Here is a 128,637-nt window from a genome sequence, read left to right on the forward strand (position 1 = left end):
GGCCCTGAAATATCTTCCCTCTCTCTAGCAGCCTGAGTCAGGTTTAATTGCGATGCACTGTGCCTGGTTGTAGTGCCTGTTAAAAGGGACTTGTTGCTAGGGCCTTTAGGCTTGCCTAAAGGTTGAAAAAGGGATTGAGGCCGTAAGGCTGCAGCCGGGGGCGGTGGGTGTGAGGGGTAAGGTTTAGGATCAGACACCATAGTGGCCTGAGGGTCATATTTCTTTCCTACTTCTGGGGGGGCTCTCTGCTCTATCCCCATTTTCGATAGAAGATGTAGGATTTCTTCTAACTTCTTCTCCATCGTAGCCATCCGGCCCTCCATTGACTCATCATAACTTTCCTCCTTGATATTCAAATCTGAATTCTGATATTCAATATCTACTGGTTGTTGTTCCCTTTTCAAGATCTCACTTAGACTCTCTTGGGCTGCGGCATATGGCTCAGCCTCAGGTTTTTCAGAAGGGTCCTTTAACTCATAAATTTCCCTTAATTCAAGATTAAGTTCAGCATTCTCATGTTGAGGATTTATGTATTCACTTACTAAATTCCATACATCAATAGCCTCTGCTGGGGTCTTTTCGGGGCCATATACATTATAATATTCTTGAATTCTTTTTCCTATCCGCTGCCAGGTTTTTAGGAATTCCTCCTCTATAAACCTCGGGCATGCCTCCTCGACAAACTGTAGGAAGCTCTGAAGCACCCCTTTTTCCACCCACGTTCCGTGGGCTTCAAGTAGGCCTGTTAAGATCGGTACATATGACGTATGGCTATGAGTTTGACCCATAATTTTTACTCCTGACTATACACTCTCTTAAGATCCTCTCTTAATAGTTCTACGATGTGTTACTCACCACAGCGGGATCCTCCACTGTCGTCCCAGATTTTCAGGGTCCCTGTTCGGGCGCCAGTTGCTGGGGCCAGCCGGCAGCAAACCAGGGTTCGCAGACTGGGGTTCCTGAAATAGGGGGCAAGGACTAGGAAAAAATAGAAGAGAGACAGACACACCGGGTCCGGGATGTCCGCACTCCAGGTAAAGACTGCCCCGTTTATTTTCCACTCCCGCTTCTTCCCTTCTTGAGACCCAGGGAACTTCCAGGTGTTACATTCATATGGTAAATCTCAGGTCATTTAAACAGAATAAGGCCAGAAAACAATAAGACAATAAAGCCATTGTCTGATGCAAATCAAGGTACAGTTTGATTCCACTCTGGCTCCCAACATATAATTATCTGTCCTGAAAAATGATATAATCAGTGATGCTCCAATTAACAGAACTGATTTACCTCAGATTTTTTTTTTATGAAAATAACCAACTCAACAAGGAGCATTACTTTTACTCTTTACTGATTCACAGGCATATATAGTGCCCAGGTTCTACCTCTTCTCTTCTGTAAGTGGATGGAATTATTCAATACAAGTTTGGTGTTGGACAATTAACCTATTACACACACTTAAAATTTAGATTATGTCATTTACTAGTGTGGAAAAAGAAACTAGAATGATAGGGAGCCTACACAATCAATTCAAACTTTAATGTATTTCTCCTCTTTACAACATATATCTAATTTCATGTGGCAGCTATTCAGTTTTCAATAACCACACTTAGGAATACATTCATAGGACTGCTTAGATAGTCCAAGTGAAAGGGTTATAGACATAGAGGCAGTGTCATCTCAGAACTCTCATTTATATATCAAAATCTATTTTGCTCTCTGGAAGTTTACATACAAAAGGGCTGATTTCTTCAAACTATGTTTTCTGTAACTCAAGCACTCTTCTCTTGGCAAGAGCAAGCTGAAGCTTATCCATAAAAGTAAAGGTGCTTAATGCTAAATTGATTGTCTTCTAAGCTTAGATTTAGACTTTTCAAGAAACTAATACCCAAGAATTCAGCGTGGGCTTTCTACATTTTTACAACCTTAAGATTACAACCCTATAAACTCAGCAACTATATTCTTTTCTCTCTTTTCTTGGTACTCAAGACTTCTGAAGTCTTTTTTTACACAGTCTCAAATAAAAATTTAAGATTAAAAGTGTGCACAAACAATTTGTAAGATAATTTTGTCCTTTAATCTACTTTTAAATGAGTCTTTTTTTTTTTTGCCAGTCCTGGGCTTGAGCTCAGGGCCTGAGCACTGTCCTTGGACCTTCTCAAGGCTAGAGCTCTACCACTTGAGCCTCAGCACCACTTCCGGCTTTTTTCTATGTATGTGGTACCGAGGAATCGAACCCAGGTCTTCATGCATGCTAGGCAAGCACTTTAACCTCTAGGCCAAACTCCCGGCCCCTTAAATGAGTCTTTTATCCCAGAATTTTACATAAAAGGATAAATACCATGAATCAAACTGCCTTTTAAAGTTGAGTGACAAGCCCTGAGTATTGTTTCAAAGTCTAATCAGATATTCCTTGTACTGTCACTACTGACAATCTAAAACCTTCTAAATATTAGCAATGGAAAAATGGGCAGAAAATGAGTAATTCAGACATCTCTCATCTTACAAAAAGTTATCAACTTGTCAGAGATTCCCTATATGCCAGAAAATGGTCTGGCATAAACCAGAACTGTCAATACAGGAGATCACAGTGATATTTGCATTATTAACACTTTATACTTCTAACCTCTCTCCAAGGATAGAAGCAATTAATTTAACCATTCCTCTTATTCCAAATTCTTAAATTCAATATTATAGGCACAAGAGTAAAGCAAATCTGGTATATGCTCCAACAGAAATGCAACAGCATAGCTATGTTATTCTTTTCTCTATAACCAAGCACTCAGTGGCCACACTTTTAACAGCCCATATTAGTTGACAATAAATGCATTTTATTGTGCAACAAGTCTGTCTAAGCTTTCTTTTAGGATTTTTCAATATGTCCCAGAGAAAACTGGTACTTACTTAGAGGTACTGACCTATCTATAATGATATCAACTTTTAATGTTAGACTATAGCCAGGCATACTGAAACAAAAATGCAATAAAAATTCAATCACAGTGAAATTTCTTCAGGTCAGTTAAAGGCCATAACCCTTGCAGGTATATTAAAGAAATTCATCTCACCAGCTTACACTTCAAAAGTTAATGCCTCTAGGAACCATCAACTGCAAGAAAAATAAACCTGTTGACAACCAACCTACTATTGAAAAAGCAATTTAACCAAATACTTAGATAAAAATATAACAAACTGTCCCACCCATTAGAGAGGGAAAAATTGTTTTAAAAACCTAAGTAAGGTTATTATTTCTTACAAGGGTTATGAGAGAGTGCTCAGAAGGACTAAAGATGGAGTGAAGCCAACGTCTAGGGATTAGCACCCCCAAATCAAGTCTTTACAAACCCCAGATACCCAAAACACACTACACTTGTCTATGAATTCGAAAATAAGATATTGCTACTACTTTGTTTTATCTTTTGGGTTCAACAATATTTGTAGGCTCTGACCTTCAATATGAAAGCAGGACATAAAATCAGCTAAAAATTTCCAAGTCATCTGATACTCAAATTTTTGGGAGGATACATCTTATTAACTGAAACAAAACACATCAACCTTCTTCCTTAATGTAACCACCTCACAACAATAAGAGAACCGAAACAATCCAAACATGATTTTAAAAATGTCTGTGAAAGTATTAAACTTTTAGAAGAAAAACAAGAATGAGGGAGAAAGCTTAAACTGGGGGGGGGGGGGAATCAATGGGCCTTTTTTATTTGGCGACAAGTAAGTGCAAGAAAGTTCATATGAAATTCGTTTAGTTGTCTGTCTTGTGCATATCTGCATTCTGAAGAGAGGGGACTTTGAGGTTTTTCTGAAGCCCATGAGCATCTGCAGGCTCTATCCTCTTATAGTAGCTCTTCTTTGCCTCGATAATCTCAAAGCCAAACTTCCTGTAGAAGTCAATCGCTGATTCATTACTGATCTGGACATGCAGATAGATGTTGCCGAAAGTGCCATCTTTTCCACAGATGTTTAAGACAAGAGTTAATATTTTTGTTTCTAATCCTAGTCTTTGGTAAGGTGCAAGACATCCTAGTGTCATGATGTCCAGTCTCTTCTGATTCTGTGAATGATCCACCCTACAGCATACTGCACTGACAGCTACATCATTGAAATAGGAAAGTTTTGCTAGCTCGCCAACCTCCAACACATCCTTGCAGAATCTCTCATTGTAGCTGACCAGGAAGATGACCTGACCTCGTCAACTGTTTAATATTGTGTGGTGTCACATCTCCCAGCTTGATCTGGTTACCTTTCATCGTCCCCGCCTGTTGAGGCCTTCTTTAGCACCACCACTCTCCACGCCCCAGCTCCCAGCGCCCTCAACCCCACCAGCAGGCCTCACAGGGCACTCGGCTCCCGCCTGCTGCCGCTGCCCCTTACTCATTTGTTTTAAGTCTATTTCTATTGATATCTGGTCATAACCATCCACAGAAACATTTTCAGTTTCTCCCCTTCTTACTGAACTTGAATGCCAAACCAAAGCCTGGCTGCTTAGGTCTCTGCTGGGACTTGGGGTACTTGGCCTTTTTTCCCAGGGCTTGGAGAACCCTTGGGAAGAGAAGACTGGAGATGAACTTTGGGAGGACTCCCCACCATTGCAGGTGCCTGGGAAGCTGCATTTTTCCTTGGACAAATAGCCAGAAATAGGTTGCATGTGCACCTATTTTTGAAAGGCAAACAGGGCTGTGACAGGCTGAGAACTAGTGGCTCACTCTTGTAATTCTAGCTACTGGAGAGGCTAAGATCTGAGGATCAAAGCTAGCTCAGGCAGAAAATCCGTGAGACTGTTCTCCAAATAACCAGCCAGAAGTGGGAGGTGGAGCTCAAGTGGCAGAGTAACAGCTGTGAGCATGAGATTGGGGCCCTAGTACCAACACACACACACACACACACACACACACACACACACACACACACACACACACTTTAAAGGAGCTACTAGTTCCCAAATGTTAGAAATACCTCAGGGTATAAGTGGATATTACATAAAAATGAGGATGCCAACTTGAAAGGAACACAGCAAAGCAGTTTACTTCTATGCAAAAGGTCACACTGAAAGGGTGCAAAGCCCATCACACACCTGTGCACTCCACCACTGCCTTTTGTCCTGATGCATTAATCCTTGCTTGCATCTTTACCCGGATTGGTCAGGGCCATGTGCACAGTCTCTCATGATTGGCTAATGTCCAGCATTTGAACCAAGAGTGGGATGCTTTGTTGGTAAGCTCTTAAATGAAAAAACAAAGACCCTGAGGGGAAACGTTGAGAAAAGTCTGGCAGACTCATCACAAACAGAATGTGGCAAGTCTCACCAGTTTGCCAAGTCTCACAGGTTTTTCACAGGTAAGAAGAAGGGCTTAGCAAAGCACATATTTGGAAAAAGAACCTGGAATAGGACAAGTCAAAATGGCACTTTACAGAGGAATGGAACACACTTTGATAGAAAAAACAACAACAGTATAATAGCAACGAGCAAATGTAGGGCTATCAGGAATTTGACAGAACTAGAGAAAGTGACAGCCTAGGGACCACTTCTCCAGACCCCATAGTCACAGCTGAACTCTGTGCACAGCATTAGACTTCTACGTAAGGGGAACAATCGAAGCAAGAGCAGGGCAGACTAGAAACACTCCTCAGGCAGCACAAAGATCTGTCAATTTAGGCAGAAAACTCACCTACACAGGGGACTGAAGCACAGCTTCTGACCTGTAGTGGAACAATAAGCTAGTTTGATGCCAAACTACTCACTCTCAAGAATAACATCACATGCATTCTTGGGAGACTGGAAGATGGAATGCATGCTAGAGACAACATTTTTTTTTTTGCCGGTTCTGGACCTTGAACTCAGGGCCTGAGCACTGTCTTTGGGCTTTCTCAAGGCTAGAACTCTACCACTTGAGCCACAGAATCCTTTCTGGCTTTTCCTATGTATGTGTGGTACCAAGGAATCAAACCTGGGTCTTCATGCATGCTAGGCAAGCACTCTACCACTAGGCCAAACTCCCAGACCCTGGAGACAACATTCTTAGTAGTGATGAAAGGGAGAAACAAATCTAGTGTTTGTCTCTGCATGGTTGTTAAAAAAAAAAAAAGTGGGTCAGGAGTGTAGCCTAGTGGTAGAGTGCTTGCCTAGCATGCATGAAGCCCTCAGTTCCATTCCTGGGTACCACATACTCAGAAAAAGCCAGAAGTGATGCTGTGGTTCAAGTGGCAGAGCTCTAGCTCTGAGCAAAAAGTGTCCAAGGTCAGTGCCTAGGCCCTGAGTTCAAGCCCCAGGACTGACAATCAATCAATTGATCAACCAATATAAAAAACAGCAACATGGAAGCTGTCCATGTATATGGCATGGTGAAGTAAAACAAAGAAAAAGCTGACTCTCCAAGAGATCTTAAGTACAATCTTTGATTGAATAAGAACCTTGCATAGATGCTAGGGGACTCGTACATAGCCCAGCTAAAAGAGAAAAGTGACACAATCTTGGCCTGGACATCAGAAGCTGTCTCCTTCAGTGGAAATAGGCTTTGGAAAACCACTAAACAAATAAATGACAAAACAACAAAAACAGCAATCCCCAGGGGGCAAGGGAAGTTAGCATTGAGTTGCTACAATACACTATTGGAAATGTCCAATTGTTACCAAAAGAACCGAAGACGTGCACAAAACAAAGACAGTGTGACAGGGAAGAGCGGTTGTGCTGGGGATTCTGTTTGGGGTATTGCACTGTGAGGTGAGCCTCTGGCTGCTGGAACTGCACATCTCCAACCCGAAACAGAGAGTACCCCCCCAAAAATACACAGTGGTTAGTTGTTTGAAACAATCACAACAGACAAATCTTTAAGTACATTAATCAAGAACAAATGAACAACTCAAGGACATTTAGAAATAAAAACTGGGTGTGGTGGCTCCCACCTCATCCCACCTACGTAGGAGATAGATGTAGAAAGAATCAGAGCTGGAGGCCAATTCAAGCAAAAAGTTCTTCAGAATCCTTTTAATCAACGATTTAGGAAGCATAAATATGAGGATCAAAGGTCAGACTTTCTCAGGTATAAACATGTCACTTTACCCCCCAAACAACCAAAAGCCCAAAGGGCTAGAGTCTATGTGGCTTAAATGGTAGAACACCTGTCTAGGAGGTGTTTAAATCCCAGCACTGCTTTAAAAGAAGGGGGAAGAAGAGAGGGAGGAGCAGGAAGAAGAGGAGAAGGATGAAGGCCTAGCTCAGTGGCTTACATCTATAATCCTAGCTACTCAAGGGACTGATCTAACGATTGTGGTTCAATGCCGGCCCATGCAGAAGAGTCTTTGAGACACTTATCTCCAATAAACCAGCAAAAAACAGTAGCAAAGGTATGGTTCAAGTGGTAGAGTGCCAGCTTGGAATGAAAATGTCTAGTAAGTGTGAGAGGCCTTTAGTTCTGGCACAAACAACAAACCTCAGTACTGGAAAAGCTTTCCTGTCCATGCTGGCTTTGAACCTTGATCCTCAGATTTCAGCCTCCTGATAGGATGACAGGCATGAGCCACTGGCGCCCAGAAGTGTGAGGTGTTTTTGTTTGTTTGTTTGTTTGTTTGTTTGTTTTGATCGCTCCTGGGGCTTGAACTCTGGTCCTAGGCAGTGTCCCTGAGCTCTTCAGCTCAAGGCTACCGCCCTACCCCTTGAGCTACAGCACCACTTCTGGTTTTTCTGGTGGTTAACTGGAGATAAGAGTCTCATGGACTTTAGTGCCTGGGCTGGCTTTGAACAGCGATCCTCAGATCTCAGCCTCCTGAGTAGCTAGGATTAGTCATGAACCACCAGCCCCCCGATGATATGAGCAACCATTACATTGAGGCCTGCCTCTGTCTCTCTCGGTGCCCACACCACTCCTTGTCCAGCAGAACACTGTAGAGGCTTCACATTGGCCATGTTGGTCTCACCAGGCAGAGGATGTGATCTCTGCTTTGTCCCCACCCTTGGGTCTCACCCCGATTGCCTGGATGCTAAGAGAAATGCAGATGGAGTTGCAGTTCCTTTTGTGGCCTGCTGGAGGCGCCTCTCTTCTTGCGGCTTCGCAGACCTCTGCACCTGTCCATTTAGTGGAACACGAGTGCTGGTCCAAGTTACAGGGTTTTGGAGTGTCAAGCTGAGAAAAATCTCAAGGTGGTGTACAGGTATAAGCTTTGAATATATAAAGTGAATTTGAGCATGGCTTTCTAGGCTTATCCTGGCTTTATTGATTTATTGCAAGGCCTGGGAATGAAATTATTTCAATAATGAGGATGGGCTCTTGTAATAAAAAAGAACATTCCAGCGTGCGGTGGGTCACCCCGCGGGCCCTGCAGGACGCGGCGCCGGCCATGGGGATCCAGTTGGTGAGACCCTCGTTTTCCATCCTGTAGCCGGGACTCTGTCCCATCTGGGTGTGGCCCGGGGTTCCCTCCGCCGACCTCGCCCTGGGTGCGGCTCGGGGCGGGGGACGCGGCTCGGTTTACCCCTCTCTCTGGCTCTGGCACGCGTTGGCGCCGGAGCTCGGGATCGTCACCCCGGGGGCGGCTGGTGGCGCGGCGCGGCCTCCTCCCGCCGCCACCCCCCGGCCTCGCCGGCCCCGCGGGGCGCTCACGCCGCCGCTCTCCCCGCAGAGCCGGGCCCTGCTGGCCTCCCTGGGGTGGGGCTGCTCTCCCTGCTCCGCCTGGCCCTGGGCGCCTACGTGGTGCGGAGGTCACGCTCCGGGATCGGATGAGAAGTGCCTGCTGCGGCTGCTGGACAAGACAACCATGAGCCACAACGCCAAGAAGTTCCGCTTTGCCCTGCCCGCCGCCCACCACATTCTGGGGCTGCCTGGGCAAACACGTGTACCTCTCTGCCCGAATTGATGGCAGCCTGGTCATCAGACCGTACACTCCTGTGTCCAGTGATGAAGACCAAGGCGATGTGGATCTGGTCATCAAGGGAATTTTAACATTCAGCCCAACAAGAAATCTCCACCAGAATCACGAGTGGCAAAGAAACTGGGGATGATTGCTGGAGGGACAGGGATCACTCAATGCTACAAGATCGGGGCCATCCTGAAAGTCCCTGAAGATCCGACTCAGTGTTTTCTGCTTTTTTGCTAACCAGACTGAAAAGGACATAATCCTGCGGGAGGACTTAGAAGAACTACAGGCACAATATCCCAATCGCTTTAAGCTTTGGTTCACTCTGGATCATCCTCCAAAAGATTGGGCCTGTAGCAAGGGCTTTGTGACTGCTGACATGCTCCGGGAGCACCTGTCCCCCCCCCCCCCCAGGGGATTACGTGCTGCTGCTGCTCTGTGGGCCACCTCCCATGGAACAGCTGGCCTGCCACCCCAACTTGGACAAACTTAGCTACTCTCAAAAGATGAGATTCACCTATTGAGCATCTCCCGGCTTCCCTTGTCCCCAAGTCAGTGATTGTTCCTAATCACTGCTCAAATACTATATGCAGTTCCTGTCCTGAGACCATCAGCCTTATGTATCTTAACATGGAGATGTTAACACTGTCCCTGGACAGTGTTCCTGTAACCACGGAAGAGTGCCAAAGCTGTCATTCCTGAGAAGCCTCCTGCCAAATCTCCCTGTGACAGGAAGTCCAGGTGAGGCCCATGGAGTAGTCTGTTCTCTGAGGTCAGAAAGATAGCATTATACCTCCTTTGTACCTGTAATGGAAGGAACAGAGTATAGAGTGTGTTTTATTTAATATTCAATGCCTAACCTAGGGGCGGATTCTGTTTCTGTGAGTGCAAGCTGAATGGACTTAACAGAGGTAGCCTATAAACGGCAGAAAAAGAAGAAATGCATTTTTTCCCCAGTACTCCAGACTTCAGAGAAAGAAGTCTAAAATATAGATTTGTCTGTCTTTCTCAGCCCATGCCTGTGCTAGAAGAAAATGGCTGTGCACAATGTAAGGCTACTGATTGTGTAAGAAGACTCATTCAAATAAATAGGGCTGAAGCCCTGGGGGGCGGGGGGGGGGGGGGGGGGGGGGGGGGGGGGGGGGGAAAGAACATTCCAGGGGTGGAGGATTTGGCCTAGTGGTAGGTGCTTGCCTAGCATGTACAAAGGCCAGGATTCGATTCCTCGGTACCACATATATAGAAAAAAGCCAGATGTGGTGCTGTGGCTCAAGTGGTAGAGCTCTAGCCTTGAGAAAGTCCAAGGACAGTGAGCTCAGACCCTGAGCTCAAACCCAGGACTGGAAAAAACAATTAAATAAAGAAAGAAACGTCATCTTTTTGTCTTCGAACACAGAGTTTTACAGGAGAAGACTGAAATAATTTATTAAACGACAATCACATTATTCCATGAATAACTAGGGCCAAGCCTCGGGTTTGCACCTTCCAGGAAAGCAGCCTTCGGCAGAAGGGTGTGGCAGGGCGGTGGGTGCCCTCCTGGGGTAGGCGGCGGCACGACTGTCCCTGCGCCCTGTCCCGTCTCTGCCGTGGACCCCAGGGCCGCAGCAGCCGGCCCTGTCCTGCTGTCCGGATTCCCGGGGTGGCTGTGCGTGTCTGGCTCGGTGGCTGGCCCGGGGGAGGTGGCCTTTCCTGCCGAGGCTTCCCCTGTCCTCGCCTGACCCCCAGGTGCTGCGGCCTCGCGCGCTGCACATCGGCCCAAGCCTGGGGCAGCGGGGAGCTGTGCCTGGAGGGCCCGGCTCTGTGCGCGGTGCCCGGCCGGCCGTGGGCCTCGGGCGGGGCAGGAAGCGGTCGAGGAGGTGGAGCGGCGTCCGGTCACCCACCGAGGTAGAGGGGCTGCGAGGGGCGTGGGCCGGGCCGGCTGCCCCGCTCCGTCCTCGCCCGGGCGCGGGGCCGCCCCGGCTGGCCGCCCCGTCCTCGCCCGGGCGCGGCGTCCCGGCTGGCCGCTGGGCGTGCGGGGGGCGCCGGCGGGCCGGGAGGCGGCGGCTCCTCGGGTAGAGCCCGGGAGCCCCGATGCCTGAGGAAGACGAGCAGATGCGGCTTGGCCTTGGAGAGGGGGTTTGTTCTACAGTGGAGACTGGATCCAAAGCGTCTCACAAGCCGGGCAAACCCAGTGCTTCCGTGCAGTGTAACGTGTCGTCTGTATGACATGTGTATGTGCAAGTACACATGTGTGTATACACGGACCTGCTTGCCGTGTTGCATTTCCACGCGTTGACTGCACGGACAAATCAGTCTTTTCCCTTTTCCTCTTCTCTTCCCCAATCCATTCCTACAGGTCTCCTTGTTCAGTTTTCTTAGTTGAATGCAATCTATTTTGACAGTATTCATCCTTTTTCAAAATAGATTTCAAAATTCTTTCATTTCTATTATTCTTTTTATCCTTTCCAGGCTTCCCTACCTCCTCTAAGAACGTGTTCCATCTATCCATCTATCTATCTATCTATCTATCTATCTATCTATCTATCTATCATCTATCTTTATGTAAGTGTCAACTATTAGTTGATTATACATATGTGATTATGTGTTTGGTTCATCTGTAGTTCCATTGGTTTTCCTTTAGGTCTGGTTCTATGCCAGTACCCAACTGTTTTTGTTACTAGGTCTCTGTAGTATAATTTGAAGTCTGGTATTATGATAGTTCCAGAGCGATTCTTTTATTTAGAGTTACTTTTGCTATTTAGGGTCTTTTAAGTCACCATATGTATTTCCTTAATTCTGTAAAGAATGTTATTGGTTAGTGGTTTTGATTGTATTGAATCTGTAGTTGTCTTTTTACAATATTAGTGTTATCAATCCATTAACATAAATCTTCCCATTTTCTTATTTCTTTCTTCAGTGTTTGTAGTTTTTATTGTAGAGAACTTTTTTGATCAACTTAATATCTATTATTTCATTGTTGGGGGGGGTTATTGTGAATGAGATTGTTTTCCTATTGCGTTAGAGGCCTGTTCATCATTTGCACATATAGAAAAACTACATTTATTTATTTATTTATTTATTTATTTTGCCAGTCCCGGGCTTGAACTCAGGGACTGAACACTGTCTTGGGCTTTCTGGAGGCTAGAGCTCTACCACTTGAGCCACAGCACCACTTATGGCTTTTTCTGTGTATGTCGTATCAAGGAATCGAACCTGGATCTTGGTGCATGCTAGACAAGCACTCTACCACTAGGCCACACTCCCGTCCAAAACTACCAATTTTTTAGTAGTTTTGAGTTTGCATTCTGCTGCTTTCTACAGCTGTGTATCAGTTCTGATGCTTTTTGGTGCAGTCTGCTAAACACAGGATTATATTATCAGCAAATAGAGATGATTTGATTTCTTCTTTCACTATTTGAATTCCTTTTGTTCCTTTCTTCTGCATTATTGCTCTGGCTAGGAATTCTAGTACTGTTATATTGAATAAAAATGGTGAGAGTGGGCATCCTTGTCTCATGCCTGACTTCAGTGGAAATGATTTCATTTTTTCCTGATTAATATGATATTAGCTATAGGTTTCTCATGAATTGCTCTTTTGTTTATTTTTATTTATTTTTATTTTTGCCAGTCCTGGGCATGAGCTCAGGGCCTGAGCACTGTCCTTGGATTTTCTCAAGGCTAGAGCTCTACCACTTGAGCCTCAGCACCACTTCCGACTTTTTTCTATGTATGTGGTACCGAGGAATCGAACCTGGGTCTTCATACATGCTAGGCAAGCACTTTAACCACTAGGCCAAACTTCCGGCCCCATGAGTCACTCTTTTTTTTAAAAGTTCTAGTTCTAACTTCTTCAGACAGATTTTAATGAAAGGATGTTGAGTGTCGCCAAAGGCCTTTTCTGCATCTACTAAATGATTGTATGATTTTGTTTTTCATCTATGTGCAGTATTACATTTAGTGATTCATATCTATATGTATGCTTAATTTCCCTTTTATAGTTGTTAAAGGGAGTTGTCACTCAACAGAGTAGTTTATGAGCACAGTGCATCTTGATCAATGTCAATGTATTGGGTTTTTTTTGCCATTAACAAAACAATATATACAGTGCATCTTGATCTCTTTCATCCCTTTAACATCTTCAGCCCTTCCCTTATTTTTCTCAATTCTGTGGCATACACTGTGCCGTCTTGTGTGCATTCTACTCATTTCCTCAGGCTCTTTGGAAAGCTGTGAAGCTACTTGACTCAGTTCAACCTCGAAGGAGATTCTAGTCCCAAGAAGGGTTCTGTGTTCATAGATGGAACAGAAACTCCTGGGTGCTTGGCTTTTACTCTTCCCATCTTGACAGATTTAGTTCTACCATTCTAGCAACTTCTTTCTGAGTTATTGATGGTCCATCGAGAAGTGAAGCTACCACAAGCTGCTGGTTCTGAAGGCACATTCCCATGTTAAAGGAGAAACTTTGGACTTCAAGCCAGCAGGTGTCCCTAATCTGGCATCAGAGGTTAATGTGGTACTTGCTTGTCTTAACCCAGGACCCTGGCAAGGGAGACGCTGTGGCTGGGAAGGCAAAGATCTGATCTTTCCTGCTCTTTCCTGCATTCTTGCAGCCTGTTTCTAAATGAACTTTAGCCCCAGAGTAGCTGGCTGACTAACGTATGGGCTAATGCTCAACCAACTAGGATTTCCCATTTGATCCTCCAGTAGAGAAACACCGGAGCCACTGTAGTTAGAACAGTTGTCAGTGTGACTCCATAGGGGTGGCTCTCAACAGACTCTGCATCTTCTTCTAGCTTGGGAGGGCACCTGGCTTTTGCCCCAGGACTTGGCCATGACAGGAGACCCTGAGATCTCAGAAGGGCTATAATGCATTCTCCTTTCCCATTTCTGGTGGGCAGGGCTTTGGCTCTGGGTGCCACGCAGAGGTCATTCAGAGCTCTCATTTCTGTACTGCTTGACATGGGCTCCCCCATGCCCCTCCCCATCCCCACTCAGTGTATGGGAGGCCTAGGCCAGTAGTGGGTGGGAGGAGGAGGAGGAGCTGCTGAAGGTAGGGCTTCCATCCTGGGTTCCTAGGGAATAGGAAATGCTTACCTGTGCTGAGACCCAGAGGTGGGGGGGTGTGCTTCAACCTGCGAGCCCCTGTACCTCCACATCTTCTAGGCCAGCCCTTCCACCATTTCGTGTTCTTCACTTTGTGTCTCAACTTCAGCCATTTCAGAACCCATGTGTCCTCTTGGAATCACCCAGACTTTCTCTCTGGGTGATGTACTATTCCTATTTCTGGCCTGAAAACGCTCATTTCTCTGTCTCCCTTTAGAGGAATTATAATGCTTCCTGCTTCCTGTTTCCTGTTTCCAACCCTTGATTGCGTGCTGTGACCCTCTCCAGGGAGAAGCAGCTACATGGATTACCATGGCTCCTTTTGAGCCAGTCACTATGCGGCTTCCCTTTGTCAGATAGCTGGGTGTAGGGCCCTCACTCCACGGGCTTACCCTTGATGCCAAACCCCGATTTCCCTGCCCTCTGGGCAGAGCAACAATAACTCTCCCCCTTGGAACTCATTCCCTGTCCTGCTCCCCACCCTCCTCATTAACCCCTCCCCGTTCTCCCCCCCCCCCAGGAGCAAACCCCATGGAAGGGTTTTGGCTAGGGCCCCATGGAGACTGATGGTTGACATTCCACTCTCCCCAAACCTTCCACGTTCATGTCAGACACCAGCCATCCCCTCTGAGCTTCACATTCGTGCCCTCCCCTCTCCTGGCACCCATCTTCTCTGGTAAGTGCAGAGGACTTCCTGCTGTGAAGCCTACAGGCAATGTCACCCCTCACCCACATGCCCCTGTCACACCACACCACACACCCATGCCCTCCACCACCACGCCCAAGTTGCACTTGTCAGACTTGCACCTGTCACACGCCACACCCACCCCACCCACAAGAGACACACCCATCTCCTCCAATTCCTCAGAAATTTCTTTTTCTTTTCTTTTCTTTCTTTCTTTTTTTCTTTTCTTTTCTTTTCTTTTTTTTTTGCCAGTCCTGGGCTTGATCTCAGGGCCTGAGCATTGTCCTTGGGCTTTCTCAAGGCACTCTACCACTTGAGCCACTGTACCACTTCTGGTTTTTCTATGTATGTGGTACCAAGGGTCTTTGTGCATGCTACGCATGCACTATACCACCAGGCCAAACTCCCAGCCCATTCCTCAGACATTTCTGTGGGATGCAGGGGCCAGAGCCCAAGGTACCACCTTGCACTTCCGATCTCTGCCAGGCCACCCCTGTGTCTACTTCTGACTCTTAACATGTTGCTATGAAATATGTCAAGCACTTGCCAATGTGTTGAGAGGTCAGATACCCACCCACCTAGAGTTTCTTATAATGTTAACATGGTTAATATTTACTAATTAATAAAGTGATTTAAACTTCAATAATTAATAAAATCAATTTAAAAAAATTTTTGGGTCAGTCATGGGACTCAGACTATGGGCCTGGGCACTGTTCCTGAGCTCTTCAGCTCAAGGCTAGCGCTCTACCACTTGAGCCACAGCACCATTTCTGATTTTCTTGTAGCTAATTGGAGGTAAGAGTCTCACAGATTTTTTTTTTTTGTGCCCAGGCTGGCTTTGAATCTCAACCCTCAGATTTTAGCCTCCTGAGTAGCTAGGATTATAGGCGTGAGCCATCAGTGCCCGGCTTTAAAGTCAATTAATTTTATATTAATATTTCTTATCTCTGTCTTTACCACCCATTTATCCATTTTTGCATATTTTTTTAATTAAAAAATTTATGAACGTTGATTTTTACATCATATTTTAAATGACAAGTTTAACAAACAAGTGTTCAAGGAGGGAAGCTCTATTTACAATCACTGAGACTTAGTATTTAGAACTTAATCACAATTAGGCTAAGGGTTTGTATGTCATAGAAACATATTAACTTATGAAATAAAACATTATGTCTATAGAGTCATAAAAACCTTTTTATGTCTATATAGTTATGTTTATATCTCCATTACCATGTCCATAGCTTTGGGTATGTAGTTATTGAGTCCTCACTCTTGTACTCTTTGGATTTAATAGCCGCATATTAAGGATACCATGCGCCTTTTGTTCCTTAGGTCTTGACTTGTCTCACTCAACATGATTCACTCTAGATTCATCCACTTCCCTGCAAATGCCATTATTTTATCTTGTCTGTTGGCTATGTAGAATTCCATTGTATATATATATATATACCACATTTTTTGTATCCATTCATCTGCAGTAGGGCATCTGGATTGTTTCCATCGCCTGGCTATGGTGAATAGGGCAGAGATGAACATAGCTGAGCAGGTGTCCTTATAATACCTTGGGTTATGATTTTCAGGATAGATGCCCAGAAGTGCATTTTTGCATATGTTTTATCTTCAGATAGCTTCTCAGTGGGATTTCAAGTTAGCCTGTTCATTTGTGAATGCATACGTGCTGATCAGTCATCTCTTGCGCTGGTTTCCTCTTCTCACCTGCTCTTCCTCCCAAGTCTCATCCAGTTTCTCTCTTCCACTTTCAGATACATATATTGGTATTATGACTACACTTGCCCACCCTCCTCTTTCCTTTAGTCTGCCTACTCCCGTGAACAAGCCACCACAGTTAAAATGAATTTTAGCTTCTTGATTTTCATTTTGTTAAATGTGTGTTAATTGTTCAAAGGGATTTCACTATGGAGTCTCCTTCTTGTATATACTGTAGTTTTGTTAGATTGATTGAATGTATATATATATGTGCACATGGTCCTATGTGTGTTTACATTTATGTGTATATTTTAGGTCCAACATCTACATGTGAGAGGAATCAGATGCTCTTTATCTCTCTAAGCCTGGCTTTGCTTAACAAAAATTTGGCCAGACCCACTCATTTCTCTGAAAATGACATTTAATTCTTCCTGATGGGTGCATCAAATTTCATTATATATATATACACACATATATAGGTGATATGTATGTAAATATGTATCTATCACATTTTCATATACATTATACAAACATTTCTTTAACCATTCACTGCTGGAAGGGATTTTTTTAATATAACTTGGCTATTGTGAATCGTGCTATAATGGGTGCAGAGGTGTTTTGAATTATAGAAAGACTTGCACTCTTCCAGATAAATGCCCAAGAGTAGAATCACTGGATCATAAGGATCTATTTTAATGTTTTTAAAGACTTCATACTAACTTCATAGTGGTTGCACTCGTTTACATTTCCTTCAACAGTAGTATGTTAGGGTTCATGTCTTCATAGACTCACCAGCATGTGCTGTTGTTCATGGTCTTTTTTACATTCTTCTCACATAGTTACACACATGGCCATTGCTTCCATTGTCCATCTTCCTGTTGCTCCCATTCTTGAAGATGTTTCATTCTGTCTGGGTTGAGGTTGAATCTCAGTGTTGTTGGGATTTGCCTGGGATGCTGGATATTGCTTCTGTTTACCTCTTTCTGTTTGGCTCTTGGGCCATTGATTGTTTCCTGGCTTAGTTCTTTTTGTTTTTTTTGGGGGGGGGAGGGAAACAGTCCTGGGCTTGAACTCAGGGCCTGGGCTCTACCTTGGGTTTTCTCGAGGCTAGCATTCTACCACTTGAGCCACAGCGCCATTTCCAGCTTTTTCTGGGTATGTGCTACTGAGGAATCGAACCCAGGGCTTCCTGCATTCTAGGCAAGCATTAGGCCAAACTCCTGGCCTCACTGCTCTGTTTTTGACTCCCTGAGAGTCTTGTCCACATCTCCTGGGTGTCCGCCTTCCTCTCAATTCCATGAACCATAAATACTCTTGATTAACAGCTGAACGATCTAGTGAATGGGTGAATGGTCACCTCTCTGCTGGGAAACTGCCACTCTTTCCAGCAAGTCCCACTTCTGGTGCTTGATGGGTGGCTGCTCTGTGACACTTTGGAAAGTTTGCATTTGCAGAGGGGTTGAGCTGCCACCCAGGGGTCCTCAGCTGCCACCCACCTTTAAGTTTGTCGCAGAGCATGGATAAACCTCAAAGTTTGCCCCAGCACAGGGATGAGGTGTGCTGGCTGGGTGAGTAAATAGTTGACCACAGACAGGTCCTGAAATCAAAGGAAGTAGAGGCCACAAGGCAGCAATCGGATCCTGGAGGGACACAGAAGGGACCTCTGGAGATCTGCCTTCCAGTTCTCATCCTCTTCGACTCCCAGATCTCAATGTTTGACTTGTGAGGCCAGCCAGTAGTGAGTTTCTATTGCACAACCTCCTCATGGCTCTTCTGGGCTGGCACTTGTGGAATGCATTTCAACCTATATACTCGAGTGAATGGAGAAATCTCCCGAGCTCCGTGTTGAATGAACCATTCAATGGTAGTTCAACAGACTCAGTCGAGGCACTTGCCCAAAGAGACAAGTGAAAACAGCTCTCATGTCGAGACCTGAGCTTGTTTCTGGGATGGACTGTATGTGTGCTACTTTACCTCACTGTTCTGAATTCCACTGACAGTTTATTTGTGGGTTGCTGCTCTGCCCGTCATTTCTAGATAGTCTTCATCGGTTGCCAAGCTTAGAGGTAAGGAAATTCCATTATCAGGCTGCCAGCCCTGACTTCACACTGAGCTGTGAGCACAGCCAGAGAGAGAGCTCCGCGGGGAAGTTGTTTCCCCGCCTGAGGGTGTTTTGTTTTGTTAATTAGTTAATTACTCAGAATAGATTCCCCAAAGGACCGTGAATCAATAAACCATGTTAATGCCTCTTAGTGTCACTTACCCCAGTGTGTCCTGACAGAAGGAGCCGCTGCCTCCATTTGCCCAGATCATTTGCTGGTGTGTGTGCGCGTGTGTGTGTGCGTGTGTGTGGTGGCACTGCTGGACTAAATCGGCTGTGTTTGGAGGGCACTCTCGTGGTCTCCAAGTCTACAGAAGCAGGCTCTCCAGAGCGGAGGACGCCTCTACAAGCTGGCTTCCCCATGGGAGGAACTCGGGGTCCCCAGTGCCCCTGGGACAAGGGATGCCAGCCCCGGGCGCTGGCCAGGCCGGCCCCGCGGGGCGGCGGCGGGTTGAGGGGAGTCCTGTAGTGTTTATTATAATCTCATTCCCTTTAAAAGGAAAACTATGCCCGGAATCCGGGAGGTGGCGAGCGGGGCCCAGGGCGAGGACGTGACTCGCGTCCGCCTCGGGCGCTCTCCGGGGTCCCCGAGGCTGGCGCTGAACGGGCAGCGGCGGTTACCCCGGGCCGGCCCCCACGCCCACCTCTCCACCCGCACCCCCCTCCGGGGCCCCTGCTCCCCACCCTGCGGCGGGCGGAGCCGCTCTCGCCTTTTTTGGGGCGGCAGCAGAGGCAGCGGCGACCGGACGAGTCCGGGAAGCCTGCGCCCCGGGCGCGCGCGCCACCATGACGGGAAGGTAACGGGGGACGGGGGACGGGACGTTGGACCCCCACCCGAGGCCGCACGGGGCCCACGCTCCACCCCGCGCTGGCTGCGGGGTCTCCGGGCGGGGCGGGGCGGGCATGAGGTCCGGGTGCCCCCCCCAGCCACCCCACCATCCGTGTGCCCCTCCATAATCCATGCCAGACAGACACCTCCGTCCTCACGGACCACAAGCCGGGCCAAGCAGATCAGGGCACTGCCCAAGGTCACATGCCACTAAACGACAGCGTTGGAACCGGCTTGGTCCCCTTCCCGAGCCCTCGGGGTGATGTGGGGTGAGCCTCCCGTGTGGACGGAGGGTAAAAATGGTGACTGCTGTGCGGGGAGGACGAGAACCCCAGACTCACCCGGCTGGGGAAGGGCGGGAGCGCTCGGCCTGGCAGGTGCTCCGGGGGTGCCAGATGCGGTAAGCTGGGGGGACACACTTCCATCAGTATCCTTTCTGGAGCACGGCTGGGAGGGAGAGGCGGGTCTCTGAGGACCAAGGCCCCTTGTAGTCACTGCGGCCTTGATGCGGGGCTCAGGGCAGAAGACAGGAGCCGAGCTGCTGCAGTCTCGGCTGAGAAAAGGCTCTTGGAGCGCAGGCCAGCGCCCAGGAGGGCAGGCATGTGGCTTCAAGTCCACAGAGGCACAAGGCAGTTCCCCTCCGTAGGGGCCAGCGATTCCGCCACCTCTGAGGTGGTGGCCCTTTCTGTGTCTGTCCCATGACACTAGGCCCCAGCACATGTGCTCACACTGGTGTGGTCACACTCTCTCAGCGAGGCTGCCTGCCAGTTGTCTGAGTCCTTATGCCTAGGGTTTGAGGAAAAGCAAGCCAAAGAGTAGGTAGTGGTGGGGCTGCCATGCATAGGAAGTGGCCACATTTGGCATTGAACTACCCTAATGAAGGTGTCTGTGCTGCATCTTCACCAAGAGTGAGAGGGGCGCTCACACTCACTAGGTCCACCTAGGAGGAGGTGGCGGAGTGGGGGGGTGGGTGGGAGCTGGGACCAAGGAGAATTACTGGCCATCAAAGCACACACAGATGACGGATGTCATTCCTGTCAAAGTAACGCTGCTCATCTCAGAATGGAGAAAATCCTAGGAACCCAGGAGATCACTGAATCATAAAAGAGGAAAAGAAAACAGCCTGAGATTCCTTCTGTGGACATATCCACTTTGGTGGCTTTCTTTGGTTCTCTCAGCTTTGCCCTGCAGCTGTAGACCGTCCTTGAGCCTCAATTGACACGTTCCTTTGTGTGTGTGTGTGTGTGTGTGTGTGTGTGTGTGTGTGTGTGTGTGTGTGTGTGTGATGGAGCTTGAACTCTAGGCTTGGGTGCTGTCCCTGGGCTCTTCAGCTCAAGGCTACCACCCTACCCTTGAGAAATAGCCCCACCTCTGGTTTTCTAGTGGTTAACTAGAGATGAGTCTCATGTTCTTAAGTGCCCGGGCTGGCTTTGAACCATGATCCTCAGATCTCAGCCTCCTAAGTAGCTAGGATTATAGGCCTGAGCCACCCCGCACTGGGGACACTTTCCTTTGAAGTCTGTCTCCTGCCTGTCCCAGGGGCAGATTGGTATGCCTAGATTCTGGGACCTTGTCCATACTCCTTGTGCAACTTAGATCCAGGCAGAACAATGGAAACATCATTTCTACTCACATACCTTCAGGCCTCTACTTGCCACCTTGGCATAGAGCAGGTGGTGGGCAGCAGGAGGGAACTGGTCAAAATGATCTGGAGTGGCATTTGAAGAAACTGCCCTTTACAAATAGCATCCATGGTCCTGTGCAGAGAAAGGCTGGGAAGGGATGGGACAATGGATCAGAACGCCAGTAAGCAGAGGCCCTTTTTGTGCATCTGAGTGGATGGCAGAGGGGAGGCAGAGGGAGGGTCTCTGCCAGGTGGAATGGTGGAGACTTAGCTAGCTGGCTGTGGGGTGGGCAGCAAGGGATGGGGTAAGGAAACATCTGAGAAGCTGGACATGTATAAAGGGAGCTGTCATGGCGCATCATTACTAGTCTACCAAGTAGAGACAGAGGACTACGTGCCTAGAGACACAACCAAATGGAGCTCTTCTCCAAATGGAGCTCAAAGCAAGTGAGCTCAGAGGCCTGGCATGCTGAGAATGGTGTTCCCTTCCACATGACCATCATATCCTGAGGCCACCATCTATGTCTGATTGTACACTGAGCTCCCAGCTTGTAACAGTGCAAGTGTGTGCCCTCATATCTTCTAGCTTTGACTATTCTTCTCTAGGCAAGGCCTTGGTGGCATGATTAGCTACGTGTGAAACTGGAGTCTCAGGCCAGCACACAGGCTCAAATACTGTAAAGGGCTTAAGCACAGTGTGAAGTGAGTGACAAATGACATGGTCAAATGACCCACAAGCCCAATAAAAGGCCAGGTGCACAATATCCATGGCCCCTCAGCTTACTCTCTTTTCCTCTCCTTGATCTTTATAAGCCATTCCTGTACAATGGAAGGCCTGGCTTATGGTATGTGGTAGCTCTGTGGTGTAAATACTCTCATGATTGGTTAGTTCGACTTGATGTTTAAAAAGTCTGAAAAATTGGATGCCCGGAGTTGGCCTAACGGTAGAGTGTTTGCCTAGCATGCATGAAGACCTGGGTTCGATTCCTCAGTATCTCATATAGAAAAAGCCAGATGTGGTGCTGTGACTCAAGTGGCAGAATTCTAGCCTTGAGAAAGCCCAAGGACAGGGCTCAGGCCCTAAGTTCAAGCCCCAGGACTGGTCAAAATAAATAAATAAATAAATAAGTCTGAAAAATTAACAATGAATACTTATGAGTCAGTACAAGATGGTTTTGCATTCCCCTCAAAAGCAACCTTTCTTTTCTTTGATCCCAACTCTTATACCTGACACCAGGTAACTTAAAAAGAACAGAGATGTCTCTGGCTCATGGTTCTAGAGAGCTGAAGTTCACAGAGTATTGTGCATCTGCTAAGGCTTTTCTTTAAATTCCAACAGTGCAGGGCACCATATGATGAGATGGACAAGTGTCCTTAATTTTGGCCTTTCTTCTTCATTTGCGTTTCGAAATACTAGGAACTGAATGCAGGATTCTGTGCTTGTTCTACTGTTTGAGGCAAACCCTTGGCTCTCTTCCTCCCCCTCCTCTTCCCCCTCCCTCCTTCTCCTCCCCCTTCTTCTCCCCCCCCTCCTTTTCCTCCTCCTTCTTCTTCTCCTTTGGTATCATGAGGCTTGAACTCAGCCTGGGCATTGTCCCTGAGCTCCTTGGCTCAAGGCTACCACTCTACTCTTGAGCCAAGGCCCACTTCCTGTTTTCTAGAGGTTAATTGGAGATAAGAGTCTCAGGTCCTTCTGTGCCTGGCTGTCTTTGAACCTTGATCCTCAGATCTCAGCCTCCTGAGTAGCTAGGATTATAGACATGAGCCACTATGCCCAGCTAAATGTGTCTTTTTTGTTGTTGTTGTTGGTTGGTTGTGAGATTTGAACTCGGGCCTAGGTACTATCTTTGAGCTCTTCAGCTCAAGGCTATCACCTTACCCCTTGAGCCACAGCACCACTTCCTATAGTGTGTAATATTTCTATACTAGGAATGCATGAAGTTAGCATGTATCATCATCTAGTTTAGTCAATGTAAATTGGTGTCACACTGTTCTTTCGATTATGAAATATGTGTGTATTGGCTACTCTATATTTCTTTTGGAGAAATTTCCATTTAAATTCTTTGCCCACATTTCAATTGGGATTTCTTTTTGTTGGTGAATTGTAAGAATTCTTCATATATTTGTATCAACCTAACATGAGAGATTCTCCAAAGAATAATGCACACATGCACATACTTTTTTTTTTTTGTCAGTACCAGGGTTTGAACTAAGAGTTTCTCACTTCTTGACAGGCACCCTAGCACTTCAACCAGGCCTCCATTTCCTTTCGCTTTAGTGACTATTCAAGTAGGAGTAGGATCTTCTGGTTTTTTGTCCTGGATGATGTGGACTGCAATTCTCTTTCTACAGATGTGAGCCACTACATTTAGCAGAATAATTATATAATTATATTTATTGGGGAATAAACTGAGGTTGAGGCAAGATAAAGTTTTTTTTTTGTCAGTCATGGGGCTTGAACTCCAGATTTGGGTGCTGTTCCTGAACGTTTCAGCTCAAGGCTAGCACTCTACTACTTGAGCAACAGTATCACTTTCTTCTTTTTTATTTGTTTTGCCAGTCCTGGGACTTGAGCTCAGGGTCTGTCTTGGGTTTTCTCAAGGCTAGCACTCTACCATTTGAGCCATAGCACCACTTCTGGCTTTTTCTGTGTATATACCAAGGAATAGAATTTAGAGCTGTATGCATGCTAGGCAAGCAGTCCTGGCCCCAAGAAAAAGTTTTAAAAGATAAAGCCCAAACAGAATCTTATACACTTTAGAAACTATAATCCTTAGATATTGAAGCCATTGGTTTTTGGCTTTTCTTTGTGGGACATTGTTAGATTAACAGCTCAGTTTTTTAGTTGTTACCAGTCTATTTAGATTTTCTGTTTCTTCTGGAGTCAGTTTTGGGTGGCTTTTGTTGTTTTATTGACATACATATGGTTATAATGTTTAGTTCTGTTCACTGCTTACAGGGCACATAAGCTGTTATATTTCAAAGCAGCCATGGACTTTGGAAATAGATTAGGGTCTGAGACAAATTAGATTACAAAACTCACTCTTCTTATCAAGATTAACCTGGTAGGAAAACATAAATGACCAAATGTTTCTGGGGTTAACTGTGAACCTGTGGTTAATTTTCTGGGTTGGGAAAATGTAGAATCAAATTATGTTTGCAAGTGTTTTCCACCACTTTTATGGAGGGATAAACTTCTAGAGGTCCTTGCCCTGTCATTTTTGGCTGATGACACTTTACATTTGTAGCTGGGTTCTGTGGAGCAAAAATGATGGCTGGGAATCCAACATGAACCCATCCAATCTCTGTTGCAGAATCTGCAGCAAAATGAGTGGCTAGTCTGTGCAACGGATGTTTGAGGATTGGCTTAGTCAGACTCAGGGACTAGGGGAGCCCAGTTCCTTCCTCAATTTCTTTTGGGGTCGTACTTAAACTTCACCTACCTATTACACTGTACAAAATAGCTGGGGCTATGAATTCTGTGTTCTCTGTTACTGTCAGAAGCATTCAAGATAATCAACTTAAAAAGAGAAAATAAGGCCAAGAGTGTGGCCTAGTGGTAGAGCGCTTGCCTAGCATGCACAAAGCCCTGGGTTCAATTCCTTACAAAGAAAAAGCCAGAAGTGGTACTGTGGCTCAAGTGCAAATCTTGAGCAAAAAGTGTCCAGGAACAGTGCCCAGGCCCTGAGTTCAAGCCCTAGGACTGGCAAAAAGAGACAGAGAGGGAGAGAGAGAGAGAGAGAGAGAGAGAGAGAGAGAGAGAGAGAGAGAGAGAGAGAGAGAGAGAGAGAGAGAAAGAGAGAGAGACAGACACAGAGAGAGAGAGAGAGACAGACAGAGAGAGAGACAGAGAGAGACAGAGAGAGAGACAGAGAGAGAGAGACAGAGAGAGAGAGACAGAGAGAGAGAGAGAGAGAGAGAGAGAGAGAGAGAGAGAGAGAGAGAGAGAGAGAGAGAGAGAGAGAGAGAGAGAACGATAACATTTATTTTGAGTTCTGGTTTCAGGGGTTCTGGTATGTGATTGACTGCAGTTTGGGGCCAGTTGATTGACCAGGTGGGAGACACGCATGCAGAGTCCACTATTCACTTCATGGCCAGAAAGGAAAAGAAGAAAGGGCCTGGGACCCATGCCGTCCTGCCAGGGCAGAATCACACGTCCCACTAGACCTCATCTCCCACAACGGCTCTCTCATCATCTCTTAACCGTGTCCTGGGCTGAGTCCAAAGCCATGAATACCTGACATTCCAGATCCACACTGTAGCTTTCTCTATCCAAGGCCTATGTGTGGTCCTAGCAGCCCTGAATTAATATTCCCTCTGCAATGAAAATGGTGGCTTACTTGAGAATTCTGGAGTTTGGCACTGGAGGGGCTGAACTAGGGTTAGAAAGAGGGGCACAAGCCCTGGCACGGACTTGAAGCTGCCTGAACACAACTGCCTGCCTGAGCTTGTATCAGGCCTCCACCGTCCACATCAGAGTGAATGGGTACATGTACTTTTTGGCTTTTTTCAGGCTCAGCCTCTATGTGCCATTTAGTCCCTGGGAATACCTTCAGAAACTGTTTGTTGAATTGATCAGTGTTTGAGTAACTCTAATTGAACTGCATTTCCAGATTATATTCTGACCAGGTGACGTGTGGTCACCTGACTGACAACAGAGTGGCTAATGAATATTGTCCTGTCTGGGTTTGCTGGATTTCCTTGCTAGGTGGGCCTGGCCTTTCAGTGGTGGCTCCAGTCTAGAACCATCAGCTGTCTGGGCACATAGCTCCTGTCTCTTTCTTTGGCAGTGGTTGTTCATGCTTTCTGACCTTACTGGAGAGGTTTTCAGGGAACAGGAAGCAGAGCTAAAGATTTCCATGAGTACTCAGAATCTTTATTTTCTTTGGATAATAGTGACTGACTATAGTTGCCACAGCTCCAACATTGACCTTGAGAACTTGCACTTGGATGGCAAGAAGTTTTCACAGGTAAAAAGCCTCTTCTCTAAGTTTTTTTTTTTTTTGTGGGTCATGGGGCTTGAACTCTGGGCCTGGGTGCTATTCCTGAGCTCTGCAGCTCAAGGCTACTACACTACCCCTGCGTCTTGGCATTCCCTACTTCCCGTTTTCATGTGATTAACTGGAGATATGAGTCTCACATTCTTTAGTGCCCAGGCTGGCTTTGAACCTCTATCATCAGATCTCAAGTCTCCTGGTTGTGAGTCATGGTTCCCCGCTTCTCTAAGTTTTGACCCTGTGTGGACTTCTTTTAGGGTATTTGGTATGTTAGCTGCTCAGGCTTTGTGTCCTGAGATGACATTGTAGTCTAAAACTCTCAGGGGAGGAGTAAAATGGAATGTGGTCACACAATGGCTCTCTCGATTTCCTCCCCCTCCCCCCTTGCTTTTTTGTCTCCTTTGTTTTTGCGCTGGTCCCAGGGCTTGAAGTCAGGGCTTGCCCACTGTCCCTAAACTTCTTTGCTCAAGGCTGGTGCTCTACCACTTGAACCATAGCTCCAGTTATGGCTTAAAAACAAACAAACAAACAAACAACTAGTTAATTGGAGATGAGAGTCTCACAGACTTCTCCAGCCTGGCTAGCTTCCAATAGTGGTCCTTAGGTGTCGGTCTTCTGAGTAGCTAGGATTACAGGCGTGAGCCACAGACTCTGGGCCCTCTTTAGCTGTTTCCAGAATTCACAACTTGGCCCACATGCACAGCAAGTCCAGGGGCTCCAGGTGCCCTCTGGAGCCGAGCGCAGCCAGAGACAGCGGGCACCGGGTCCACCTGCCTGGGTCACCTCAGTGCCAGGCCTGCCCAGCCCAGTCCCCTCCCTGCGGCCCGGGCCCAGCCAGCCCCAGCTCCCAGCGCTGCCCCCGCCTGCTGAACAATATCCTTTCTATTCGGAGTTGACCCCGCTGCCCTTTGGAGATCCAGCGGAACGTGAGCTCCTGTGGGGCGCGGGGGAGGCGCACGCCCTGTCGCCCTGTGGCGAAGGGGCTGTGCTCGCTGCATCCCTGCGGAGCGTGGTCTGACCGCCCGGTCCTCCAGGCAGCCCGGGACCACCGAGCCCACCATGGCGGCCCGGCTGGGCGCCCTGGCCGCGTCGGGGCTGTATCGGAGGCGCCAGCACCGGCCGAGCCTGCCGCCAGCCTCGTCCGGGTAGGTGGCGGGCAGGGCCGGGGCGGGGTCGCCAGGGACAATGGCCGGAAAGCCGCGCGGGGGCCTGGCCGGGAAACCGGGCCCGGGCTTCCCCTGGACAGCGGCTGGCCTGGCCGCTCAGGGCGCAGGGAAGCCGCCCGGCCACTTGATGGAGCTCCTTTGCTCACCTCCGAAGGTGACTGAGGCGGGGACCAGGGGCCAGCTGTCCCATGTCACCCTCTGCCTCCACACGGGGGTCTTGTGATGGCTACTTTGTAGAGGAGCAAGCTGGGGCTAACGTGGGCCAAGGCAGCGCGGCTCGACCCCAAGATGGCCATTGTTGTTTGAATCCCGGTGGGCCTGACTTGGGTAGTTTCCGGCCCGGAGCATGGCCTCGTGGTAGAGCGCTCGCCTAGCGTGCACCAAGACCGGGGTTCGGTTCCTCGGCACCACATACATAGAAAAAGGCCGAGGCGGTGCTGAGGCTCAAGTGGTAGAGCTCTAGCCTTGAGAAAGCCCGGGTCTTCGTGCATGCTAGGCAAACCCTCTACCACTAGGCCAAACTCCCCTCCCAATAACAGTATTTTTTAAACATAATTTTAAAATACAATGCATGCATTTGGTTCAGCTGGGGGAAGAGAGCCATGGGAGCAGAGTGTGTGTGGGGTCAGTGGTGCTTTCTAAGGAAGATTAGGAGGAAATGGAGGAAGTTGAGGGAGCCCCAGTCACAGGTGGGTGGGGATCTGGAGAACTTACAGAGAAAAGGCAGTCCATGGGCTGATACTATCCCCAGGTGGTATAGACTACTCCCAGCTCCTATGTGGCATACTCTAGAAAGACCTTGGCAGAAGACGTGCTAGGACATAGTCCTCAAAGATGTCTTCAGCTGAGAGCAGTAGCTGAGGGAAGGAATGGAATGGGTACTGAGAACTGCAGTCACAGCCATCCATAACCACCTCCTGCATCCTGGATCCTACCTGTGGGGCCATGACAGGCCAGGCCTGGGTGAGTCTAGGTCTCAGTAGAGAAGCTGAGGCTCAGGAAAAGGCTCCTCTGAGTACAGCCCGGGTCATCTTCACTGGCAGACTCCTGGCTGGTCCTCTGTGGTCATCTGTGGTTTGAGTGATGGTGCGAGGAGTTGGGGACAGGGCATGGATGGTACAGAAGTTACAGTGTACATGTAACACAACATGGCCAATGGACCCGGTCATGAAAATCAGCTCTTGGGAAGGTACCATGCAGCATGTATACCACTCAGCTTCATTTTTCCTTCAACTTCTGGTTCATACCATTTGACAGTTGTCGAACGTCAATGTGACATGTTTAAAATGTGTGTGTGTGTGTGTGTGTGTGTGAGAGAGAGAGAGAGAGAGAGAGAGAGAGAGAGAGCACACGTGCATGCGTGTACACTAGTAGTATTGGGCTTAAACTCAAGTGCCTTGAGCTCTTGCTTGTGTCTTTTGCTCAAGACCGGTGCTCTACTCCTTGAACCACACCTCTGCTTCCAACTTTTTGCTGATTACTTTGAGGTAAGAGTCTCTCATGGACCTTTCTGCCTGGGTTGACTTTGAACAGCAAATCAGCCTTCTGAGTAGCTAGGCATATAAGCTGGATCATTGGGGCTGGCTTAAAATATAGTTGATAATGCCAGGTGCTGGTGGTTCAAGCCTATAATCCTAGTGACTCAGGAGGCTGAGATCTGAGGATCATGGTTTAAGGCCACCCTCAGCAGGGTGAGTCTTTTATCTCCAATTAATGACAGAAAAAGCTGGAAATGGCACTGTGGCTCAAGTGGAAGAGTGCTAGCCTTGAGCAAAAGGAGTCAGGGACAGTGCCCAGGCTCAGAATTCAAGTCCCAGGGCCAGCAAACAAACAACAAAATATATTTGATAAAAAGGAAGCAGCTGCCGTGTGCTGGTGGTTCATGCCTGTAATCATAGCTACTCAGGAGGCTGAGATCTGCGGATTGCAGTTCAAAGCCAGCCCCGGCACTAAAGTTCGTGAGAGTCTTGTCTCCTATTAACCACCAGAAAGCTAGAAGTGGTGCTGTGGCTCAAGTGGTAGAGTGCTAGCCTTGAGCTAAAGAGCACAGGGACAGCACCCAGGCCCAGAGTGCAAGCCCCATGACTGACAAAAATAAATAAATAAATAAATGAATAAATAAATAAGGAAACTGAGCTACTAGAGCAAAGAGGTCCAGTTAAGGCTTCAAAAAAGCTGTCATTGGAAGTGGTGCTGTGGCTCAAGGAGTAGGCACTAGCCTTGAGCTGAAGAGCTCAGGGATAGCACCCAGGCCCAGAGTTCAAGCCCCATGACCACCACCACCACCAACAACAAAAAGCTATGATTTCAGCACGTCTTCTTGGCATATGTTACTAGTTGTGTAAATGCATCATGAATACAGCAGTTTAAGACAGAATGTTCTTTCATTTTTTTTTTTTTTTTTTTGCCAGTCCTGGGGCTTGAACTCAGGGTCTGGTCCCTGAGCTTCTTTTGCTTAAGCCTAGCACTCTACCATTTGAGCCACAGCGCCACTTCCAGCTTTTTCTGTTTATGTGGCACTGAGGAATCAAACCCAGGGCTTCCTGCATGCTAAGCAAGCACTCTACCACTAAGCCACGTTCCCAGTCCAGAATGTTCATTTTCTAGTAAATTCCTGTTTGCTGTGTCCCTCGGGGTGCATTTAGGGAGCACGGTTGGACAGTAGGGGTGGGAGCTCCCACTGGCCCCCGCTGGCCATGCTGCCGGGGACCGCCTGTGTTCCTGCTCCTAGCCTGGAGCAGCAGGCACCCCTGTAGAAAGAAGGAAGGCCAGCTCGTGTGTGATGTGGGCTATGCTTCCAGGCATTAACTCGCCTGACTCTTTCACTGTCCTTGGAGACAGCTATTGTGGTTCTTTTTACAGAGAAGGAAGCTGAGACTTGGGAAACACTTTGTTGCAAGTACCACCTGTAGGAAGGATCCTTTGCCAGGACAGCAGTCGGTTTTGCCTGACTGAAAGATTGGCTTCCCGTGGCTAGCCTCTTATAGCTAGCATTCCTCTTCCCAGGCTCCATCACTAGCTTTTAGTCTTGTGTGTAGGGGAGACTGGTGTGCAGGAAGTTCTGGAATGGCTTGTCTGTGTCGAGTGTTGGGAGCTAAGGAGACAGAGGGAGGCAGGCCTTATCCTCAGCAGCCCTTACCTCTGCCTCTGTGCTTCTGTGCTGTCTTCGGAATAATCTCCCATCACAGGGATGAGGAGAAGCGATTCCCCTTTCCCTCCACTCCCTTCCCCTGCATGGTGTACAGAGGTCCAGATGAAGAGGGCTTGTGAGTACTGCAAGGGCCCTGGAAGTGGAGCAAGATGGAGGACACCTGGGGTTCTCTGGGAGGCTCTGGGTTCCCAGAAGTGAGCTGGGCTGTGCCCTGTGTGTGTTTGTGGGGGAGGAACTGGTGTTTCCCTGACAGATTAGCTGGGCAGACTGTGTGCTCTGGTCTCTTGGGTGGAATGCTCGAAGGAGGATATGGAATGTCCATGTCTTTGACCTGCTGCCCTCTTGCAGGGAGTACAGCCCTTCCTGCTCCCTTCCTGCACTGGTGGCTGCCCAGGATTCTGGAAGGTTCCCAGACTTTCTGGGAAACAGCAGCTTCCTTTCTGTAGCATATGGACTGCCCTACCTTCAGCTCTATGTTTCAATTCAAAAATCTCTGCCTCACGTTGGTGTCCCTCTTCACTGAAGGAGAAATGAGGCCCAGAGAGGCTGCCCCTTCTTCCAGGCCCAGCAGCTTGGGGGAATTCTGAGGACAGACATGGATAGGTGAACCTGAGCTCAGTCTGCCCGGTGCTGTCCCTGAGCTCTTTTGGTGCTCAACCACTTTGAGTCACAGAGCCACTTCTGATTTTTGAGCGTTTCATAGGAGAAAGGAGTCTCACAGAGACTTTCTGCCCCAGCTGGCTTTGAACCGCAATCCTCAGATCTCAGCCTCCAGAGTAGCTAGGATTGCAGCTTGGAAGCTTTTGATGGGAGGTCCAATCTAGGCTTTGGGCCGCACTCAGTCTCCTGGACTCTAACTCCCTCCTCAGTAAGTGGAGGTGGCCACAGGGACTGTCTTTTAACCCAAGAAGATGGCTTGGAGAGAGCTTTGTGTAAGCCACGGAGCCACATAATGCCCAGGCTGGTGCTGGGATGGAGGGCGCGGGTTTCTTCATCTTGTGAAGCATTTTAACCTTGAAGGAGGGGTGTGTCTGTGGGCACAGCCTTCTGCACAGGCTCCATCCCGCTGACCTGGCACTGACCTTTTTCTTCTCCTCAGCAACATGTCTGATGCCTTGGCCAATGCCGTGTGTCAGCGCTGCCAGGCCCGCTTTGCTCCTGCTGAGCGCATCGTCAACAGCAACGGGGAACTGTACCACGAGCACTGTTTTGTGTGTGCCCAGTGTTTCCGGCCCTTCCCGGAAGGGCTCTTCTATGAGGTGAGGAGGCTGAGGACAGGGGGGGCGGAACAGGGGGTGCTGGAACCCTCAGCCTCCTTCTGGGAGTCTGGATCTGACCAATGGCAGGGCTGGCCCTGTGTGCCACACCTGCAGGAGCCCAGTCATCACTTGTGACATGTGACTCTTCCTCCAGCTTCCTCTAGGCAGGGGCTGCACAGGCCCTATCTTCATGGTGCTTCCCCTCTGTTTGGATCACATTGTCAATTCACTGATTAAGTGGTCCGTCAGACTGACAGCTGAGGCTTTGTTATTATGGAATCTCAGAGTGGAGGAGAGCCACATACATGTGGTATAGGGGATCGAGCATGTGTAAAGGCTCTGTGGTGGGAGACTGTCTGGAGAGTAACTGGAGGCAGAGGCAAGGAGGCAGTTCTCCTTTGATCCTATGACGTTGACTAGACCCCAGTCTTCCTTTTTGAGAGACTGGAGCTGCTCCAACACAGAAGCAGAAGTCATACCACTTGCCTGACACCGGGGAAGGATGTCAGGTACAGTGGTATACTCTTGTAATTCCAACGATCAGGAAACGGAAGTAGGAAGGCCATGAATTCAAGGCCAGACTGAGCCACCGCATGAGATTGTCTCAAAAGGTACAAAAGGAAGGAAGGGAGAGGGGGCATCTGGAAAAGAAAAGGACCCCTGTAGTCACAGTGCTGAGCAGTCAATGAGCAGGTAGGAACTGGAGTTGGGAGACTAAGGAAAGAACAGGAGTTCACACCACCCAGTCCAGGTGAAGGTGACACAGGCCTGGCTCCCCCAGTGGCTTACAAGTGCAGGTTGGTAAATCTTCAGTCATACAACCTGTTGTTAAAGACAGTCATTAACAAAAAGTATAGAACTATGCAGCGAGATAACATTTTTATTTAAAATGAAGGTAACAAATACTTAAAAAAGACGTTACATGTTCTGTGTCATCCGTGCTTCTGAGATTCTTTCTGTGCATCCTGTCAGTGATGTGGTTCCTGCACTCTCATCTCAGCTCCACAGCTCTATACCATTGCCAGCCCGGGATTGGTCTGCTAGGAATATGCATATCATGCATATCATAGCAATTGGCTGTGTGCCTGCCCCTTACCCTGCTCCACAGAACTGGGTGTTGAGCGTTGACTAGCACTCCACCGTTGGTGCTGGCAGGGTGGGGAGGACCAGGGTTGGAAGCTGAGGTGGTGCTTATGGGCTGGCCTGGTGAATGGATGTGGGTGTGATCTGTTCAGCAGAGTGGGCGTGGCTCTAGCAGAGTGGGCGTGGCTCTCTTAGCCTCCCAGTCTCCTGCACGATCTGGCTAATTAATAGTCAAAACAGTGAGTGGGGAGGCTGAGCCTTGAAAAGGGACTGTGTGCCCAGGATGAAGCTTAGCCCAGAGTAGGCTACTGTTTAAACCTCTGCTATGCTTCCGGTTCCCGGGAAGGGCTGCACTAGCTGTACTCTAATGATCCTCATTATAGAAAACTGGAAAGTCAGACTATTTGAAAAAAGCAACAAAAAAACTGGTTTCTGCTTGCTGAAGATTTGGGGCCTCCCATTCTCCAGTCTTCTTGGGTGATGGTCAGTGGCCCCTGGGAGACCTGGACTGCTCACCCAGAAACACTCAGGAAGTAGGGCAAAGGGATGCATATTATTTAAACTTGACGTCATCCCGCTCCTTCTCAAGCATCTTCTCCCTCCTGGCCCGCCCTCAGGAAGCACAGTGTCAAGTTCTTTTGCACAGTAGGGGCCCTCGCAGAGCTGGCTTGGGGTCTGTGCAGCTCCTACGAAGGCCCCTCACTTTACACTCTCAATCCCCTGCCCCAGCATCTGTCTGGAGGCCCCTGCTCTCCTGCTGTACCTCATCCCCTGCATCAGGTTCTGGCCAACAAAGATTCCTGAATGATGGGTGACTTACTTATCTTCTGTCTGTGGTCCACTTTCAGTTTGAGGGCCGGAAGTACTGCGAACATGACTTCCAAATGCTCTTTGCTCCATGCTGTGGATCCTGTGGTAAGAGCTGGCAACAGCATCCACCCTGGGCTGTCCTCAGAAGTGGAAGGCAGGCAGGTGGGGATTCAGTGTAGAGAGGGGGATTCCCTGACGACCTCACTGAGTCTCTCTGAGCATTGCTCTTCATCCCCCCTGCAGCATCCCTTTCCCACCCTGCAGGTGCACACCTAGGACCAGGCTGACACCGGGTGGGGCATTAGTATGGGTGATCTCTGTTGGGGAGGGGCCTGAGGCTGGGGGCAGCAAGAACATCTTTTCTTCTAGGTGAATTCATCATTGGACGTGTTATCAAGGCCATGAATACCAACTGGCACCCAGGATGCTTCCGTTGTGAGCTGTGTGGCGTGGAGTTGGCTGACCTGGGCTTTGTGAAGAACGCGGGCAGGTAAGGTGCCTGTGTCTTTTCAGGGCAGACAGGGGCCTCTCACAAATACTAGATGCTGAATGAGCACCAGGTACCTTCTAGGCTCCATGTCCTATCCTGCCATGACTGTGCTTTCCACTCTGTTCCTACAAGATGGCTGATTTCCCCCAGAATGTGGGTCAGAGAGGAGAGCAGACACAGGGTGAGAGCCTGGGTGGGTAGTCAGGCTTCTCGTGGACAGCCAGTGGAAATGGAGGACTAGAATGCCCAAGGAGGAGCTGTGTGATGACTGAGGTGGATGGAGCTTTGAGTTGAGTGGACTCCACTGGGGCCAGCCCAACATGTTACCCCTAGCCCAGCACCCACCCAGATGAATAGCTTTGGGGAGCCCCTATCCAGTGCCCCATGCAGTGGCTCCTTTAGAGCCTCCTGGCTTGTGCTGGCTGCCTCTGGATGGAGTTGGATCCATCTCTTGTGTAGGTTAGGATTGTTTGGAGATTTACTCTCTGTCCATCACGTCTGCTGCTGCACATAACGTCCCAAACCTCTGAACAGCCTCTCTGGAAAGTTCAGACTCTCCCCTTCCCATGTCCTCCCCCATCTTTCACTACCTGCTATCTCCACTGGGGGCTCCACTGGGAATTCCAAATGCAATAGATTCCCCAACTGAGCTGCACGTTTCCTCCACTGACAATCGAATCTGCTCCTCTTCCTATCCCTGTGGCAGAAAAGGCAGCGTGATCTGGAAGACACACCTAAGATGTCCACATCCTGGGCACTTGATTCTGTATCAAAACACTTCCATTGGTCCCTCCTGTCCCTCCCTGCAGGGAGCTTATGAGTATCTGTTCCAGGAGAGGGAATGCTGGCCTTTGGGGTCACACAGAGCCTGGTCCTCAGCTGGGTGTTTTGGTAAGGGCCACAGGACCCTGGGGTGCAGTAGAGTGGGCAAGCACCAGCGGTGGTGGAGGGAGGCGATGCTCATGAGCTGGAGGGAAACTCTGGGGGAACCCAGATGTGGGCCTACCTGCCATGGGTGCTGGACCCTTCTGGGTTTTCTTTTTTTTTTTTTGTCCTGCCCCACCCCTCCCCCCTCCAGTCCTGGGGCTTGAACTCAGGGCCTGGGCACTGTCCTTAAGCTTTCTCATGGCTAACATTCTACCACTTGAGCCACAGCACCTCTTCCGGCTTTTTCTATGCATGTGGTATGGAGGAATGGAACCCGGGTCTTCATGCATGCTAGGCAGGCATTCTACTGCTAGGCCAAACTCCTGGCCCCTTCTGGAGCCAAGGCTTTCCTGGGGCTACTGTCCAACATTCTGGTTGGGGAAACTGGAGGAATCCAGAATACTTTATATCTTTCTCTCTCTCTCTCTCTCTCTCTCTCTCTCTCTCTCTCTCTCTCTCTCTCTCTCTCTCTCTCTCTCTCTCTCTCTCTTTGTCATGGCTATCATGGGGCTTGGGCACTATCTCTGAACATTTTTTTTTTTTTTTTTTTACTGAAGGCTAGCACTCTACCACTTGAGCCACAATACTATTTCAGGCTTTTTCTGTGTATGTGGTATTGAGGAATCGAACCCAGGGCTTCCATGCATGCTAAGCACTCTACCACTAAACCATATTCCTAGCCCCCAGAAGTACTTTAAAAAGTAAAATGTGGACAGGCGCAGTGGCTCACACCTATAATCCTAGCTACTCAGTAAGCTACGATCTGAAGATCGTGGTTCAAATCCAGCCCGGGTACTAAAGAACGTAAGACTATTATCTCCAGTTAACCACTAGAAAACCAGAAATGGCGCTGTGGTTCAAGGGGTAGGGCAGTAGCCTTGAGCTGAAGAGCTCAGAGACAGTACCCAGACCCAGAGTCCAAGCCCCATGGTCCGCAAAAAAAGAAAAGAAAAAGAAAAAAAAGAAAAAGTAAAATGTGATAGAGAGTACAGTGTTGGTATAAGGACTGGGCCCAAGGCAGGGCAGCTGTGGGAGGGATGAGTAAAGGGAGCCCTCATTCCCACCCTCCAGTTAGACTGCTATCTGATGTAGAGCTTCCTTTACCCATGGGATCCGATGCCTCTGGGGCCACCAGAACCACCATAGGAACAACCACAAGAGAGGCTGTGCTTTACAACCTGCCTGCGGGGTTGCCCTTGGTGAAATGCAACACATCTGTCTCATGGAGCAACCACAATAACCTCCTCCACCTTAAGGTCACAATTACAGTTATGACCAGTGCAAACAAGTACATAAAAGGATGTGCCAGAGCAGACACGTGCACACTGCCAAGTGAAGCAGCTCCAGGTTGAGCTGCCTGAGGCTAGCCGAGGCCTCTTGGGAGGGAATGAGGCTCAGCTCAGGATAGCTCTTCTGAGTGTGCATTAGTGGGAGACAGGGCCAGTATTTGACTTCTGGCCTGAGGTCAGCTCTCATGACTATTCTTCAAGACTGGGTTACCTAATCCTTCCATGAGGCTTGGAGTTGTCTGACCACAAGCAGCAGGAAGGAGCAGGAGTCCAGAATGGAGCTCAGCGCATCTAGGCCAGAATGGTTGGGGTGGGAAGTATCCCATGCAACCAGTTTAAAATGGACTAACAGAGTTTGGCTGTCATTGAACAGTCCCTGTCCCCCTTAAGTTTGGCAAAAGGGCCACAAAGGGAACTCAGTGTACCTTGTGCTTTAAATGAAATATTCAGCTCTCCATCAACATTTGTAAGTTCTTCATCTGCTGAGTTCTGAGTAGCCTGCCTTGTGGCTCTTTCTGCAGGGCTTTCCTGCTGTGCGTGTCTGGAGTGGGATGGAGGGCCAGTGGGGAAAGAAAGATCTGCATTGTTTCAGAATCATTCCTCCGTCTCTCTTCCCTCTTGGCATGGATGAAGTCATCAAGTGTCTGGGGGCCTCAAGGAAGCAGGGCAGGCGCAGCCCCTGCAGAGGAGGCGGCTTGCCTTTTCCCACAGCTAGTTGCCACTTGTGTCTGGTTAACATTGAGCTCCTACAAGGCGACCTGGACATTCAGATAGATAGATGGTGGAGGGAAGAGTGACAACCTGCTGGGATTTTAGGTTGCTTTCTCAGTACTTGTTGGGAAAAGATAGTCTCCTTTTTAAAGGACCTTCTGTGGCAGTCCGAGGCTGGCTTTGTCGGGGGTGGGGGGGAACGGGGCAGTACTTGGGGCTCACAGCTCTGACCTGGCACTCATTGAGCTCTCGTTGGTTTTCCCTTCAAAACTGGGGGGCGGACCTGCGAGCTTCTTGCCACAGAGTAAGTTACACAGGGCGTGGCGGAACTTCTCCGCCACGAAGAAGTACATGACAGGGTCGAGGGCCCCGTTGAGGCTGGTGAGGCAGGAGGTGATACGATTGCCCAGAGCCAGGAGGCGCTGGGCAGAGCAGGAGGCACGGCTGTGTTGGTAGTGCACCACATAGATGAAGCGGTGGACATGATAGGGCACGAAACAGATTAAGAAGATGATGAGCACCACGGCGATCAAGCGGACAGCTTTGTTCTTGAGGCGTTTCTCCACGCGGGGGCCTTGCCGAAGGCTGCGGATGGTCAGCAGGTAGCAGGTGACCGTTGTGACAAAAGGGAAGGTAAAAGCCACTGCCAAGGATGTCAGGGCGTTTCGGGAGGCCTTCTCCCGGTACAGCTGCAGGCACACCACTGTGTGGTTGGTCTGCACTGTCTGGGGACTGCCCAGCAGCGGGGCCATGGCTATGGTCACCACCACCCAGAGGAAGGCACAGGCCAAGTGGGCATAGAGGGGCCTGCGCAGCTTGAGGGACTTGACCGGGTGCACAATGGCCAGGAAGCGGTCAGCGCTGATACAGGTGAGGAAGTAGATGCTGGCATACATGTTGAGGTAGAAGAGGAAGCCGGTGAGTCGGCATGGGATTTCTCCAAATGGCCAGTGGTTCCCAGAGAAGTGGTACACAAGACGGGTGGGCAGGACCAGCACGCAGGACAAGTCGGCCACAGCCAGGTGCATCAGAAACACATTGGCTGGGGTGCCTGACTTCCGATCCCGTATGAAGAGCCACAAGGCCAGAGCATTGCCCACAAAAGCTAAGATGAAATCCAGGAGGTAGAAGCAAGCAAACAGCATATTCTCCAACGTTGTCTCCTTCCCACATTCCTTGTCCTCATCCAGGGAGGAGTTGTTGGCTAGACTCCAGGAGGTCACCTCCAGGCCGTTCATGCTGTGGCCGGAAGTAGAGCTAGGTTAAACCTGGAGGAAATATGCAATCGGATGATGGGGAGCTGGGAATGAAACCTCTGATGTGCACCCCCGCCCCCCACCAAGAACCTCCCATCCTAACTCCAAGAGGAAAGGAGCTGCTCACTGCAGGGATGTCATGTGTCTTTAGGAGGAAATTGAGCACCAGAGCATCTGAATATCAGCCAAAGCACAAACAAAACAGATTTCCCTTGGAGTTTCCCTACCAAGCAGCTGTGTCCTTGCTGGGCACGAAGTTAGCACAAGCTTCTTTAAAGCTTCCGCTGTCTTGCTCAGATTGCTAGCCCAGCACTTGAAGCCTGGCCTGGGCTTCAGACAGGATGGGGTCCCAGGACTCTGGATGAGCTGAGTCTCTGGGCACAGGACTGGGGCTCAGAGAAGGGGAGTTGGGCAGGTTTGGCTGTAACAGGAAGCTATGGTGGCAGCTCCGTGGTCAGGCAGTGGCGATGACCTTTATATCGGCACCTCTTCCACTCTGCTTCCAGACTCACTAGCTCTTTCTGGAAGCCAGGTAAGGAATCCTCATGGCTAGTGGTATTGGTGCTGGGTTCTGAATGACATTGCAGCCTGAGTCTTGAGCAAATCTCTCTCTGGCCCCGACAGACAAACAAGAACAGGACACAGTGCGGAGGGCTACACTGAATTCAGTCTATGATCCTTAGGGCAAACTAATATAAGGGGACAGGAACAAAAGATCTCCTTTCCACCAGGGTGATTCTGTTCTGGGTTGATTTTTCCTGGCTCTGGGTGTCCCCTTCCTCCCTTCCCCCTGATCACCTCCCCCGCCCCCCCTGCCTGCCCATCATACCTTTGCCCCTCACCTCTTTGCAGCTGATCCGGGAGGAAAAGGCAGGTCTGAGATGGCACGTGGCTGTGGTGGTACCCGCAGCAGCGCTGGCACTGGGCTCCCTGTGGCTGAGGGTGGAAAGCTGGCTATTTAAGGGGTAGCCGTGGCCCTTCTAAGTCCCTGAAAGGCCACTTCATTCCTGAGAGGTCCCTTGCAGGGTGGACTGGGCCTTTAGCTGCCTGTGTTGCCACAGAAGCTGTGTCCCCAGCTTGTGCCACCGGCCAACTTTGACACTGAACATCACAGTGTGTGACTGTCTCCGGAGCTCGGGAATAAGCAAGGGCTGCGGGTGTGGGGGGGTGTTGGTGGGGGTCTCTGGCTGGAATTGATGGACACAACAGGACGTTTCAGCAGGGAAGGATTTCCTACTAAGGAGGGGGAGACAGAAAGGGGCCAGCCACCATGGCAACGAGCCAGGCTCCCCGGCCTGCTGGGTCAGGGGAGGGGGTCGTGAATGGAGAGGGTGGGAAGCTGAGGGAGGCTTGTTTACCAAAAGAGAGGGGATTCTTTCAGGGTCCCTGTGTCCTGCCCTGTATAATTAGGCACCGCTCTGGCTTGCGGGATAAATCATGGCCTTTATGTGGAACCCAGCACAGCTGCAGGCCAGTTCATAATGGGGTGCTGTCTGGTCCCAGAAGAAATTGGCCCTACAGCTCTGGTCCTGGCCTCTGCAGGCCCCTCCTCTACCCCATCGGAGCCCTTCCCCACCCTCCCAGACTCCTCCCAGATGTGGCTCAAGGCTTGAGTGACAGCTTTGAGGTGTCAGGAAATCAGGCCTGTTTAGTCCTCCTGTCTTTCCAAAAATGGTTCTTCATTAATTGGGGGGAGGGGGAGGGTCTAAAAAGCTGTCCTAGTTTCAAAAGACTTCAGTGTTTTAGTTAAAATACTTGAAGTGCATGTGGGAAGACCTGTCGTTCATCATCTTACATTTATCTTTCGCTCAACCCTGTGCAGCGGGGACTATTGTTCCATTTCACAGATAAGGAAAGCAAGGTTCAGAGAGGTGAAGTAACTTACCCTGTGGGCAAAGGTATGAGAAGCAGTCGTGTGACCCTTCAACAGTTAAACTTCCTGTGTGTTGTTTGCTTTGCTGTTTTTCTCAGTATCGTACATTTGCAGTTCTGCCTGAATTCTGACAGTTACCTTTGGATCTTTTATTTTTTCCCTTGCCAATCCTGGAGCTTGATTTCTGGGCCTGGACACTGTCCTTGATCTTTTACTCAAGGCTAGCACTCTATCACTTGAGCCACAGTGCCACTTCTGGTCTTTTCCGTGTATGTGAGACTGAGAAATCAAACCCAGGACTTCATTCATGCAAGGCAAGCACTGTACCACTAAGTCACATTCCCAGCTGAATGTTGCCTTTGGATCTGGTCCTGGGGTCTGATCTGTCCTGAGACTGCTTTCCCTGTGCAGGAGTGTTTCATGCAAGACTGATAGTCTGCTCACCTCTCCAGCTGAGAGTTCGAGGGTGTGTATGTGTCTGAGTACAGGTGTGCGATACTCTCTTCTCTATCTGTGCCTCAGGAATGGTTGTGTGGAAGAACTGAGTCATTCTGGCTAGAAATGGGGGAGTGAGAAAGTAGCTACTCTGAGCTGGGAACTTCTGGTCTCATGGACTTTCTATTCTTTTGTGGTGCATAGAATGGAATCCAGCATCTCACACGGAACCACGCTCCCATCACCCGAATGGGATCTGTCACTGGTGGTAGCTTCAAGGACGTTGACCATTGCAAAGAATTTTGGGACTTGAGTGGATGGTGTGTGTGTGTGTGTGTGTGTGTGTGTGTGTGTGTGTGTGTGTGTGTGTGTGTGTGTGTGTGCACATGTATATGCACTGTCCTGAGGCTTGAATTCAAGGCTTGGGCTCTGTCCCTTAGCTTTTTTGTTCAAGATTCTACCACTTGAGCCACTCCTGGTTTTTTTTTTGTTGTTGTTGTTTTTTTAGTGGTTCATTGGAGATAAGAGTCTTGTGGACTTTGCTGCCTGGGCTGGCTTCAAACTTTGAGTTTCAGATCTCAACCTCCTAAAAAACTAGGGTGACAGGTGTGAGCCCCAGACTCCACGCCAAGAATATGTGGTTTTGTTTTCTTTCAGAAATAGGGTTTTACTGGGCCAGGTGTTTGGGCTAGGGGTAGAGTGCTTGCCTAGCATGCATGAAGCCCCAGGTTCAGATCCTCGGTACCACATACATAGAAAAATCTGGAAGTGGTACTGTGGTTCAAGTGGTAGAGCTCTAGCCTTGAGAAAGCCCAAGGATAGTGCTCGGACCCAGAGTTCAAGCCCCAGGACTGGGAAAGAAAGTAAAAATAAAATAAAGTGAATCCCATTTTCCTATTAAAAAAAAAAGAAATAGGGTTCTACTATATAGTCTCAGCTGGCCTTGAACGCATGATCCTCTTGCCTCCAGAGTGGTGGGATTTCAGACTTGTACCACCATGCCCAGCTGTGCGGAGCTACTTTCCACAGCTTTGAAAGCATTCTTCCACGCCAAGGAGGAGTTTCAAAATTGTGGGGAATAAAGAGTGATGAGGAACAGAACTGAAGTGAAAGAGTCACAGGAAGGTCACAGTCCCACAGTGGGGAGTGCCACTTAGCCCTAGGCCTGCTATGAACCTAGGCCTGGATGGGTGCTGGGGACAGGTGTCTGAGAGACAGTGGGTTCTGGTGGTCACCAGGAAGAAGGCTACAGAGACAGGCCACACCTGCTACCATTACAGGGTAGGGAGAATCAGAGGTCCTGGGCTCCTGTTTTGGCTTGGGCTATGTTGTCACAAGGAGATGATGATCAGTGTTTTACCTTCCTCTCTAGCACAATCATTTGTTCACTCACTCACACAGTCTCCATGCTGTGCATCTAGGGCCAGGACGTAGCTGAGGGTGTCCCGGGCGCCTCAATGGGGTCTTTTGCCCTATACACCAGTAAGAGCCCAGGGCAAGTAGGGAGAGGAGGAGTTTGCAGAATGCAGTCCAGACTTAAGCAGATGAGTAGGTGTTAGGCCCTGGATGGGGTATTGAATTGGCTGCCCTGGTAATTGCCTGGCATTCGTTCCTTGTTGGGGGTTCTTTACTGCAAATCAATTTCTTCTGTAGGCTCCCTGACTGACCTATACAATGAACCTACAGTCAAGTAGTCCTGGAGACCAGTGTGTGTGTGTGTGTGTGTGTGTGTGTGTGTGTGTGTGTGTGTGTGTGTGTGTGTGTGTGTGTGGTGGGGGTAGAGAGATACCCTTTGGACTGGGGTCCTGGGAAGAAGGCCTGGCTATATCAGAAGCACTTCAGATTGGGGTGGCAGGTGGGAACCTGAAATAAGGGTATTGTGAATCTTTGCCTGGAGATCCTGAATCTAAATTCTTCCCACCTTTGACAGGGGAAACAGAAACCATGTTGATTTCTCACTCACTTGAGACCACAGCTGTCACCAGTGCAGGAGCAGCATCTGAAACGGTTCTGAGGCCTTTACAAAAAAAAAAAAAAAAAAAAAAAAAAAAGACGCTGTGATGGCAGGCCTTGGTTCAGGGGCCTCTGTGTGACACAGCTGCACTGTCTCTGGAGACAGAGAGTGCCTGTGCTTGCTCCCTTTCCTCTTCGTCCCGCAGAGCCCAAGGGAAGGGGCTGAGCAGCCTCGCGTCCTGACTGTTGGGCCAGTGTGTTAGGCACAGTGTGTTTTTAAAGCTCACATTCACTACAGATCATCCGTATCAAAAGACATTTGGGATCTAAAACTAGCAAATGTTAACTCCCTGTCTCCCTTATGCCACCAAATATCCTGGGCTCAGGCAAACAGAAAAGAAGACACATCCCATCTGAAAACAGTGACTATGAGTATTCTGTTCTTTCTATTCTTTTCCTGAGCATAGGAGCATGCCCCTTTTAGAGGAAGCACCTACAGCCTGCCAGGCCTCAGGATTGGGCAGCTGGCTCTTCTTTAATCTTAGTTATTTTCCTTTGAAGCACCCAGTTCTCACAGAGGCCCCAGGCAGGGTCTTGGCCTCTCTTCTGGGTTGGGTCCTGCCGGAGCCAGTGGCCTGTCCCTAACCTTTGTCTTTCATAGGCATCTCTGCCGGCCTTGCCACAACCACGAGAAGGCCAAGGGCCTGGGCAAGTACATCTGTCAGCGGTGCCATCTGGTCATTGACGAGCAGCCCCTCATGTTCAGGAATGATGCTTACCACCCGGATCACTTCAATTGTACCCACTGTGGGTAGGTGCCCAGCCCTGTTTCCTGTGGGGCAGGTAGAGATGCAGGGATGCAGGAGCAGGTGAGAGGTAGGTCGGTCTGGCAGAGAGGACATCAAGTATGAGGGGTGCAAGATGGTAGGGTGGAAGCAGAGTGTGTGTGTGGGGGGGGGGTGGAGGCTCTTCTTTCCAGGGCTCTGTTCACTTGAAACTTGGAGGCCAAAGCTGGGAAGCCCCTCCCTGTCATGATTAAGATGGGGTAGAGAGGAAGGGAGAGAGAGCAGTTGGCTGTGGTAGTGGAGAGGGGTCAAGAAAAGAGAAATGCCAGATCCCTTTTGGTCCCCCCTGATTCCAGACACCCCTTCTGTTTGAAGGAGGAGGGGTCCTGAGAACACGCTAGCTCCTCAGAGGGAGGACAGGGCAGAAGACAGACGCCCTTCTGCAAGGACTGGACAGGAATTTTGTGCCCGAGGGCCTGTCTGGGGCATACACAGGAAATCCTTTCCAAAGACCAGAGATCAGAGACAGCTGCTGCTGACCCCAAGCGCACGCTCTGGTTATACGGTGGCTGGGCTGCAAACAGGCAGGGAAGTAATGGAGATGCTTGGTGCTGTCTTATAGGAAGGAGCTGACGGCTGAGGCCCGTGAGCTGAAGGGGGAGCTCTACTGCCTGCCTTGCCATGACAAGATGGGCGTCCCCATCTGTGGGGCATGCCGCCGGCCCATTGAGGGCCGGGTCGTCAATGCACTGGGCAAACAGTGGCACGTGGAGGTGAGCTGGGCAGTGGCATGTGGCTTCTCCTTGTGCTGGCCAACGGGTCCCTCATTATCCAAGGGAGGGGAGAGACCCAAGCCCACAGGCCCACCCAGATTCTGTCACACCCCTAGAGGCATTCTAGGGGATTCAGAGTTGGGAGCAAACCTTGGACAGCATCTGCCTGCAGACCCTGTGGTTGTGGTTGGTAGCTGTGGTATGCACACTCTCACATAGATGAGGTGCACACCTGGGTCCCCGGAGCCCTTGCCCTTGGGCTGAGCTGTGATACTCTTGAGGACATACTTCAAATGGAAGTTTGCATGGCCAGTGTCTGGCTCTCTGTGTCCTGAGTTATGCCATAGTAGTTTGCTTGACAAGAGAGGTCCCTGCCCTTTGGGAAGAGTATATTCCCCCATGTTGACTGGGATGAAAGGTGCTTCTCAGTTACTCTGAGCTTGTGGGGTACACAGGAGGTACCCACATAATGGAAGGACGGCTCTCACCAGCTCCTTGCTGGCCCTGGTTTCTTGGTTGAAGGGTGAAGAAGTCTGAGGACACAGGCCTCATCAATGTGTATGCCCCATGAGTAGGTGGTTAGGCTTTCTGCCCAGTTGTGAGCCCTGCTTGCCCTGTTTTCTGGGGTGTCTGTCAGTCCTGATGTCCCCCGCACTGTCCTCTCTCCCCAGCATTTTGTCTGTGCTAAGTGTGAGAAGCCCTTCCTGGGACACCGGCACTATGAAAAGAAGGGCCTGGCTTACTGTGAGACCCACTACAACCAGGTGGGGCCTGGGGCAGAGTCTGCAAGGACACTGGGATCCAGGGAAGGCTGGGGTCTCAGGAGCCAGAGGAAGGTGGGCAGGGACTGTTGTGTGATCGGGAGGACTGCTCCAGGGACAGAGGCTGGGCCTGTGTGTTCGTGGCTGGAGGTAGGCTGTCCTTATCTGAAAAGTGTGCCCTGTGGCCTTGGAGACTGCAAATGAAGGTTAAGTCAAAGCCCATCCTAATTAGCCAGGTGCTCTCACCACAGGCAGGAAGGGCTCGAGGCGTGCCTGAGAGTGAGTGGCTGTGGGGAGGCCCTGGGCGAGGGCACGATGCCCATGACCAACACTGAGAGCCCTTTTCTGTTCACAGCTCTTTGGGGATGTCTGCTACAACTGCAGCCATGTGATCGAGGGTGATGGTGAGGCCCCTCGTCCTCGCGCCCTTCCCTCTCTGCCCCCGCCTGTTTTTTTTCTCTCAGGGCTATGGGATCTGCAGCTGCAGGCCCAGCTGGGCCTGGCTTTGCACAGCTGGGCCTGCAGCTGGCTTGGGAAGGGCCTGCTAATCCCTTGTCTACTCTCATAGTGGTGTCTGCCCTCAACAAGGCCTGGTGTGTGAACTGCTTCTCCTGCTCCACCTGCAACAGCAGGCTCACCCTGAAGTGAGTTATGGGGGGCTTTCGGTGGGCCTTTCCTCTCCTCAGCCTGCTTCTTGCATGCCTGTGTGGGATGTGGTCAAGCTCTGGAGATCTGGGGAGGTAGGAGACTGTCCAGGGCTGGGGCAGGCTGGCATAGGATGGTGGGACCAAGGGCTGAGGAAGCCCACCCCTCTTGCTCCCATTCATGGCATGGGATCAGCTTCAGTGGGGCACAAACTTCTGGGTTTGGTCCCCAGGAACAAGTTTGTGGAGTTTGACATGAAGCCCGTGTGTAAGAGATGCTATGAGCGGTTCCCACTGGAGCTGAAGAAGCGGCTGAAGAAGCTGTCGGACCTGAGCTCCCGCAAGACACAGCCCAAGGCTGCAGATGTCAACTCTGCTTAAAGCCTTCCAGCCTCTTTCCTAGGATCTCTGCCATCTCCTAGCTGCCTCTCACTTTTGCTTTGGGCCCTCTGCCCCTTTTTTTTAAAAAAATTTTTAATGTTTTTGGTGGGTCATGGGGCTTGAACTTGGCCTGGGTGCAGTCCCTGAGCTCTTCAGCTCCAGGCTACCACCCTACCCCTGGACCTGGGCATTGTCTCTGAGCTCTTCAGCTCAAGGCGACCACTCTGCCCTTGAGCCAAGCCCCACTTCCTGTTTTCTAGAGGTTAATTGGAGATAAAAGTACTTTTGTGCCTGGGCTGGCTTTGAATCTTGATCCTCAGATCTCAGCCCCCTGAGTAGCTAGGATTACAGGTGAGAGCCACTGCACCCAGCCCCTGTGCCCTTTCTGTGCCTTGTAACTTTTCTTCTCGTTTTTGCCCTCTTTCTCCTAGCACCAACATCCTCCCTTTTCAGCCTCATATCTATACCTGCTTAGGTGTCTTCTCTCTTCCCTTCTATGCAGAAGCCTAGCCTACACCACAGTCCACGTGCCCACAACCTTCAGGGACAGAAGCAAGCCAACGCCAGGGTCACCCCTGCCACCACCTGCCTAACAGCTGTCTTTTCCCACAGGGGACTTGTTGATATCCACTCTCCTGAAGGAATCTCAGCCCCAGGCTAAGCCCCTGCTTTAGCCACGTCACACTGAGGCCTTCAAGCCATAGTTGCCTGTTCTAGCCTAGCTCCCTCCTCCACTCTTAGTCATGTAGATACCCTATGCCCACTCTGAAGTAGTGACATTCTGCCACTTCCAGCCATGAACCAGCTGGAGGGACAAGGACTCCATTCAGTCCATCGTGTAGGAGGCCTCGCATGAATTCTTCCCTGCTGGCCTGCTATAGCTGGAGTTTTTTCTCCCCACTCCAGAGCCAGTATGGAGCCTCTAGACAAGTTCAGAAACCTGAGAGGGTGATAAAGAAAGGGAAGGCTCTTTCCCACACCTAGGGAAGACCCCTTCCTCCATAGCCAGAGCAGATGTGGCACTGGGCTCACACATGCGCAATAAAAGCAGATTCACACACCCATGGTGGTCGGTGTGCTTTGTGGTGGCAGGGAAGGGGAGATTAGTATGGACACAGTGTATGTGGACCACTGCTGCTGGGTCCACAAAAATACAGACCCCCAGGCAGGCAAGCTTAGATCAGGTAGCAACCAGACCTTCCTAAGCCAGGTACCACAGGGGCTTGGGGGAAGGCCAGCCAAGACCCCTCGGGCTTATGTAGCATGGCCTGGCAGGTGAAGTGGGCATCTCTCAGACAGAGCCTGAGGCTGAGGTGTATGTGTGTGGGGGGGATCATCTAAGTCCCAAATTGGCACTCACCTGAGACCAGGTCTGCCTCTGGGCCAGGCACAAGCTGTCTTAGGATCCAGCATGCATCTCCATTACAGCGCTTCTGAAAGCAGAGCAGACATCCAGCATCCCTCGGGGAGAGGAGCAAATATGCAGAGGGTCTGGAAGCAGGAATCCCAAGGGAGTATCTAGTCATCAGTCTGCAAACAGGAAGGAAAGAGGGAGGGCAGCAGAGGGAGGGAGAAGAAGGGGGAAGGGCTGATGAAGTCATTCCTGGAGAATGCAGTTGTCTTCTGGCTCTGGAAGAAGCCACTACCATGCTCTTTGCTTGTGTGTGTGTGTGTGTGTGTGTGTGTGTGTGTGTGTGTGTGTGTGTGTGTGTGTGTGTGTGTGAAAGAGACCCTCTGGGAGGGGGGTCAGAGTTTGTGCCAGGCTGCTGCCCACCTAACAGTACCATCCTTCCCCACATGGACACATTCCACTGCTTAAGTGATATTTATTGAACATTGTGGGGAGGAAAATGGAAAGTCAGCCACCATCAGCAAGAAGCCTGGAGTCTCCTTTGGCTTCCACAGTCAGCACTTGGGAGAGAGGAGGATGGAGATGGAGGAGGCTGAGGGGAGAGCAAGGGGCAGCATGGAAGGCTGGCTGCAGAGTGAAGATGCTGAGCTGAGGGACTCCGGGATGGGAGGATAACTGAGGACAGCGCCCCGCTGTCCCCTGCTAGGAGTGGGCCAGGGCTGGAGCCTGAGAGCTCCGTCGTTTGTTCACTGTGCTCAGGAGCTGCTGCACATAGGAAGTCAGCAGGTCATCCATCTTGTAGCCCTGCACAAGAGACAAAGTGGGTTCAGAGGCCGTGTTGCATGAAGGACAGACAGATAGGGTTGTGGGCTCTGGGACTTGGGAGCATCCAGCAGTTCTGCCATAGCAACAGGGCATGGGGAAGAAGGGAGGAAAAGTCCAGCTACTGGGCCTTCCCCACCACTGCCTGCCCTGCTGGGCCCCAGTCCTGTTCAGGATAGTCCAGGACTGTACACAGCCAAAGGCCTTTCCACTATAAATGCCATCCGCGCCCAGTCTCCCCACTGGCCTAGGTCTGCCTCATCCCACACGTTGAACAACTTGTTGGGTGGCAATAAAAGGCCAGGGTGGGAAGTCCAGTGGCCAGGGCTTTGGGGCGATGACTCTGGTGGAAGATGGGCCAAGGCTCACCAGTGACGTCTCACACAGCAAGCGGTTGCCTCGGCCCAGGCTCCCCAGGGCCATATGGAAGTAGGTGCTACCACTGCTCCAGCTGGAGATCTTGGTGAAGGGGTAGGTGGTGAGCAGCTCCTGGAGACAGATGAGCAGGGAGCCAGGGTGAGGAGTGTGTGGAGACCAGGAGGACAGGGCGACATGCTGAGGCGGCGGTCGGGACTCTAGGGGCCCCGGCCCTGCTGCTCTACCTTGGTCTTGGGGTGGATGAGCATCACCCCATGTCGGTTGATGGCAATGAGGACAATGTCTGGGTAAGATGGCTCCGATGTTTGCTGGGGAAGGAAGGCATGGTGGTCATACCCAGTCTGGGAGCCAGGTAGAGACTTTCTAGGCATCACACACACACATGCACACTTGCCCAACCCGGAAGCCAGTCCCATTGTGGTGGGTGTCTGGGGCTCGGGTGAAAGGGGTGGGCAGGAGGTGAAGGCCTGTGCAGGGGCTGAGGCACCTACCTTCACCTCGAAGAAGGCGGAGCCATAGGTAGGCCAGCGGCAGATCCACTTCAAGAAAGCCACCTTGGTCTCTTGCACTGTTTTGCCTTTGTGCTTCTCACACTCCAGTAGGAGGTTCTAGCGGAGAGAAAGGCTGGTGAGGACATGGGCAGGAGAGCATTTCATCCCGAGCATGCTCCCTCAGCCTCTGGGCAGACCATCCCCCACACACGCAAGAGCTAGACTGAGCTGGAGTGGAGGGGGATGGAAAACAGCACCGTGGGTGTGACAGGATGATTGTCACACCTCCCTCCCATGCTCAGTTATAGACCCATCGTGCCCAGGCTGGGACCTATCCCCATGGAGAACCTTTTTCCACTCTTCGGAGGGCATCAGGCGTGTTAAGTTCTCAGGCACCAGTTCCTTCAGGATCTTGGGGAAGCTAGCCAGGTGCGAGCGGTCATTGCCAAACTGAGCCTTGTAGATGAGGCCTGCCAGGTGGAGGGCGTCTTCCCGGGAACACTTGTGGAAGCCACGCAGGTACTTGGGCAGCTCCTGAGAAGCAGACACATTGGGCCTCAGTCCACTAATCAACTGGCCATCTTCATGCACAGGTAGCAAGACCCCAGAGCGTTAGCCTCTCCCCATCTGGAAAATGCCAAGCAAGCCAAAGGCTTCTGCTCACATCAGGGCATCCCTGGCATCTTACTGTGGGAGTGTGGCCTGTTCTGTCCACATGCAGCGTCCTTTCAAGGCAAGGCCTCTGAGCCAGGACTTTAGCACTTTCTACATGCTTCCCCTCCTGGCACCATGTTTCTGGGGACAGTGTAGATACTGTCCCAGAAGCTGCTGTGCTCTGCTCCTAGGTCCAGAGCTCTCGGGGACCTGGCCTGTGCTGGTTCCGGGGGCCAGGTGGTCCCTGCCTGGATGTCTGTTTCCCCATGCCCCCAGGAAGGTATGTCTGGGGTAGAATAAGTGTGGCCTGAATGACTGCCACAAAGACAGCCTGCTGGGTACCTGGTGGTAATGGAGAATGGTGTCTGCATTGATGTCTTTTCCTGGGGTCACATTCAGCCACAGTTTCCGCATGAAGTACACCTGGTAAGGGAGAGTCACGGGGGCCCCTGGGAGAGGGGCAGCAGTGGGCACCAAGCCTGTCCTGGCAGCTCCATGGCCCACTCTGGTGGCCCATGTCCCTGATTCCTGCCTGTAGCATATATGCCTGGTGCCCCGCGCCCCCCATCATTCCTACTGCCTCCTCATCTGGAAAGCCTCCATTCATCCTCCTCCCTAGACTCCAACTCTTTATTCCTCAGGCCCAGTGTAGGAACTGCTCCTCCAGGAATGTCCCTGGTTCCCCATGGAGTTGAGCCTGGCACTCTTTTTCATCCTGCAGAAAGCCACCCACATATCCAGGATATGCATGAAAGACTGAGTAGACTTGGGGCTATGCCAGCAGTCTATCTCTACCTTCTTTACCCTTGCTTCCCCTCCACAGAGGTCCCCTCACCTTCTTTTTGGGGCTTGTTCTTCTTTACCCAGTCAGACACCTGCCTCAAGCTATCAAAGAAAAAGTCTCCTTCCTTCTGGCTGATCACCTGGGATGGGAGAAAGGTGATAAGTTCAGGACTTCATGGAGCCACCTCTTGTTTGATCCTCAATGGTCAAGGTCAGCTGCTTTGGCCTCAAAGGCTTGGTGCCCTCTCAGAGTTGCAATTGGGCTGCTTATGGCCAGTTGTGTAGGGGGCCAGGGTTTGGGCTCGGTGATTCCATCCTCTTTGTGCAGAAGTCCCGTGTATTCCGGGCACATTGAGATCCCCTTGGGACAGGACAGCCTCCTAGGACATCCCTGCATCTGCCATGTTGGCATACCTTGTCTGTGATCTTGATGAAGAGGCTGCAGCCCTCCCAGGAGGCCAGATGGAGCCTAGCGGTGATGGCTTCACACACATCTCGAACCCGGCTGCTACTGCTCACTTCCAGGATCTGGGCAGAGAGATGGCAGGTGAGGCCAGGGGCCCAGCGTGGGACCCCCAAAACTCCCCAAGTAGACGTGTTGGGGGTGCTGCACAGCTGAGATGACTCATCATCTGGAGCCTTGGCTCTTTCATAACACTTGGACTGTCCTAAGATCAGCAGGCCTCCCTCCAGAAAGGTGACCAGATGTCACCCTGCTTAGTCATAGCACTCCTTGTCTGGTGTCCAGGCTGGACCCCAGAGGCCTGGTCCTTTGCATTTACTTTGAGAGACCAATAGCTAGACTGGAATTTTTCATGATAGGAACCCGACCATTCTCAAGGCTCTAAAACCACCACTTGGGGAAAGTGTCAGGGTGGTCCCACCAGCCGAATCCCTACTTTTGCTGCTTCTTGGCTAAAAGCCTCCTTATCACAGTGGGGGTGAACTGTTCTTCCACCTCCTATCCGTCCCTTTTGGGCTGCCAAGCAGCCAGGGCAGGCTCCGTACACAGGCTCTGGGCAGCTGTCTTCTGCTCAGCCAAGCCTGACAATTGCCACAAGGACTTAGTGGGGACATCCATCTTGTGGGTGTCATTATCCCAGTATGCTCAGGTGCCAAACCCTGGAACTCAGCCTTATCAATGCTTCTCTCTTCTGGCCTCCTCTTTCCTTCCTTAGCTTAGAATTCCTAAGCCATACCATTGGGGCCGGGGTGGGGGTGGTGAGTCGCCATTTCCCATCGCATCAGTGGCCTCCCATGACCCCTTCCGTGCATCTGTTCCCTCTGGGAAGCACTACCCTGAAATCCCTGAGCTGGTGAGCTGAAAATTAAGAGGTGGACAGGAGAGTGGACTGCCCACTTCCGGTGCAGGTGAAGATGAGACCATCTCTTCAACATCCAGAATGTGGCTCTGCTTGCTGACGGCTGAGCATGCTGGGAGGGTGACCGGCAGCCATTCAAGGCCTGAGATTTGTTGGGGCATTGGTTGGGGACTCACCTCACTGGTGTCATTGGGGAAGTAGACTTGGTGGGATAGGCGGGAGACGTTCTGCTCGGCGGCTGTCACCTCTACCTGATGTGGGGGCTGCTTCCGAGGCCCTGTCCTAAAGCAGGATGGTGAAAGATGCGGATGCTACCTTTCCCTGAACCCCACCCCCTCTGCCTCTCCCCCACCTCAACCCATGACCCCACTCTTTCACCAGCCAATGGTCTTCACTTGAGCCCTAAGCCAAGATGAGAACACCCTTCCTCCAGGGACTACTATAGGGAGTGAGTGGGTTCAAGACCCTGCACTTCTCAGAGAGGCTGCCTCTGCCTGGTAGGCCTGTCATGGAGGCCTGAGGAGGTTTATAGTTCCAACAAGGCTTGGGGCACAGGAGGGAAGAGGCTTCTGGAGGGGACAGTGTGAGAGGGATGATTATTTATTGATCATTGCATTCCAGTCTTAAAGGCTTGAACCCAGGGACTCATATTCTCACTTGATTTTTCACTCAGATCTGGTGCTCTGCTAGTTGACCCATATTCCACCGCTGATTATTTCTGGTGGTTCGTTTTAGGTAAAAGTCTCATGGATTTCTAGCCAAGGCTGACTTTGAACCTCAGTCCTCCTACCTGAGCCTTCTGAATAGCTAGGATTACAGGCGTGAACACCTGGCTCTGGCAGTGTTCTTCTTACACCTCAGAACATTGGGCTGAGGGTGGTCTAGGAAGGAATACCCTCTCCAAAGGGAGGAGGAGGGCAATGACGCATGCGCTGGAAGGGGATGGATCACTAGGCCAAGCAGAGGCACCTTGGTCTCCAGAGAGTTCCTGGGCCCAGAGCAGGCAGTGCAGGGGCAGCAGAGCCATAAGCAATTGAGTCATAGCATCTTAGACCACCCAGACCTCCCTATCACCCTTGCTCCTCCCCTCCCCTCTGGTGGCTCAAGTAGACTGATGCCAGCTGCGTGTGGACTGTGTGCTCCTGGAAGGCTAGGTCTGTCTGTACCCCAGCTGGGCTGAGGGTCATGGTCTTACCTCAGGACCCTCTGCAGGCGGCGACTGCAGTCAGCAGCCAGTATCTTCTTCCTCCTGGTGTCTATGAACTTCTGGGTGTGGGGCAGCAGTGCCTTGCTGGGTGGGAAGAGACCTGTGCAGAGCCATAGCAGCTGCCAGCCTCGCTCTTCACTGTACCTGGAAAGTGGAGCCTGTCAGGAGAGATGCCTCTCTCCTGGCATTCAGGCTTGCCAGGTGCCTTGGGAAGCAGAGATGTGCCATTTGCCCGGGCCTGGGAGCCTGGCTGGTGGGAGGCCGTGGGTATCAGCAAAGGCTATGAGACAGCAGTCTGTGACCAAGGTTCCCCAGTATTACAAAGCTTTCACACAGGGAAGATGGCACTGTGCGCACATTGTGGGCTCAGAGGTTCAGAGAAGTCAAGGCCTGTCCAAGTGAGGCAGAAAAAGGGTGGGATGTGGGCAGGGGGCAGGGTGGGCCTCGTCCCTGGGCTGAGCACCCCAGGGACCTCTGCAGGGCAGATCAGGGCTCCGGCTCCCAGGCAGACCTGTTGGAGTTGTTTGTCAGCTGCTTCAGGATTTGGCAGTAGACTTCTTCCTGCAGAGCAGAGTCCTGCAGGGCCAGGGAGAAAATCTGGTCTGTGAGCTCCAGCGTGGGCCAGGCCTGTCGAGACGGGTAGTCGCCCATATACTTGAGGATGGGTGTGACTGTTAAGGAGAACAGTGCTGGGGACCTCAGGCTGACCACTTAACCAGCGCCCCTTAACCCAGGCCCCACACTGCGCTGGCACGTTTGCAGGGGTGCTGCCCTGTGCTGTGTGAGCAGAGGCCTAACCCTTGGCAACAACAGTGTGGCGAGTGTGCAGTGAGCACAGGGTTCTGAGGAAGGATATCGAGGAAGATCTGGCAGGCAATGTCTCTCAGGTCAGCTTTGTCGTGGACACGCTTAAGCAGGGGCTGCCGGAGAGGCTCTGAGGAGTAAGCCCACAGTTGGCCCCGGCTGCGGGCCAAGGGAAGTACGGCTCTGCTAATAGTCTCCTTCTCCGGGGCCCTGTCAGGGATGCAGGCAGCATGAGACCCTGCCCCAAGGCCTTCTTTGCTTTGTGCTTCCCCTGTCCCCTGTCCCCTGCCCCACCTCCCAGAGTGACTCCTGGATATAAGACCCTCCTGGCACCCTGTTTCTCTGGAGACCCAGGGGATCATGCACTGGTATCCCTTTGCAGTGTTCAGGGTGTAGTAGGGAGTCCGGAGCACCTGAAGAACTGTAGTGAGAACTCCTCCAGGGTGTATGGCGCCTCCTTGGGTTGCTCTTCGGGCAGTAGCTCTGAATGCTGTATGTCCTGGGCTACCAGTTTCCGCTTCTCTGGTGACATGGCCAGCAAGCTCTAGAGGGGGCACAGGTCTGTGGGTGCCAAGAGCCACTGTTCTCGGGGCCTATTGCTTAGGTTTTCCAGGTTCTCTTCCCCAGAGAAGGGGCACCCCTTTGCAGGGGCACCCTTCACCCTAGCCCTGTCTGCCTCATCCCTACAAATTATTCCTTTTGGGATGCACCCCTGCAAGAGAGGTCCCACTTGATCCCCCCTTGTTTTTTCCAGTCCTGGGGTTTGAACTCAGGGCCTGAGCATGTCCTTAAGCTTTCTCAAGACTAGTACCCTACTACTTGAGCCACAGCACCACTTCTGACTTTTTTTTTTCTATGTATGTGGCACTCAGGAATTGAACTGGAGTTTTTGTGCATGCTAGGCAAGCACTCTACCACTAGGCCAAACACCCTCCCCACTTGATCTTTTGGTCCCACCGCTACTAATGCTACCTCTTGGTGGTACTGAGCAAGTTCATCAATCCATCATTATCTGCCCAGTGTCGGTACCCAATTCAGGGTGCAGGTGCTGTTGTGCTGAACCCTGAGTTACAGGCCCAGGGCATACACTTGGCTGTCATGTGTGCTTTCCCATTCCTTGCTCTTGAAAGACTTTTTACAGGGGCTGACACAGGGTGGTACTCAGGGCTGGTGGACACTTGGGCACCACAGGGTCACAAATTAACAGGGGCAAAGCTTGGGCAAAATTGGGTTTATCCCCCCCCCAGCCATGCCCATGAGGGATGAGGGAAGGAGTCCCCACTTATTAAGCCCCTACTAGGCGTGGAGCACTGAGTTGGGTTCTGCACAAAGATACCAGTTTCGCCATCATGCTGGGGAAAGCCGAGTTGGAAAAGCTACCCCAGTGTAAAGCTAGCCCCCAATCCCTCTTTGGAGAGGGGGCACGCTGTGGAGGGAAGACCCGGGCTCGGCATCCCAGAGCTGTGTAGCTAGATGGACACGGGGAGCTCAGGACATACCAGCAGCCGGGCGGAGGGTTTGATGACTGTGGGAATGAAGTAGAGACACGCTGTGGGCACCAACCCCGTCTTTCCTGTTCTGTCATTCTGACCCATGGTCCAGTTCTCAGAGGCCAGCAGCCCCTGCTTCTTCGTTAGGATGATCAAATCCCCCTTCTTAAAGGGCAGGAGGGCGACATCATCTGCAGGTTCAGGTCAAGCATGTGGGAATAACAATGTCACATTTATTGAGGGCTCTGCAGGGGCTCAAGCCTGGTCCTTTAGAGACTGTTTGCTTTAGCAGGTGAGGAAACTGAGGCACAGAATGGTAAGTGATAATGGGATTGGATCCTAGGATAACAATCTCTCAAAAATGAGAGAGAGGGAGGGGGAATGTTCTGATATAAGAGCTTACATAGTCACTTGTATGCCCCAGCCGGGCCCTCCAAAGCCCTGCGCTCCCTGCTCCTTTGCATCCTTCATTCATGATAACCACTAACCAGCCTGCTGGCAGTTACTGGGCCTAGCCACTCCTTTCTCTCTAGTCGCAGGCTAGAGCTCAGCTTTTGCAGAAACACTGCTTTCAGGGAAGTTAAGAATAAGGTTGGGGGCCTGGAGTGTGGCCTAGTGGTAGGGTGCTTGCCTAACATGCATGAAGCCCTGGGTTTGATTCCACATACTAACCACATATACAGGAAACACCAGAAGTGGTGATGTGGGCTCAAGTGGTAGAGTGCTAGCCTTGAGAAAGCTCAAGAACAGCGCCGAGGCCCGGAGTTCAAGCCCCAGGAATGGCAAAAACAAGCAAACAAACAAAAAGAGAATGAGGTTGCATCCCTCAGGGCAAACCACTTCCCTCTCTGAGCTTTTGGTTTCCCCCCTGTAAAACAGGGATATGGGATAATTGTGGAAATCGTGATCATCTCCCCCACTCCCAAGTGTGTGTGGGGGTAAGCCCTGCCCATTCTAGTGAAAGCAAAGTTGCCTTGAAGGCTTGAAGCCACCATCACAACAGCCAGGAGAAGGTTGGGCCTTCTCATTGTTGGGATCTTTCCTCCTCCCCACTGAGCTCTGCTCTGTGTCACGTGGCTGCTGTGAGCCCCATAGGCAGTGTCTCTGTCCTCTTCCACTCTTCAGGTACCTGTGGCCCTTCTGTCCTGCAAGGCCATGGCAAACACAGACCTCTCCTTCAGTCCCCCCAGAAACAGGGCCACCATCTCAGCGATGGACACACTGCTGGGTGACACAAATTCGTATTCTCCATGCAGCGTGGACAGCAGCAGTCTTTGTCCACCCAGGGCCTCCCTGAGGGCACAAAGGTACAGTGTGACAAGAAGCCTTCTCTGCCCTCCCCATGTTCAGGCCCTCCATACCCTCAGGTGACTCCCTGGAACTATGGGCAAGAAAACAATAACAGTCCCTTCATGTTACTGGCAGTGTGGGGTCTGTGACCAGGTTGGAGAGGTACCGAGTCTCAGGTACTGTTGCAAGTATTGGACCAAGTGAGTCAGCCTCAGGTCTTAAGAGGCAGTGGATAGTGCCAGGCCCCAGTAAGTCTGCTTTGGGCAGGGAACAAGAGGAATGATGGGCATAGATACCACAGAAAACGTTAGAGCTGGGAGGAGGCACTGGCTCTGCTGTTGAGTCACGTGTGGATTGGGTGACTGTGGGGGTGCCATGTGACATAGGAAAGTGCCCTGTTCAGGCAGGGCAGTCCACTGGTCCCAATTATACGATAGTCACACCACACGGAGGTGGACTTTAACCTCAGAGATGCCCTGTCAGAGATGGGTGCAGGGCTGCTGACCACACAGGACTGGGAGGTTCGAAGTCCAGTGGCAGCTTGTCTCTTAGCTCCAGCCTAGCTCTCAACTAGGGCAACACAACTTCCCCTCTCTCTGTCTCTCCCTGTGCCCAGATGTATCAAAACCAAGGACTGAGGCTATGAGGAAAGAGAGATTTGAAGTCTCTTTCTTTGGTGTCCCTACCTATTGGTAACCAGACCCGTGACCTCTGGGAAGGATAGTTCCAGCAGCGTCTTCTCCCGCTCGTCCAGGAAGTACAGCCCCTTCCAGTTAATAGCCAAGATCAGCTGTGTCTTGGGAAGTCGGGCACCTGGTGGGAAGAGATCACAGAGTTCAGGCTATGCTGGGCCCCAGATGCCTGCACCCTCCCCCCCCAGCCCCACCTCACATCCGATGCCATTACCAGAGATTGTGGTGACTTGGAAGAGCCGGGAGAAAAGCAGAGGCCACTGGAGGAGTGCGGCATCTACCACCTGTGCCCTTACGACCTGTGGCGTGGCTCGCTTCTGGGTGTGTGAGGCCTGTGGAGATCAGACATCACCTCCATTACTTTGTCTCCAATATCACATCCAGAGCTTCAGGCGATATGGGTCACTCTGTGATGCTACTACCTAACATGTGCCGGTGTCCCAGGGAGACTGGGAATGGCCTGTTGCTGGGAGACTTGGTTAGAGAAGGGCAGAAAAGCCTTTGCCCCATTAGCGTGAGGATACAGGGGCTGAGGGCCAGTTCCCTTGGCTGAGCATGGAAGGCTCTATGTGTCTGTATCTCTGTGCCTGTATGCCTCAGATTGTATCTTTATTGTCTCCCAAAGGTCATGCATTGAGGCTTGGTGATACTGTTGGGAAACAGTGTAACCTTATGCAGTAGGGCCCACTGGAAGGAAGTTGGGTCATTGGGATGTGCCCTGGAAATGGATCTCGGCCTCCTCTTCTCTTCACTTCCTGGCTGCCATGAGGTGAACAGCTTTGTTCTACCATATGACGCTCTGCCTCACCACATGTCCCAATAATGGAGCCAAGTGATCACAGACGGAAATCCTGAGCCAAAATTCACTCCTCTTCCTTCGGACTGATTATCTCAGGCGCTTTGTCACAGAGAAGGAAAGCTGAATAACAGGCTTGCTTTTGCCAATGTAAGCCTGTTGGTCTGTGTCATGCTGCATGCATGAGGGCCATCTTACCGTGCGCTTGTGTCTTTTCCCACCCCCCGGGCCCCTCCGACCTCAGAGTTCTTCTGTCTATTGGGAGTCTCATACAAGAACCTCCATGTTCACTTTCTTTTTAGTTGTCTCCCCCTGATGTGCCTCTTTCCCTTCTTTAGTCTCTCTTTCTTGTCTCTGCTACCCTGTGCAACTGGCAATAATGCCCCATTAAGCTTTCTTTTATCTGTTCATTGTTTATTTGTTGTCTGTTTCTCTTGTTCCCACTTAAATAAATGGCTAGATGGAGGGCTGGGATGTGACTCAAGTAGTAGAGTACCTTCTTCATAAGTGTGAGGCCCCAGACTTAAACCCCAGTACCATCAGAAAAATATTGACTGGGTGATGTTCATACACTGGCTTTGGTAATATAAATGATGGATGCATTAGAAAAGTGGCTTGTTTGGGACCAAGATGCCAACTTGGAAGAGGAGCCAGGTAGCAGAGAAAATCTGATCTGAACACAGCTGTTTAAATCTTGAGTCAGGACTGAGCTTGTGAGGTTTAAGCTCCCTGCTTCTAGTGAGTGGTCTTGCAGGGAGGCTATGGAGGGAGGGAGTCCACTTCTTTGCACAGCCAGGGTCCCATCACCCTGAAGAAGAGCTCAATGTAACCAGGGCGTTGCAGGCTGACCTTAGTGTAGGCAGAAGTGACAACGCTGGCCCATGTCTCTGGGGCCTTGGTTTTGTACAGCTTCGTGGGGAGGCAGCTGGGCAGCAGCTTCTGGATGTCCTGGCTCCCTGCCGAGGCACCGAGCTGCACATAACAGTGCCGAGCCATCAGTAACACCAACTCTTCCTCCTGCACAAGCCGGGGAGGGGCAGAGAGGAAAGAGGAGGGGAGGGAATGCTTACTGTCTCTCATAAAGCCTCCTCCCTGTGGTCCATTCCTGCTCTAGGGCAGGGCTAACAAACAGCTCAAGCAAGACTGGGGAGAGGGAAACAGGAGCAGCCCCCCGAAAATGCCTTGCATATTCATCATGGCAAAGATCCCAGTACCCCACTCTCTCTGAGAAACCAGTCTCAGAGAGCTCTCAGCTCGTGCTGCTTCCGGTCCATGATCTTTCCGGGTGGGCCTCCAGGCTTGCTGGAGTTGCATCCCAGATGCCCACCAAACTTGTGGCCCAGAGGAGGAGGAAACGGGAGACTGGGTTGGGGTGAGACAGTTGTGCCCAGGTAAAGCCCCATGCCACGTGCCCCACTGACTACCTTCCCATGACTCTGTCTGCCTTCTTCTTGTCACAGTCTGCATTGCCCAGGGTGGCAGGGTCCAATGGCCAAAGCCCAAGCTAGCACTGCAATGTGAATCTCTCCCAGACCTCCTCACCTTCTCAAAGCTGTACTCCCCAGACCACACCCCATGGAGGACTTGGCGGTAAATGAGCTCAGTGCTCACAGGATCCTCCTGGGAGTCATGCCAGGGTGTGAAGAATTCCTTCCGGAAGTAGAGACGCCAGGGTGACTGGCGCTGGCTCTCGCCCCTTTCCCGGGCCAGCTGTTCGCACTGGGCCACAGCATCCATCAGGTGATCTCGGCCACTACCCAGGGACCAGAACTGAGGGCAGAATTGCAGGAGGATAAAGATAACCCAGACCCCAAGGTTACCACCCATCCTTAGCCGCATTGTGTGAACCACAGGGACTGGAACCCTTGTAATCTAGCGTGGGCAGAGTGGATGCCAATGACAGAAGGTCCAGCATTCTCAAACATGCCTGCCTGCTGCCCCTTCCTAAGAACGCAGGGATGGACGCGGATGGTGAATTGGACTGTGTACCATGGCTGCTGATGGTGTGAATATGCCTGAGTCTGAGCATGAGGGCCCTCAGGGGTAGTGATTGGGCTCCAGTGGGCTGTGACAGTGAGACCCTTGGTGTGAGATGCAGTGGTGTGAGGGAAACTGGAGCAGGATTCTGGTGTAGGTGTGAGGGATGGAGGGAGAGAAAGGCAGAGAATGACAGTGGGTGCCTGGGCCCTGTATGGGACCAAGGCACATCTACTGGGCTGTGTGTGTGTGCATGCGCGCATGCGTGCAGGTGCACGCCTGCCCTTGTGCAGTGGGCCTGGAAGCTGGGAGGGCAGACAGCAGCCAGGCTGCTAGGTGTGTGGGTTCCAGCTTTGGGCTCAGGATGGATGGGATGAAGATCACCACCTTGTCATACACGGCGACCTGGAGGGAGAAGCCCAGGTGATCTTTGAGTCCCTGCTTTTGGGCGATGTGCAGGCAGATCTCCCGAGATGTGGAGGCTGAGTCAACTGTGATGGTCAGACTCTTCCCAGCTGCCAAGATGACTTGAACTGGGATGTGCTTCTTGGACTTAACAGCCTAGGGATGGATAAAGATTCAGAATCCACTAGCCTAGAAGCTCTTGGACTCATGCACCCTGGAACCCAGAGCCCTTGGACCAGAAGCTGCCACACCACCCCCCACCTGATTTTCCTTCCAACCCAACTTTCCCCATCTGCCTTCACTTGTGGGGGCAGGGCAGGATTTTCAGAAGCCCTAGGGTGGCTCAGTACCAAGTCACAGGCATTCAGGCCTAGAGTCTGTCAGGAGTGAGAGAAGTTTGCCCATGCATTTCTGGTGATGTGTGGGCTTCTCAAGTTCACTTGGGCAAAACCACGGGGGGTGCAGCCTGCAGGCTGCAATGGTCCCATACCCAGACCTGCACTCTGAGCTTGTTGAAGTTTAATGAGTAAGACTGTCTTAGCAGTTTTGGGTACTGGGGTCCTAGGGTGATATTGGAAATTTTCTTTTTGTTGTTTTTGTTGGTCGTGGGACTTGAACTCTGGGCCTGGTTGCTGTCCCTGAACTCTTTAGCTCAAGGCTACCACCCTACCCCTGGAGCCACAGCCCTACTTCCTGTTTTCTAGTGGTTAAAAAGATAAAAGTCTCACATTTTTTAGTGCCTGGGCTGGCTTTGAACTGCAAACCTCAGATTTTAGCCTGCTCAATAGCTAGGATTACGGGTGTGAGCCACCTCACCCAGTGATACTGTAAATATTCTTATTCTTTTTTTAATGCCAGTCCTGGGATTTGAACTCAGGGCTCAGGTCCTGGGTGCTATCCTTGAGTCCTTGAGGGTTTTTGTTGTTGTTGTTTTTTAATGAAAGGCTAACACTCTACTACTTGAACCACAGCTAGTTGAAATGCTTAAACTACTTGAACACGGCTCCACTTCTGGGTTTGCTTTTTTGGGGGTGGGCAGTTAATTGGAGATAAGAGTCTCAAGGACTTTCCCTGACGGAGCTGTTTAGGCTTGCTTCAAAATGTGATCCTCAGATCTCAGCCTCCTTAGCAGAAGCTAGGATTACAAGCTTGAGTCACTGGTTCCTGGGACACTGTAAATATTCAGTTGCCATAAGTTCACCTACAGTTCTAATGCTCACTGCCCATGGGAGGCAAATCTCATAGTCTTGGGAAGCAGGGAAAGAATGAATGAAATGTGGTCAACGGTGATTCACAGCCCCCAGTACAGGTCCCCATAGGGTCACAGCGTGAGAACTTCCTGGGCTTGGGCTGAGGCCAAAGATGTAGGTAGAATCAGCATAAGGGGTGCCTTCTGTTCAGACTATCTTTTTTTTTTCTTTTCTTTTGTTTTTTTTTCCAGTCCTGGAGTTTGAGCTCAGGGTCTGGGCACTGTCCCTGAGCTTCTTTTGCTCAAGGCTAGCACTCTACCACTGGAGCTTTTTCTGTTTATGTGGTACCCAGTAATCAAATCCAGGGCTTTATGCATGCTAGGCAAGCACTCTACCACCAGCCCATGTTCCCAGCTCTAGATTACGTTTTGACATGAGAATGTACAGTAGGGAGAAGTGGCATCTGCTCCCTAAAGCAGTGCTTACATCATACTAGGAGTGTGACCACTGCCTTCTTTATCGTGTATGTGTGTGTGTGTGTGTGTGATATTGAAGTTTGAACTCATGGTCTCACACTTTCTTTTTTTTTTTTTTTTGCCAGTGGTGGGTTTGAGCTCAGGGCCTGAGCACTGTCCTTGGATTTTCTCAAGGTTAGAGCTCTACTACTTGAGCCTCAGCACCATTTCTGGCTTTTTTCTATGTATGTGGTACCGAGGAATCGAACCTGGGTCTTCGTGCATGCTAGGCAAGCACTCTACCACTAGGCCAAACTCCTGGCCCCTCATGGTCTCACACTGTCTAGGTAGGCACTCTACCCATATATCATGTTTTTTTGCTCTGGTTATTTGTGAGATAGAGTCTGGGCCAGTCTGGACTTTGATCCTCCTATTTATCTGCAGCTGGGGAATGACAGGCATGATACCACTATGGCAGGGTGTTATCAATTAAGATAGGGTCTTTTATACTTTTGATCTGAGCTAGTCTCCAATGGCAATCCTTCCACGTCTCTGCCTCCCGAGCAAGCTACAGTTACAGGTATAAGCCCAGTGTCGTGCCACCACTGCTTTCTTAACAAGGGCAAACTGGGAAGGGTAACACTTGAAGTAATTAACTCATCCACACCAAGGCCTGGCATAAATGAATATGGGTTTGGAGGTGGGGAGGGTAGCTCTGAAGCCTGAGCAACCTGAGCCCCAGGAGACCTCACAGGGACAATTGGCAAGGACAAAAGGAAGTAGAGAGGTGCTGATGGAAGAGTCTACTGCACCATCCCATCATCCCTCTACACACCAGCACCTACCTGTAGCTCCAGCCAAGTGGGGGGCTCTGTGCGTACCCCATTAGCATAGGTGCGTCGCAGGCGTTCAGCACAGAAAGGCCCATAGCTAGCTGGTCCATGGCTAATGAAGTTCAGCAGATACTGAGGGGAAAGAGAGGAAGAGAGGACATTCAGAATGGAGGCCAGTTTCTATTTGCTACCCTGATTTTTTTTTTTTAGATTTTTTATTTTATTTTATTTTTTTTATTGTAATTAGTAAAAGGGTTACATGATATTTGCCAGATAGAAGGTGCATTAATTCACATACATTGATACCCTTTCACATGTCTTGGTCCCCATTTCCCTCCCCCCCCACAACCCCCACCCGTCTTGGTTTTCCCCCATTCCCTATCAAATTTCAAATATCCAAATACAAATAAATTCAATATATCAGATAACAAAGTGATATACTATACCAATATGAGATAACCAAGGGACAGCAAAGGAGATGAGAGATAACATAGTACATTAAGGACAACAATAATTCATTATATGGCTTTTGTTTCGATATCCTGGAGGTCCTTTCAATTAGCTTCACATTATATGGCCTTATGTATCAAGATTTTGCTCTATTGCAGATCTCTGCTAGTAGAGCCCAAGGTTTCTACTGATTATGACAAATGAGGGAAACCATTTGCTTGGCCTGGGCCTTGAACTCAAGGCTACCTATCCCCAAGGCTGGAGTTCTACCACTTGAGCCACAGCACCACTTCCAGTCTTTTCTGTTTATATGGTACTGAAGAATCGAACCCAGGGCTTCATGCATGGTAGGCAAGAACTCTACCACTAAACCACATTCCCGGCCTGTACCCAACTGATTTAAAAAATGATCAGCTTCTGGAATGTGTTCAGATGTCCTCCATTTGTCTTGAGAAGGACTATAAATTGGTGTCTATCTGAGAAACAATTTGAAATATATTTTAAATATATAGTTTAACACATTCATGCTGTTTAACTAATTCAAACCATTCTACTGAACACAGGGGGCTCATGCCTACAACCTTAGCTACTCAGACAGCTGAGATATAAGGATCATGGTTTGACACTAGCCTGGGAGGAGAAATTTGTGAGACTCTTAATTCCAGTTAACGAGTAAAAAGCCAGAAGTAGAGCTGCAACTCAAGTAGTAGAATACCAGCCTTGAACAGAAAAGCTAAGAGACAGTGGGTAGGCCCTGAGTCAAGCCCCAGTATAACACACACACACACACACACACACACACACACACACACACACACACACACACACACACACCCCAATCTAATCTTAAAGGCAAACAGGTATTTTTTGATGATATTAACTGGTATCTATGAAAATAAGTGGTTGACAGATGTGTCGTAAATGCCTATTGGTAAGTTTACGCCTTTCTGGAATAGCTAGTCACTGAAAGCATCTGGGAAGTTTATGTCAGGGAGAAATAGAGTGGAGACAAGAAAGGGAAGAGAGCAGTGTCCAAAATAGATTTTGTGCAGTTCTTGTGGAAAGTTTTTGCTTTGTTTTGCCAGTCGTGGGGCTTGAACTCAGAGTGTGGGCACTCTCCTTGGACACTTTTTGCTCAAGGCTAGTGCTCTGCCACTTGAGCCACAGTACCCAGTGCTACTTCAGTTTTTTCTGTGTATGTGGTACCAAGGAATTGAACTGGGGACTTGGTGCATGCTAGGAGAGCACTCTACCACGGGGCCATGCTGGAAATTTTTTTTTTTTTGACTCAGAGATGGGAGTACATATCCTGGGGTTTATTGGCGTTTGGGAGTGGCTCAAGTACCCAGAACAGAGAGACAGGGTGACCTCGCTCCTGTTTTCCTGAGTTTTCTGTATGACCACAAGTATGTCACCAGAACACCACAAGAGAGAGGAAGGAAATGTTAGTGCAGGTTACTTCTGGGTGTGAAGATGGCTTACTTTTTATACTTTCAGCATTTTCATATTACTTGTGTGTGTGTGTGTGTGTGTGTGTGAGAGAGAGAGAGAGAGAGAGAGAGAGAGAGAGAGAGAGAGAGAGAGAGAGAGAGAGAGAGAGAGAGAGAGACAGAGAGAGAGAGAGAGAGAGAGATGGGGGAGGGTGCCCATGTGCATGCATACGTGTGTGTGCCAGGACTGAGGGTGTACTCAGGGTTAAGAAACTTTCTCCTTTAGCTTTTTTTTTTTCTGCAAAAGGCTGATGCTCTTCCACTTGAGCACAATTCCATTGCAAGCTTTTTGGTAGTTAATTAGAGATAAGAGTCTGATGAACTGTTCTGCCCGGGCTAATGTCAAACTATGATTCTTACATCTCAACGTTCTGAGTAGTTAGGATTGCTGGCATGAGCCACCAGTACCTGGATCACATTACTTTAATCACCAGAACCAAAGGTTTATTAAGGCAGCAAAGCCTTGAAAACCAACCCTTCAAAGTTCCTACTAGTCTACCTTCATTTTCAGTTCTATAGTGGCAGAAAAAGTGGGGGCCAGACTCCAGTAGGGGCTCCATTCCCAGGGCCCATTTTTGGGCCCATTTCATCAGTGACCCCAGTCCTGAAGAACCATCTTTGGGGCTGAGATCAAGGGAAGCCGTCCTGTGGGCCCCGGAGAGGCACTGCCATGAGATGGGCACAATCTCTCTTTATTTAATTTTATTTTATTTTATACCGGTAGTGGGGCTTGAACTCTGGGCCTGGGCCACTTGAGCCACAGCACCACTTCTGGTTTTCTGGTGGTTAACTGGAGATGAGTTTTATGGACTTTAGTGTCCAGGCTGGCTTTGAACCATGATCTTCAGATCTCAGCCTCCTGAGTAGCTGGAATTACAGGCGTGAGCCACTGGTGCAGCCCAGCCCAACCCCTCTTTTATAGATGGAGAGATGAGGCACAGAGTAGAACGAGCATTGCTGGTTATCAGCACCCAGCTGCATGAAGCCTTCTGGGCTATTCCATGATTCCCTGTCCCATTTCTCCCTCCCTCTTCCCCACCCCATTCTGGGCCTTCTTACCTTCATGAACCTCTCAGAAGGTGGAAAGCAGCCCAGGCAGAGGCTGAGCAAGATCCAGCCCCGGGCCAGGCTGCTCGTTTTGAAGTTCTCTGAGAGCTGCTTGCAAATCTGACAGTAGATTTCATCCCTGAAAAACACACACTGCTGAGTGGGCAAGCTGGGAGCTGGCTCTGGGGGAGGAGAGAGATGGGGTGCTTGGGCATGCTGTCTGTATCCCTGGTGGGGTCTCTTCTGCAGGTGACTCATCCAGTGCTCAGGTCTTCCCAAGACTCCTCACAGACCAGAGATATGCCCACCTTTGCTCCTTGCTTCACCCCTCTGTCTACAATGCCTGTGGCCCTGTGCAGCTGCTGTGGCTTTTTCTCTCTGTTTCTAGCATAACTGATCCAGCTACTTTCTCCAAGCCAGTTATATCAAATGGGATTCTCTCTGTCTTGAGACCCGTGCTCTGAGGATGTCAGCTCTTCAGTCCAGAGAAAAGTGAGGACTTCATGGGAGAATCCCTCAACCTCCACTCTTGATATAGGTGTGAGCTACTGGTACCCAACCCTTAGTCCTCTTTTTGAGGACACTTGCCCAGGTTCTTTCCCATGGACTCAGTCCTCTATTACCTTATAAGGGTCCCCCTCATCCCTTCAAGCCCCACATAATCAGAAGCCAGAGTCTTTGGGTCTTTTCAAAAACAATGAGCAGTGTGCTCATAAACACTTATCCATCGACTCTCTCAGGGGGAGAAACGCTCCCATAGATAGCATTTGCCAACATCAGTGATGTAAATGTTCTCAGCCAGGCCCAGGGTCAAGCTTCCAACAGGGTGTTTGAACACAGTTGGGAAGACTTGTGTAAAGGACAGTTCCCACACTTCTCCAAAGTCTGCATTCACTGAAACCAGAAGCATGCAAGTCATCCTAGACATCTCGCCTCCCTCCACTCTTCAAGTCCAGTGAACCACCATCCACCATCTGTCTCTTGGACATTTCTCCCTGGGAATCCTTTTCACTTCTGTTCTCTGAGTCATTCTTTATTAGCTTTCTGGATCTCTTTTTCTGACCTCCTGGCTTCCCATGTCAGATGCTACTTTCTGTCACTGATAGAGAGAGGAGCTATCTGGAAGTCACATATGCTCACACATGACCCTCTCTTGCTTAAGTCTTATTTTTTGTCAGACATGGGGCTGAACCACAGCATTACTTGTAGTTTTTTTTTTTTTTTTTTGCCAGTCCTGGGCTTGAGCTCAGGGCCTGAGCACTGTCCTTGGACTTTCTCAAGGCTAGAGCTCTCCCACTTGAGCCTCAGCACCACTTCCGGCTTTTTCTAAGTATGTGGTACCAAGGAATCGAACCTGGGTCTTGGTGCATGCTAGGCAAGCACTCTACCACTAGGCCAAACTCTGGGCCTACTTGTAGTTTTCTGGTGGTTATTTGGCGATAAGTCTCACAGACTTTCATTCCTGGACTAGCTTTGAACTGCAATCCTCAAATCTCAGCCTCCAGAGTAGTTAGGATTACAGGTGTGAGCCCCCGGTGCCCCATGAAAATATACTCTTGTGGTAGATTTCCTGAGCCTCTTAAACTTCCTGCATGGTTTGGATAAAGGCTTGTGTCTTAAAGGTTTCATCACCAGCCTACGGCACCACTTTGAGGTGACATAGCCCTCAGGAGGTGGAGTCTAGAAGGAAGTCAGCTGTTGGAGACATGTTCTTGAAAGGATATTGGGATCCTGGCTCCTTTCTGCCTTTTTTTTCCCTTCCTGGTGGTCATGAACGACTTTCTCTGTACTTGCTCTAACTTCAGCATACTCCTTTGCCACAGGTCCAAGGACAACAAGGTCAAGAAATTATAGGCTGAAACTATAACCAGAGCAAACAATCAATCCTCCTAATCAATTGACTCGTTTGGAATCTTGTCACATTAATGGAACTCTGACTACTATATTCCTCAACTAAAGGGTGAGATTCCCCTTTCCCTTCTAACTTCCTTTCCCTTCCCTTGCCTTCTTTCTTGTTACTTGACAGCCTCATGCTGTCACTTAGCCTTTTTGTTTAAGGATGACACTCTACAACTTGAGCTCCATATCTACTTGGGGCATTTTGGAGAACCTGACAGATTATCTAGAGATAAAAATCTCTGGATTTATCTGTCTGGGCTGCTGTTGAACCCTGACCCTCAGATCTCAGCATTCTGAGTAGCTGGGATTACAGATATGAGTCATTAATGCCTGGCCATGGGGTGAGTTTCTTGAAGACAAAGAAATGTTTTCTTCATTTCAGCATCCCTTAGCCCAAGCCAGGGCTGCACTGTACGCAGGTACTTAATAAATGTACCTTGGAGATGGAGGGAGAATTATCTTTGTCTCACAATTTGTTTAAGGCTCCAGAGCCAAACACAAATGGATTCTATACCCATCCTGTTAAAGAAACATGTTCCTATATTTATTAAAAGATGTCAGAGAGCAAGTCTAGCCATCATGCCACCTCTGTACAATGGAAGATGGGAAATTTGGGAAGTGACTCCTGGAAGGGACTTTAATGGAACAGAGAGACCTGTAGCTCATTTAACTACTTATGAATGATGAGGGAGGAAGAATGGTCCCTGGAGAACAACCAAGTGGGTTGGAGACTGACTACCAAAGATAAAAACTTCCTGGTCTCCTTCTCTCCTCATCTAAGGCATATAAGACCCCAGAATTCGATTGTCCCTTCCAGGGTACTGAAATAGAGCATGGTACCCACAAGCAGGTAGTCCATAATTCTAGATGATTTTAGGGATCTAAGAGAAGTATCAGCCAAATACTTGTTTTTATGGGATTGCTTGTAGGATGTATCTGAAGACTCATGGCTCATCCCATTTAGATAGCTTTTGTGTCTGTCTGTCTGTCTGTCGGTCTGTCTATCATATTGAAGTGTGTGATGGTTGGGGAAAATTGCCATGGGAGAACTACCAACATGACAGTCAGAAGACTGGTTCAGTTGGTATCATACAGGAGGTAAGCTTCAGTAGAGACCCTGTAGTCTTACTGGCTTAAAGAACTAGAGGACAGAGAGTTTGGGGTTTCTACAGCATCTTGAAGGTTTAAAGCGAAATCCCAGAAGGAAGAAAACCAGAAAAAGTCCTAAAATCTTCATGTAATCTTAGCTAGAAGGGTAGCTAAAGCCAAAATAGCAGGGATTCCATCTGTTATGCCTAATAAGGGAGACAATTTGAATTCAGCAAAGTAAATTGTTTACCAAAACAAATTTCCAACAGCCTTTCAAAAAATGCAATAAAATTCAGTCTCTAACTGTATCATTCAATGTCTAGACCTACTCCCAAGGCACTAGACTTGGGGAAATAGAAAAACATGATTACAATTCAGAGAAGTGGCAGCCAATGCAGACAATAATCCAGACATTGAATTTCCACAAAAAGGTTAAAAAATACTACTATAACTGGGTCAGGTGTAGTGGCTCATGACTGTAATTCCCAGATGTAGGTGAAAGTGGAGTCCCATCTCAATAAGCTCCTACATAGCTGTAGATAGGATTGTGGTCTGAGGCTGGTCCTAAGAGAAACCTCAAGACCCTATCTGAAAAATAACTTAAAAAAAAAGGGTTATGTTTCTCTTTCTTTTCCCTTTCTCTCTCTCTCTCTCTCTCTCTCTCTCTCTCTCTCTCTCTCTCTCTCTCTCTTTCTCTCTCTCTCTCTCTCTCTCTCTCTCTCTCTCTCTCTCTCTCTCTCTCTCCCCCCCTCTCTCTCTCTCTCTCACACACACACACACACACACACACACACACACACACACACACACACTACCATTGTAACTATATGCAGGGACCTAAGTAAAACTATATCCATAGAAAATGAATAAATAGGACATGTTAACAGAGAAATAAAAGCATAATAATAAAAATCCCAGTAACTTAATGTGATTTAATGTGATTTTATTTATTTTTTTGCCAGTCTTGGGCCTTGAACTCAGGGCCTGTCTTTGGGCTTTCTCAAGGCTAGAGCTCTTCCACTTGAGGTACAGCACCATTTCTGGCTTTTTTCTATGTACGTGGTACTAAGGAATTGAAATCAGGTCTTCGTGCATGCTGGGCAAGCACTCTACTACTAGGCTAAATTCCTGGCCCCAACTTAATGTAACTTTAATTATAACAAAAAGTTATTGAATGAGTATACCAAATGATTATAAAAATAGATTAGGAAGCCAGGCTCGGTGGTTCACACCTGTAATCCTAGCTACTCAGGAGATTGAGATCTGAGGATCTCCGTTCAAAACCAGTCCTAGCACTAAAGAACATGAGATTCTTATCTCCAATTAATCACTAGAAAATAGGAAGTGGGGCTGTGGCTCCAGTTAGAGTGGTATCCTTGACCTGAAGAGCTCAGGGATAGTGCCCATGCCCACAGTTCAAATGCCATGACCGCTACCATCACCACCACTACCAACAAAAAAAAGTAGATTAGGAATACACTCAGTGCTCAAAAAATTAAATTCCTCGAAAAACAAATCTTCAAAGAAATAGCCATTCCATCAACAATTGGGCTAAAGACGGAAAGAGAGACTTCTCGGAAGAGGAAATAAGAATGGCCAATATGGGGACCAAGACATGTGAAAGGGTATCAATGTATGGGGATTAATGCACCATTTATCTGGCAAATATCATGTAACCCTTCTATTAATTACAATAAACAATATATACAAAAAATAAAAATAAAAAAACAAGTGTAACTATAACTCTTCTGTATATCACTCTGATAATAAAATGAAATTTAAAAACAAACAAACAAAAAAAAGAATGGCCAATAGACACATGAAGAAATGCTTAATATCTCTGGCCATAAAAGAAATGCAAATCAAAGCAACATTACCCCAGTCAGAATGGCCATTATCAAGAAATCTAATAACAACAGATTCTGGTGGAGATGTGGACAAAAGGGAATGCTACTATACTGTTGGTGGGAGTATAAACTTGTTCAACCAGTTCTGGAAAACAATATAGAGGTACCTCAAAAGACTAAATATACAGCTCTCTTATAACCCAGCAATCCCACTCCTGGGCATTTACTCAAATGACCATAACAAGGACATACTAAAGCTACCAGCACAACCATGTTCATTGCAGCCATTAGTTGCCATAGCTAAGATATGGAACCAATCTAGATGAATGGATCAAGGAGATATGGTATTTGTATACAGTGGACTTCTATGCTTCCATCAGAAAGAATGACATTTGCCTAATTTGAGAGGAAATGGAAACACCTGGAAAACATTATATTAATCGAAGCAAGCCAGGACCAAAGAAATGTAGGTTGCATAGTTTCCCTCATTTGTAATAACTAGAATATGTCTACTGTATCTCTTAGCAGGGGATCTCAATAGCCCAACTGACAAGCGCATAGGACCATACATTATGAAGCATATCAAAAGAACTCCAAGAATTGGAAACAAGAGGTTCTTATTATGTCCTCTCCGCAGTTCTTTCTCTTGTTTTTTTTTTTTTTTCCTGTTTCAGTTTTCTGTACCCTTTGTCTTATATGTAAGTTTATCTGATCCATGTAAGGGAAAAGGAATCAAGAAACAGCAGGACAAAGGATGAACTAATGCAATAATGATATTCACTAAACACTATGTTGGACATGATCCTTGCAACTTGGGGAGGGGGAGAAGGGAGTAGGGAAGGGTAATTTGAGAAAATGAGGGAGGGGTAACAGTATTTAAAAAGAAATATACTCATTGCTTTACTTATGTAACTGTAACTCCCCCTTTACAAACACCTTTACAGTAACAATATTTTATTTAAAAAGTAGATTAGGGAAAGCTGATATAGGTTCAGTGAATTTAAAGATAGATTATCATAAACTCCCCAGCTCCCCAATCTAAACAGCAGACAGAAAAGTTAACAGATTCAGGGATCTGAGGGACAAAAGCAACAAGTTTTACATAGGTTTAAACAGAGCTGGAGGGTGTGAAGACAAGTCCATAGATAGATGGTAGGTACATGAGACCTAGATGGATAGATTGGAGAATCAAAATAAAATAATGTATTAAAAACAAAATGGAGGCCAGGAGTTTGGCCTAGTGGTTGAGTGCTTGCCTAGCATGCACGAAAACCCGGGTTCGAGTCCTTGGTACCTCATACATAGAAAAAAGCCAGAAATGGTGCTGAGGCTCAAGTGGTAGAGCTCTAGCCTTGAGAAAGTTCAAGGACAGTGCTCAGGCCCTGAGCTCAAGCCCAGGACTGGAAAAAAAAATAATGAAGGGCCAGGAGTTTGGCTTAGTGGCAGAGTGCTTGCCTAGCATCCATGAAGGCCTGGGTTTGATTCCTTGGTACCACATAGGTACAAAAAAGCTGGGAGTGGTGCTGTGGCTGAAGTGGTAGAGCTCTAGCCTTGAGAAATCCCAAGGACAGTGCCCAGGCCCTGAGTTCAAACACCAGGACTGGCAAAACAAATGATAATGCCCATAAAACTTACATGGAAACCTAATTCCTACAAAGCAAATTGCATACATATGTAGTATAGCAAAGAAACTTGCTCTTTTACAAGGCACTGCACTAATACCTATCCTATCACAGAATGAATCTCCAGGCCCAAATGACTTTGTTTTCTTCAGATGTCTGGGTTTTCTTAATGCAGAACAAGTGGAGAGCCTTGGTGGCAGTAATATGCACAGTCCTGAGATATCCTGTAGAACTCAGGCCAGGGAGCAAACAGAGGAGAGTAGAGGGGCAGGGGGCAGGTGAGGAGATTGTGGCCTTGGGCTAAGGATCGGTGAGGACACTTGATGTTCTGATAAGGGAGAGTGGGACTGGAGACTGACCTGAGGCCAGGCCGCAGGATGGCATAGCCCACGATGAAGTGTACCTTCTCCAGGTTGGACATGGGTCTGTCTGAGGCGGGACCATCAGGATCAAATGCCTCCTCTCCAATGTTCAGCTGGCTGGCCACCTAGAAGCCCAAAGATAGCCATCAGGACAGCTACGATTCTCATGATTTGTCATAAAGGAAACTCCGACTTGGGGATGGAAACCCTAGAACCCCATAATAGGTTGGCACAGACCTGGGAGCAGACTAGAGTCCCCGGGGCCTGAGCTCACCTGACCTGTGACCCTAGAGGAACGCTTTAGCTTCATGGAAGAGATCTCCTTGCTTCCTCTGTCTTTACGACTCAGTCTCTGTGGAAGGAGACAGTTATCAGAAGGAGAGAAAGCATGAGTAGCCATTTGCAATGGGGTAAGTGTCCCTGTCATTCAGTCATTTCCCAGCCTACTTTATAAAGCCAGGAAGGAAAGGCTTGACCCAAGCCCTTGGAGCTGTTGGTTTCCTGAAAATTTGCTGTCAAAACTAGAGCTCAGTATGGGTTTGGATTGGGATGGGTGCAGGATGAGAGCTAGAGTAGGATCACTATCTCTGGTTGTGGTAAAACTTGTTTGCAACACAGGTTCTTAGTGGTTAGCAAGCTCTGGTAAGATGGGTAAGGCTTGTACAGCCCACTTCTCCCTGGGTGGGGATATAGATATTTAACACATATGTACACACACTGATACCACACACACGTAGGAAGGAAACCTGAGATATAACCTCCAGGAAGCAGCATGGCCAGACTGCTTTCCAGAATCCCTTCCCTGGGGGCATTGCGAGCCTTCAAGGTGACTTCCAGCAATCTTTGCCTCCTCACACCCTGCCCTGAATAACCCTAAGTCCCAACTCAGTACAGGACTTCCAAGGCCAAACACTGCATCTTCCTTCTTTGTACTCATCTCGGGGAAGTCATGTTGGGAGGATGCTCAAGTAGCTCTGTGCTGATGCCTGTGGGGCAGGGAACCAAGGCTGTCTGCCAGTGTGCATGTGAGTGAGCTATCTAGAGAGCAGACCCAAGTCAAGTCTGTGGATGACAGCTTGGTGACAACCTCCAGAGATCCTGGACAGAACTAGCAAGCCAAGCCATTCCTGACCTTCAGAAATACTAAGTATGTGCTGTTTTAAGCTGTTATGTGTGGCAGCAATAGATTCTGCAGAACACAGTTAAGGAGTTGGTCCTTGAGAATGGGTTTAAAGCCAACTACCACACACACGTTCACTGTGGTTTGGGTGGTGAGCCAATCCATTTCTCTGTTTCATTACCTTTAGAGCATCCTTACTTTGTAGAATTGGCCCAGCTTGGAATTAGATGAAGAGACACAACTGGTACATGGTAGGTTGCCAGTAATATCACAATAATGTTATCTGTTGTTGTTCAACACATTTGAATTTAGTTGAAGTCGATACGCAGAATTTACAGGACCTTTTCTATTCATGACTGTATAATTCAAATGGTCCTGGTTATGAGTCTTGAGTCATGAACTTCCCAGACTGAATCCAAGACTGAAAACACACAGGCCTAGGTTTAGGGAGTGGGCCTAGTAGTGGTACTGCAGATAGACCTCCGCGTTTAGCTTCCTGGGCCTGAACCATGGTACACAGCAGCCCATCTCCCTCCCCACTCACCTGTGGAACCACACCATGCTGTGGGCCCCCGAGACTGCTGTCCTTGCCCAATCTGTCATGGATCTGCCGCATCACTGAGTTGTCACTCAGGCTGTTTCTGGCATAAAGCACTGGCTCTGGAAGGTCACCCATGAACCTCAAGATGGTGTTCCACACAGCCAATGCAGCCTGGGGGAAGAGACAGAGGGCCTGGTTGGAACCCAAATCCCAGCACTGGAGCCAGGCTTCTTGCTTGTTCCCTCTGCACTGTAGCTCAGCCTCTGGATTTGGGTGGAGGGGTGGGTAGAAGGGTTTGGTGGAAGCAGAACCAGAGAACAACTCAGTACCGAATAGTCAGTATCATTTTCATGGAAGAGCAGCGGGTAGCGGAGAGAGCGCAGGATGTGTGTGTGTGTGGCTGATTTCTGGAAGTAAGTCGCAGCAAACTTGGGGAAGGTATACTCATCCGGGCCATCGACGTGCTCTTCTGTCTCCTGCACTGTGGGGACGGTGTCCAGATCAATCTCAGGCAGTCTCTCTGCTTTTGCTTCCAGCTCCTGAAGCAGGGATGGGAGATGCAATGAGAGATGACAAGGGGCCCTTTTAGATTAAGGCTGAACTGTCAGCCAGCTTCTGGGGACAAGGAATGCTGGGACTAGGGATTCCAGAAGGGCTCTTCAGAGGATTATTCTAGCTCCCTGGAGTTAGAGATCTGACTCCCATGCTTGGAGAGCTGCTATGGACATGAACTTGAGGGTCTAGCCCTGATGACACAGCTGTCTACACTGCTCCAGCAGCCCTCCACTCCACCTCTCAGCACACCAGGAACCCCAAGGCTCTGACCATGTGCAAAAACTGCTGTCTGCCTGAAGGTCTTGCCCCCTCAGTGGACACAGAACAGGCTCATAGCATCCTTGCAGGGAAGTTCACAGCCTAGTTCTAGAGGGTTCGACCATGAGAAGCTGGGCAGCTGCCTGCCTCATTCATGAACATGCAGGCGTCAGAATGTACTTGGAAGCTCACTTTGGCAGCTTTAGCAAAATCCAAGAGGTTGACTGAAGTCAGGTGTGGGCAAGTTCTCCATCCGGGCTGTCTTACCTCAAAGCGAGTTGGGGCTGGACCTTCCTGACCGCCGATCAGGGATGGGAGGAAGCCAAACACTTTCTCCACCATCTCTGTGTCTGTGATAGTGTCATAGATGGATCTGCGCTTCTTTTCAGGCAGACTTGTTGGTCTCCTCTGCTCTTCATCCGGGATGACCAGAGGTCCCTGTAGACCAGGGAGAAGGTAACCCACAGTTCTGTCTACCCTCACAGAACAAGCCCCTCCGAGAAATCCTCATCCTGCTTTCATTTGTCCAAACATGTTTTGCTTTCAAATGTAACATTTGAACAGCTGTAAGAGTATCAATCAGTCACCCAGGGCTTTGCATTTTTTCTGATCAGGAATCTGGGGAACTGCAAGCAGCCTTGATGCCTGAGTCACCACTTCAAACTCCAGGCCCCAGAACCCAGTGTAAAAGCACTGCTTAGGCCCACTATATATAGGGAAGGACCTGAGGCCTGCACTAACAAATCCAGAGCTCTTTGCAGACAGACTGGGCTCATTAAAGCACAAAGTATGTCTCTGTCTAATGGCCCATTCTCTTACTTGTTCTGTTCATTACACTGGAAATTTAGATGGTAGATACAATTTTTTTTATCCGTGGAGCAGGGGTAAACATCATCTCAACTCCTTTGCTTCATCATGATTTCTAGATATGCCCATGGAGAAGGAGATTGAGTCTCGAGTGCTTTTGGACAAGTGGGATCCTTTGTGGGTGAGATTCAAAATGCAGGAGGACACAGCTTGCTCTCTTGCTCCTTATCCTCCTGGCCTCCCAAAGACCCCATGACGCTCAGCTGTTTCTCTACTGCCTGAGTTGTCATGCACAGACTTGTAACACAGACCTTCACTCTCCTCCAGGGTGTGCTGGCCTCCCACAGCACCTCTGGCTCTAATGCCTTGCCCCTTTTGTGGGTTGACCATATCCCTTAGGCCAAAAGGAGAGAGCCAAGGAGTCCACTCCCAGATTCCAACTATAAGTCTGTCCAGATGGTCTGCTGCTTGTCCCATCTATGCCCTGTGAGTTCCTGTTAGCGGCTGGGTCTTCCCAAATGATGCCATGGGTCCCTGCTGTACCAACTGTGTACATGGAGAGGGAAGAGCCCCCAGTATATCTACATTGCAGTCTAGGAGGCAGCTCCTAATCTATCACCTGTATTCTTGCTGTGTTCTCGAGTAGTTGGCACAGATTTAGACATCTTGGCTCAAGAGTGCAGACTTTCCAAGGGGCTTCTGCCAGAGCTCTCTTTGGCTGCTCATTTTGCCTGCCCACCCTTCCCACATTAGCCCAGGCCAGCCCCACCTGCATCATGTGCTGGTGACCACCTACATTGCCTTTTTGCTGCTGTAACGCCTGCCGGGCAGCCATGCCCCTGGCGTGTGCCTGGATGACCACCACAGCCTTTCTCTTGGCTTGGACTTGCTGGCGCACCAGGTAGCCTCTGCAGCGAGCTTGCAGCTTCACCACCCTCTGCCGCATGGCCTGGAACTGTCTTGTGAGCAGAAGGCTCCGAGCAATGGCTTGCAGGCGCTCAAAGCCCATCAGGATCTGTGGGAATCAGGAGAGATGTGGGCTCACCACCAAATGCCTTCCCAAGGGACTACAGTGGCATTTTCCAGGAGCCCTGGAGAGTTTGTTGTACAGTTGACTGTTTCTTGATACAGGGCTGGTGCTACTATTATATATATTGACTAGCCTCAGTCTATGGAGTTATTATTTAGAGCAGAGCCTGCCATGAAAATAAGTGCTAATATATATATATATATATTTTTGGCGGGGGGGTGAGTCATGGGGCCTGAACTTGGCCTGGGCATTGTCTCTGAGCTCTTCAGCTCAAGGCTTCCGCCCTACCCTTGAGCTAAGCCCCACTTCCCATTTTCTAGAGGTTAATTGGAGATAAGAGTCTCAAGAGTCCTTTTGTGCCCAGGGTTGGCTTTGAACCATGATCTTCAGATCTCAGCCTCCTGAGTAGTTAGGGTTACAGGCATGAGCCACATACATGCCTGGCAAAAAAAAACAACAAAACAAAACAACCCCACATTTTTGAGGGCATCAATAATAACATGTTCTCCTGGGGGGTGTGTATGGACAGAAAAAGCATGGATCTCGTGTGTGATGAGATTCCAGAGCTTCCATTTTTAATACCTGCCAGCAAAGACTAACTACCTTGTTGGGCAGAGGTTAGAACTTCTGTCTGGTAGTTTGAGGCTGGCTCTATTAAACTAATTTGATCTTAAAACACTGGTGGCACATGCCTGTAATCCTAGCTACTCAGCATGAGTATCATGGTTCAAAGCCAGTTCAGGCCGGAAAGTCCATAAATCTTATCTCCAAGTGATTTAGAGCACCAGTCTTGAGTAGAGAAGCAAAAGGATTGTGCCTAGGCCTTGTGTTCAAGCCCCAATACTAGCACAAAAAGTATCAGTAGAAGCAACAATGAACCAGAAGGAGAGTATGAAATGGCTCACTTCTATATAGGGCCATAGCAGTCCCTGATGAAGCTGTTGGCTTCTTAAAGATCAACTCAAGGGCCAATGGTAGAGTGCTCGCCTAACATTCACAAAACCCAGGGTTCAATTCCTTGGTAGGATATACACAGAAAAAGCCAGAAGTGGTGCTGTGGCTCAAGTGGCAAAGTGGTAGCCTTAAGCAAAATATATCAAAGAACAGTGCCCAGGCCCTGAATTCAAGCTCCAGGACTGGCAAAGAAAAAAGAAAAAAGATCAACTCAAAGTGTTTAAAAGTTTGGATATCACACCTACCTGCTAATGTACACACATACCACCAGCTACTTCCTAACTGAATGCTCTCGGAGCATTTACGTAACTCCTTGAGGCCTCAGTATTTTTAGTGGGTGGCCTAAAGCTAAATAAGATATCACCTGCAAAACAACAGGCCGCAAGTAACCCTTCTGTATACATAAACAATTGCATGCTCTGTGAGTGTGCAGTGCAGAGGGCCTGAGACTGGTTTATGTCTCAACCATAGTCATGTCAGCAGACAAATGAGACCCTAGGGGGCACAGCTATGTTTGTTCTGCTTCCTACTCATTAGCTAGTGTCTGTGTTTGTAAGAAAAATTAGAAAGGGAATGAAACACTATATTCAGTCCACTTTCTTATTTTATTACCTGTAAGATAAGAAAAAGAGAGGCCAGGAGTGTGGCCTAGTGGTAGAGTGCTTGTCTAGGATGCACAAAGCCTTGGGTAGAGAGATAGCTTTGAGAAAACTCAAAGATAATGCCCAGGCCCTGAGTTCAAGCCCCAGGACTGGCAAAAAAATAAATAAAAATCAGCTGAGGCATGAAGGTCCATGAGGCTCTTATCTCTAATTAACCACCAGAAAACAAGAAGTGGCCCTGTGGCTTAAGTGGTAGACCACTTGCCTTGAACTGAAGAGCTCAGAGATAGTGCCCAAACCCAGAGTTCAAGTCCCATGACTGACCAGACAACAACAACAAAAAAAGATAAGAAAAAGAATCATTTCTGAGAAAGACACCTCATTCCAGTTCTGGGGATTCTCAAAATTCTGTAGGAGACAATTTCTGAAGCCACAAACAATGGGTCTATGCTAAGAATTGCCTCTGCTCAACAAGGTAGCTGGTCTTAGCTGGCAGGTATAAATGCCAATGCCTGGCCATTGAAAAATTCATATTCTATGCCTGTTAGGGATGCAACCCTTCAGAGAAACAAATGTTATCTGTCTTTTATTGGGCCATTATCCACTGCCTCTTTTCTTTTGAGCTCTCTCACCAGCTTGAAATTTCTTCTGTTGTAAAGGCCTCGCCATTCAGCCTGGAGGGTCACAGCTGCCCGTCTCTGCTTCAGGAATTCTTTTCTAGAGGGAAAACATAAATAAAGATGAATAACAGCGTAGACATTGCAAAAAGGCTTTGAGGGGTGGGGGTGGGGGGCTGATCCAGAAGGGAAAGAAAAGAATGGAACATCTCAGAAGCCATAAGATATCATAAAACCTGCTATCAACAACCCAACTTTATGAATGAAGGCAAGTCTAGTTTGTTCAGAGGTTTGAGCTCTGTGCTTGCTAAGTAGGTACTTGAGCTTTTTTGCTAAAGTTATCTTTGAGAGAAGGCCTTCGGAGATGGGGGGTGTTAGCTAGACTGGGATCCTTCTATTTATACCTGGATTGACAGCTACATGCCACCATGCCCAGTTATTGTTTGAAATGGGGTTTTAGTAACTTTCTACCTAGTCTGGCCTCAGAGTGTGATGTTCTCAATCTCTGCTTGTTGAAAAAGAGAGGGAGAACTACAGGCATAAGCCATTATACCCAGCTGACAGTTCAGTTTTTAAATAACATAAAAATCTTCCACCAACACTAGAACTCATAGGTATGAGCAGAAACGTTTTGAAATAACTCCCAGGAGCACAACACATAGGAGAGGGACTTGATAAATGGGATTACATCAAAATAAAAAGTTTCTACACAGCAAAGGACATAGGGGAAGCACAGAAATTGAGGGATAGGGAGTGAACTAGGGGACCAGTAGCGTGGCCTAATGGTAGAGTGCTCACCTAGCATGCATGAAGCCCTGGGTTCAATTCTTCAGTACCACATATACAAAAAAAAGCTAAAAGTGGTTCTGTGGCTCCAGTGGTAGAGCACTAGCCTTGAGAAACCTCAAGGATAGTGCCAAGGCCCTGAGTTCAAGCCCAGAACTGGCAAAAAAAAAGGGGGGGAGTGATGAACTAATTCAACAGTACTTACTAGTTGCTATGTTGAAAATGAACTATACAACTTGCTGGGGAAGAGGGAATGGGAGGGAGAAAACTGGGGGAAAACTAGGGAAGTAGTGACATTGTTTGAAAAGAAATATATTCATTATCTGAACTATGTAACTGTAACCCCTCTGTCCATCCTCTTTACAATAAAAATACATAAAATAAAATAAAAAGGACATACTAAACTAGAAGGCAGCTAACAGACTGGGAGATCTTTTTTTGGTCGTGGGGCTTGGACCCTGGGCCTGGGCACTGTCCCTGAGCTCTTCAACTCAAGGCTACCACACTACCCTTTGAGCCACAGCCCCATTTCTGGTTTTCTAGTGGTTAATTGGAGATAAAAATCTCCCGGTCTTTAGTGTCCAAGTTGCCTTGAACTGAGATCCTCATATCTCAGCCTCTTGAGTAGCTAGGATTACAGGCATGAGCTACCATGCCTGGCTTTGGGAGAAGAGCTCTATCAGCAATACATCAATTAAAGGCCTACTATCCAAAATATACAAGGAACTCAAGAAACTAACCTCTACCAAAGATAATAAACCAATCACTAAATGGGGAAAGTTGCTAAGGAGAGACTTCTCAGAAGAAGAGGCAAGAATAGCAAAGAAACACATGAGGAAATATTCATTGTCCCTGGCCATAAAGGAAATGAAAATCAAAACAACTCTGAGATTCTATCTCACCCTATTTAAATTGGCCAACATAGCGAATTTGAATGACAACAAATGTTGGCAGGGATGTGGGGGTAAAGATACCTTTTGCACTGTTGGTAAGAATGTAAACTAGTACAACCACTCTGGAGTTTGGAGTTTCAAAAAAAAAAATAAGCATACATCTTCCCTATGACCCAGCCGTGCCATTTCTATACATCTACTTAGAACATCACAAGCAAGGACATTGTAAAGACACTTGAGCATCCATGTTCACTGCTGTACTGTTCACAGTAGCCAAGTTACAGAAACAGCCCAGATACCCTATAATTGATGAATGGGTCCGAAAAGTGTGGTAGCCATACACAATGGAACTTTGTACAGCCATTAGAAAGAATAATATTAGGACATTTGCAGGGAAATGGATGGACCTAAAACAAATCATATTAAGTGAGAGAAGCTAAACTCAGAGAGACAAACAGCAATGTTTTCTCCCATATGCAGAAGCTAGATCTAAAATACACTGGGACATGGTAAACTATACGGGACTCTAGACATTTACACAGAGTACCAAGTCTATGAGCATCTGATTATATGAAATAGTATTTATTGAAATAAATTCCGGGAAATGGAACTGAGATTTTTTTTCCATAGTTGCTGTTTTGGTTTTCTTTTCTTTTTGTCTTGTTTTTCTGTCTTTGGTAGGGTAAAGGGGCACAGAAATGGAGGAACAAAGGGTGAAAAAATGCAGCAGTGGTCCTCACTGGACGCTGCTGAAAATGAACTCTACAACTTGTGTGCGGGGACTTCAGGGGAAACTGGGAGAAAGAGAGGGAAGGGCTGACACTATCCAAAAAGAAATATACTCTACCTGATTTACATAACCATAACCCTTCTGCATATTACCTTTATAATAACAATTTAAAAATTAAAATATCTTTCTTCACCTTTCCCCATCCTACCAAAATCTGTGGAGGAATAAAACCTATTTCCAGCTTTGTATTTCTTTGATTCTTTTTTTTTCTTTTTTTTGCCAGTCCTGGGCTTGAGCTCAGGGCCTGAGCACTGTCCTTGGACTTTCTCAAGGCTAGAGCTCTACCACTTGAGCCTCAGCACCACTTCTGGCTTTTTTCTATGTATGTGGCACCAAGGAATCGAACCCGGCTCTTCGTGCATGCTAGGCAGGCACTCTACCACTAGGCCAAACTCCCAGCCTCCAGCTTTGTATTTCTTGCCGGAACCCCTTCTCTGGTGATTAACTCAGTGCAAGAAACAAGAGAACTTGAAAATTGCTCTGGGCAGGGGGTAGAGGTAGAGGAGACACTGCAAGGTGAGCTTGGGCTGTGTAATCTTTGATTCTATGCTCGACTCAGATTCCTATCTATTTCTCAAAAAAAAAATTGTCAGTTCTGGGGCTTGAACTCAAGGCCTGGGTACTATCCTTGGGTTTTTCTCAAGTTTAGGGCTCTACACTTGAGCCATAGCATCACTAGCAACTTTTCTGTGTATGTGGTACTGAGGAATCAAACCCAGGGCTTCATGCATGCTAGGCAAGCACTCTGTCAGTAGGCCATGCTCCCAGTCCCTCTCAATCTTTATCTGAAGACATTCTTAGGTTTAGAACAGTCAGTCTCAACCATGTTAAAAATTATTTGAAGAGTTTCAATCTTCAGTGATGCATGGGTCCCAAACAATCCAATTAAATCAGAATATCAATATATGTCTGGAGTAGGTACACACACACACACACACACACACACACATACACACACACACACACACACACACACACACACACACACACACACACCAAATTAGTCCTTGATTATACAAACCTGTTTATACATAGGCTCAGTTCTAGATTCAAGCATCCCCAGATTAAAAAGTTTTCAGAAAAAAAATTGCATCTGTACTAAACCTGTACAGACTCCGCCCCCCATCACTTTTAAATGACATAGCATACCATTTATTTATGTAACATTTGCATTGTGCTTTTTTTTTTTGATTGGTCATGGGACTTGAACTCCGGGCCTGGGAGTTGTCCCTGAGCTCAAGGCTACCGCCCTACCCCTTGATTTTCTGGTGGTTAATTGGAGTCTCACGGACTTTAGTGCCTGGCCTGGCTTGGAGCTAAGATCCTCAGATTTCCACCTCCTGATTATTAGAATTACAGTTGTGAGCCACCAGCACCCAGCTTGCATTATACTATTATGAAGCATCTAGAGCCAGGCATGGTAGCATACAGCTGTAATCCTAGCACACTGGGGAGTTAACCAGGAAGATAGTGAGTTTGACACTGTTTGAGGCCAGCCTGGAATATATAGTGAGCCCTATGTTAAAAACCAACTTGCCCAAAGAAAAACACCAAAGCCAAAAAGAAATAAAAACAGTGCAGAGATCATTAGATCAAATTATACAAGGGAATGTTCATAGGTTATATGCCAAAATTATATGATTTAACTATAAAAGTATGGTTTTTTTTTTGCCAGTTCTGGGCTTGAACTCAGGACCTGAACACTGTCCTTGGGCTTTGTCCTTAAAGCTGGAACTCTACCACTTGAGTCATAGCACCACTTCCAGCTTTTTCTATATGTATGTGGTACCGAGGAATCGAATCTGGGTCTTTGCGCATGCTAGGCAAGCACTCTACCACTAGGCCAAACTCCCAGCCCTGCAAGTTCTTTTGAGATAGGATCACATTATGTAGTCCAGGCTGTCCTCAAACTTGAGATCTTCCTGCCTTCTGAGTGATGAAATTTCAGATATATGCCAGCATATCTGGAAATGCCATTTTACCTAAGGTACTTAGAGTGTCTGTGGGCTTGGTATCCTTGTAGGGCCTAAAACCAATTTTCTAAGGATAACTGAACATGTTTAATTGTCTGTTATTCTAACAGACAGCCAAAGCAAACAACAGAATTACCTTTAAATGAAGAAAATCTATTTATTTGCCAGGGTCTGTACTTGTAGCTCCTGCCTGGAGGTAACCATTCTTCAGGAAACATTTGGCAAAGTCTAGAAGGATTCTGGTTGTCATGATGACAGGATAAAAGAATAGGATACACTGATACCCAGTGCAGGGAGAGTGCTATCTCTAGGCTATGAAATTCATTAGAGTTTTTTCAAATTGTCACAAATCTCCAAAACACCAAATCTGTAGTGAATGAACTCATACTGATTAACTAATGTACCTCAACTAAGCTGGCTATGACATTATGGATAGCACCAACTTACAGGAACACAGTACCAACTAGGTAGTACCAACAACATATACCAACTGTTATACACATACATCAGGTACATGGTTGTACCTTCAACTGCAACAAGCTTAGGGATAGTTTCTCTCTAAAACCAAATCACCCCATAACTTAGGCCTGTACATTCTTCAAGTAAATGTAATTGGGCAAAGAACTCACATTTCTTGTTTATAGAGTGAATTTTGTTCTTACCAAACATTCCAATAACATATTAAAATTATCTGGCTGACACAAGTTGAAGGGTCCCTGGCCAGGATGTCTTTGTGTCTCTATTTCTCTTCCTGGCCTGCTGCGGCAGGGGGACGGGGAGTAGCAGGCAGGTGTAAGACTTCATGGGGTTGGGGTGAGGATGGTACCTGTATTTGTAGCCTCGCAGGACTCTCTGGATTCTGAGTGCCGCTCCATTCAGGGCCTGGCTCCTCTGAATCTCCAGCAGAGTGTCCTGGTAATCCTGAGAGGTAGAAGTGAGGTAATTACATGGCTGCATCCTCGCACTCACACTCACCCTACGTGAAGCTGGGACTTGGACTCCAGAGGTCAATGTCTCTCAGACTTCTCCTATAAGGGCAAATGCAGAAAGGTCCTCAAGTTGACCGTGGTCTGACTCAAAGAAGGAACTTCAATTACATATCCCCTCCCTATCCCCCAAATCCTTTCTGCTCTGGAGAAATCTGAGGGTGGGTAAGAAAATTTCCAAAGTATTTTGGAAATATTTTCATCTGACTGCTCAACAGATCCATGCTTGTTTCAATATCAAAGTATTTCTCATCACCTTGGAGAGGATTCATTACATGACAGGCAGAGGGGGGGGGGAGAGAAAGACAGAGAGAGAGAGAGAGGGAGAGAGAGAGAGAGGGAGAGAGAGTTTTGGTACCAGGGCATAGACGTAAAACCTAAGCACTGTTCCTTAGCTTTTTCACTCAAGGCTGGTGTTCCATCATTTGAACCACAGCTTCACTTCAGCTTTTTACTGATTAATTGGAAATAAGAGTCTCATGGACTTTACTGTGTCAGCTGGTTCAAACTGCAATTCTCAGTTCTCAGCCTCCAGATTAGCTAAGATTACAGGCATGAGCCACCAGTTATAACAAAGGTTACTGTTTTTTTGTTGTGTGTGTGTGTGTGTTGCCTTGGGCTTGAACTTAGAGTCTGAGTACTGTCCCTGAGCTATTTTTGCTCAAGGCTAGCTCTCTTACCACTTGAGCTATAGGTCCACTTGCAGCTTTTTTCCCCTTGTACCTAACTGAAGAGTATCAGGGACTTTCCTACCCCGGCTGGCTTTGAAATGCAATCCTCATATCTCAACCTCCTGAGTATCGAGGATTATAGGCATGAGCCACCCATGGCTCTTGTCCCCCCTTTCCCTTCCCTGTTCCCCTGCGGTTGAGACTGTCCTTTTAGGATAGTTGGCAGCATAGGTCTGTGGTGGGCAGGGAAGAGAGGCTATGGGCTTCAATGGCTCTTTTCTGCATCCCTCAGTCTAGTGTCAGCAAGCACTGAGCCTCTTTGTGTTCCCTGGAAAGCACCAGGGTGCAGGCATGGCCCAGACCAAGGCTGTGACCTCAAGGAGTAGCCAAGGAAGAAAGGAATGGAGGAGTGGACCCTCTCTCCTCCGTACTGTGCTCCCCCAAGACTCAGAGCCTTCAAACAGATGACACCTGATTCCCTGGGGTCTCACCTTTAAGAAAATTTTGGTCTTTCCTACTTTCCAGTCTTTGTTTGTTTGCAGGCACACATCAAGGATGCGCAAGGCCATCTGACGAAACTTGTCTTGAAGCTGTAGAGGAAAATGGATGGCCTGGACTAGTTGGAACTGAGAGCGTAAGGAAAAGGGATGAAATCTGCCATACTTCCCTCCCCCCCCCCAGAGAGTCTGCGTCCCCCTCCTCCTTTCCATCAGGTCTTCTAGGCACTTTGAGGGGCCTGGGGCCTCCATACAAGGTTGGACACTTGGCCTCAGAGCTGCTCAAACTTCAGAATGGCTGATGGTTCCAGAGAGAAGGATCTCCTAAGCCACTCTTCAGCGCCCTGATACTTTTTCAGTAAGAGAGCTGAACTGTGTGTAATAAACCTTCAGACATCTGGACGGAATGAGCCCTCTAAGTCATCAGACACCTGAGTGACCCCGTCTCCCTTAACTTCATAGCCCTGAGAGATTAAGAGGCAGCAGAAGCCAAGGGAAGGACAAACAAGGTCATGTCAAGGTTGCAGGGTCCTGAGCATCTAGAGGGCAGAAGGAGGATGCCCTGGTATTTGGGGGGTCTGGAGGTGCCAGAAGGGGGAGGACGAGTGCAGGGGTGGAGGTGTGGGGTCCGGCCAGGGCCGCTGCGCCCACCTGTGCACGCTCAGAGCTGGGCAGAAGCACTCGAAACCTGTGTGAGAACTCCTCAAACGTGTAGCGGATGGGGAAGCCTGACTTGCGGATGTACACAGTTTCCATCATGCCGGAGTAACGCAGTTGCTGAATGCACAGCTCCCGGTCAAAGAGCTGTGGGGGAGATGCAGAGACTGAGAGGAAAGGTGTCACTGGGCCCCACCACGCTCCCCCACGGTGACTGCTCAGAGGACCCATGGGAGCCCCCCACCCCCCGACAACAAGAAGTAATAAATGCTTTTCAAAGAATAGAGTGGGAGCGGCTGAAAGTCTAGCCACTCGGGAGGCAGAGATCTTAGGTGCCAATTTGAAGCTATCCCAGGCAGGAACCTTGGTGAGCCTCTCATTTCCAATGAAAAGCTGGAAGTTGAGTCTTGGCTTAAGTGGTAGAGTGCCGAACCTGAGTCAGAAAAATCCAACAAAAATGCAAGGCACCGAGTTCAAGTACTGGTACCAAAAATAAAACAAAACAAAAAAAATCCCACCATAGTTCCATAATTCCCAAGGCATGCAATTTATTATGCAAAAATGTCATTTGTATATGTTTCTAAAGATGTTTTCAAGTGTCCCCTCCCCAGATGGGCACAGGAGAGCTGGCAGTAGTAGTGGGATGTGGGGAGCTGAGCTGTCCCCAGTTTGAGGTGGTGTGGTTAGCAGACAGGAATTTGGCACGATTATTTTGTCTAGAGCTCCAGGGCTTCCCCACTGGCTCCAAAACTGCCAAGCCTGTGCTATGGAAAGCCTCCCTTGACCTGGCATGAGGGTAGACATCTTATTATAGGGCAAATCCACTAACAGGCACTTTTTGCCCCACCTGGAATTAGTGCTAAGTAGGTAGTCAGTTGCTACTTAGCAAATGTTTGCAGTAGGACTGTGTGTGTCACATTTAATCTCTACAGTAGCCTTCTGTGGTAGGGGTAACTGGCTCTGATTTACAAATGAGGTAGTCTTCAACTACTCAGCAAAAGGCAGAAGTGGCACTGTGACTCATATACTGGAGTGCTATCTTGAGCCAAAGAAGCTCAGGGAGACTGGGAGGTTGGCCTAGTGGTAAAGTGCTTGCCTAGCATGCATGAAGACCAGGGTTTGATTTCTCAGTACCACATACATTAAAAAGAAGCCAGAAGCTACGGCTCAAGTAATAGAGGTCTAGCCTTGAGAAAGCCCAAGGACAGTGCTCAGGCCCTGAGTTCAAACCATAGGACTGTCAAAAAAGAAAAAAAAGGCAGCTCAGGGATAGCACCCAGACCCTGAGATCAGGCCATAGGACCAGCAAAAAAAAAAAAGGTACTGGGTTTTTTGAGGCCCTAGCTAGAAGCATTGCCATTGAACCGGAGCCTCGGCTTGGGCTTGCCCACCTGCCTTGCAGTTGCCATCTATTAAATGAACAGTGTGGATGCAGCAGGGTCAAGAGCAGTTTTCTAGTATCTGCCTTCTGTTCCTGGAAGGAAGCTAAACTCCAGCTTTGTGGGACAGCCCAGACTTATAGAACTATATCCTTTGTAAATGGCACCTTATTTAATATACTATGTATTTTATTCCCTCATGAGATTTTTATAAAGTTATTTTATGTCCATTGTCTTCTCATTTGGGGAGTCCCTGTGCTTGTAGCTTCTGATTAGGATTCTACAAATCAACTATTCCCAGTCTCCTAACCCCTCACCACACACACATGGAGAAAGCCCTTACTGGTCTCAGCCTCCGGGGTTGACATTAGACTGTGAAATCATAGCCCCTTTCTGTAGGTAAGGGTGAGTCTGATTAAGAGAACGTCAAGGCACATAGAAGCCAAGAGCCTGGCCAAGCACACATAGCACAGGATGGCAGGGCTCAGAAAACTCCCGTCAGGGAACTCCAAAGCCCTGCAGGTCACTGTCCTATAGCTCATCTTGCCTCGGTGTCCTTATTTGGAAAGTGAGTATGACTCTAGTTACCAGCGGCTTCTTGTACTCATTGGGTTTGATGCAGCGGATGAAGTAGGGCTGGCAGCTGGTCAGGATTTTCATCAGTTGGTCCAGGGACTGCTTGAACTGGCCGGCTAAGGTGGAAGGTCGCTTCATGGAGTCTGTAGGCTAGGGTAGAAGCACAGGATGTGTGTATGGCGGGGAGAGGGGGAGGAAACGGGCATTTGTGGCCTAGGACATTGTGGACCAAGATGCACTTGGCTTCTGCCAAGGTTAGTGGACTCATTCGTTCATCCATTCACACATACATTCATTTACCTTCCACACAGGCACTCCAGGGCCTGTGGTGTGCAGGCTCCTTCTGTGTGGGGACTCACTGGTGTGTAGATATACCCAGGGCTATTTCAGTCCTTGGGTACATCTGTCAGGCCCCGAGCCCTTCTCTTAGGAGGCATGGGGGCTGTGAAGGCACTGAGAGCACACCTTGAATATCTGGCTCTCTGGCTTTGCCTGGCGGATTGTGCCGTGGCCCATCTTGGTCTCTGCTGACTCCAGGTCAAATATTTTCCTCAGGAACTTGTTTTTGGAGGAGTGAACCAGAGAGAGGATGTCTGTGCTCAGTACATCTCGATTCTTCTCCAGGAAGCCTGTGGGGACAGAATGGACCGCAGACCCACTCAGCTGTGCCTTCACTTGATAGGGACCACACAATGGCCTACTGAAACCATGCCGCCAGCACCTCAACCAGGCAGCAGCCCCGTGTCTCTACCTTTTACTTCTAGACTCCCAGTCTCTCAGCTCTCCAAACCATCTCTTCTCTGTCTCTATGTGGACATAGTTCCTCTGCCTCTGGGCCTTGTAGAGTGTGTTACTGTGGTTGAGGATCCTCTAACCTCAAGATTGAGCCTCCAGGCCGGGTGCTAGTGGCTCACACCTGTAAATACTAGCTATTTAAGAGGCTGAGATCTGAGGATCCCAGTTCAAAGCCAGCCTGGGCACAAAAGTTTGTGAGACTTTTATCTCCAATTAACCACCAGAAAAGTGGAGATGGTGCTGTGGCTTACGTGGTAGAGTGCTAGCCTTGAGCTGTAAAGTTCAGGGACAGTGCCCAGGCCCAGTGTTCAAACTTCATGACAAAAAAACCCCTGAGCCCCCAGAAAGGGGAATGGAGAAAACTGAGTATTATGGACAGGTGGTGTCCCCTCAAAAATTCAAAAGCTGAGATCTTAGCCCTTAGTACACTAGACATGTAGAAAGGAGATCTTAAAGAGGTAAGGGCTAGGTGCTAGTGGCTTATCTTTTTTTTTTTTTTTTTTTTTGTCGGTCATGGGGCTTGAACTCTGGGCCTGGGCACTGACCCTGAGCTGTTCAGCTCAAGGCTACTACCTTACCCATGTGCCTGGGCACTGTTCCTGAACTCTTCAGCTCAAGGATACCCCCCACCCTTTGAGCCACAGCCCCACTTCCTGTTTTCTAGTGGTTAATTGGAGATAAGAGTCTCATGGATGTTAGTGCCCCAGCTGGCTTTGAACTTGATCCTCAGATCGCAGCCTCCTGAGTAGCTAGGATTACGGGCACAAGCCACTGTGCCTGGCTATGGCTCATACTGTTAATCTTAGCTAATCAAAAGGCTGAGAGTTGAGCATCTCAATTTGCAGCCATCCTGGGCAGGAAAGTTTGTGAGAAAGAAAACTTGTTATCTCCAAATAACCATCCAAAAGCCAGAAGTGTAGTGTAGTTAAGTGGTAGAGAAAAAAAAAAAGCTAAGAGATAGGACCCAAGCTTTGAGTTCAAGTCCCACTACTAGCACACACAAACATAAAAAAGAGATAAATAATGTAAACTGAGGTTATGAGGGTGCCCTGATCAAGATGACTTTGGGTCCTTGTAAGGAGAGGTCTCATGAAACTGGGCACAGTGGCTTACACTCAAGAGGCTGAGATCTGAGGATCCCGGTTCAAAGTCCATGAGACTCTAATCTCCAATTAACCACCACAAAACCAGAAGTGGTGCTGTGACTCAAGGGATAGGGCAGTAGCATTTAGCTGAAGAGCTCAGGGACAGTGCCCAGGCCCAGAGTTCAAGTCCCATGACCATTGCCCCCCCCCCAAAAAAAAAGAGATCCCATGTTCCTATGAAAACAGACATGAGCAGAGGAATCATGCAAGGACACGGGCAGAAGACAGCTATACAAGGAGAGAGACCTCAGAAGAAACCAACCCTGTGGCCTTAATCTCAGGCTTCCAGCATCCACAACTGTGAGCATTTTTTTTCTGTAGTTTTTGTCATGGCTGCCTTAGGTGACTAAGACAAGTACAGATCCAGGAATGAGAAGACCTCACCTCTCTCCTCCAGACAAGAGTGGTCAACACTGAAGCAGATACAGAACTACACAAGAGGGTACTGAAGATGTGTTGCTTATGACAGTCATGTTAGAGCAGGTCCCCATAGATAGAACCTGTAATTGTGCTCTTCCACTCTGTCCTGTCTGATCACCCCACTTCTGAGTGGCATGCTTTATGAACTTCTGCACAGCCTGGTATATAGAGAGGAAGGGTCCTGTTTCCACCTCTGCCTGCAGGGGGCAGCACCGAGGCAGGGGACTATGCCAGATGCTCAGTGGGAGCAGGGGATTGTCCTAATGCCCGCAATAATGGACACACACACACACACACACACACACACACACACACACACACACACACACACTGAGACAAGGACAGCACCAGACCACCCTGAGAGGAGGCACCATAGAACCCCTTTTCGGCCAGTACTAGGAAGCTGTCCTCTGAAGAATGAGAATGTTGGGAGTTACACCTGTGTCATTTAAGGCTCAAGCTGAGCAGCTCCACCCAGGAGGGAAGAGTATCCTGAGTATTTTAAGGGGGAATTAGGGTTGAGGTACCTCTAACTCAATTTTCCACCAGGCAGTGAGTGGAAGTGAGCCCAACAGGGGCCCTTAAAAGCCAGTGTTTAGCATTAATAAGCATTTCTAGAATTTTTCAACAAAAATTTTAGAAAGATGCTACCTGGATCTTAGCATATATGTAAGTTTCATGTCATTTCAAAAAAAAAAGTCTAAATTTTCTTTGATCCATTCATCCATTGAGAGGCACCCAGACTGATGCCCATATCTTGGCCTTGGTGAATACTGCTGCAAGGCACATGGTTGTGCTGGTGGCTTTACTGTAAACTTATTTGTGTTTTTTGGATAAATGTCCAGGAGTGGGATTGCTGGGTTATAAGGAAGCTCTGTGCTTTTGTTTGTTTGTTTGTCTGTCTGTTGTCAGTCATGGGGCTTGGACTCTGAGCCTGGGTGCTATCCCTGAGCTTTTCAGCTCAAGGCTACTGCCCTCCCCTTGAGCCACAGCACTACTTCTTGTTTTCTATTGGCTAATTGGAGAGTCTCACAGACTTTAGTGCCTGGGCTAGCTTTTAACCGGGATACTCAGATTTCAGCCTCCTGAGTATACAGGAGTTCAGGCATGAGCCACAGCACCCAGCTTATGTTTAGTTTTTTGAGGACCCTTCATATTGCTTTCTGGGCTGTGAAGGTTGAACAAATTTATATTTCCATTAACAGTATATTAGAGTTCCCTTTTGGTTGCATCCTTGCCAACATTTGCTATTTGTCTTCTGTAATGGCCATTTTAACTGTGGTGAGATAAAATTTCAGTGTTGTTTAGATTTGTATTTCCTTTACAGCCAGAGATGTGGAGCATCTTTTCATGTGTCTATTGGCCATTTTTACTTTCTCTAAGAAGTCTCACTTTAAGTCATTAGCCCTTTTATAAATTGGGTTGCTTTTCCTTTATGGATTTCATTTTTAAGCTCCAAGTATATTCTGGATATTATACCTTGTCTGATGTAAAGCTACTAAAAATCTCCTGTTCTGTAGATTTTTTTTTAACTTGTTATCTGTCTTTTGCTCTTCAGAAACTTTCAGATTTTATGCAATCCCATTTATCGAGACTTTCTTTGATTGGCTATGCTTCTGGATACTTAGAAAGTTTTTACGTGCACCCAGGAGGTCTAGCGTTTCCACTACTCTTTCCTGTAATAGTTTCAAGGTTTCTGAATAGATCAAGAAAATGTAGTATACTTACATACATACAATGGTATTTTACTATCCACTAGAAAGAATGGCATTGCCCCATTCATAAGGAAATGGAAAGACTCGAAAAAAGTTATAGTAAGTAGAGTAAGTCAGACTCAAAGAAACAAAGGTTGCATAGTTTCCTTCACTTGTGGTAGCTGGAATTTGTCTATAAATCTATATGTAAACACATTGGGGCTGGAAATGTGGCTTAGTGGTAGAATGCTTGCCTTGCATGTGTGAAGCCTTAGGTTCAATTCCTCAGTACCAAATATACAGAAAAAGCTGGAAGTGGCTCTGTGGCTCAAGTGGTAGAGTGCTAGCTTTGAAGCTCAGGGGCAGTGCGTAGTGCTTGAGTTCAAGCCACAGAACTGGCAACACACACACACACACACACACACACACACACACACACACATCAGATGATATACAAGTGACTACAAGTGTGTTAAACAAAACATGGTAGACTTTAAAGCAAACTGGAATAATGTAATTCCTTAGAAAGACAAAGTCAAAGCCCAACAAAATAAAGCACCAGGAAATGGGTACTTGCAAGTAGGGGGTGAGGCCAGAGGGAGAAGGATAGATAAATGGAGGAGAGAAGGGGGAGAATTCAGTCAAGAATTCATTGTATGTTCAAGGAGCGACTTTGGGAGTCATGACTGGACAAGTATTTAGGAAGTTTCATCCTCTGTTTGGAAGAGTGCTGGTTGAAAGGAAGGCAGCTGAAACTGTAACCAAAGGAGGCATTATGCTTCCAGAAAAGTCTCAAGGAAAAGTATTGCCAGCCACAGTAGTGGCCATGGGATCGGGCTCGAAAGGAAAGGGTGGAGAGATTCAGCCAGTGAGTGTGTAAGTGGGTGATAACCTTCTTCTTCCAGAATATGGAGGCAAGGATTATTTCTGATTTAGGGATGGTGACATTCTTGGAAAGAATGTACAGTGAATACATCACTGAGATGGCATCATGTGAAGCTCCCTATTCCATGCAAGTTCTGAGATCTTTCATCATGTAAATAATTTCCATATCTCCCAATTATAATAAACTGACGGCAACTAAACTGAAAAAGGAATTCATTGTATATACTACAAAATTAAGAAAAATAAAGGAAAGGGTGTGTTGGGGGATTAGAATGCTGAAAGGGGACTTTCCTTTCCCAGGCTGGCTTTGAACCTTGATCCTCAGATCTCAGGCTCCTGAGTAGCTAGAATTATAGGTGTGAGCCCCCAGTGCTCAAGATGCATTTAATTCATAAACTTCTTTAAGGGACAGCTTCTTTGTACAACTGTTTAATTCTAATTTAAAAATATGAATATAGGCTACAGCACAAATGCAGCTTGAAAATATCAGGACAGGTGAAATAAGGCCACACATTGTATGTTCCTGTTTATATGACATATACAGACTAGACCAACCCATACACATGGAAATTAGCTTTTACCTAGGGTTGAGGAAAATGGAGAGTGATTGATAATGGGGAAAATATTCTAAAATTATGGCAGTCATTGTCTACCTAACTCCATGGATATGATAAAAAAATAATCTACTAAGGAGCCGGGTGTGGTGGTACACATCTATAATCAGGATTCAGAAGGTTGAGGCAAGGATATTGTGAAATCAAGGCCAGCTTCTGCTAAACAGCAAGACCCTGTCCCCAAAATAACCAATCAACAAAAACTCCCACTGAACTAAGCGCTTGAAATGGGCAAGTAATATGATATGTGAATTATATCTCAGTACAGCTACAGCTGAAAAGGAAAACAATATTTGCCTACTCCATTTCTTTCCTTCCCCCAGTAAAAACCATGCCACTCATCTCCCATTCCATTACCACATCCCAGAGCAATCTGTTCCCTCAGCCTCCTTTTCATGGTCTCCCCAAAACTAGCTCCAGGACTGGATGAGGTAGAAATGGAGCAGAACTCACCTTCTGCCTGGTAGTACACCTCACCAGCGAAGTGGGCAATGCCAAATCTGGCATCGTGGATGTTCTTGGGTTTCAGGAAGGCCTTGTTGTTGGCATGGACACTGGTCAGTTTTTGTAACATGGTGATATCTGTCCCCTGGAAGAATCCGGGTGTTCAAAGACCAGTTATGAGGAGGGAAGGCAGCTTTCTCACGGGACTTAGGGGGTCCCCTTCAAGGGCAAAGCAAACTGGGTTCTAAATAAACTGGTGATGACAGGTAGATTGGTGACTTGTATAAGTGAGGGCCAGCTGGGAGGAGAAGCTGGGTCAGCTACTCCCCAGGTACCCAGCAGGCAAGGAAACCTTCCTTCGGGAGGCACTGAAGCAGGCCTTGAAGAAGAGGAGGAGGATCTGATTAGTCTTGAACTCATCTACTTATTCCTGGCAGAGGTTTTGACAATCCCAGGAAGACTGTGACACCAGATAGTCTTTCCCAAACAGACACTGGAGATCCCTAAGCAAGATTCCACCCACAGTCCCCGACACACACCTGTGGGAAGCGGCTCTCCTCATCTAGGAGGGAGATGATGTTCATGGGTTTGAGGGCCAGCAGCTCCAGAGTGGGCCGGTTATCAGTGTAGTGGATGTAGTCCCAGGTGATGTTCTCAGAGCGGTACTCCTCCTGCTCCATGGTGAACACATGCTGTACAAAAAACTGCTGCAGGTGCTCATTGGCGAAGTTGATGCAGAGTTGCTCAAAGCTGTGGAGGCAACGCCACCGTCCAGGGTGGGGCAGGGTCAGCCTGGCGATCCTGCAGCTGGTAGAACCCTGCGCTCCCTGGCTATCCGCAACCAATCAAATCCACAGATACCCCACCAGATCCACAGCCCTGTGGGCACGCAGCCTTGGTGGGCCTGTAGAAGCACACTTCGCTGCACACACCCCTGCCTGCTCCTTTTCCCCTCACTTTCCCCACGTCATGGCACACAAATGGAGAGGAACAAGATGACTCATTGTAGCATCAAGTCCAGGTCTTGAGCTCTTAAGAGTCCATACAAGACTACAGGTTCCTTTGCTGGGACTTCCTGCCCTGATGCAGACTCTTCATAGAAGGCCAAGTGGACACAAGAAGCCCTAGCCCCATGCCTTGGTGTCCAGATGAGCTTCCAGAGACTCTCACCTTCCCGGGCTTCCTTCCTCTAGATTTGTCTCCTTTACCAGCCATCTTTAGTTCAAAGCAGAAATTAGGGAGTCATGTTTGACCCTCTCAAATCAGACCATACCCTTCCATGGCTTTAAATCCTCCCAGCTGACTTGTGTTCAGGATCTAGAAGGCACCCATAGTAGAAGTGCATGCAATCTCCCTGGACTCATTGGTGCCATCCTCTGGCCACTTCGTTTTTCTTGCAGCATCATGCAGGCTCCTGGTCCTTTCCTAACACAGTCTCATCACTTAGCTTGTTCTGCTCATGTTTGGGGTTCTCTTAGACATCTGTTCCTCAGGATGGGTCATCTACTTACGTTAGACCTCATCATCATCATCATCATCATCATCATCATCATCATCATCATTATTATTTTGCCAGGCCTGGGGCTTGAACTCAGGCCTGGGCATTGTCTTGAGCTTTCTCAAGGCGAACGCTCTACTAATGGAGCCTCAGCACCACTTCCAGCTTTTTCTGTGTATGTGGTACCGAGGAATCAAACCCGGGTCTTCATGCATGCTAGGCAAACACTCTACCACTAGGCCACACTCCTGGTCTTAGACCTTATAATTCTTGAGATTTCTTTGTGTGAAGTATAACAGCCCACCATGACCTTCACACCCAGCACAAACATTTTGCAGGGGGTATGACTAGTGTGACACCCAATGTCTTCTCGTACCTCCTTCTCAGGCCCCCACACTGCAGCCCCATCAAAACTCATCTTCCTGTAGGAAGGAGTCCCTGCATATCTACTGGATCTTTAGAACTAATGGCTCATTCCCTTCCAAGAAGACCATAGGTGTACTGGTCTACTTATCTTTCCCTCTTTGGGAAAGAAGCCAATGGTATTAGTCTTAGACCTGCCAGCCCTGCATCCTCCTATCTCACCACAGTCAGCAAGCCTCTGTCCCCACTCCCAGCACATTTGCCCTTGGAATGGCTTATATTTGACGATCCTGGACCTAAAGTGTTCTTTTAACACTGCCCACCATCGAAATGTACTCATTTGCTTCCTGATCGCAATCCCTCAACTTCTGGTCATGCTGAGATGTAGGACCAGAGATGTCTGGCCTCAATGTGCTTCCTTCTAAGCTCAACACTCAGGGATGGCCCCCAGATGAAATAATGTAATTGATTTCTACTGTTGTTTTAAGCTTGAATGACAAGACCTGGTTCATGAAGAGAGCTTATGGCTGAGGTGTCAGCCTGGCTCCTTGTGGGTGGCTTTTGGCTTCATAGGTAACACATTTGGGAATGGATGTGTGCTGGGGATGTGCAAAGGCCATTTCTGCAGAAAGACGTGGGTCTGTGCCCAGATGCCCTGGCATTCTGAGCAGGAGAGAGGTCCCTATTCCCAACCCCGTGGTAAGAGGTAGGGTGGGATGTCCACTTTGATTTTCTCAGTTAGAGTTGCTGTTTGTTTTCTGTTTCTGAAATTAGGAAGGCCAAGGTCATCATACCTATTTTTCTGGAAATTCTCAAAGCCAAATATGTCTAGAAGGCCAATGGCCCTCCGCACATTTTTGGGATCTTGGGAAGGTGGTGGGATGATGGCAGCATTGATCTTGTTGATGATCCACAGGAAGAGGCGCCCATAGATGCCCTGGGGAGACAGTGTGTGAAAGCCACCCCTTTTCCCAGGTCAACCAGAAAGGCTCTACTTTCAAGACAAGCAACCCAGACCAGAGAGGAATCCACAGCCACTGGGGGAGGGGGGTGATCAGCAGAATTGGGATGTGCCAGCAGTCTTGACTCTTTCCTTCCCCTGCAGCCCAGTACCTTGACAAAGGCATCCCTCCGGTCTGCGGCCTGGGCGATGTTCAGGGGTCTGATGACGAACTCTCCACGGATGAGGATGGTGTGTTTGGTTAGACAGTTTTGGAGTGCCTGATGCTCCACCTAGGAAGGCAAGTGAGTTACATTATAATCTGTGGAAGGAAGCAGAGCCTGGCCCAGAGCTCGGCACCAGGGCAGGCGCAGGCGCAGAGTGGGAAGGGTGGCAAGTTGCCTGTACTAAGGCTATGCCAATAAGGAGCACAGCCAGGGGCCCAGGCATGCTGGGTACACAGTGTGCAGGGAGGGTGCATGGAGGGTGAGCTACAGCCTCACAAGTCAGCTCTCCTGACATCTGGAAAAGGGCTGGTACAAGAAGGGTTCTGAGACCAGCGCTCAATTGTACCCCATCTACAACACCCTATTTTAACTAATCAGCTGGCAAGGTGGCTTGTATCTGTCATCCTGGCTACAAGAGTCCAGGTTGTCTCAAAACACAAGACTATTAAACAAAGAAACACCTAAAAGCTAGGTACTGGTGGTTTATACTTATAATCCTAGCCATGTAGAAAGCTGAGATAAGAAGGATAGTGGTTTGAGGCCAGTCAGATCAGAAAACTGAGGGACTCACGTATTGACCAATAGCTTGGTGTGATGATGCTAGTCTGTCATCTCAGGGGGAAAAAAAAAAAAAAGGAGAACCATTGTTGAGGTACATGGCCATAGGAAGTTAAGATACTATCTCAAAAACAACCAGGACAAAAAACGGTTGGAGGCGTGGCTCTGTTCAAGACCCTGAGATCAACCCTAGTATTACCAAGAATTAAACAAAACCAAAACCAAAACAAACAAACAACAACAACAAAAACCATGCTGGCCATTTTACCGCCTAATCTCAGGGTTCCACAATGGGCAGAAGGAAACAAAGGTTGGGCTTAGATCCTGGAAAAGAGAAGGGAGCAGGTGAGGGACCAGGGAGAGGACGATAAGAATCAGATGCCAGTACCTCCAGTAACTTCATCACTGTGGGAAAGGCAGATGACTCCATCACATCAGAGGAATCCAGGTTCTCAAACACTGCAGCTAGAGAGAGAAGCAGCTACCCTGAGTGGGGAAAAAGTACCACACCTTCATGCTAATAACCACTGTCCTGAAGGCGAGCCACTGTGTCCCCAGGGACTCTCTTTTGAGGGGTGAATGTTCTCCGTGATGATACTATTGACCACCTCTGCCTCATGAGGTCAGGGCCCCAAGCCAAAGGGAAGTTTGAAGAGTTTCTGACTGATTGGAGAGAGGGGACATGGCTGGAATACCCAGCGAGCACCGGTGCTGGCGGGATGGTGAGTTATCGGAGAAATTAAGCCACCAGCTCCCCAAAGCATTTATTTATTCAAATGAAGCAAGTATCAGGAACACTAACTGTAAACAATGGTCTTCTGGCCTCTTTACTTCTAGTTCTTTCTGGAGGGAAGGACCTGGTGATTTTGAGTCAATGTCTACCTTAGGATTGGTTGTCAAGCTGGAGGTATGGTTGAGTTTCCTTTTGTAAACTTGAACAAAAATGAATCATACAGATAAAGATATTCATCAGTCAAAAAGGGCTGCCAGGTTCCAGTGGCTCATGGCTGCAATTGTAGTTATTGAGGTGGCTGGGATCTAAGGATCATAGTTCAAAGCCAGCAGGAAAGCTGTGAGACTTTTATCGCCAATGAAGCACCAAAAAGAGAGTGTGGCAGAAAAAGCCAAGGGAGAACGCCCTGACCCAGTACTAGCACACCCAAACAAAACACAGGGTGTTGTAATAAGTAAAGTCATCACCTTGTGACAGCAAGTACAGCCAAACAGACCCAAGCTAACAGGGAATCCAGGCATCTGTCCTTTAGGATAAGGCGATGTTTTCCCTAGAGTTAACTATGCTTCTTACTTTAATGGAAATTACTTCCATACTTTCTCATCTTGTTTTTTTAAAAAAATTATTATTGTTACCTCTGAAGAGTCCCCACACAGTGTTCAGTTTTATTGGGCTTTCCTGGCTGAATTACCCAGTGAGACTACTAGATAGTAAGTCACCCCCCAGCTTCTACTCTAGGGAGTGGACTTTCTGATAAAGTATAAAATAATGTGTATCTCACTGACTGTTCCAAAAAAAGTTGTCTTCCCTATTGTTCTAAGGGGTACTTCCCATTTGTTCTCAAATCAGCCACAATCTCTGCAAATACTGCCTCTTTCTTTTCTATTAGAGCTCCAATAAAAAGTTCACCATGATTTTTTTTCAATGCTTTCTTCAGGTGTTCACTTTTTGTGTAAGGCTCCTGGTTTATGCTGACTTTTCCTTTAGCTCAAACATTCCCTTAGCTGTTAAGTATAGCCAAATTTTTAATGTTAGAATTTCTATATGGTGCCTTTAAAAATACACAATCATGTTTCAGGCTTTCCAGTTTCCTGTCCAAAATTTCAAGTTTGCTGCCTCCTTTTGTTGAACACAGCAAGCAGAGGCACTTTCTGTGCTATCTCCAAACATGTCAATATCTGATATCTTTGTGGATCTATTTCTATTATTATTATTATTATTATTATTATTATTATTATTCTATTTTTATTCTGTTGGCTCTTGTTCATGATACCTTGTTTCTATGTTCCTGTTTATTTCTGGTTGCATGCTGGATGTCATGTTGGGAAAATGATTGGAAGGGATCATAAATAATAGGTTTCTGGTATTTTCTTTCAGAGGCGATTATCAGGAATTTCTGTCAGGCACCTGGTTAAATTAGAACATCTTGATATATGAAGTTGTTCTCCCTCGTTAACCTTGACTCTGAGGTGTTCCAGCTAAAGAGCAGAGACTACTAAGCCTGGTCTCTACTTTTGAGGGCTCCCAGGAGGCAACCTGAAATCACCTTTTTCAGATGTATTTTTCTAGATTGGCCCATATGCATGGTGGGTAGACTGCCCCTCTGCCCCCCTCCCACCCCCAGGAGATGGATGTCCTCTTGCTGCTCTCGTTCCCCACTGTTCTACAGGAGTGCAGAATTTACCCATAAACTCCACATTGCCTAAGTGGAGGATGGCAGCCAGCAGCTTGCTGATGTCCCAGTTCTCAGAGTCAGAGAACAGGAGGATCTTCATGGCTGAGCGGACATGGGCGTAGTCTTTGGCATCGCTGAGCCCATCATAGGATGTGCAGTTCCCCTACAGGACAAGACATCTCAGCTAATGGAGCCACCCAGGGCCTGCTTTCCCCATGCAGGAAGGCCCCGTATAAAACACCACTTTGTAGGCTATTAGTGGACCCTGAGGAGACACATGCAAGTTGAGGAAACAGATAGGAGTAGCTGGGTATCTATAGTCCAGCGCGTTAATCCTAGCAACTCAGGAGGCTGGGATCTAAGGATTGAAGTTTGAAGCCAGCCCATGCAGGAAAGTTCATGGAGAATCTAGCCAACCACCTAAAATCCAGAAGAAGTAAAGCTGTAGCTCAAGTGGTAGAGCACTAACCTTGAGGAAAAAAAGGGAAAAAAAAATTCAGGGTCAGCACCCATGCCCCGAGTTCAAGCCTCAGGAATGGAACAACAACAAAAAGGAGTATTTTCAGAGGGAGAGCCCCAAATCCCATGGATATGGAATACCAGGACCTTGTGGCCAGTGGAGGCATTTCTTCTCTATATCTCCTGGAAACGATGTGGGCTCTCATTCCTTTAATAAATGCTTGCAAAGGCTTACTATTTGCCAAGCCCCGCATACTAGCTGGAAATTTGGAAACAGTGAGTCCCAATCCTGCCCAGCTGCTTTGTATCCACGAGGGACAGGAAGGAAGCAAATGACCCCTGTGGTGGTGATTACAGTGCTGAGACCAAAGAGGCCTAAGACAACTCCACTGAGAGGTGGAGAAAGGCTCTCTGGAGGAGGTACCTGAGCTGGCTCCACAATGAGATCCTAAAGCAGCAGAGGCTGGAGAATGGCTTCAAGGAAGGCCTCAGAGATAGGGGCTCTGAAGATAAGTCATGTTAAGGAGCTTGAATTTCTACTAATGAATTGTCACCAGAGTGTGACACCATCAGATTTGTACTATACGATGTTCCCCTCAGATGCAGGCGCATGGCAGATCAGTGATCACAACAGGCTATGTGGGAACTCATGAAAGACTACTGCCATGCTGATGAAGACTTGAGACAGTAACCTCAAGACAGAGGGCCATACAGAACAGAGATCTACTCCCTTGTGAGGCAACACAAGTGCATAGTGGCTCTGCCCCCACTATCTTAGAAAGGAAGACACGATTGCAAGCAGGAGCAAGGGACTCACCATGGTCAGGTAGTGATACTCAGAAGGTGTTCCCAGGCCCAGCAATAACTTCTCCTCTGTGTTCATCCCCATGAGCATACAGTAGAAGATGTGGTAGTTTCGCTCCTCCAGAGCCTGGGAAGGAAGATATCCAGAGAGACTGGAAGCAAGACTGCTGAGGCCACTAGGCTTTAGGACTTGTCATGGCTTCGGCTCTAAAGTCTCCCACCGAGGTGTGGCTCAGGCTTTAGTGTAAGAGTTGGCTTTTATCCTTGACCTGGGTTTGTCACATATCCTGCATGTCCTACAGGGATGTGTGTGTGTGTGTGTGTGTGTGTGTGTGTGTGTGTGTGTGTGTGTGTGTGTGTGTTCTAGTACTCAGATTTGTAATCAGGGCCTTGTGCTCTTGCTTAGCCTTTTTGATCAAAGCTGGTGTTCTACCACTTGAGCCATACCTCCACTTCCAGCCTTGTGCTGGTTCTCTAGACATGGAATTTCAAGATTTTTTCTGCTTTAAGCTAGGTGCCAGTGGCTCATGCCTGTAATCCTAGCTACTCAGGAGGCTGAGATCTGAGGATCATGGTTCAAAGCCTGCCCTGGAACAAAAGTCTGTGAGACTCTTATCTCCAATTAATCACTAGAAAATGGGAAGTGGAGCTGTGGCTCAAGTGATAGTGCCCTAGCCTTGAAGTGAAGAGCTCAGAGACAGCGACTAAGCCCAGAGTTCAAGCTCCATGACTGACAAAAAAAAAAAAAAGATTTTGTGCCTTATCTGGGTTTGAACCTGCATCCTCAGAACTCAGTCTCCTGAGTAACTAGAGTTATAGGCATGACTCACCAGCACCCATCGGTGTCTGGTAATTTGACCATACCTCCCACCACAGAAGCTGTCTTGCACAAAGCCACCTGAGGCTTTCTAACTCCCTATCCCAAGTACCTTACATCCACCTCAGTGAACCCCCTGGAGAGCTGATGTTGAATGGACTTACAAGGAGCCTCTGGATTGTCCCTTAGCATTTTTGCTCAAGGTTATTGCTCTACCACTTGAGCCACAGCCCCACTTTGGCTTTAGAGGTAATTGGAGGTAAGAGTCTCAAAGACTTTCCTACCTAGGCTGGATTCAAACCATCATCCTCAGGTCTCATCTTCCTGAATAGCTAAAAGTACACCCATGAGCCACCAGTGTCCAGCTACCCTTTGGCTTTTTCTGCTGAAGTTTGGCACTTGAGCCACGGCTCTGCTTCTGGATTTTTGGTGGTTAACTGGGGATACCCAGGCTGGCTTCAAACTGGGAACCTCAGATCTCAGCTCCCTAGGTAGTTAGGATTAAGGGTTTGAGCCACTAGCACCTGGCTTTGTAATTTTAAAACTATTTATTCATGTATCCCTACTGTACAAATTTAAACCATTTGAAATGGATAGTGCTATGAGAGTTCCTTACACCCTCTTTCCTTCCTCCAGATTTTCTCCATATCTTCAATGCATTCGTTTACAATAATCTATAAACCATTCTTTCCTTTTCTAATTTTTTTTTGCCAGTTCTGGGCTTGAGCTCAGGGCCTGAGCACTGTCCTTGGGCTTTCTCAAGGCTCATCACCACTTCCAGCTTTTTTCTATGTATATAGTACCAAGGAATCGAACCCGGGTCTTTGTGCGTGCGAGGCAAGCACTCTATCACTAGGCCAAACTCCTGACCCTAATTTTTTTTTAATCTATTCTTCAACTCCCTCTGTATCTATATGTTTCTTGGCGGTCTTTGTACACAAGCTTCTACTTTTTTTTTTTTTAACTACTCAGCATTCCACAGTATAGGTATGTTGTAACGTGTGTTTGTTTGTGCACATGATGCTGGGTACAGAATCAGGGCTTTGCTTATGTTGAGTAGGTATCCTACCACTGATCCAGCCCAAGCTATCATTTAAAAAATCTCTGTCTTATCATGGACAAGTCTTGTTTCTACCCTGCTTTAGAAGCTTCTCATTCTATTTTGGGGTGCCATTTTAGGCGGTAAGGAATGTGGACCTGTAGGAAGGACACACACAGAGACTGCCACATATTAGCGATGAGCTACAGGCCAAACTAATCACTGAGCCTATCTGGACTCTTGCTTCTCCATGGGTAGAGACCTCCCTCTTGTGGTGGTTGTGAACGTTGAATGGGAGAGTGGAGGGAGAGCCTGATTCACACTCAGCCTTGTCCTCTGTTGGATTTCCCTGCTCTGGACCGTTGTGCTCATGCGCACACCTGTATTAGGGGATGCAGTTTTACAAAAGCCTGCCACCCCGCGATCAAGACTTCCCCAGTTCTGCTGACTGAGTGTCACACACAGGAGCCCTGCCCTTCCCAGCGAGCCACGGGATGAAATCCTCAGTAAAACCTTGAAGCCCCTGGCAGGAAAGATAGCAAGAACTTCAAGATGGTGACAGGCAATTTAATTTCCACATTAGGCTGGGAACTGGTTGCATTTTAGACTTCATCCCACAGGAGGTGAAGTCTTTTATAGATGAAAACCACAAAGCTGAGATGATCCTGTGGTTTGGTTTGCTGAACTTTCTTGGAGCTGTGAGTTCTGGGAGGCCATGGGGTGGGAAAAGGGGTGAGAGTAGGAGGCGACCCTTCCCTCTTGCCCAAAAGACCTGCCCTGCCCCGACCTCACCTGCCGGCAGACCCGGGACTTCTCCAGAAGGAAGTGCTCAATGCGTGCACCCTCGATCACTCCGCTGGGGTTGAAATAGATGTCAATGTACTTCCCGAAGCGGCTGGAGTTGTCATTGCGGATGGTCTTGGCGTTTCCAAAGGCTGTGGGCGAGGAACAGTGGCCATCAGAGGGGCAGGGAGGAGAGCACTCGCCTTCAGGAAGTTAGAAGTTTGAGAGTGCAGACAGGGAGGTGGGAAGGGATGGCACTTGGAGACACAGAGCACAGGAAGGGCGAGATCCGAGGGCAATGGGGCCTGTCTGGTGGATGTCCGTTCTTGGGAAAGCAATGTCGCAGAGGCAGTGAGGGGCGTGGGGGTGGGAAGCACAGAGTCCTGGAGTCGGGATCAGAATTTGGAGATTTGTCCTGCAGGTACTGGCGGAGGCCTGCAGGCCTTTGAGTGTGGAGGTAGATGTGCAGCTTAAAAGGACACTCAAGGGGCCGGGAGCATGGCCTAATGGTAGAGTGCTTGCCTAGCATGCATGAAGACCCAGGTTCGATTCCTTGGTACCACATATATAGAAAAAGCCTGAAGTGGTGCTGTGACTTAAATGGCCAAACTCTAGACTTGAGAAAAAAGTCCAAGGACAGTGCTCACGCCCTGAGTTCAAGCCCCAGGACTAGCAAAAAAAAAAAAAAAAAAAAAAAAAGACACTCAAGCATCAGGGAAGAGGCTGGAGGCTAGATGGCACACATTGGAGCATTGGAAGGGGGCTTCTCTTTGGGTTGTAGCTGGGCATGTAATCCTCTGCCACCCCTAAAAGCTCAGCATTCCTTACAATATCTCTGTGTCATTTGGTTGACCATACACATTTCCACATGTACACACATGACTAAAAGGAAACATCAAGTAACTGGAGCTGGACATAGCACACACTTGTAATCTCAGCACTTAGGAGGCAGAGGCAGGAGGGCTGAAAGTTTGAGGCCAGCTTGGGCTATGTAGGGAATGGTTTTGAAAAAGAAAATCAGAGCTAGAGTATGTTCTACTCTGTGATATTTTATTTGTTCCAATTTCATTATCCACTAATGGATTGGGATACATTTTGAAAATACCATAATTAGATTGGTGCTCCTTGGTGAAATTAGTTTAGGAAATACTGTGTTTCCTTCCTTCCTCCCTCCCTCCTCACTCTCTCCTTCTCTTCCTTCCTTCCTTTCTCTCTCTGAAGTGAGGAGGCTGAGTTTAAGTGATTTCTCATAGCCATTCTGGAACCCCCTTGCTGGGTGAAGGGAATTCCCCACCCAGTGCTAAAAAGCCTAAAGGTGGGAGAAGGGCCATTCACTGAATGTAGATGCCTAGCTCAAGGTGAGCTAGGAGGGCTCTGCTTCAGAGAAATGTAGATGTCATAGCCTTAGGAAAGCTTTGCACAGAGCAAGCTCTGATTCTTCCTTGATTGTCTCCTTAAATGGCTTGGGTCACCCACTTTTTTCTGGGTAGCCTTTAAGTATACCCTTACATAGAAAGTTGAGGTGTGTCTTCACTAGATAGGAAAGTTCTGCTGGTACCTGAGCTTCTACCTCAGTATATCCATATAAGAGCTACTTTTGTTAAGGCTTAGTCTCCACCCAAGCATGCGGTTGTTATCTTTAAAAGCTTGGTACAAGCTCTGTTCTGGGCTGCTGGTTTTTGAGACTGGAGTCTACCATGTAGTCACCAGCCTTCTAATAAAGACTCTAATATCTGACCTCTCAAAATGTGGCTTCTCTATTTTCTTGCTGTACCCCGCCCCCTACTCTCACTCTCTTTCTTTTTGTCTGTCTTTTCTTACTTTCTTTTTTGTGTCAGTCCTGGGCTTGAACTCAGGGCCTAGTTGCTATCCCTGAGGTTTTTGTTTGTTTGTTCAAGGCTAGCAGTCTACCACTTGAGCCACTGCTCCAATTCTGACTTTCTGGTAGTTTATTGGAGGTAAGAGTCTCATGAACTTTCCAGTTTGGACTGGCTTTGAGCCAAAGTTCTCAGATCCTGATGTGAGCCACTGGCACCCAGCTGCACTCTGTCTTGTTTCTGTTTTTCTCCCTCTCTCTCCCAGAATCTCGAAGCTCAATGGATTCTCTGAGAATTGCCAGCCATACATCGTATTTAGTTCATACCTGTAATGCTAGCTGCTCAGGAGCCTGAAATCTGAGGATTGTGGTTTGAAAGAAGCCCAAGTAGCAAAGTCTATGAGACTTATAACTCCAATTAATGACCAAAAAAGCCAGAAACAGGGCTGTAGCACAAGTAGAAGACTAGCCTTGAATACAAAATCTCAGGTACAGTGCTCAGACCCTGAGTTCAACCTCCAAGACTGGCTCACACATACACAAAAAGCTTATTTAATAGAGGTGACTGGCTAGGTATCTCAAGAAAAGAACTTGATGCAGGAATTCTTTTTGTCAAAATGGGCAATCTGATTTTATGAAGCAAAAGACCTAGAATTGCTTAATTGGAAGAAAGATTGAAATCTGAGGACACATACCTCCTCACTGAAAAACTTCCTGTAAAGCTAAGAAATTGAGACAGTGCTTCTGTTATTACAAAGTATAAACAGAAAGCTGTTGACAAATAGAAGCCCAGAAATAGACCAAAATATATAAAGAAACAATTAATTTTAGATAAAAATGCAAAAACAAGTCAAAGGAGAAAGGTCTCTGATGAGCAGAGTGTAACATTTGGATATCCATATGCAAAAAGACAGGGAAGAAAATGAATGAGGGAGGAGAAAAAAAGAGACAAAAAGCAAGAGAAAAAAAAGCTAGGTGCGGTGGCTTATGCCTGTAATCCTAGCTATTCAGGAGGCTGAGATCTAAGGATCTTGGTTCAAAGCCAGCATGGGCACTAAAATCCATGAGACTCTCATCTCCAATTAATCACCAGAAAGCCGGAAGTGGCACTGTGGCTCAAGGGGTAGGGTGGGAGCCTTGGGCTGAAGCAATCAGGGACAATACCCAGGCCCAGAGTTCAAGTCCCATAACCGACCAAAACAAAAACAAAAGAAAATCAGAGTGGATCATAAAACTAAATGAAATATTTAGAAGAAAACATAGAAGAAGCTACCATACTAAAAGCATGATTCATAAAAGAAAAATAATCATTATCAACACTTTAAACACTTGTCCTCCTGGGAGTGTGGCCTAGTGGTAGAATGCCTGTTTAGCATGCACAAAGCCCTGGGTTCAATTCTACAGTAGCATATATACAGAAAAAGCTAGAAGTGGTGCTGTGGCTCAAGTGGTAGAGTGCTAGCTTTGAGAAAGCTCAAGGACAGAGCCCATGCACTGAGTTCAAGCCCTAGGAATGGCAAAAAAAAAAAAGATCTGCCCTGCAAAATACATTATCAGGAGAATGAAAAGATGAGCCACAGTCCATGTAGTAGTGTTTACCCATAGTCCTTGCAGTTGGGAGAAAGAAACAAAATGATAGAGAGTTCAAGGCCAGCCTAGGTGAAAGTGTCTCACAACCAAAACAAAACAAAAAAAACCCTTACTAATAACTAATTAACTAATAAAAATAGGTCTCTATGGTGAAACCCCTTGTTACAAACAATATATACTACAAAAATAAATAACAGGAGAGCGAAACAAGCTCAGGGAGAAGAAGGTGATGCCTGTGGGAGTGGGAAGGGAGAATGACAATGAACATGATCAGAAGCACTTTATATACATATATAAAACAGAACAATGGGGCTGAGAGTTTGGCCTAGTGGTAGCGTGCTTGCCTAGCATGCATGAAGACCCGGGTTCAATTCCTAAGTACCACATACATAGAAAAAAAAGCCAGAAGTGGTGCTGAGGCTCAAGTGGAAGAGCTCTAGCCTTGAGAAAGTCCAAGGACAATGCTCAGGCCCTGAGCTCAAGCCCAGGACTGGCAAGAAAGAAAAAAAATAAAACAACAATGAAACCTGCTGAAGTTGTTTTAATGTCTTGAATCTCAGCTTTTGGGAGGCAGAGACAAAAGTATTCCAACTTCCAAACCAGCAAGATCTGTCTCAAAACATGGCAACAAAAGCAAAACAATCAAAATAAAAACCATAAAAAAATGGGGAATTGGGAGAGAGTGAGGGAAGGGGTGATATTGCTCAAAAAGAGATGTACTCATTACCTGGCTTATGTAACCAGAACCACTCTATACATCATCTTTATAATAATAATAAAACATTAAAATAAGAAAGTAGAGAGAAAGAATAGAACTAAAACAACAACAAAAGATTGTTTCCTATAGCTGTCAGCCTTGGGACCAAAGGTCACAGATTTCTGGGCAACCCTACCAAGGACTGAACCTGGGACAGTCTGTCACAGAAGGCAAGGGTCAGGGCCTGGGAGTTTGGCCTAGTGGTAGAGTGCTTGCCTAACATACATGAAGATCCAGGTTCAATTCTGAGTTCAAGCCCTGAGTTCAAGCCCTGGGACTGGCCAAAAAAAAAACCAAAACAAAACTCTCCTTGACTTGCTAAAGACAGAGCGGGTGTGGAGAGGCCCATTGCAAAAGGAGACTATGAACTTCCTGCTGATAAATTAAGAATATCACAAGATCTGAAGGGGCATTTCCCCTACCCATTGTACTTTGTCTACTCTTCTCTTGGTCAAGTATCCATTCAGCATGCCAGTCTGAAGGCTTGTCTCACCCTCTTCTGTCTCTTCCTTATCTTCCCCCAGTGTTACTCACTCCAGAAACCCCTTGTAACATAGCTACTTCTCTAGCATTTCCAAAATTGTTTTGATCTCTGAATCCTTTTTAAGAGGCACACTTTTTATAGCCCATGTAAAACACACAGTGAAAGCTTATAAAGTCACCAGTCTAGCCCCTTCTTGGAAGCTCCACACTCCCAAGCACTCCACTCTCGTCCCTGCTGAAAGGTCACTTCCTGCTGAAAAGATTCCTCCCAAAGTCCTGGGAGCAGAATTTGTACCCAGGATGACTGCTCACCTTCCAGGATGGGATTGGCCTCCAGGACCTGCTGCTCAATCCATGAGTGCTGTCCACTGACAGTGGCCAGAAACTGTAGGATGAGTTTGGTGGTCTCTGTCTTCCCGGCCCCAGACTCCCCACTGCCAAGAGAGGGCAAGGACATGAGGTCACAGGACATCCCTTTCCATCAAACACAGTATTCTCCTGTTTTGGGACCAAACTATCAGGGTCACCCTTTCTCCAAGAGGAAATTCCACCACCTGCCTTAAAATCCCACTGTGGGTCTCAGATTGTCTGTGTTGCAATGTGGTTGTCTTTTCTTCCTACTGAACTATGAGATCCTTGGTGCAAATAGATTTGGCTTGTTCCCAGTGTCACACAAATATATGGATGAATAAGATGACTCAGTTTCTTACAGATGAATGTGACTGACATCTGGTCAGCAGACTCTCAGGCTCCACCCCCTAGGCAATCCCCGCCCCTCCACACCCTCTACAGGTTCAAATTTGCATAATGAATTCTCAGCTACAACTTCTGGCCAATTTTGCTTTCCTTTCCTGCACTCCTTTTTTTTTTTTTTTTCGCCAGTCCAGGGCTTGAGTTCAGGGCCTAAGTACTGTCCTTGGGCTTTCTCAAGACTAACACCTTACCACTTGAGCCACAGCACCACTTCTGGCTTTTTCTGTGTATATGGTATGGAGGAATCAAACTCAGGTCCTCATGCATGCTAGGCAAGCACTCTACCACTAGGCCAAGCTCCCAGCCTCTTTCACTCTCAAGTTTCTCAAAGACTGTTTCCTCTGAATTACAACTTTTTTTTCCTTTGCAAGGGAGGTACTAAGATTATTTGAATTCATATTTGCTATGCAAGTGCTCTATTACTTGCACCAGGCCCTCGGCACTTTCTTTACTTTTGCTTTAATTTGACTAAGGGAATGTGTGTCACTGTCCAATGAGAAGCTCTCCTGTCATATCTGCCGGGAGATGCTCAGAGGCAACACTGACCTGAAAGCCCCCCAGGAACCTGAGTGTGAGCCCCACCTGATGACACAGCACTGGTCCCTCTTGTTCTTCTTCATATTGAAGTAGCAGCTGTTGGCGATGGCAAACACATGTGGGGGCTGCTCACCCATGTGGCGGCCATAGTAGAGCTGTACCTGCTCCATGGTGTAGAGGGGAAGCATCTGGAATGGATTCACAGCCACCAGGATGGAGCCTGTGTATGTCTGGAGAACGGTAATAGCTCATTAGCACCCTATGGCCATGGGCAGAGCTGCATGGCCCCCAAGTCTAGCTCCTTGAGGGTTTAGTGGGATCTGACTCTGCTCGGCTTGGAAACCTAGCTCATTCAGCTCCACCAGGAACATGAGCTTCTTTGGACCTGTTTCTAGTACACGGAAAGAACCCTGTCTGGTTCTTAACAGAGGTTCATCAAAAAGGAGCTGAATGTGTAATGTGTTTTTACCTGCATCCCATAGAAGTCTCCATGAAGGCTGGCTAACACGGCTAGCCCTCATCTATCCCAACCACACATTCTTTCTTTCTTTTTTTTTTCTTTTTGCCAGCCCTGATGCTTGAACTCAGGGCCTGAGCACTGTCCTTGAGCTTTCTTAAGACTAGTGCTCTACCACTTGAGCCACAGCACCACTTCCAACTTTTTCTGTATATGTGGTACTGAGGAATTGAATGTAGGGTTCTGTGCATGCTAGGAGAGCACTCTACCACTAGGCCACATTCTCAGCCCCCAACCAGGATCATCTGTTCCTCAGGAGCTCCCACTAGCTGCACCTTTGGAGGTATGGCTAGAGGACCTCTCCACAGGCCACAGGATTGTCCTTGGCCTTCAAGGCTATGAAAACCATATGCAGATACTTAGAGGAATCCTGCTTAGACAGGAAGAGTAACATCATTTTTTTTTTTATTGTAGTAGCAGAATTCTAATGCACATTCAGCCATAGCACGAGCATCTCCTCTCACTTTTTCCTTCCCCTGGCATCTCTCCTTCTTTCTTCTAGTCTTCCCTTCTATTCAAGATTTCCAGCTCACTCCTGCACTCTTCTGCATAAACCAGAGGGCAACACATAGCCAAACTGGCTGTCTTTCCAGATCATGTAGGAGACCCAGGCAGGGACTTTCCAGACCAAATCCACTCAGGCCTGGCTCTGATTGACTCCAGGTACTGGTGTTTGGGAACCCTGTCATTTTTTTTGTAGGGTTGGGATGAGTGTCTTGGGCCGGGGCCAACTCCATCCATTGTTAAGTTTAAGAAAATGGTCTGTATTTTTTCTAAGCTGGTGTGGAAGTGTACCCTGAAATCCCAGCTGTCAGGAGACTTACCCAGAGTCTTCTGTCAACATCCCTGTCTCTACAACATGCTTAGGAACTGGGGACAAAAGGCCATACCCAACCCACTGTCCTTCAGTGTCCACTCATCCTGGCCAATCAGGTCTTGTGCACAAACACAGGAAAAAGCAGCATTCATTGAGGACCTACTGGAGGCTACATTCTGTGTCATCAGTAGGCATGAGCATCTCATCTTCAAGAATGTCATGTACCTGTCACTGTAACCCCTCTATTCATTATCCTGACAATAAACCATCATAAAAATTTAAAAAAAACAAATAAATAAACCAAACATAAAAAAGAATGTCATACACCTAGCTCTTTCCATTGGAAGCAGAGACAGAAAAACTGGCTGATCGCATTCAGTAAGGACACGGGGCGTAGTGCCTGACTGCAGATTCCCCGCATTGTGCCCCTGTCTCCCCCCTTCAGCCTCCCCCCATTGACACCGCGTGGAGACTCACGTAGATTTTGTGTTGCTGGTAGCGGATGAAGAGGTTGTGTACCATGCCTGCCTCATTCAGGTCCCCCAGGCGGATCATGTCATCCACACCCTGGACTGAGTTGGGGTGCATGAGAGTGAGGGTATCACATTTCTCTGCTGGGATCCAGTGATCCTGGAATGACAGGCAGTGTCCCTTGAGAGGCTGCTCCCTTAAAGGCCATCGCCTGTATCCCTTTCCTCGGTCTTCTTAGGAGTGAGGTGACCTTTGGAAATCACAGATCTGCTGGCCAGGGCCTGGTGGTCAATCTCTGACCAGGCTCACAATGTAAATAATATCAAAGGGCAGCTGTGACAAATCAATTCCATCCATGGCACTGGTTGGAATCTGTCTCAGGCCTGGGGTTCAGGTGTAGCTGGGGGTGAGAGGTGGACTTCAGCTAGGGGCAGAGGAACCTTCTGGTTATTGGAATCAAACATGCAAATAAAATAAGCATGAGACTATTTTTTGAGAAATACTAGAGCATCGGCAAACAAAAGATATTATTGTTATTCTTTTCCTGGTTTCTATGATCTGGAGCCCCCAGGCTGTGTTTGCATGCGCCTCTCCCACAGTCCCTAGCTGGGCAGGGAATTTGGCCTGAAATGCAGTTAAGAAACTAATTGGCTATGTGCTCTGCAGGTCTTGCCTCTTCTCACTGCCCTTGGCTGCTGCTACCTCCTCCAGGTAGATGAGCTTCCTGTCTGACCAACTCCTACCTGCACACTGTGCCTCCTTCCCTCCCTCATTCTCCTTCACTCAGCTACCACTTTACCCAGCAGCCTTGGGCCTTCTCCATCTTACTCTTTCCTGCTCCTCTTGTACTCTTCAGCTCTTAAACAGATCTTGGGATAAATGTGATGCTTACAAGGGCAGGTCTGTACTACCATGTGCCCTGCCTTTTGAGCTTGGGAACTCCAGTTGCTTGGGAGCAGAGGGAGCAGGCTCTAGGGTCCTGAGGAAAGCAAGTAGGAGAATACCAATACTGACCTTGCCCTCATCATCTTCAACCAAGATCTTGCCTGGCTTTGTTTCCTTGATAATGCCTCCAATGGCCACATTAGTCTTGGTGGAGGAAGAGTCCAGCCATACGTGGTCACCCTGCCGGGCAGAGAGAAATCATCATTCTCCCTTCCTTCGATGGTGCAAAAGACTTACCTGTCCTGCTGTCACTTCAACTGAAACTTCCAGGTGGAGCTCATTTCCCCTTCCATTCCATCTCCTCTCCTTTCTTTTCCTCCTCCCTTTCCATTTCTTCTGAGTACTTGCTGCCTGCATTGCTCACTAAATATTCTCTGTCTCTATCCTACCTGGGATATTAAACTCTCCCAAAACAGGAGACTAATCTTCTTCACAGCCTCTCTCACAATGGAACATCAACCCTACCCCACTTCCCGCAAATACAGATTCTTTTTATGGTCAACAAGGAAGAATGGTTTAGAGAGAGGATTGCTGCCTTTCTGCAGAAAATATACTGAATTTGCTTTCTTAGAAGTCACCACAAGCATCAAGAAGGATGAGAAACAGAAACAAAATATCATCTCCCAGGGTGACTCAGGTCTATAACCCTAGCTATTCAAGAAGTTGAAATCTGAGGGTTGTGGTTCAACGCCTGTGGGACTTACTTCCAATTAATCAGGAAAAAATTGGAAATGGAGATGTGGCTCAAGTGGTGTAGTGCCACAAAACTGGCACTACACCACTTTTGAGTGAAAAAGCTAAGGGACAGCACCTAGGCCCTAAATTTAAGACCCACTACTGGCAAAAAACAAAACAAAGCAAAACAATGAAACTGGAATATATTTAAGTCACTGAGCAGATAAGTGGACCACTAAGTTTCAGGAGGAAGTAGAAATCCTAGACCCAGCTGCAGAATCCAGAAAGAGCTAGATAAGTTCATTTGCATATGCATTGTGAATCCTGCATCTTGTGGCAGCCTCAGATCAAGGGCACAAAGTTGCAGTGGGAGTATACTGGCGTGGCTTGGGTCTAAAGCAGGCAACATCCATATTTTCAGAAAGCAGTCTTTGTGTGAGGTAGGAAGAGGAGCTTTGTCTGGCAAAAAGCACTATGATGCCCAAATTTATTGGCTGGGAGAAGTATGGATTGAAAGCTCACATGCAAGGTTTCTGCCCGGCGTACAACATGACATTGACCTCTTACAAATCTCTGACTCCAGGAAGAGAGATCCCAAAGGAGCCAGTACATCTAGGTAGGATGATAGTAAAAGCCAAAGGGAGGAAAGAGCCATCAAATAGAAGTGAGGAGGCTTAATGTCTCACAGCCATCCTGGTGTCTTGCTGAGTGGAAGGGAGTGATGTGGCTCAAGCGGTAGAGTGCTAGCCTTGAGGCAGCTCAAGGACAATACTCAGGCCCGAGTTCAAGCTATGGGACTGGCAAAAAGAAGAAAAAAAAAGACAGGCTGTGCTCAAGAGGTAGAGTGTGGCTTTGAGCAAAAGTAGCTCAGGGACAGAACCCAGGCTCTGAGTTCAAGTCTCAGGACCACTCACCCCCCCACCCCCAGAGTAAAAGAGAGAGAGCTGAACACAGTGGCTCACACCTGTAATCCTAGCTACTCAGAAGGAGATCTGAGGATCACAGTTCAAAGCCAGCCTGGGCACTAAAAGAATGCAAGACTATTATCTGTAATTAACCACTAGGAAAATAAAGGAAAGTGGAGCTGTAGCTCAAGGGGTAGGGTGGTAGCCTTGAGCTGAAGGATTACAATGGCTCAGAAGCTATTTATATAAGGTCATATAGGATGAGTCTAAATGAAATGAACTCTAGGATATGGAAATAAGAGATTTATCTTTGTGATTGTTGTTCTCAATGTACTATGCGCAGTTATTTCTTTTCTCTTTTTTTCCCCTTATAGTTAATCTCATGTGCTTACTGTATCTGACTTTGTTATCTGGTGTATTATGTATATATGTATATATATATATATATTTGTTTATTTGAAACAGAAAAGGGAAGGAGGGAAAACAAGATGATTGGGAGGGGATGCAGGAAGGGAAAGGGGGTCAAAAACACGAAAAGGGGTCTCAATGTTCGAGATGTACCCACTATCTGACGAATGTAACTGTAACCTCTCTATACATTACCCCCACAAAAAAGTAAATTTTGTATGTCATAGATGAATTTTTACCCAGTCAAATTGTCACCCCAGTGACGTAAGCATATTTGAAGATGTATTGATAATCCCATGAGTTTTTATTATTATTATTATTATATTGTTATTTAAGCAGTTGTGCAAAGCGCTTTCAGCCCAGCATGTCAGCTTGATCACCTGCACTCCTTTCATCATTCTCCTTCCTCTTGCCCAGTCCTACCCATCCTCTCAAATTACCTGGGTCCATTTTCAATATTATGACTGCTTTCACTCACTTTTTCTCTTTTCATTTGCCTGCCACTCCCCCATAAACCTCTTGGAAGAAAAACTTTAGTAAACAGTACAGAGGGTGAAACAGAACCATGTCATGACATAGCATCATTAAGTTTTGAGCCATGGCACCACTTCTGGCTTTTTTTCTATGTATATAGTACATATTCGTGCATACTGGGCAAGCACTCTACCACTAGGCCAAACTCCCGGGCCCAAGGATCTGTTTTATGGCCGGATGCATTCTTACCCTGAAGAAATGCCCCGCCCTCCCCGCCCCCCAAACATCCAGAAACTCAGAAAGTACACTAGGACTAATTACAGCAGAGATAAAACACCTATCTTTGCATAACTTTGAAGCCAAACTCCCTGCCTTTACCATATAAATGCCCCTAACAACCAAGAAGTTTTGTGTGTGTGTGTGTGTGTGTGTGTGTGTGTGTCCATTTGAGAGCAGCCTGCCTTTTTTGGGGGTCTGTTTCACAGTTTTCCTGCTGCTTACTTACTCTATAAAGCTCCACCAAGTTTTCTTACCTTTGTGACTTCCCAAAAATTCCTATTCTGGACCCTATCAAGGACCCTAAGTGAAGAGTCCCTACTTTTAAAAACTTCACTAATCTTCATCTGCATCCAGTGACAGAGTCAGCTCACCAGGACACGGGAAACTGCTTTGTTAGCCTGATCTCTATCTTAGGAGACACTCTGCTGTCTTAGGCCTTGCAGTAAAGCATGACCCGTCCCTGAAATTAGCTGACACAGGGCAGTTTGAAGCAGGCAGCTCCACCCTTCAGCAATATTCTGCTTGTGGAACTGCAACCATAAATCTTAGCCCTGCCATAATGGAGCCTCCTGCTCTCATGACCTTTATGTCCATCACTGCTCACATGAATCTGACCTCATATAACTGGGCTTGTAGTCCCTTTGGCTGCTGCTCTCTGTCCGGGAGACAGCCTATCAGGTTACTGACATTAAACTTCTTTGTATGTGACCCCATGTCTGAGTGATTTTCTTGGGGAAGACTTGGTTGCTATGACTCATACCAGGGCCCTCCGGTTGACTCTGCTTCTTCTCCTGGAGAATATGAGCTGCTTCAGGAACCCCAGCCCCTCTGGCTTCCACTGAAAATCACCGGAGGTACTCTCTCCATCACCAAGTGCTCTGACTTCACATCCACCAGTGGCCATCTACATCCATGATCTTCCTTGGTGAGTGAGTCCATCACTTACTACCAAAGTCTTGGTGTCAAGCTCTGGAACACCCTCCAGGCCTCTGCACTCCGGGCCTCTGCACTGGACATTATGGATAGGGGGTGATGATTCCCCTCCCTGTCTCCATCTCACTTTCACCAGTCAAGGAACTGTTGGGGATGCCCACAATCCCTCGTAACTCACCATTCACTCCCCACTATGGGAGGGTTCTCCTCACACATTCCCTTTGCCTCCCCTTTAGGATGTCTTCTTAATAATCTTACTCCCCTTAAACTCACTCCCAATCTTAAGCCTTCCAGGCTTATTAAGTTGTATAACCAAATTTTACCCCTTATAAAAGTATTCTCAACAATGACTGCAAGTGGCCACTTAATGGCACTTTTGATCCCAATATTTTATTATATGGAATAAATATAACTGTATAACTTCTACTTGGGGGAAAATGAAGAGCTTTCCTGCATACAGACTTTTCCTTTCTCCCTCCTAAGTCCAGTCTCTGCATTTCCTAATTCCTCACCTCAAGGCCTCTAGATACTTTCACTTTCCACCTGGACAATGAACCCCCACCCCACCCCCACACTCCTGCTCCCCCTTTCCCACCAACACCACCTCCTCTGTCTCCTCCCCTGGAACCCAGTGCACTGTTGCTTCCTGCTTCAGCTGGATCTGCTGGGCCAGCTCACCTCATCCTACATTTACATTATAATGCTTACATTATAAATCTCCACCAGGTTTTCTTATCATCATGATGTGTTTTTTTTTCCATCTTACCATGTCGTGGGTTTTTATACAACCCCCATACTTCCAGCAAGTGTTTAAAGGTTAATTCATACACTTATGTGTCTCATTACAAAAATTATACTTTGTTTGATGTCACTTATTTTTCTAGCACACACCATGTGGTTCTAAATTTATGGCCTATTTTCTTTTCTTTAAAAAACAAAAACCTAAGTGTGCCTTGATATTTTTGTGCACAAGTGTGTGTGAACATGTTCAAAGTCATCTCATTGTCATACATGAAAATGTCATCATGATGTCAAAATTACTTGTTTAGCAGGCACCAGTGATCATAGCTGCTCAGGAGGCTGAGCTCTGAGGATCACAGTTCAAATCTAGCCCAGCCAGTAAAGTCTGTGAGATTCTTTTCTTTTTTTTTTTTTGGTTGTGGGGCTTGAACTCTGGGCCTGGACACTGTCCCTGAGCTCTTCAGCTCAAGGCTACTGTCCTATCTCTTGAGTCACAGCACCATTTTCAGTTTTCTAGTGGTAAATTGGAGATAAGAGTCTCATGGTTGCCTGGGCTGGCTTTGAACCTTGATCCTCAGATCGCAGCCTCCTGAATAGCTAGGATTACAGGCATGAGCCAACACACCCAGCAAACTCCATGAGATTCTTATCTCCAGTTAATCCCCAGAAAACTGGACATGGCGTTGTGGCTCAAGTGGTAGAGCACTAGCCTTGAGCTGAAGAGTGTAGGGACATTGCCCCGGCCCAGAGTTCAAACCCCACAACTGATAAATATATTGCCCCCACCCAGAGGATATTTCCAAATGACTGCATCCATTGTCCACCAGGAAACAGTTACAGAAGATGGACCTTCACCCATCTACCTGACATGGCAGGGGAGGTGATAGAGGACAGAGATAGAGACAGGGAGAAAGACAGAGACAGAGACAGAGATAGAGAGACTGAGAAACAAGGACTTGCAAGCCAGGGAGAAAGGTCTCACAGTAACCCTGAGAGCACAATAGTTTCAGACTTTCAGTTTCCAGGACTGTGAGAACATAATTGTCTGTTATTAAGTCCTCAGCCTAAAGTCCCCAGCATTTTGTTCTAGAAGACTGAGAAAACAAATAGAAGGCATTTTTGAAGACAGATAGACCTACCTGTTGAAGTGCAGATTCATTTTTATTGACTAAACTAAAGCAATTTACTCTTTCCAACTTTTAATCAAAAAGGCAAAATGATTACCCTATAAAGTCTTCAGTTTTCAAGACAATCTACCAAAGTATGGATCTTGAATTTCCTTTCCAGACATAATGTGTTCTCTCCAAAGCTTGGCTCCCAGCTCAGTGTTAATGGAGGCAGGGGAGCTCTTTAATAAGTATGGCCCAATGAGGCATCTTAAGTTATTGAAGAGTGTCTTAAGAGGGACTATGGCCCTTTCCTCTGTGATTCCCTGCCTGGAGGAATCACATACTCTCTAGTACAACATGCTGCAGACTAAAAGAGCCAAGCAAATATACACTGAACCCTCCCAAACTATTAGCCAAAGTACCACTTTTTCTCCTTGTCAGTCAATGGTCTCAGGTATTTGTTATAGTCATGGAAATGGACTAACATGCTACTCTACATTCCATTACTCATGTGGCTTCAGGGAAAGCCCTTAATCTCTCTGAGCTTTAATTTCTTTGTTTTTTGAAAGGCATAGCTTTATAAGGCTGATGTCAAGATGGAATGCAATACTGGTGAGGAGCCTGAGAATACCCAGCACAGAGTAGGTACAGATATATGCAAGCTCACTCAGATGCTAGCCTTTATTCAGCCACTTTGGCTCTGAAGGATCCATGCATGAATAAGGCCGTCAGGAAGCCCACAAGAGAATTGTAAGCAATAGGATGTCAGGCAGTATATTTTCAAACTCTGCTTCAACTTTCCTTATATCCTGAGACTTTGGGCTAATGTACTAATAGGTACATTTCTTTGGCTTTGCCTTAATTAAACCTTAACTGGGGAAGCACATATGTTGACCCTGATTTGAACACGACGCAGGTATACATGAATCAAAACATTACATGACATTGAAATAAGGATAATTGGTGTAAGCAACAATGCCTTGATCTCTCTGTCATCCTGGTGTCTTGCTGGGTGGAGGGGGCTTTTCACCCAGCCCAGAAAAGCCTAGAGGTGAGACAGGTACCTCTTTGAATTACGGATGCATCAGGCTGTTTCATCCCAGGAAAGCTTTGCTACAGAGAATGCTCCCCCTGAGTATTCCCCTATATGGTTTGTTTTGTTTAACACTTTTGTTAAGACTTGGTTCCCACCCCAAGTATGTGGACTTTTGTCTTTAAAAGCTTTGTGCTAACAGCATTCTGAGTTACAGGTCTTTGTGACAAGACTTCACCTGCAGTTATCAGCTTCCAAATAAAGACTCGCAATTCAGCCTCTCAAAACGTAGCTTCTTTGTTTCTCATGACTGAATTCCTACAGAACAGTATCTCATGAATATATACAGTTTTTATGTATCAGTTAAAATTAATGTGAAAGCACACTGAGACAGAACAGATTAGGGAAAATGAGGCATGGTAAAGGGCAGTCAAGAATTCAAAAACTCAGGATCTTTACATATCAACTTCCTTTAAGATTAAGAGACCAAAGTCATGTTAGGGGAAAATGAGGCAGAATAGATTAGGAAAAATAAGGTGAATGAATGGCAGCCAGGAATTTAGAAATAGTGCATTTAGAAACATAGCACTATCTTTAACCTTTGTATTCCTTCATGAGCTGCAGTATTAACACAAGGAAAAAAGAAAGAGAAAGAGCAGCTTTTCTTATCTAACATTGACTGCTGACCCCAAACAATTAGTGGGCTCTAAAAATCTAGAAAGGACACCATAAAATGCCATGTGTGCCAGAAAAGTAATACTTGGGAAAATGGCTGTTCCTGGCACCTAGTGCTATGTCAAAGGATAAACCTCTCTGGTAGGATGCATTCTTTATCTCAAGAATAAACACCAGTTTTAAAAATAGATGGCATACTGGTTGCCTGTGGCTCACACCTGTAATCCTAGCTACTCTGGCACCTGCGATCTAAGGATTATGGTTCAAAGCTAGCCCATGCATGAAAGTCCGTGAGACTCTTATCTCCAAATTACCACCATAAAACCAGAAGTGGCCCTGTGGCTCTAGTGGTAGAGTGCTAGCCTTGAGCTCAAAGTCCAGGCCCAGAGTTCAGTGTGTGTGTGTGTGTGTGTGTGTGTGTGTGTGTGTGTGTGTGTGTGTGTGAATGTATTCTTTCCTAAAAAAACATAATGGTTATATATTTTAAAATATAGGCCGCTCTCATTGACTCTGGGCCTAGGTAATAAAAATATAACATCAACAGTGATTAGGAGCAAAGACAGACATCTTTCTGCATAACTTTAAGTCAGACCCTGACTTTATCACATAAATAACCCTGATGTCAAAGAGCCCCATGGATCTTTTACCCTTTTAGAGTACCCACACTCTTTTAGAGTCTGCCCCTGCCTTTTTGCTTATCTATCTGCTTGCCTGCTTGCCTACTTAATGAAGTTTTGCCAAGTTTTCTCACCATAGTGACTTGTCCAGCTATTCCATGATCAAAGTCAAGGATCCTAAGGGAAGAGTCCTTATCTTTAGAGGGAAACTTCACAAACCCTCACCTGCATCCAGAGATATACTGAATGAGGAAAGTGTTTTGGCCTGGGGTCTAATTTGTACCCTTGTTTCACAGTATCTAGTCTTTTGTCTGCACAGGCTCCTAGTAAGTGCCAAATGACCTATGAGAGCCACCCTCTCAAGCCTTGACTGTAAGTATGCACATGTGACTACCATGAATTGTTGGAAGGTGGCTAAAGTCCTCTTCCTTTGCTAATAGAATACTTTTCATTCTTCAGACTCCTTTGTCTCTGCAAATTTCCTTCTAGGGTTTCTGACTCTCTTTTTCTTTTCTTAGAAATAGTTCAACTCAGCCTTAGGCAACTTCTGCATCATAGAGCAAATAAATGCAATTCTTACCAGCCTGAACACTGCCATCCTGGGTCAGCAGCTCCCGGTGGCCTATAAGTGAAAAGAAAGCAGAATATCAGCATGCATGTTCTAGATATTCTCATAAGGGTGTCACCAGATTGGATTAGGCCCACCTTAAGGCCTCTTTTGTTTTAGTTATCTTTCTTTAAAGACCTTCTTCCTTCCTTCTTCTACACCCTCCTTCCCATCTCTGTTTCTCTGTCTCTCTCCATTTTGGGGAACAGAGCATTTTTACCTTTGAGTCATATTACCAAGCCCTAAGGATCTTATCTCTAAATATACATTCTGAGGTCCTGAAATCCTAACTGGACTTTAACATATAAATCTTGAGAGCATGCAGTTCAGTCCTAACTGCTCCAGAAGGCGTCAGTGAATGGGTACAGATCAGCTTATGTAAGTGTAGAACAACTAACTGTATGTTACCCTAGTACTCTCCAATACTCCTAGAAGAGATGTCACAATGAGTTAAGACATTCAGAGGATCCCAACTGGGTGGCATTGTATAGGTGAGAACATGGAGGCTGTGAAAAGTTGAGGATGGGTCAGGTATGGTTGTATTGCAAGACACTTGGGAGGCAAAGATGAGATGGTACATCTTGATAACAGTCCTGGCAAAACAAGACTCTGCCTCAACAAAGAAGCTGGGAATGGTGGTACACATCAGTCATCTAAGCTATATAAGAGGCCATAGGTAGAACTACATTAAAATTAACTGAAAAATAACTAAAACTAAAAGGATTATGGGTATAAGGAAACTGGAGGAGAAAGGAACAGGCTGGACTCCATCTCAACAGATGAGACCTATTTATTGAGGCACAGGAGTGAGACACAGCAACCCTTCTGTAAGATGAAGGTTTTGCAAGGTGGTGGGGTTGGAGTTAGGCTTTTATGGGGTCTGAGCAAGGAGACAAATTATCGAAAGGCTATTAGGGCTGGGGGAGGTGGGGATTATCGGTTAGGCCCACATGGGGTGTTTTCCTTGCCTCTGTCAAGTATGTCTGTCTGTGTATCCTTAGTTTTTGCCTGATGTCTGTATGCATCTGGCATAATGGGGTGGGGGCGATCCTTCAAGGGGAATGGCTGAAGTGGGAGAGTGCCTGCCTAGCAAGTAGGAGGACCTGAGTTCAACCCTCAGTACTGCCAGAGAGAGAAAGGCAGAGACAGAGACAGACAGAGACAGAGACAGACAGAGAAAAGAGAACAAGGAGGAAGAGGAGGGAAGGAAGAAAGAAGGTGCCATTTTGAGAGGTAGCCTACTGTTTGAGAATGAACTAGGAGCTACTCTAGGAAAAGAATGATATTGTACCATTTGTAATTACATTAGCAAAGTAAGCCAGAATCAAAAGGAATAGACCAATTTCCTTGATAAATGTACATACAAAGATCATCAATACAGGGCCATGAGTTTGGCCTAGTGGTAGAGTGCTTGCCTAGCATGCACAAAGACCTGGGTTCAATTCCTTGGTACCACATATATAGAAAAAAGCTGGAAGTGGTGCTGTGGCCTAAGTGCTATAGCTCTAGCCTTGAGAAAGCCCAACGACAGTGTTCAAGCCCTGAGTTCAAGCCCCAGGGCTGGCAAAAAAAAATGATCATCAATACAATATTTGCAATTTAGCAACAATTTAAAAAATCATACACAACAAATTACTTTCATTCCAGGCATATAAGGATTGTCCAACATATACAAAATCAAACACAGTACAGCACATAAATAGAATCTGGGATGCATAATCTTTCAACAGATGCCGAAATAAGCCTTTGATAAAATTCAACATTTCTTCAGGATAGAAGTACTGAAAATCTAGGAACAGAAAGGACATGTTTCAACATAATAAAGGCTAAATTTGACAAATCTGTGAACCAACATTGTACTAGTAGGGAAAATCTGAATCCATTTCTCTGAAGCCAGGAATGAGATTACTCAATATAGTACTTGAATTCTTAGCAGATAAGTAGAAGAGACAGACAGACAGACAAACAAACAAACGGAGACAGAAACAGGGACAGAGAGACAAAGCCAGAGAACTGAGGGATACAAATAGGAAATGAAGAAGTCAATTAGATCTACTTGCAAATAATCTGATCCTATATTTAAAAGTCCACCAGAAAACTCCTAGAACTCATAAATACATTCACAACTGGGTCCATGTGCTGTGGCTCCCTGTAGGTTCAGTGAAATGCCAGCCTTATCATCAACCCGTTCTCTCAGACCTGGCCAGCTGTCTCCTTTATTCTAGAGACAAGCTATGGGGCACCTCTTTCTCCAAGAGCCCTTGAAAGACTCTCTTCTCCATCTTCTACAAGCAGCCTTTAGAAGCCCTCCTGGATTTAGTGTTACTGAGGATGCCACTGCTCCTTTTTTTTTTTTTTTTTAAAGAATATTAACATTGATTTTTACGTCATATTTCAAATGTCATGTTTAAGAAACTAATATTCAAGAACGGAATCTCTATATAAAATTACTGGTACTTAGATTTTTAGAACATAATTAAAATTAAGCTGAGGGTTTGTATGTCATAGGTACATATTAATGTATGCAATAAAACATTATATCTATAGAATATACAGCCCATCGTGGATTTTTATGTCTGTGTAGTTATGTTTATATCTCCAAGACCATGTCCATAACCTTGGGTACCCAAATATTGAGTCCTCGCTCTTGTGCTATTTGGATCTAATACCACATATCATGGAGACCATGTGCCTTTTGTTCCTTTGGTCTTGACTTATCTCACTCAACACGATTCACTCTAGCTTCATCTACTTCCCAGCGAATGCCATTGTTTTATTTTGTCTGTTGGCTATGTAAAATACCATTGTGTGTGTGTGTGTGTGTGTGTGTGTGTGTGTGTGTGTGTTTGTGTGTGTGTATATACATATATATATATGTATATATGTATATATGTGATATATATATATCACAGTTTTTGTATCCATTCATCTGCAATAGCCATTCCTCCTTTGTGCCTTCTTCTTAACCTTCCACTAGAGATCTGGACTTCTCAGACACTAGCTTGCTCCTAATTTGAGGGAAGCATTAGTCTATCACTGCTTGATCGTACTTTGGCACAAGTCTGTACTACTGCAAGTGTGGAATCAATTGGCCATGGATACCTAGCAAATGCGTAGGCTTTCTTTCTTTTATTGTAAGGGCGATGTACAGAGGGTTACAGTTCCATTAGGTCAGGTAATGTGTACATTTCTTTTTGAACAGTGTCACTCTTCCTGCATTTCCTCTCAGTTTTCCACCTCCAAACTCCCCTCTGAATCGTTCATTTCCAATGGACTGTCTAATGAGTATCACTGCTGAATTGGTTCACCTTTTTTCTGTATAGGACTTTCTAATGGGCATTTTGTTTGCTAAACTTTCCCCAGCTGCATTATCTTTTCTTTCCTTAGTTTTTTTTCCTTACCTCTGCTTCCCCCTTATTTTAAATTCTGTTCTGGTATTGGTATATCTGTAAGCACCTTCAAAGAACTGTTTTGTTTGCTTTTCAAACAAGGTAGGTGGTAGATGGGAGAGAAATCAATAAAGTATGTATAAAATTGAACAAAGGGGCTGGGAGTTTGGCCTAGTGATAGAGTGCTTGCCTAGCATGCACAAAGACCGTAGGTACCACATACATAGAAAAAAGCCGGAAATGGTGCTGTGGCTTAAGTGGTAGCTCTCTAGCCTTGAGAAAGCCCAAGGACAGTGCTCAGGCCCTGAGTTCAAGCCCCAGGACTGGCAAAAACAAACAAACAAACAAAAAAACCCCAACTGAACAGAAATGGCCCGACTTTGCAGACATGTTTTGTATTCTACTTTTAACAAGGAGCTAGTTTAGTCCTATGTGTGCTACATGCTTCCTTCAGTACTCGTGAAAAACCTTTCCTGAAGCCTCCAAATACACAAACTGCTGTACAGTCACCTACTGTGGAGAACAAAGATCAAATGAGACCTTTGCAGAAATTCTTAATTAGGGATAATAACCACCCGTGCGAACAGCAAACAAACTAAAAAAATTTTTCCCAACATCTGTTTGAGGAGTCAGTCCAGGAAACATTACTTGCACCTAGGCACAATAAAGCCTCTGTGGTTTCTATCTTAGATAGAGGGGGAAAAATGTCCACCCTGGGCTAATTGGTAGCACATACACTACCACTGCACTGGGGTTCCGGGTTCCTTTCAGAACCTTGGCACTCTCTCCCATGTTCCCCCAGAATAGAGCAGAGTCTCAGGTTGGCATTATGCTAAAAGTTTTCCAGTAGTAGCTCATTAATTTAATCCACACAACAACCTTTCAAGGTAAAGTCCAACACTGGTGACAGAGTTAGGATCTGAATTCAGAGCTGGTTCCAAAGTCCTTTCTTATTTGACATCTCTCCTTAGTCTACTCAGTAGGCCCACACACTCCAACATGGTAGTCATTAGTTACATGTGGTTGTTTAAATTTAATTTTAGTTAAAATTAAAATTCAGCTGCTAAGTTTTACCAGCCACGCTTAGAGCACTCAATAGCTACACATGGCTGGTGGCTACTGTTTGTGACAATAAAGAAAGCATTCTGATCGTTGTGGCAAGTATGATTTGTCCTCTCTGAATTCCATATTGAAATTGAATTCGCTTTGTGAGTTATTAAGAAGGTATTTGGAGGTGGGACATTTAGTAGGTGTTTAGGATCAGGTAATGTCATCACAGGAGTTACCAGGAATCCTGGTGACTTATAAGAAGAGTGAGGGGTCCAGGAGCAAAGCCTAGTGGTAGAGTGCTCGCCTAGCATGCACAAAGCCCTGGGTGTGATTCCTCAGTACCGCATACACAGAAAAAGTGGGAAGTGGTGCTGTGGCTCAAGTGGTAGAGTGCTAGCCTTAAGCAAAAGAAGCTCAGGGATAGTGCCCGGGCCTGAGTTCAAGCCCCAGAACTAGAGAAGGAAAAGAAGAAGATGAAGAAGAGGAAGAGGAAGAAGAAGAAGAAGAGGAGGAGGAGGAGGAAGAGAAAGAGGAGAAGGAAGAGGAGGAGGAGGAGGGGGAGGAGGAGGAGGAGGAGGAGGAGGAGGAGGAGGAGGAGGAGGAGGAAAGGATCAGAGGATACATGTAGGCTTTTTTTTCTCTAGTATTTGGCTTTGGACTCAGAGCCTGGGTGCTGTCCCTGAACTTTTTTGCTCAGGCTAACACTCTACTACTTGAGCCACAGCTCCACTTCTAGTTTTTTTGTTTTGCTTTGTTTTTTCGGGGGTGCGGGTTGGTGGTAATTGGAGACAGGAGTCTCAAAGATTTTCCTGCCAGAGTCACTTTGGAAGCTTGATCCTCAGGTCTCAGTCTCTTAGGTGTGAGACATTAGTGCCCAGGTCACATATGCTTCTTATCTCTCGCCATGTGATGCCTAGCACCACCTGAGGATTCCACCAGGGCTATATCACCAGATATAGCCCTTTGACCGGGTATCAGAACCATGAATCACAATAAATCTCTCCCTACCACTGGGAGGGAAATGGGGACAAACACATGAGAAGGGGTATCAATGTGTGTGAAGTAATGCACCTTTTATCTGGTGAATATAACTGTAACCCTTCTATTAATTACAATAAAATAAAAAATAAAATACTTGAGGCATTGAGTTATTAGCAACAGGAAACATATTAAAGTAATGGAGAATCCTCCAGTCCTCTGTACTGCTCTGGGTTTCTGCCAGGTGCTAGGCAGTTTTCAAGTTGAATGGGTCCCTTCTTTTCCCATCATCTTTGTGGATGGCATGTCCTTCTCCAGGACCATCTTCTGCTCTCCACCACTGTCATCATGCCATTCTCTCCTTCAAAGCCCACTCATGTCTTTACTGCCCCATTCCTGCCCTCAGCTCATGTCCTCCTACAAGCTCTCAGTACCCTGTGTTCTGTGCCTTTGGGGTTCATGTGTCACTTTCTTTGTCCACTTCACCAGTCCCATGTCACCAGCTAGCAGTGAAGGATCTCCATCCACACAACTTAATTAACTGAGGAGGTACAGAAGAGTCCCTTTCTATCTCTCTGATGCAATTACCTCAGCTTGACAAGTTTGACTCCATCCTGGCTGGCCTTCTGCCACTGCTCTCATCATTCATTTGTCATTCCTACATGGCACTTATTCTCTGCCAAATCCTGGCAGTACAGGGACAGTGAAATCCTTAGGAGAGCATCAAGGTGCTCAAATCATAGTCTAGTGACTCCGGGGACATAGTTTTACCTCACTCGATCTCAATGTCTTCTTCCATGAAAATCATACAACTGTTTCTTCTAGAGTTTATGTTATATGAATAGAGTAAGAATAAGGAAGCTAGAGCCATTTAAGACCAGGTAAATGCAGAGCACTGTATGTGCCTAGTGTAGCTGCAAGACTTTCCCACAGAGCCCTACACTGAGAGCCTGGCTTCTAAGTAGAAAATTGTCGGATAGTCCTTTGAGCTATGTCACCAGAAGGGCAGATGGCAGGGCACACAGCACATCCAGGAAGGTGGAGGAGGCTTCTAGCCCAAATAGCTCTTGAGTTGAAGGGTTCCCAAGTGATTGATGGCTTACTGTGTTCAAGAGCCACACTCAGAGTTTTTGTTTTCTTCTAACTAAAAAAAATTGAACAGAGTTCCAGAATCTAGTGGATTAAGGCAAAATCCGAGTCCACAATTACAAATTGGAACCAGAGTGGGAGACTCACCCTCACCAATTTAGGAGATTTAGGATGGGGGCTCACATTAGCAGCTGCCCGATCTCAGCCCATCTCTCTTGATTTCTATGTCTCAACTCCTCAGTGAAATGAGGGATATGGATTACACATCGTGCTGGCAGGCCTCAGCTCTCTTCTCAGCCACCGTATTTCCCCAACATTCACAGCAGAAGACTTTGAGCCCAGTCCACACCAGGGCCCAGGCCTTTCCAAGGTAGCCGAACACAATTTTCTAAGGTATGTGGGTCAGTCAAGCCAGTCTCTAGAGACAGCCCAGCTCTGTGTCTTCTAGAGGGTTCCCTACAACTCTTTTTATCAGTCTCTTGTCCATAAGGATGGAGGCTTTGCCTCACATTATCCTGAGGACACAGTGAGCCTCCTCCTATGACACAGTAGGGCCTTGGTGTGATTCTTGGGCTAGGCCTGAAATTCCTTGATTCTCATCCAGGCTTTCCAGCAGTAAGAAGACTACAGACAGCACAGCCCAGGCCTGTATCAGTGTTCACTCTCCTACAGCAAGGAGGCCGAAACTGCTCTTCCTCTCGTATGCCTTTCAGAGAGGGCCTGGAAGTCCAGTGGCTTCAGCTCCCTGTGGGAAATCACCAACCCTCTTCCCCACAAGCCTGCCCATCCTGTTCTTGGGTTTGCGCCTCCTGACCTGCCTCCTACCCAAAGATCCTCCTCTTTCAATTGAGTCCCCTTCTGCCTCTCAGATGGTGAAACCTGGCCAGGGCTTTCTTACCTTGTCAGGATGGGATCCAGCTGACTCCTTCCCGTCAGCCCTGGGCAACCTGAAAGAACTGGAAAAGGCAGCACCAAGGTTCTTTGTGTGGGATAAAGAGACAGCAGAAGAGGCGGAAGGGCACCAAGAGGA

The 128,637-nt window shown here is 47.6% G+C and overlaps 3 protein-coding genes and 3 pseudogenes across 7 annotated transcripts; 3 read left to right on the forward strand and 3 right to left on the reverse strand.

Annotated features, from left to right (window-relative positions):
* Positions 1 to 3,751: 3,751 nt before the first annotated feature.
* Positions 3,752 to 4,256, reverse strand: LOC150056582 (N-alpha-acetyltransferase 50 pseudogene; annotated as a pseudogene).
* A 4,084-nt stretch (positions 4,257 to 8,340) lies between these two features.
* On the forward strand, positions 8,341 to 9,380 carry LOC150056583 (NADH-cytochrome b5 reductase 1-like; annotated as a pseudogene).
* A 9,620-nt stretch (positions 9,381 to 19,000) lies between these two features.
* Positions 19,001 to 45,703, forward strand: Lims2 (LIM zinc finger domain containing 2). 4 transcript variants are annotated; one of them, XM_090343027.1, is made up of 10 exons: positions 19,001 to 19,228; positions 31,298 to 31,457; positions 33,389 to 33,455; positions 33,720 to 33,840; positions 42,946 to 43,095; positions 43,692 to 43,842; positions 44,514 to 44,606; positions 44,959 to 45,007; positions 45,172 to 45,247; positions 45,481 to 45,703. In XM_090343027.1, the coding sequence occupies exons 1-10, from the start codon at positions 19,218 to 19,220 to the stop codon at positions 45,626 to 45,628; spliced, it is 1,026 nt and encodes a 341-aa protein (XP_090199153.1). In that variant the 5' UTR covers positions 19,001 to 19,217; the 3' UTR covers positions 45,629 to 45,703. The 4 variants fall into 4 exon arrangements, with proteins under 4 accessions (XP_090199153.1, XP_090199149.1, XP_090199152.1 ...); XM_090343023.1 differs by lacking the exon at positions 19,001 to 19,228 and adding an exon at positions 19,430 to 19,660; XM_090343026.1 differs by lacking the exon at positions 19,001 to 19,228 and adding an exon at positions 25,781 to 25,854.
* Gpr17 (G protein-coupled receptor 17) lies at positions 35,181 to 38,025 on the reverse strand. Its single transcript, XM_090343022.1, has one exon. The coding sequence runs from the start codon at positions 38,003 to 38,005 to the stop codon at positions 36,986 to 36,988; it is 1,020 nt and encodes a 339-aa protein (XP_090199148.1). The 5' UTR covers positions 38,006 to 38,025; the 3' UTR covers positions 35,181 to 36,985.
* A 1,735-nt stretch (positions 45,704 to 47,438) lies between the features above and the next one.
* Positions 47,439 to 121,092, reverse strand: Myo7b (myosin VIIB). 2 transcript variants are annotated; one of them, XM_090342471.1, is made up of 47 exons: positions 121,075 to 121,092; positions 112,715 to 112,825; positions 111,707 to 111,859; positions 109,941 to 110,125; positions 108,918 to 109,039; positions 103,969 to 104,111; positions 101,334 to 101,447; positions 100,067 to 100,220; positions 98,038 to 98,114; positions 97,038 to 97,157; positions 96,719 to 96,861; positions 94,603 to 94,813; positions 94,073 to 94,208; positions 88,532 to 88,695; positions 88,079 to 88,216; positions 86,106 to 86,258; positions 85,449 to 85,547; positions 84,127 to 84,221; positions 78,874 to 78,958; positions 76,452 to 76,670; positions 75,116 to 75,286; positions 74,365 to 74,574; positions 74,039 to 74,206; positions 72,649 to 72,726; positions 72,372 to 72,499; positions 65,568 to 65,694; positions 62,581 to 62,700; positions 60,073 to 60,246; positions 59,251 to 59,478; positions 58,558 to 58,725; positions 57,127 to 57,244; positions 56,907 to 57,033; positions 56,060 to 56,223; positions 54,940 to 55,121; positions 53,854 to 53,984; positions 53,493 to 53,650; positions 53,148 to 53,301; positions 52,625 to 52,780; positions 51,606 to 51,711; positions 50,522 to 50,635; positions 50,160 to 50,247; positions 49,667 to 49,773; positions 49,019 to 49,204; positions 48,671 to 48,787; positions 48,404 to 48,487; positions 48,171 to 48,290; positions 47,439 to 47,783 (listed from the first exon to the last, which is right to left on the reverse strand). In XM_090342471.1, exons 1-47 carry the CDS (start codon positions 121,090 to 121,092, stop codon positions 47,682 to 47,684), a joined length of 6,426 nt encoding a protein of 2,141 aa, XP_090198597.1. In that variant the 3' UTR covers positions 47,439 to 47,681. The 2 variants fall into 2 exon arrangements, with proteins under 2 accessions (XP_090198597.1, XP_090198599.1); XM_090342473.1 differs by lacking the exon at positions 72,649 to 72,726.
* LOC150056587 (10 kDa heat shock protein, mitochondrial pseudogene) lies at positions 92,686 to 93,090 on the forward strand (annotated as a pseudogene).
* Positions 121,093 to 128,637: the final 7,545 nt, after the last annotated feature.

This window comes from Megascapheus bottae, chromosome 12 (genome assembly GCF_031878675.1).
Source record: "Megascapheus bottae isolate mThoBot1 chromosome 12, mThoBot2.hap1, whole genome shotgun sequence".
Lineage (NCBI taxonomy): Eukaryota > Metazoa > Chordata > Mammalia > Rodentia > Geomyidae > Megascapheus > Megascapheus bottae.

Bases quoted from the DNA above. Each gene is read 5' to 3' on its own strand.
- Lims2 (XM_090343023.1), top strand. From the start codon at position 19,560: ATGGTGACTGCTGTGCGGGGAGGACGAGAACCCCAGACTCACCCGGCT. The intron at 19,661-31,297 runs GTAAGCTGGGGG...TCTTCTCCTCAG, and splicing joins CTCCGGGGGTGCCAGATGCG to CAACATGTCTGATGCCTTGG. The intron at 44,607-44,958 runs GTGGGGCCTGGG...TTCTGTTCACAG, and splicing joins GTGAGACCCACTACAACCAG to CTCTTTGGGGATGTCTGCTA.
- Gpr17 (XM_090343022.1), bottom strand. From the start codon at position 38,005: ATGAACGGCCTGGAGGTGACCTCCTGGAGTCTAGCCAACAACTCCTCC.
- Myo7b (XM_090342471.1), bottom strand. The intron at 110,126-111,706 runs GTGAGTCTCCAC...ACCGTTCTCCAG, and splicing joins ACCAGCAACACAAAATCTAC to ACATACACAGGCTCCATCCT. The intron at 100,221-101,333 runs GTGAGTCCCTTG...CTTGTCCTGTAG, and splicing joins AGTATCACTACCTGACCATG to GGGAACTGCACATCCTATGA.